We start from the raw sequence: 111,751 nt of genomic DNA on the forward strand, positions 1-111,751 counted from the left end.
TCCAAATGTTTAGTGAAACCTAAGAACTATTTCACATATCAGATAGAAAATCAGTTCAAGGGTTGCTGAGCTGAGCATGAGTCCAGGATAAACAAGGTGGGGAGAGAGCGAGCAAGAGAGAGAGAAAGAGAGAGATTGATTTAGAAAGGAAAGGAAGGAGCAGTGCCTTCCACAGAGATGAGGAACACGATGCAAAGGAATGAAAAACCAGAATAGTCCAGCTCTACTGTGATTAGATGAGACTCCTCTAAAGCTAGCAATTGGCCTTAAAAAAAGTATCAGTTAGTTGTCCAGGGATATTCTACCTCTGGCAAGTTGAGTAAAATTAAAACATTTACACATATTTACATTTCCAAAACTAAATGACTTCCTAGTATACACCTGGTCCCCTTTATAACCACCCCACAGAGGCCACCGCAGTGATCTTTAATTTGTATCCTGAGACAAAGTGCCCTCATTCCCTTTGTTTTTGTCCTGACTACTTCCTTCTTGAAAACTTTTGAGGAAATTTAACTTTGATTTTTGTTTTTATTGCTTTGTTTTTCTTTTTCATTCATAAACTCTGGGAAATCATTAAACCGGACCTGCAGGCATTAAGTCTGAATGAAGGATAATGTGTGGAAAGGGAGAAAACCTTTGTCTCTCAGTTTTCTGTGTAGGCAGTTGATAGCACACACATATTAGAATCACTTTAACATGAAACCTGGAGAGGAGAAGCACTTTGGGTAATAGATTACTGATTGCCGTCCTCTAACTTGGAACAAAAAAACGTTCTAAAAACTTTGAGGTTTTTGCACAGCAGACATTCTTAGTGAAACATAGACTGTAAGAATTTTTCTGTGTAAAAGCTGAAATGGGGGTTTTCTGGCCCAGTGAGTTCTAGTTCTTTCTTTTGGAATGTCCTGACTTTCGCATCCATTTATTAATGAGAACTAAGGGTAATATTTCATATGTATAAGTGCTTGACGTGGAAATGAAGGAAGATTATTTCTGTCAGTCTCTTTTGGATGAAAGAAACAGAATTAAGTTACCTCACAAAATCAGCAGTGGGAGGAGATTAGATCGGTGAAGGAAATTATTACAAAGATACACAAGGGCTGGAAGTGGAAACACACCAGGATTTAAAGAACTCTAATACCAGTGTCTTAGCTTCTTTGCTTTCTTTCTGTGCTTTGCCCCCTCCTCCTACCCCTCCCAGCTTCCTCACCCTTTACTTCCTATCCGTTCTGTTCCTTCTTCGTTTTAGTTTGCATATGGTTCATGACATCCTCTTACAATCTGACTTTGCTGCCAACTGGCTTAGTATCATAGTTTCCTGATGCCAAATTTCCAAGAAAGGAATCTGATTGGCTCAGATTATCATTTTGAGCTAGTCCATACAGATGGATGGCTAGGTTACAGAATGACTGTCTTTGAGTCAAGTGTCTATTCCTCGGTTGACTCACATAGTACAGAGCACGATTATTTAGAATAAGGCCACCAGCAGAAAGATTTACTTAGAGGAGGCTGTGGATAGGATAGGTTGATATGAACATCTTGAATTTGCTGGCAGGTTATGTGGAAACCAGTTTATTCATCTTATTTCTAGAGAATGTAATCCCAGCTTATTGCAATAGACCTGTACTTGCCTTGATATAGCATGTGAAGGTACCAACAGCACCTCCTTCCTCTACCCTTAATTGTTAATTTTATCAACTTTATCTTCAGCATGTCCATCACTTTATCTTTGTGACTAGCCAAGTGCCTAGGAATCTTCAGACTTAAATCTCAGAACATTTGGAATTTTGACTTGGGTGCCAACAAAGGTAATTTTCTTATCCAAAGATCACCCAAATATTTTTCACGTAATATGCCAGTGGGTAATAAAATACTAGAATAGAGAATAATGGATATGTCTTTGCCTATTATCATAGCATTTATTTCAATAGGTGGCCAGTGACCTGTATTTGATAAATGTATGAGAGATTTAATCTAGTGGACCTTATAGTTTGGTAACCTAACACAGATAATTAGTTCAAAGAATATTTATAAAAATGACTAACTGAATAATGCCAAAGCATGATTTTATAACACTGTAAATGCTGGTGGCATCAAGCAGATCTGGGTTCAAATCAGAGCTCTACCTTGTGTGACCCTGACCAAACTTTCAGTCCCTATAAATCACATTTAAATGGAGGTAATAATAGCTACTTCATAGGTGTTGTATAAGTATTAGGCAAAATAATGTATGTAGGTTATTGAATAATTATTGCCACATACTAAGTACTCAGTAAATGACAGTGGTTGCTTCTATTACTATATCTATGATGATTATTATCACTACCATGAAGGTTATGGGGATTACAGAATACGGATTAGAAATATGATGGTTATCTTCAAGTACTTTACTGTCTTAAGACAGATAATATCGATGTACTTGTTAGAAATGGTGCACACATATCACTTGCACATACACAAATGGAAATCAACAGGGTGGGGGCTAAGTGTGAAATGCTAAATGTTAGATAATAAAGTGATATTATTTAATTCGGAAAAATAGATTAAAACTTTGGTGAATTTTTAATAGGGATAGTGCCCCTCAGAAAAGAAAGAAAGATTTGTACCCCTCATGAAAGTTTGTCTACTGCAATGTAAAAAGTCAGGATTCATAGGAGTTTTGCAATTGGAGCATGAACTGTATTAAAATGGGGAACTGAAACACTGGGAAAGGACCTACTAGGTGGAGTCTCTGGGAGTTACTGTTGGAAACCAGGAGGCAGCCCACTTCTTGGGTTAACATTTCACTTCCTCGGGGAAGGCCTAGACCAGGGGAGACCTAGACCAGGTTTGATCACCCTGCTTTGTGTTCCCTTCCTGTGTTTTTCCCTACTATAACACTCATTACACACTGGGATTATTTGTTTAAAGTCCATCTTCTCTGCTAGGTTATAAATTCTGACTCTTATGCTCATCACTCTATCTCCAAGACTAGTCAAGTGGCTGGCACATAGTAAGCACTCCACAAACATGGAGTGCTTGAATGCATGAATGAGTGAATTGATGAACATAGAATTAGGAGGTGATTTCATCATACACTGTTTTGTATTGTTCTCTGGTATTTATAGGGGTTAATCCTGTCTTCCTGTTGACATTGTACATTGCATTGAAACACAGCAAGAGTTCTCATATGTCTTCAACAGTACCACTGAGATGTATCCAGTTATAGGCATAAATGCTCAAAAGATCTTTCTGGACTCCTGATAACCGTTTTTACATTCTATTCTCCATTTTCTATTTATCTTCTGTAACAATGCAGAGATTATACTTCAGTCTCACTATTAGATTATAAGCCTGTCCTTTGTTTCTTTTATCGCCAGGACTTACTACTTGGTAAGAGTTCAATAAATAAATGACTAAATAAAGGATTATCTGGACAGCATATATTTCAAAGCATAATTTTCCAATTTTGCAGCCTTCCAGAATCTCAAAAGTTGCTGCTGTGATTCCAAGCTTGCAGTTCATGTGAGAATGCATCATCTCAAGACATTTCATCTTTGAAATTGCTGTCTTTGTTGCTATCATTCACATACACTTTGTGAATGTGTCTTCTTGCTCATAAGGCAAATTTTACTTTTGTATAAAAATATATTTATAATTTTAAGACATTGGGAATTTTTTGGTTAAAATAATCTGTTCACTTGATTTCTAGCTAACAAACTCTAATATATCTAATCATGTCATCCAGTGAGTTTCTTTTGAGCACCTCTTAGATTCCAAGTACTAGAAATATTCAGATGAATCACTCTTGTCCCTAGAGATGCTCAAAGTCTAGATGTGCCATAGTCACATCCAGAAGATATGAAACTAGAAGTATAAATTATTCTCTTCAGAGGTCCCCTTCAATCTCACCTCAGTCCTGTGTTGATTTCCTGTAAATTCCTTACAGTAGAATACTACATTATCTAAGACTTCTAAGTCAACAAATTATAAATCCTCTTTACTCCCATTAACTATATCCTACTCCCAAACTGCCTTATGCTTGTGTGACTTTTTCTATTTTATTAATCTATTCTCATTTTTAACACCCAGACAGCCAGTATATTTTACAGTAATATTTTATATATTTTATATATATATATATAATATTTCTGTCTTAATTTCCTCATTTCTGAAAGAAGGGTTGAATATTTGGGACAGTGGATCTGGAATATCAAGAAGACTGTGACTAATAACAACAAAATATCCCTCAGAGAACAAACAAAAACCAATACAACTCTAGTGATACCTGAGAATAGAGCTTCTTTTACTTTTTCCCCACCTACTTGAAGAAATTCTCCTGCTTCTCCTATATGCTGTTTCCACTAGATTCTCATTGAAATATACTGAGACAAAACAAATCACAAAATTATAGAGTTTAAAGAGGGCTTTGAAATTCTCTACTCAGACATTGATTAATCGTGAATTTAAAAATGTTTGAACTTTAGGGTCCATCACTAGCATTGGCCCCTTCTGAGGTCCTGAGAGAGGTCCAAGCAATTTACCCACGTGGTCATACTTTTAAATACATTTCAAAAGTAAGCTATTACAACCACCATTGGTAAAAACTACAGCTTCTTTGTATTCCAATTTCCATCCTTCACAATCTCCCTCATGCTGGAGGCATTGGAGAAGCTGTGGGTATCTTTGTTGATCTGGCTAAGGGGAAGTTGAGATGGACATACCTTTAGCTTGAGTTTATGAGTTAAATTTATGGGGCTCACAGTCATTTCAGTGTACAGTTGTTATTTCCAGTGGTCTCAATAAAAGAATACATTCTAGGAATACTCCCACTGCCCACTGGCCCAGTTTGCCAGCCATAATATCACAAAGATGTAAGGTCACAGGCTATTTCATGACACACGTGTCCTAGGACACTCAGAACTGGGAATGTGTGCTAGGGGAAAGATTGAGTTATCTTCCCATTCCCTCTAAAAAAGATAGTATTACAAAAATCATTAACAGGACAGACATGGTGGCTCACGCCTATAATCCAGCACTTTGGGATGCCAAGGTGGGTGGATCACCTGAGTTCAGGAGTTCAAGACCAGCCTGGCCAACATGGCGAAATCTTGTCTCTACTAAAAAAATACAAAAATTACCCAGGTGTGGTGGCATGCACCTGTAGTCTTAGCTACTCTGGAGGCCGAGGCAGGAGAATTGCTTGATCCTAGGAGGCAGAGGTTGCAGTGAGCCAAGGTCACACCACTGCACTCCAGCCTGAGTGACAGAGCAAGACCTTGCCTCAAAAAAAAAAAAGTCATTAACATATGAAAAAGAAAGTGGAATATACAGCCCCGAAGATGTAGGGAAAAAGTAATACAGGGTTGTGTCAAGCAGTTAATAAAAATTTGTGTTTTTTTCTGGCTTCTGTGATTTTATAGTATTTTTCATCTTTTAAAAATTTATTGATTTTATTGCTGATTTTAAATAAGTATTCATTTTCATAACTATTAATAATTTTGCATCCACAATTTTACATTCCTTTTTTCAAAGAAGGTTCCTACAGCATGTAAGTTTTGGACCCCACAAAACCTGGATCTGCTTGGACCCAATTTAATCACCCTTCCATATTTAATAGATAAGGAAGTGATTCCAAGTGATAGATAAGCTGTGATTCCAAGCTTGCATATATCATAAAGTTCATATATAGTTCACTGAACTAAACCCTAGGTCTCTTGACTTTCTGTCCAGTGCTATTTCTATTACCCTATATTGTCTTACTTTTGAGACAAGTATCTCAAAATCAAAGATCTTCACTGAAAAAAAAAAAGACAAATAAAAAAAATCTCGTAACAACAGTATATAATAATAGAACTTACATGGCATTTCTTATAAGCTAGGCATTGTTTTAAAGTGTTTTATGTAGAATTCATTTAATCTTCAAAAAACTCTATGACAAAGCTAATCTTAATATCTTCATTTCTGCAGATGACAAACATTGAGATGCAGGAAAGTTAAGTAACTAGACCCAGGTCACAGTATGTGGAAAGTATAACATCCTTTATATTGTGTCAGCTCACAGTAAGCATTTATTTAGGGCTTACAATGTTTCAGTCACTTTGCTGAGCACTATAATGCATTATTTCAGTCCATCTTTACAATTGCCCTTTGAGTTAGGTAGCATTATTACTCTATCTTACAGATGAGGAGATTGAAAGCAGAGAGAAATTTAGTAATTTGCCCAAGGTCATACATTTAATAAGAGGCAAAGTCAATACTCAAATTTATGTCTAACTCCAGAACCAGGGCTTCTAGCCTGTGTGTGATACTGCCCACCAAATAAAACACTCTCAATGCATCAGGCCTGGCTTCCTTGCTCTTCCAATATTGCAGTATTCCCTGTGGCTCCTTTATCCTAAAGCAACAATTAGAATAGGGATTTGAGCAGAATGAGGATAAGAAGTGGAGTTAGCAGCATAAAGGACATAGTAGTCCCTTCTTAGATAATTGTCCTCCCCATTGTGAGATATATACACATACTACATACAGTGTATATATATATATATATATATGTTCATTTTCACACTGCTGATAAAGACATTCCTGAAACTGGGAATAAAAAGGTTTAATTGGACTTACAGTTCCACATGGCTGGGGAGGCCTCAGAATCATGGTGGTGAGAGGTGACAGAGTGCTGGCAGTCCTCACAGCCCTTGCTTGCTCTCAGCACCTCCTCTGCCTGGGCTCCCACTTTGGCGGCACTTGAGGAGCCATTCAGCCTACCACTGCACTGTGGGAGCCCCTTTCTGGGCTGGCCAAGGCAGGAGCCGGCTCCCTCAGCTTGCAGGGAGGTGTGGAGGGAGAGGCGCGAGTGGGAACTGGGGCTGTGCGCGGCGCTTGCGGGCCAGCTGGAGTTCCGGGTGGGCGTGGGCTTGGCGGGCCCCCCCACCCTCAGAGCAGCCGGCAGGCCCTGCCACCCCAGGCAATGAGGGGCTTAGCACCCAGGCCAGCGGCTGCGGAGGGTGTACTGGGTCCCCCAGCAGTGCCAACCCACTGGCACTGCACTCGATTTCTCACCGGACCTTAGCTGCCTTCCCGAGGGGCAGGGCTCGGGACCTGCAGCCCGCCATGCCTGAGCCTCCCACCCCCTCCATGGGCTCCTGTGCGGCCCAAGCCTCCCCGACGAGCGCCGCCCCCTGCTCCACGGCGCCCAGTCCCATTGACCACCCAAGGGCTGAGGAGTGCGAGCGCACGGCGCAGGACTGGCGGGCAGCTCCACCTGCAGCCCCAGTGCAGGATCCACTGGGTGAAGCCAGCTGGGCTCCTGAGTCTGGTGGAGATGTGGAGAACCTTTACGTCTAGCTCAGGGATTGTAAACACACCAATCAGCACCCTGTGTCTAGCTCGAGGTTTGTGGATGCACCAATCGACACTCTGTGTCTGCCTGCCCTGGTGGGGCCTTGGAGAACCTTTGTGTCGATACTCTGTATCTAACTGATCTGATGGGGACGTGGAGAACTTTTATGTCTAGCTCAGGGATGGTAAACGCACCAATCAGTGCCCTGTCAAAACAGATCACTGGGCTCTACCAATCAGCAGGACGTGGGTGGGGCCAGATAAGAGAATAAAAGCAGGCTGCCTGAGCCAGCAGTGGCAACCCGCTTGGGTCCCCTTCCACACAGTGGAAGCTTTGTTCTTTCTCTCTTTGCAATAAATCTTGCTACTGCTCACTCCTTGGATCCACACTGCTTTTATGAGCTGTAACACTCACCACGAAGGTCTGCAGCTTCACTCCTGAGCCAGCGAGACCACGAACCCACCAGAAAGAAGAAACTCCAAACACATCCGAACATCAGAAGGAACAAACTCCAGACATGCCGCCTTTAGAACTGTAACACTCACCGCGAGGGTCCGCGGCTTCATTCTTGAAGTCAGTGAGACCAAGAACCCACCAATTCCGGACACAATGGAAGGCAAAAGGCACTTCTTACATGGTGGTGGCAAGAGAAAGAGGGGGAAAAAGCAAAAGTGGAAACCCCTGATAAACCCATCAGATCTCATGAGACTTACTCACTATCACGAGAATAGCATGGGGAAGACCAGCCCCCATGATTCAATTACCTCCCCCTGGGTCCCTACCACAACATGTGGGAATTCTGGGAGATACAATTCAAGTTGAGATTTGGGTGGGGACACAGCCAAACCATATCAATATACATATTTTTTTTTCAGGGTACCTGACATCATCATACGTCACAATATTGCTTGCATGTGACCCCTTTCCTTAGCTTTTGTTATAGTAAAGAGATGACAAATTTATTTTTAATTAATGTTCTCTGATAAAGTTAACAGTGATAACTAACAGATCAGTAATTTAGATGCTGGAGAAGGTTTACAGAGGTTGCAAATTCAAATCCCTACAAAAGGCAAGAAGATAATGTAAATAAAATGGCAAAAATGTAACCCCTAGGGAGTGGTAGGGACCTTAGTAAACAGAAGAGTGCATGTCCAAACCAAATAGCAGGTAGTGAGCTTGACAGATGGTTGCCCTGTGGGAATATAAGCCCAGTGTAACCAGATCTGACAATTTTTCTAAAGAAAATGGAAATCTAGATTTTTGGTTTAAAAAAAAAATCCTGAATTGTGAATATTTGAAGCAATTCAAAAATTTTTTAAAAAGCATCATGCTGGCTGACTTTGTGCACACCAAACAAATAAACCACACCCTTCACATCTGTAGGCCTTTTGTAGTCTGTTTTATAGTGGGGTTAAATACAGAAAACTCTGATCTGAAATGTTAGAAGAGCAAGCTGACAGGAATTTGGGTCCTGGTGGAATATCTGTTTTTTGAAAAACGAGCTTTGATAAGAATAATCTTAGTGGAGGTGAGTGATTGAAGAGGTGGAATGGGGTGGGAACTAAAGTAGTGGCCTTTTTGAGAACACATCCTCTTATTTCTCCTTTGGAGTAGTATTGGTCTTGGGCCTTAGGAAAAAATAGCAGGAATCTAATTAACAGCTCTGAGGGAGCAATCAATTTACAATTGTGTGAAGTGTAAATTCCTTTGTGCAAGAAACAAATTACAGTATTTGCAAATGTGTAAATAATGCAGCACTTTCCCAGCAATCCAAATGCTTTGGGTGTCCCCTTGAGAAAGAAAAAAAAGCCTGAAGAGGCAAAATGTTAGAAAATGACCTATTGTCTCAAGAAACGGAGTTTTAAACATATCTTTGGTAATTGATTTTTCTCAATTAACTCCTTATTTTGAAACTATACAGAAACTCAGTTCTTTGGTCAATAGGATGAGAATATTTAAAGAAGTAAACAATTTCAAGTCAAAAGTCACAGCATATTATTAACAGGGTAACTTCAATCAAACGTGCTAAACACAAAAATTTTCCTTCAACCCTTCCTACACCTCTGGTTTTTCATTTTATAAAAGAGAGAATGATGCCCAACCCGTAATAGTTAATACGTTCAATGTCAGAGAAGGATTGGTGACAGGTAAGAACATGAACCTAATCTCTCTGCTTCAAAGCAGTGGATTTTTCTGAACAATTCAATTCACATTTATTGGGGTGCTTTTATAAAGAGTGAAACTCATTACTTTCTTCAAAAATTTTTTGAGCACTTCCCTATCGGTTGAGCTAGGAGCCAAGGATACAAAGTAAATGTTACTCTATCCCTGCCTTCAAGGGGTTTGAAGTCTAATGAGAAAACAGGAGTTAAACCTATCATTTCCGTAGTGAGCTTTTTGGTAAAGAAGAGGTATAAAGGGGCACTATGGATGCTTGGACAAGTGCTTGATTCAGGAAGTGTTTCAACAGAAGATATTCACCAGGCAGAAGGAAGAAGGGAAAGGGATTAAGGTAGAGGTAGGTGGAATACTGATGGGCCTTATGCAGAATGATAGCTTTCAAATGATTGCTCTCACCTGTGTTCTTATTCAAATCTTTCCACAAAATATTTTAGCAAGTTGCACCATGAGCCTTAAGACATATGTATACCCTTTTACTCAGAAATTCCAGGCCTAGGTATCAGAGATGCTGCCAGAAACTTAAGTATGAGGAAGTTTATTTTGTTATTTACAATCATGAAAAATCAGAAACAACCCACATATTAAACAATAGCATAAGGATTAAGTAAGTTATGGTACATCCAAGCCATGTGATTTTATGGGTTCCTTGCTTAAAAAAATTACATTTTAAAAGAGTAATTTAAAACAAGCAAAATGATTATAACAGTTTTGAAACGATGTACAATGTTTAATGAAGTATCATCCTAATTTTATAATAAAAAATTAAAAAGTAGTTCTCAACATTGGTTGTAATTTTCACTCATATCCTACTTTTCTAAACTTCTTTCTTGTTTTAAACATACCAGACAACAAAAGAGGTGGAGTTTCTCCTTGTTCTATGTGCAATAAAAAGAACTGGCTTTTGCTTCTTTTCCTCTTAAGTGTGATCCTGGGTTTGAAATAAAATTCCCTTTATGGTATTCAGGCTGGCCAAGAAAGGAAGGAAGGTCAGGTGAAGAATGGAAGAGAAAGGAGATGTCTAGAAACTGAACATTTCCATGAGAGAGGAGAACAACTATGATGGGAATGAGGGTGTGAGAACAGACCAGAAAGGGTGGTTGCTGTGTTAAGAATAAGGTACTGGCATTGAGTAGTTGAGGGCAGAACATAAACACATACATAATGGTTCAGTATAAGAAATGTCACAAGGCAATACATGATTAACTGCCAAATAAATAGCACTACAGACAATACATATTATAATAGTTTGGAGGAACTTGGTGCAGAGAGCCATCATATGGTCAGATACATGTATGTGACCATGTATTATTGAAGATATTCATCTACTAAAATCTTCCTTTAGCAATCTTTGTTAGAGAGTGTTATTGTATAGGGCTAGATTCTCCCGGCTTTCCTTTCTGGGGGATTTAGTTACTGAAGAACTTAAAGGAACTCATTTCAAAAGGATTTTAGCTGTCAAGTGAAAAAAAGAAAAGGTTATAAGAAGAATGTGCTAGAAAACAATATGAATTTAAAATACTATTTGAGAAAATTCAATCTGCACAAAAATTCACTTCATCCTTCAATTTCTCCTTTCCTTTAAAATGTACTCACATAAAATCTGCTTTAAAAGCCAGAACCAGCCAGGAATATAGCCCAAGAAATTTACCACTAAATGGGGACACATATGTGTTTCTTAGAAAAACTGTGCCTTGCTGACTTTCTCCCTGCATTTCTTGGTTCTCTGCATCGAAGGGCATGTGGTAATTCCTTCCTTTTCCGAATTTACTTGCTTTTACAGTTTCTTCTAACTGAATCTTAAGCACCTTCCCCACACCATTGCTCTTTAGTTATATATGTCTACACAGCATCAAGCGACCTTTAGCTAACACTGGCTAAATGGATCAACACCTTTATCTAACTACGTAACTTAGACCCTTTTGGGGTTTTCTACTCTATTTTAATCTATTTAAACCTGATACTAGCAGATTTCCATTACCCTTGTTCCTTGTGTAGACTTGGTTTATATGTGTTGGTCTCTAAAAAGGGACAGAGAAGAGACAGCTGTTGAGAAATGAGATTGGCAGTTTTAACCGCACAAATTGGTCTAATAGCTTTGATATGCTAAACTTGCTAGCTCCTCCAAGTGTACCTTTCCGATTTTGCATAACACCACCCTGAATCCCTAAGGAAACCAGGTTTTTTTTTTTTTTAATTAAAAAGAAAAGAAAGAAATGCAAACCAGTGAAACCGTTCTTTTAAATCATCTCCACATAGATTTCATTCTACGAACTGCAGGCCTTCACAAATCCTGGTACGCTGGAGCCCTTTAAAAAAGGAGAGGCCGAGAATACTGATTAGGTTCTAAAAATCGAAAACAGGTGATGTCATAATGCATAGTCCTGTGGCCACGGCCATGGCCGGGTGGGGAGCTGCGCTCCAGTAAGCACAGAGCTCCTTGCCAGTAGGCGATGCAAGTTATCTCTGGGGCCCGGAGGACACAAGGGAGGACCGGGCATCAATCAGGTTCTCGCTCTGCGCCTGCCTTTGTTCTCACTCGGGAGCAGGTTGCGGGCGTCTAGCATCGGGAATCCGCATTCGACTCGGACGCGCATTGCTAGCCCCTTCGGGAGACCTGCCTCCCCTACCCGTCTGTCCCCCCACACTCGGTCAGCCTGCGCTTTCCCCAGTCAAGTCTGCCTTCTCTCCGCAGAACTTGGACGCTAAAACCCTGGCTCACCATTTTAAGCTTTAGAAGAGGCAGGTTTGTCCTAATAGTTTTAAACGGCAATTTGTTCTCTGAACCTTCCTGAGGAGGGCGCTGTGCTCTGCATGTATCCGAACAGCTGCCTCAGGAAGGTCTTTTGGGTGAGAAAACAAGCCCCTTTGGCCTTTTAGTGCTGGACAAGTAAATAAACTTACATCTCTAAGATAACTGCTAGAAGGTGCTTCAGAAACAGGAGGAAACCGCTAAACCAGACGTTTTGTGTCTCTCCCCTCAAACTCGATTACTTGCGTAAATGTATATATAACTCAGACATTTATCCCCTATCCGCCTCCCAAGCCTCAAGTAACTGAAGTCTTTGCAAAACAAGGTTCACAATAAATGATGCATAAAGTTCTTTGAGATCCCTGGATACAAAGTGCTACATAACTGCAGTCCTCTTTACAGCTAAAGTTAGATTTTGGTGGAGAGAAAGCCTAACCACTGCCCTGAAGGAAGGAACATTTAATACTCCCACTCCCCTCCCCCTTTCTCGAGAGATCAGGAAATATTTAGCTCAATCTTAGACTCTCTAGCGAGCTCTAGCTCCCAACTATCTCATTCTCCTCACCACTTTTGCAGGGACCTAGAGAAGGGGGCGTAGCTTATCTTGGGGGTGGGGCTTGGAGGGCAGTGTATTTGCATATGACACACCCTCGTCCTCTTATTGGCAGAGGAGAGCAAACTGTTCCCTGCTACCCTACTACTTAGCTAACCGCCATATCCCTTCAGCTCCGAGCCTCGGAGATAAACTTAACTTGCCCGGAGATTCAAGGCTTCCTCGGCCCCTGCGATTGGCCGGCGCGACTCCCAGCCGGGCTCTCGTTGCTCATTGGCTGCGGGCTAGAGCCCTGGGGGCGTAGCCGGAGCTGTCCGATTGGCGGGAGGGGCGGTACCGGAGCTTGGAGGTGGTGAAGGTGGTGGGGCGGCGGAGGCGGGGCTGCACTGAGGCGCTGCGGCGGCGGCGGTGGCGGTGGCGGTGGCGGCGGTGGCAGCGGTGGCGGCTGCTCGTCCTAGCCTGGCGGGGGCGGGGGTCTGGAGGATGGGGGTGGGTGGAACAACGGGCCGGTGAGAAGCAGCCGCCGCCGTCTCCGCCGTCGCTGGGGCAGCTGCCGCGGTGGTCGCCTCTGGCAGTACCGCTAGCTTTCGGGCAGTCGCCTCTCCTCCCGACATCCCGCCTTGAGGAGGCTGAGGCGGAATCGCGGCTGGCGGCGGGGGGACGGACCGGCCCTGCAGTGGCCGCAGTGACAGCCCGGACTCGGCCCTCCGCCCGCTCTCGCCTCGGCGCCCGCAGCCACGATGAACCGGGGCGGCAGCAGCCCGTCGGCCGCCGCCAACTACCTGCTCTGTACCAACTGCCGGAAAGTGCTGCGGAAGGTACGGGTTCGGCCCGGGGTCCTGCCGGCTAGGGTCGCTTCCTGCCGGCCGGGGCTCGGGCGGCTCGTCCCCGGGCGCGCACTGGGGGAGGCTGAGAGGGATCCCCGGGCACCGTCCCTCCGCAGGGACTGAGAAAGGGGGCGTGGGTTGAGGGCGTGAGGGTTTGGACTGCTGCGGCTTTTTATTTCCGCCGGGACAGACCCAAGTCTGGAGGGGTTGGGATATTTTTTCTTCCCTTGTTCCTTTTATTTGGTGCCTTTGCACTCCTTTACGGCTCATTTCCCTACCTCGCTACCCGGGGTCGGCTCCTTGGGCGGAGGGCGGGAGGGATCCGTTCGATCCTCCTCCCTGTGCAGTTTAGCTGTTGATGGAGGTCGGTGTGAAATCAGAGCAGCTGGGTCGGATCCCGAGGAACCTGGCCCCTCTTTGCTGTGGCTAACTCTTGCGAGTGTTGTTTTTGTTTATTCGGTTGCTTCTGCCTTGCGCGCCTTGCTCAATGCCCCCCGTTTTCAAATTGTTTGGATGGTCGTCCTGTGTCTGTAGTTCAGTCTCGAAAGGAACCAGTAAAGCATCTTGAACTTTATGCCCATGGGAAATGCAATTCGACCTGGCCAGTTCCTGAGGCAGGGGTTGGGGGAGGAGGAGACTGAGGTGGATGTGGGTTATTCCTCCTTAGCACCCCCCTCCCCCCGTGTTGATCCAGAAAAATGAGGCGCACCATCAGTTTATTGCTGCTTCCTAGAGTGACTGATAGAAAGTTTACTCCAGTATTGTTTAGCTTACTTGGCTTAATCGCCCCGTAGGGAAGGGCGAGAAGGATGGGGAAGGGAATGAAAAAAAGGTCTCTAGAGTTTTTGATCAGACTTTAACATCTGCCCCAAAGTAATATTATAATCAGTTTATTCGTATTCAAACTCTATTTTTACATTTTATTAAGTGGAAACGTTAGGTGAGATGCTTCTGTTTGTTCACTACAAATGAATTAAAATTGCTGAGCTGTGCAAATGCATCGGGACTGAAAGCGGAGATGAATATGGTACCGTTTTTAGTCAACATCTCTAAATACAGTTCACTTTGGGATTGTTCTTTCTACATTTTTTTTTTTTAAAAAAGGAAGAAAGAAAAAAGCACATAAGTAAGCAAGCTCAAATATTTGCGCTCTTTGTCCAAAAACTGTTTTTCTTCCTCTGTGGGTCAGGCCAAGTGCCAATCAAAGTTGTTTTTCAAGCCTCTTTTCCCTGCAGTAGGGCTGCTGCTTTTTTTTTTTTCTTCCTATTTTATTTGAGAGCGTGAGAGCAAAGGGATTGCAGATTTGAGGTTAATTGAACAGTTAAATATGCCTTAAATTGTGTTTATTGGATGTTTCTCTTGAAACAGATTTTTATTAAATGTGCATGTTGAGTATGTGCAGTTATTTTTTTCCATAAACTCTAGGATCAAATTACAGTTGATACTTGCTCAGCTCATTGTAGGGTAGCTTGTGAGAAATGTAATGGATCAGAAGTGCAGATCAGCTTAGTTGAATGTTAACTCTTTCACTGCAGGGCCAGATGTCATCTGAACTTAGCTTTCAAAAAAATTTATTTCTTAATTTTTGAATTTGTTATGTCTGACATGAAAAATTGTGTCGTTTAAGACACGTTTGATTAAAGTGCAGCCTGATTAAAATGACAGCAAGTTATGTTTTTTAATTGAATAAGGAAAAAGAGCACCGTATTGACTTTGATAAAAAAATTTTTTTAATGGCTCTGGCAATTTGTTAGGCTAATAAAATGTTTGGAGGTAATATTAGGCTTCAAAATGTATTTCATTTTTCTTTTGAGAGAGCTATGGCTATGGATCCATGACACTTTGCTAGCATTTAAGATATTACATCTTTCCTTTAGCTTTTAAGAAACTATTTCCGTTTACCTAGAAAGAACATCCTCATTTCTAGCCATTATTAAAAGAAACGTGGAAAAAGAGTATTCACATTTTCATATTTTATAATTGCTGTGCACATCTCTGCCAGTATTCCAGTTTTTAGTAACTCCAAGGTATTTAATATTGATTCATGCAGTGGCATGAAATAACTTAATGGAAATAGGATTCTTCGAGCCAGTTATAACATGACTTGGCAACATTTGCAGCTTTTTAAAGAGTGCCACTTTGAAGTGCTCTTAAGAGAATCAGTATGTAGCATTTTAAATGTTTCATCATTCTTAAAATAACAATGAAAAGTTTATTTCTAATAAACACATGTTTTTCTTGTTGATATAACTCTAAGTTAAAAGTCATCTATAACTCTCAAAATGTGATTCTTGGAATTTATCTTGTTTTCCATTTAATAAAGTGTTCAGTAATGTAGCCAAGTGAGTCATAGCATTTTGAATGTTTGTTCAGTCTAATTCATAATGGAAGAATGAAACTCATGCTCATCCAGTGTGAATTACTTTTGTTTTTATACTTCTATATAATGATGGAAGAAGGGTCACCTTTATATGGGGCAGAAAGTGTTATTCTCTCAGTAGCTGGCTTAATTTGTTGCAGTGTGTTGAATTTTAGGGGAACTTCACAAGGAATGGAATTCACCTTCAAATGAAATAATTTGGTTTAACCCAATATTGAATTGAATGTTGTATGAGAATTACATTTATTCTTAGAAGTCCATTTACGGTTTTGATTTAGTATCCTCCAAAATAAAGAGACTTATTAAAATATTGAATGTACCTAATTTGGTAACCTTAGGTCAGTAAAAAGAATGGAGAGGTAAACCATATCCATAAATAAATGAACCATCAAAACTATCCTGAAATCCCTAACTCTTAAGTCTAACTTGCTCTATTGTCAATGAGGTAGTTCAGTAAAGTTTTTAATAAAAGAGGAAATGCTTCTATTTATTTTGTAAAGTTAACGAGTTTTTAAGTTTAATCTTTTACTTGAAGAAATTCTAGTGATAACTAGAAGAACATAATCCTTTAATTTGAAAAGTCATGTGTCAAACTGCATTGAGGAAGGTAGGTAATTATCAGTCCACTCATCTTCCAGTAAATAAAAAAGTAGCATATTACAATGTACTTTGGGTATTGAGCAGTTAGTGCTACTTAAATGAATAGTTTTGTGGTCTTAAGTTTAGAGGATCTAACATTTAAACTTTTTTAATGTTAAGATAGTTATAGTGATATATCTTTGTATTGTTGTTGCACTTTTCACTTTGTTATATGATCATATATTTTGACAGCTTTTTGATCTTTGTTTTTATAAACAAAGATACTGTCAAAATGAAAAATACTAGATTGAGGACCGGGCATGGTGGTTTACGCCTGTAATCCCAGCACTTTGGGAGGCCAAGGTGGGCAGATCACGACGTCAAAAGATCGAGACCATCCTGGCCAACATGGTGAAACCCCATCTCTACTAAAAGTACAAAAATTAGCTGGGCGTGATACCGTGTGCCTGTAGTCCCAGTTAGTCAGGAGGCTGAGGCAGGAGAATCACTTGAACCTGGGAGGCGGAGGTGGTGGTGAGCCAAGGTCGCGCCACTGCACTCCAGCCTGAGCAACAAGAGCAAAACTCTGTCTCACAAAAAAAGACAAAAAAAAAAGAAAAAAGAAAAATACTAGATTGAACTATATGAGCCTCATTTTTATAGTCAAAATTGTTAAGTAATAGCAACTTTATATGGTTTAGCCAATAAAATGTATTTGTTCTATCTGTGGACCACTAGTTACATTATGCCTTGGTTAATCAGTTTTCTTGTGTTACATATTTTTGATTGTCAAAGGCAGTTTTTAACTTGATTATCTTAAATATCCTAAGCAGAGATCAAGTAGTTAATTCGTGATGGCAAACCTTTATGCAGTGGTTTTCAAACTGCTTCATATGGACTCTTAAGATTCTGTGGAGTTTTAAAATGCTTGAGTTGCATTAAATTTTTAAGTATATTTTAACTTATTTTAAAATTGTAATTTAAAAATATAGGTACCCCCAAATATGTACACATAATTTTAATAACTGGAGTCTAACACCATTATCTTTCATTACAAAATTATTCTTGTGCAGGTCTTGAATTACAATTTGTTCTGCTATCTTTGTACAGATATTTGCATTTTTTTTTGTTACTGTGTCATGTATGAGAAAGATTGTCATTGATTGTGAAGGCACTGGCTTTTTAAAAAGAATTCCTTCCATATTTACTTAAGTTAAATGTTTACTTGTGAGAACACAAATTTATTGTTATCAGTAGTTGTTACTTTATTACTAAAATACTTGAAAGTTGCTTGGTATATTTATATGCTTTATAGTTCAGGTTCAATAGAAGATTTAATTTGTAAAAAGTGTTCTGCTGCTTCCCCCAACTCCCCACCCTAAATAAATACAAAACATAACACTAATGTAGTGATACTGGAAGTCACAGATGCGGTTGCAGTTAGGTCTTTAACAGATCTTTTGATTTCGAAGCAGAGTTTTCTCTGTAAAATGTTGATAATTTTTACTTGCCTTACAGATTGCTGTATAGTTGGAGAGAGATGTGTGCTAATGAACTTTGTAAACCGTGTAAGAAAGAAAAGGACAAGTCTATATATTTTTCCATTTTCCCAGACTATGTTAGTTCTTTCTGTGTTATGGGAATATATTTCAATACATACTGAGTAATTTGGTTAATACTCACTTTTCTGTCCTGTTTAATTATTGCCTGTAAATGAGAGGTAAAGATTATGCTTTTAGTCAGAATGACTTTTTTTTTTTTTACTAATTTTTGATTTCCATATTTCTATCTGTATTCCCCGCCCCTTTCCCACCTCTGCACTTAAATAGCAAGGCATTGACTTTTGATTCTCAAATAATTAAATTGCCTCCTTGACACTTCAGCAGATAAGGGGAATTGCATTTAGTTTGAAAAGACTAAGAGTTAAGGAAAATTGTGCTTAATAAAAGGGGGTGGGTAAATCTAGGGTAAAGCAAAAATTTTTAATTATTTTAGTTTAGGAGAAGAGATGGAAGTAAAAGTCTTTTAACCTTTTCTCCCCATCTCTTCAGCCTTTTCATTTTCTTCCTTTGAAAGATTTGGATTATAATAACTTGTGTATATTGACCTTCACAGTTTTTAGGGTGCTTTCACATTATTTCAGTTGATTCTCACAAACTAAGAAGATTTAAGTGGCCTGGTCTCAGTCATACAACTAATAACAAAGAAATCCATTTAATTCTTAATACTGCCTTTGTAATAAGCTGTTTCTAATTGTCCTCTGCAATATTGAGGCTTCAGCATCTGTGGAATGCCCAAAGATACCAGAGATTCTCCAGGTAATATTGGTTGGAAACATTAAAGTTAGCCACACTTTAAATACTATTGTAGATTAACTGAAGGAGTAGGAGAAGAGTAAGCTGGCTACTTTTATCTCTCTAACAGTTGTTTGGCTAATTCCTTAATAAGATAAAGCAGCAGTTCTCAAAGTATGGTCCTTGGATCCCTGTGGGTCCAAAACCCTTTCAGAATGCCTGAGAGGTCAAAACTGTGTTCATAATTATACAAAGACTTTATTTGCCTTCTTCACTGAGAGCAAAAGCAGTGGGGGTAAAACTATGCTAGCCCCTTAGTATTAATCAGGTTAGTAGCACCAAACATTTATCACTGTATTCTTTACCACTGCACATTCAACAATGGGGAAAAAATTTCAATATCACTAATGTCCTTGAAGAAGCAGTGAAAATTTAAATTTTGTTAAAGCTTGACCTTTTTGTGTCCATCTTTTTAATACCCCGTATGACAAAATGGAAAGTGTGTAAAGTGCATCCATTGCATAGCAAACTGGTTGGCTCAAGGAGAAAACTTGTGCAATTGCTTTAGTTGCAAGCTGAACTAGCCACTTTTTTCATGTAACCCCATTTTTACTTGAAATAACACCTGTCAAACTTTGGTTACTCAGACCTGGGTATTTGATAAACATTATCTTATAAATGAGTAATATGACCCTGAAAACTCAAGGAAACTAATTGACACTATTTGCTGCCAGTGATAAAATTCAAGCTTTCAGGGAAAAATTAGAATTTTTGAAAATATGTATCTGTCACCAGTAGCCTTAAAGCTTCCTGGTTCTTAAAGGCTGTCCCCTTGAGATCAAGTATGATATTAGTGGATGTAATTTTTTGATAATGTATAATAAAATTTGTCAGTATTTGAAAGATTTACATAACTCATTGAGCCAATATTTTTCAAATGACCAACAGAGAAAGACATTATTAATTGGGGTCTTTCCTTCCTTTTCAGCCAAGAGCAGCCAATTACAGCATAATGGACAAAGTAATCTTTGGATCTGACCATTCTTTTTATCACTGACAATGATTATTGTCAGTTGTTTTCCTCTAGTTTTCAGGATCATTTTGCTTATTTTTGAGGAAATGTTTATCAAAATCATATATGGGTGAAATCCATTTAAACCGCAAAATGTACAAGTGGATTTTAATCTGATATAAACAGTTGAGGTCATGGATATGATTTCAGATACCACATTGCAATTAAGAAGCTATACTTGTTGAGTTTTAGTGTGGTATCAAAGAAAAATATTCACACTTATCTTCTTTTTCCAACTATATAGCTATGTCAGGTTCGATTTTTCACACATAGTTCAATCAAAACACATCACAACAGATTGGGGGAAATTCAGCTGTCTTGTATTAAATAGACATTAAAGAGATTTGCAAAATGTAAATGTCACTCTTCTCACTTTTTATGTTTTGGAAAATACAATTGTTCCTAAAAATATGTGATTTATATTAATATGTAATAGATTTTATTACTATTTTAAATGAATTAAACATTTCAAAGTTTTCTCGGGTTTAATTTCTAATACAATAAATATGGGCAGTTATAATCCACACATAAACAAAGTCTCTTTGGGGTCCTCAATAATTTTTAAGAGTGTGAAGGGGTTCCAGGACCAAGACATTTACGAACTACTGAGCCAGAGTTACTACTGATGCCAGTATATGGTGTAATTCTATGGGGAAAATAAAAAGCTTAATACCACTGACAGAAAATATTGATAAAGTCAACTCAGCTACCTCTGTTTGGTGTGTGTATCATTTGCAAATGCTGCCTACCACCTTTTCAGTGACATCCTAGAAGCTTCTCTACTACCATAGTAACTGGCTAACTAGAAATGATCTTTCCCTAATTTTCATGAGCATCTTTTTTCTGATATAAACCAGGGAGGGAAAAAAACAAAGTTCTTTCACTTTGAAGGAATATTCTCCTTTAGTACTGTGCAACAGCTGAAGAAAGGTCAAATCCAAAAATTATGTCCATTATACCTAATTGATTGGTTCTTGGCTGCAATGGAAAGAAAGACCCTGAGTAGCAAGGTTAGCCTGTTTGGCTTGAAAGCTGAGAAGTGTGGGAGAAGCAGCAGCAGAAGGAACAAGAAAAGAGAGAGAAGAGACAGAACTATTAATGCAGGGTACTGTTAACAAGCATTGTTAAGATTAAGACAAAGGAAAACAAACCACTGCTGTAAACAGGAGATAGGATAGCTCTGAATGTGGGAGTTCCTAAATCACAAAGGTATAGTGGACTTTCTATTATGTATGTGTGGTGGATTTGCGGGGGTGGGGTGGGGGGGTTGTGGTACACTATACACAAAAGCTATGACAGCCAGCAACTACCTGCATTCAGTGTGGTCTTGAAGGCATAAGCCTAAGGGTCTATTTACTCTGTCTGATTAGATCCGCTGAGACCTATAAGTGACTAGCTGTATCTAACTTGTCCCTTAGACATCACTGTGACAGCAGTAGAGATGGTGGGGAGGAAGTGGAATTCACTATATAAAGTAAATACACTACCAAGTCAAAACGTTTAGTCATGTGTCCCCATAACAGTTTCCTTAAACCTGTGTGATTTAAACAATTTAAAATATATATCCTATACAATCTAAACCTGTAGTTACCATATAGAATTCCTATTTGTCTTTCAAAAATCTGAAGAAAGACTGTTCTTCAAAAGTCCGATGACATTTCCAAAAAGCCTTTTCTAATCTTCCAACTCTTCCTTCCCCTTCTATCCTCTAGACTGCCATGATATTCAATTGCACTGCATTTATTGCACTTAGCATACTGAATTATAATTAACAATTACATAAACCTTTCTCCTACTAGGTTGCCTCTTATTTGGGATCTAGTTAATGGAGAGTTTATTGTTAGCAAAATACGATTTTGATTTAAAGGCATTTATTTTAAAAATATCAGTAGTATATTTATATTAGATACAATACAATATAGCCAGTAATATGAAAACTTTTCTCATTTTCCAAAATATGTCTGTTCTTCTATGGCTTTATTTTGTTCTCTTTATAAGAAACACTTTCAGAAGTGCAATAGCAAAGATTATTTGAGAAAATAATCTTTTAGTGCATTGGTACCTGGACTTCTTTGTTTCTTTGTTTTTGCTTTCAAACATTTCATTATCCTTGTGGCCATGAAAATGTTTCAATTAAATATCATCACTTTTGAAGGAAATTCTAATAGGGAGCAAGAATGTCCCACCAAGAGACAGGGTCAAGACACCAGCCTTAGCTGCTGGTCCTTCTCAGAAATGTAAAGTGGCCATTGCTTTTAAATTGACACATGCTCCACTTCTTGGAATCTGTTAGTGTTTTATAAGGGATGGCTGTTTTTGAGTAGTTAAGGGTATACCTTCAAACTTCCAAGATTCTAGGTGAGCCTAGGGTTCCAATTTGACTCTAGAATTCTGGCTTAGCCTTTCAGTCTTCCACTTCTGCACAAGCCCTTTACTTTGAAAGTCTCCCAAACCAGCTGTGAACCCCTTGGCCAGCAGGCACTCCCTTGGTAAATGTGAAATAGAATTGTTCATAGGCCCAGACTACCCCATAACTAGCCTTTACTTTTTAGATCCACGCAGAAGTGAGTCATTTATTGGTCTATGGGCCAGTATGTTGACTGCCCCTTGAGGGACACATGAATATTATGAGATATTTTATTCCTATTTAGGCTGGTTGAAATATCTTGCATTATGCTGCCCAAAACTTCTAATAAGGTATGACAGGCATTTAACCTTATGTTTTACAAAGAATGTATTGAAAATATTACATGTGAATAAATATGACCAAAAATTAAAATGGCTGATTTAGGGCCGTATTATTTCTTGCACCACCAGAGACTTCTTAACAAGTATAAAATATGTATTTTAGTAAGACTTATTTTCTTTTTATTCTCTGCTAATTAATAGCTACTTGTAGTGGAAGGATATGTTTTTCTTTCTAGATACATATTTTATCTTTACATCTTCCTATACTGAAAAGATGGAACTAGTCAGTTGAAGAAATTAAATTTGTCTTTTCAGTTATCAATATATATGCCGAATATTAGAAAGATCACATTTACCTCATGGGTAACTAAAGCTGGGTTTTGTAGAAGATCATTGTAATTATCTGAGACTGACTCTTACTTCCCTTTTTTTTTTTTTTTTTTTGGAGTCTCTGTCACCCAGGCTGGAGTGCAGTGGCGCCATCTTGGCTCACTGAAACCTCCGCCTCCCAGGTTCAAGCGATTCTCCTGCCTCAGCCTCCTAAGTAGCTGGGATTACAGGCACCCACCACCATGCCCGGCTAACTTTTTGTATTTTTTGTAGGGACGGGGTTTCACCATGTTGGGCACGCTGGCTTCGAAGTCCTGACCTCAAGTGATCTGCCTGCCTTGGCCTCCCAAAGTGCTAGGATTAAAGGCACGACCCACCCGGCCCGGCCGTGACTGTTACTTTCAAAACACATTTTATAATATCTATAATGACAATAGCTTCTACTGAATACTACTTATGTGCTAAGCATTTAAATTCTACATATGTTATCACATTCAAGCATCACAATTAACCTGCGATGAATTATTACTCACAGTTTATGGATAAAAAAACTAGGGCTCACAGGGCATTCTTAACTTTTTAAAGGTTATAGTACCAGTAAGTGACAGACTTAGGATTTGCAACCAGGTTGAACTCCAAAGCCTGGCTCATTATGCAGGTATAAACACTGCCTTGTCTTATATTTCATGTTTTTCTTTGTGTGAAAGTCTATTATAAAATGTAAAACTAATGAAACTTAATAGGATGTGATTATTCAAGAGTTTATAGGAGTGATTTCAAATTCATATGTATTGTATCTTATTTTTACATTAGAAATGCAAAAAATCATTTTACAAGATTAAATCTATTGAGAAGCACATTAAAGTTCTTATTGAATAGTTTTAACCTATATAGTTATCTTTTTTATCTGTGTAAATCCTAATTGTGTGACCATTCTTTCTTAACCTCAGAATTTTTTTTCCTAACTTAGCAGCATACTTTGCCCTCCTCCTGCCAACCAGTCATTTTAATTAGTTCAATAACATTGAATCATTTAATACTGCTCTAGTGTCTGTGACAAAAGATATTATCTGGAAACATTTTAAGTATGTGTCTCGCGAATTGGACCTCTAAGAAATATTCTCACTTTTTGGTCAATTTTTTTCAGTAAAACTATTATTTATGAAGATAAATAATAACATGAATGCTCATTTCCACCACTCATTTGGCTTTCATTATATGTTGAGACAAAAATTTTGATTAAAGGAAGCAAAGAAACCCTTGGACTGTTGTCATTCCCCTGCCTACATCCCCTATAGTCTACAGAATCTACATCTCTAGAAGAGTTTCCAGTCTTACAAAGGGTTTGTGCTGGGGAGAGGGATTTATGGCGAGATGTGGTTCTGCTATTTAAGTTAGAACTCTGATTCTGAGAGTTTTCCATAGAAACACAGTAAGATATGTGGTTAAGTTCCAGAGTACTGTTAATATTACAGGTATGTTCAGGCATTTGTTAATTAGCCTAGAAACCTAACCACTGGGTATAACATTGTTTCCAGAGGAACATATATCCTGAAATTCAAGTAACTGCTTCACTAGAAACTGTCTTTCCTAACTTGTTTACTCAACATTAAAAAGGTAATGATTTTGGCAAAAAAAAAATTTTTTCAATATGTTTACTCCAAGGATGTGCTTGTCACTTGTGCAGTGTCTGATAGGAAAACTATGTTAATGAAGTTCCATCCAATATTTAGGTAGGAGTTGAAGAAAGAGATAAAGTTGGGTAATAATAAGCAGGGTGTTGGGACAACTGATGGCCAATATCAAGCTGGCTTATCCTTGTTCACTTTGTATTGACCCAGGTTTGGGCCCAGCATGGTGAATTTTAAGTGGGGTGGCATGTTTGTTATTATTTATTTTTGTCTTTAAGGCAACACAAATGAAAAATCATATTTTACCTACCCAGAAAGTTCCTCTTTGATATAAAATTAGACATTTAATATGTATATCTTAATTTTTTGGTGTAAATTAGTAAAGTAAAATAAGTCAGTCCAGCAAATGTGCTCCAGTAAATAAAAACTTAAAACTACAAAATAAATGGCATTTAAGCTAAAGTAAGATACCTTAGCACTAAATTCCATGTAATGTTCAAATTATTTTATCAAAACTGTTTTGTAGGTTACTTGAAATTAGTGAATTCTCAGTTGGGGTGTGGAATACCTATTTGTGTTGTAGTTTTATTGTTTTAATAGAGTATGACCTATATAATTAATTGTGTAGCTATTAAAAATAACTAAAGCTCTAGTTTCTAATAGTCTTTAGGCAAAGTGCATTATTGAACACTCAAAATTTGCATAAACTAGTAAGTATTCTTTTGATTAGACAAGAAACCTATTTAGTATTTGGTGCTCTTAAAAATGAGGGTAAATATGGCCGGATGCGGTGGCTGACGCCTGTAATCCCAGCACTTTGGGAGGCCGAGGCGGGCGGATCACGAGAACGGAGAACGAGACCATCCTGGCTAACACGGTGAACCCCATCTCTACTAAACAAAATGCAAAAAATTAGCGGGCTTGGTGGCGGGCGCCTGTAGTCCCAGCTGCTCGGGAGGCCGAGTCAGGAGAATGGCGTGAACCCGGGAGGCGGAACTTGCAGTGAGCTGAGATTGCGCCATTGCACTCCAGCCTGGGCGACAGAGCGAGACTCTGTCTCAAAAAAAAAAAAAGAGGGTAAATATATGTTTAGGTAGATGGGAATGTAGAAACAGTTTTTTTTGTAAAATTATACAGATTGCTATTTTATGCTTATCAGAATTCTATGTCAAATGCTATTACCTTTTACTGGCCTTCAGATTCTTAGGCAAGAAATGTTAAGGCTATTAACATTTATAAATCACTGAATACTATATGAATATCTTTAATTAATTTATTTAGGAAACATTAAGTGCTCTCACCTGTTAGGCACTGAACAAACTTAGAATGAGAACATCAGAGTTTTCACGTGCGTAGCATGATGACTTGCAACATATGCCTGGGTCTCATAGAGATCTTCAAGGTTATGCCTCCCAGTTGGCACTACAGTCAAGAGCAGGATTTGGCAAACTTTCTGTAAAGGGCTGGGTAATAATATTTTGGGCTTACAGGCCATACACATAAGCACAGTAGTTCTTCTATAGTAAGTAATTGTAAAGCTTTGAACTAATTGTCTTATTGTTATAAAATCCTAATTCTCTACCTACCTTCCCCAACCAACATTAGCATAGTGGTGCTCAAGAAATGTGTCATGTAATAAATGAACCTACACTTACTCCAGAGGGGACAAAGGTGGTACCTGATGCAGGAATATGTGAGTGTTGGTGTTAGAGAGTGTTGTGAGAGGAAGATTATTCAGCAGAAACAAACCCTCTGATGAGCAGAAGTGGTGGATGTCAGTAAATAAAAAATGGAAAATCAAGTCATTCAGAATACTTTTTATAGGGATAAGCTTTTAAAATTGCACACTGAGCATTTAATCAATGTAATTAATATGGCACCATTATCTAGGTTGCACATTTGTGAAAGCATCAGTATATGATGCGTTCCATGGTTGGGATCTGATGATACCTAGATCAAGCCATGACATAACTAGTGCAGTGTGCAAGATTCAAGCCCTATTCAGTCAGAATTCTTCCTTTGAAATGAGGATTGACAATGAAGCTTTTTTTTTTTTTTTTAAGACGGAGTCTGGCTCTTGTCGCCCAGGCTGGAGTGCAGCAACGCCATCTCAGCTCACTGCAACCTCCACCTCCCGGGTTCAAGCAATTCTCCTGCCTCAGCCTCCCAAGTAGCTGGGATTACAGGTGCCCACCACCATGCCCGGCTACTTTTTGTATTTTTAGTAGAGACGGGGGTTTCACCATGTTGGCCAGGCTGGTCTTGAACTCCTGACCTCAAGTGATCCACCCACCTTGGCCTCCCAAAGTGCTGGGATTACTGGCATGAGCCACAGTGGCTGACAGTTAAGCAGTTTAATAATGTATGCTTCAAATTAGATTTGACAGGGAGTCACCTGACTAACCCTTGTTACGGTTGTGCCGTTTTATGATTACATATGGGAGAATTAAATGCACAAAATGCATACATTGATATGGGTGACCTTTCTTATCTTACTGTCTTTTATCTTGTGAAGTAATCACTAAACACATGTAGTTTTAAAAAACAAATTCACATGATGTATAAGCATATAGTAGTGGAAAATGTTTTACTTTTTTTTTTGTTTTTTTTGAGACAGCATCTTGCTCTGTTGTCCAGGCTGGAGTGCAGTGGCATGATCATGGCTCACTGCAACCCCCTCCTCCAGGGTTCAAGCAATTCTCCTGCCTCAGCCTCCTGAGTAGCTGGGAGTACAGGCACGCACCACCACACCCAGCTAGTTTTTGTATTTTTAGTAGAGAGAGGGTTTCACCATATTGATCAGGCTGGTCTCGAACTCCTGACCTTTTAATCCACCTGCCTCAGCCTCCCAAAGTGCTGGGATTACAGGTGTGAGCCACTGTGCCTGGCCGGTATTTTACTCTTAATCGATGTTAAACTTTTAAACTACAAGACATCTGTGTGGTTTTTTTTTTTTATCTTGCCTCCTTTACTAATTATTGCTAATATCTATGTGATTTTATCTTACTTCCTTTACTAATTATTAGATTTTTATTAGAGCTGTTGTGGAGAACATATTTGTCACAATGGAAAATGGAATGAATTGATAATAAGTACCTCAATGATAACTCCATTTGTAGTTAGATATAGATTATTTATAGAAACAATTGGATTTTTAAAAACACTGAATAAGAAATTACCTAGGATGTTGCCATCAATGTGCTGAAGCATTTCATTTTTCATTTTAGAGTGCTACTAAAATTTGAACTCATTGTGACAGTGTATATTTAGTAAATTTTGCATTTAATAAACTACTGTGTTATCATTCATAAAAAGTGCCGTGATGTCACAAAAATGAAGTAACATGTCCTCTAGCAGTCCTAACCTGTCCATTGCCTTTTCAGTGATAGGTATACGTTACCTGACTGTCAAAGAGGAGTCCATTGTTACTATAAAAGGCCATTTCTTTTTATTCTACCTTTATAGTCATCTTAACACATTTTATTGTTTATGGATCATCAACTATTTGACAGAAGGTGTAGAGCACTTAGAAACTAAAATGCAGTGTGCTGTCTATTGTATATCAATCAATTTAAGATAAAGGATTTCTGAAATGAAGACATAAATCAGTGGAAAAGCTAGATTGGATTCACAGAAACGATACATACCTTTTCTAGAGCATATGTGACACATAATTGGTTTACAGTTATTTCTAGGAAAAATTCACATTCACATACTAAGTTCCTCTTCATTATTTTATGATAGATATTTGTTTGTCAAGGCCGGTTGAATTCATAGGGGACACAGACTGTTTACTACATGTCAGGTATTTATTTTCCTGAATGTCATTGTAATTCAGCAGTTCACCAAACTAGATAACAATTTTTAGGAATTAACTCGGTCTTCATTGAATTACTATCCTTCCCAAATTGCCATGATTGACTGTTCCTACTTCCCCTCCCCCAGACCGAAGCTATTGTTTTATTTAAAATGTTTCATTTTGAGAAAGGTTGAAATATTAACCAGCAAAGAATAACAATTCCCTAGGTGAATCAGTTTGTTTAATGTCTAGGACGATGGTTCTGCAGTGTGGTTCTAGAACCAGCAGCATCAGTATCAACTGGGAGTTTGTTAGATTACTACCCCACCCCCCACCCCTAGACCTGCTGAATCTTTTGAAATTCTGGGGATGGGACCCAACCATCTGTAGTGTAACAAGCCTTCCAGGTGGTTCTAATACTCTAAGAATTTAGTCCCACCAGTCTAGTATTATTAACCAAATGCTTCCACAAATGAAAATTGTTTACATCCACTTCAGTTTCAACATGCATTATCAGTTGTTTGAGATAGATATCGGCAGCGCCAGTGCTAGAATCAGGAAGATTCCTTTTGCGTATTTTAAAAAATGCAGATTTGAGACCTTCAGATATAATATGCTCTCACTGTAAGAAAAATATGTCTTATTTTATTGTTGCTACATTCTGAAATTTAGCTTGGGGAAAAAGGAATTGGGTTTCGAAAGCTTTTTTACAACTGAAATCAAGTGAAAATATCTCTTGGACGTGCTTGCTTAATAAAAATAAGCGTTTTGGCACTAACATTGGTAGACTCTGGTAGGTCTTTCCATCTTAGATTATTTTTATTTCAAGGAAGATTGATATTTTAAGCTTTCATAAAGAAAAGAACTTTTTTTAATCAAAGAAGAGATGATAACATTTGTCCTGATGACAGATTTGGGATTGATATGTTGTTTTTTAAAAATTCTTTTGAATCTCTTGGAGAATATTAAATACATATATATATGTATAAATTATGGATGTTCTCTTTCACCTATAGTAGCTTACTCTTCAATTAAAAATGGAGTGTCAGAAAGTCTCCATTTGGAGACAGGAGGCCTACAAATTAAGACAAAAGAAATCCATGGCATGCATATTATATATGGACCATAGGTAAATAGAAGATTGCTCTTTGAAAAGCAAAGATTGTTTCAGTTAGTTGCAGTTCTGTCTAGGACAGTAACTATAAGTAATTTTATTTTGTTCTTTGGTTGCGTCTAATTTTGAGGTAATGGGTGTTTTCCTCATATTACCTCTAAGTTAGTACTACAATTTAACCTGTATTGATGTTACTTATATGAATAGCGGGCTGTATTAAATTACCCCACTTTAACTCCAAAGTTCCTTACGCATGGGCTGCCCCAGAAGCATATGTAATTACTTAATTCTAAACCATGGTAGGTGATGCTTTTCTTTTTTTTTTTTGAGACGGAGTCTCGCTCTGTCACCCAGGCTGGAGTGCAGTGGCGCAATCTCGGCTCACTGCAAGCTCCGCCTCCCGGGTTCACGCCATTCTCAGCCTCTCCGAGTAGCTGGGACTACAGGCGCCGGCCACCACGCCCGGCTAATTTTTTGTATTTTTAGTAGAGACGGAGTTTCACCGTGGTCTCGATCTCCTGACCTCGTGATCCGCCCGCCTCGGCCTCCCAAAGTGCTGGGATTACAAGCGTGAACCACTGCGCCCGGCCAGGTGATGCTTTTCTAGTGACCATTTTTCTATCCTTCTGTGAGGAAAGGGCTAATATAGTACCTTAAATAGAACTGTCTCCATGGCAATGGACAGTCAGCTTTTGACTTTGAATCTCATGAAAAAAGAAAATTTAAAAAGCATTTTCATGGTCTAAAATAGCAATATGGCAAAAGTAAGGTATGAGAATATTTCCTGTCAGTTATTGCATGACTGGTTAACGTAGCAGAACTTTATCTTTTTTTCTTTTTTGTTTTTTACATAGGACTTTTTATTTGAGTATTTTGAAATGTTACCGAATTCCTTCTCTGAATTAATGAATGATAATTATTATCTTCAGATTGATTCAGATTGAACTTGAGAAGCTTAGATATAGGATTGGGTCCGTGCCTGAGAAAAAAAGAGTTGCCTAGCTCTGGCTGTAATTTTACTCTCATAAAGAATAAAAATACTGACTAAATTATGGGTCATTCATAATTACATTTAAACAGAGCTGTCTCATGGAACACTGGAAGCAATAATAAGATTAAAATAAAAGCTTAACAAATTATGCCAGTTTTTTTTTTCAGCCAAATCCTACGATTTGGGGTCTACAGATCACTTATCCTATTTAAAAGACTCCACTGGCAGCCTGCCTCCCTTGTTCCCTTTTTGCATCCACACTTACTTAAAGGCAGAGCCCTTTGATTCTAGCTGCTTGTTCACCTAGCTTTCGGTAAAGGTCAGTGACAGTGCTGTATGTTAGAAGCTAGAGAATAAGACCACATTGTCATCGGTAATCTTACTTTGTCTTTTTCCTTTCTATAGTTGTTTGCCCCTTGACTAAATCTTATCTCAGTATAGGGGTCATTTTCAATTGAATCAGCTCTCATCTTTAAAATATCATCAGTAAATGCTTAATACTCTGAGGTTACTGTTAATAAGGGAATTGGTTAAACAAATTATGTGACATAAATACAGTGGAATACTGGGCAACTGATCTATGTATAGAAGTGGACAGACATCCATAATATGTTATTGATTGGAAAAGACCAAGTTTTTTTTAATATTTTTTAGGAATATGAAGATTTTTCTTTTCATTTAAAAAAAGATAAATACAGAAGGAAGGAATCCAAAATTAACAGTATTAGTTTCTGGGTGGTGGGGTTACAGGAGATTATTTTTACCATCTACTTCTCGTCATTGTCCTTTGTTTTTAACAATAAACACATATTTTATAAAAATTTAAAAAGCTATTATTGTTTTGAAATAATAGAGAAGAACAGATAATTTAAGTGATGGATAGTACAGAGAGCAGATTCAAATGAGATGGCAAACTAAAGATGCATTGAGATAAAGACAAATGTTCACAGGTTTAATAGATATCCAAAGTAGCTATGGGTAAATCACCAAGGGAATAATGATGTGTGTGTAGGAGGCTAATGAGGACTCAGATGCATAGACATAGATAAATACAATCTGGAAATGAATGAAGGTACTGTGCCTATCTATAGCATATTTCTTTATGTTGTCATATCAATCATTCTCTTTAGGAACCTGATGTGCTTATTAATATTTCATCAGAATATTAGTTCTTTTCCTTAATTATGAATTCAAGAGATAACTGCAACTGTGTTGTTCTACTTTTATACCATATGGTAGATAATAAAACTTACTGTATAAATTTCAGGAACTTAAATATATAATCTGAGCACTGTATGTTAATCTAGAGATATTATCTATTAGGAACTGAAACAGAAAAAGATAGCTACTTTATAAAATAATGTAATTTTAGGATTATTTAATTAATATGTATACTAGGATTTTGGAAGACTTAAAAAAGGTGTATAGGGTCTGTCCTAGGTTTTAGAGAGCTTACTGTGTGGTTAGAGAGAAAGATGTTTTCTAAATAACTATAAAGATAGCTAAAAATGGAAAACTATACCTTTTGACTTTTTGTAGAGGTTAATAGATGATTATGTATCTTCACTTGTGAAAGCATGGATAATGTTTCAATTAATTTAATACATTACTGTATGGAAAAGAAGGGTAGTTAAATATTAAATACTTGTTCTTATGTTTAAGGCTTAGGTATGTGATTTCATTGGACTATTTTTAATGATTTTTAAAAATATATATTTTAATTCTCAAAAATGCAAAATGTGTTATAGATAACATTATAGAGTATCTATAACCAGTTATTTTATAAATGGGTGTTTTGTACTTAAGTGGCTTTACTTTCCAATTTTATTTTCCATTTCTAATAGGATGGGTCATTTGTTGAACAAAATATCGAATTAAGGACCTACTTTGAGCCAGTTGATAGTTTTCTAAACCCAGCCTATTCTGTAAATCTTTTCTTTAGCTTGTAAGGCAATTTCTAAACATGTTGTCTAGTTGTGTTATACTTAGGAACTCAGTATTGCATAATTCTAATAACAGCAGTTACTTTTTTTTTTTTGAGATGGAGTTTTGCTCTGTCACCCAAGCTGGAGTGCAGTGGCATGATCTCAGCTCACTGCAACCTCCGCCTCCCGGGTTCAAGCGATTCTCCTGCCTCAGCCTCCTGAGTAGCTGGGACTACAGGCGTGCACCACCATGCCCAGCCAATTTTTGTTTTTTTTTTTTTCCAGTAGAGATGGGGTTTCACCATATTGGCCAGGCTGGTCTCAAACTCCTGACCTCGTGACCCACCCGCCTTGGCCTCCCAAAGTGCTGGGATTACAGGCATGAGCCTTTTATAGTTGTATAGACAATGTCACACTCTTAAGAGTTTTACAGATATTTATTCATATAATATTCTCACTGCCTATTTTAATAGCCTTCTATTCACCCACTGCTGTGGGAGGGACTGCCACTCTTGGGTCATGGGGGTGGCTGAACATACAATACCCAACACTGGACAGATGAGATCAACAGTGGTTTATTAGTCACATATACTCACAGTCCAGGGGAAAAGGACACTGCACACCATGCAGTGCACTTGGAAGTTGTATTCTGGAACAGAATGAACAACCAGGGGCAGTGAGAGACAGGCTTTCTAGAATGAAGAGGGTGAGATGCCCCAAGTTTCTACATGAAGCTATGATTGGCTTGTTTACATAATTGCATGAACTGGCAGTGAATTGAAACCTGCCACCTAGGAATAAGTGGGAATTACACCTGGTTCATTTGAGAAGGTGAGCTGTTTGACCAGGGGACCTTATGCCCATGAGCAAGGTGGGGAGGGGAGGGGAACTTGCAATTAACATTTAAGGCCCTCCCAATTTTACCAGATGTCAAGGGATCATATAATATTGGACCTCAATTTTAGGCCTTATACCATACTTACCCTATGAGGGAGGTATGTGCTATTATCCTCATTTCATAGATGAGATTATTAGGTACACAAGGTAACTTGTTTAAAACTATTAACAACCATTCCCCCGACTGTTTTCTTTTATGTTTGCTTTCCTTCAACCCAGATATTATAGAAATTCTTGATGTCCAGAAATAAAAGGAAAGCATATAGAAATGTGATGTTTTACCCCATTTTAACTCAGAAATGAACTACCTTTACATTTTTATTATTAATTGCCAAAGTTTTTAATCCAAGTCCCCTGATGATTCTATTTCCATTTATTTGTCCACAAACTCTGATACAGGTAAATACATTTGCATGTCTTGATTGAGAGCTGATTGACATAGTCTTTATAGAGAGAGGTAAGAGATTTGGTTTCCTCTTTAAGAGCTCTTAAAAGCAGAATGAATATTAAGATAATTTGGATTTTGCTACTGTTTGGAGGGAATGGTCTACTGATCATCATTTCTAAAGACCAGTGTTTCTGTGAGTAATTTTAACTATCTATGTTTCTTAAAAATGTATAAAAACCTTTTGGTCAATAGAAATTTTGCTGGTTTACTTGATTACAACTTTAGAATTTGCAAACTTGGTTTGTCATTATTGTTTTAACACATACTTTTCTATGCACCAGGAAGTAATTAATGATTATCTGGGATATTTATTGTTCTTTTCCACTATAATTGTGTCAGAGCATCTTATCATTTCTCTTGATAAAACTGGGTATCTTTTTCTCTGAATTTTTCACATAATGCAAGCGTAATTGTAAACTAGCTGCTTTTGTTTTTTCCTTTTTTTTAGTCTGGCCAAACCTTTGATATAAAGAAGAAGAATGTTTATAGAGTATTATTTATAATGAACTCTATGTCCTAATTAAAAGCAGATTTACCAAGTTTGGGTTTTTCTCATTCCCTTTATCTTGCCTGTGAACTTTGTCAAATTAACTTTTTAAAAATACAGACTGTTTATTAAAGAGTCTTGAATCTAGTATATTGGAATAATAAGTTTCTTTAGTCTTCCTTTCTGTTTTAATAAGAGCTATGCTTAAGTGATGTAGTGGTAGAACGCAAAATGCTCACAGTTCTGCTATAACACTTAATGCAAATTTGTTTTAATTGATGTATTAGGGAATGACTTGAGCATATTGTGTATTAGGATACATACTTCAAACATCTACCCTCCACCTTAGTTCACCAGTGTGTTATGAGCTCCATCCATTCATATCTGGTGTTACATTGTTCCGTCTTATTTCAGATCATCCTTCTGCTGCTGCTTCATAACTTACAGGCTGTAGGCCTTACAGTAACCACTTCATAAGCAATTTTCTTTTTCAAGGTAGAGTGCCATATACATATATGTTTTAATTATACTTTAAGTTCTGGGACACATTTGCAAGAAGAACGTGCAGGTTTGTTACATAGGTATACATGTGCCATGGTGGTTTGGTGCACCCATCAACCTGTCATCTACATTAGGTATTTCTCCTAATGCTATCCCTCCCCTAACCCCCTACCCCGCAACAGGCTCCGGTGTATGATGTTCCCCTCCCTGTGTCCATGTGTTCTCATTGTTCAACTCCCACTTAGGAGCAAGAACATGTGGTGTTTGGTTTTCTGTTTCTGTGTTAGTTTGCTGAGAATGATGGTTTCCGGCTTCATCCATGTCCCTGCAAAGGGCGTGAACTCATCCTTCTTTTTTTTTTTTTTTTTTTTTGAGATGGAGTTTCGCTCTTGTTGCCCAGGTTGGAGTGCAATGGCGTGATCTTGGCTCACTGCAACCTTCACCTCCTGGGGTCAAGCGATTCTTCTGCCTCAGCCTCCTGAGTAGCTGAGACTACAGGTGCACACCACCACACCTGGCTGATTTTTGTATTTTTAGTAGAGATGGGGTTTCACCATGTTAGCCAGGGTGGTCTCAAACTTCTAACCTCAGGAGATCCACCCGCCTCGGCCTCCCAAAGTGCTGGGATTACAGGTGTGAGCCAGCATGCCTGGCCAAACATCCTTTTCTATGGCTGCATAGTATTCCATGGTATATATGTGCCACATTTTATTTATCCAGTCTATCATTGATAGGCATTTGGGTTGGTTCCAAGTCTTTGCTATTGTGAATAGTGCTGCAATAAACATACATGTGCATGTGTCTTTAGAGTAGAATGATTTATAATCCTTTGGGTGTATATCCAGTAATGGGATTGCTGGGTCAAATGGTATTTCTGGTTCTAGATCCTTGAGGAATTGCCACACTGTCTTCCACAATAGTTGAACTAATTTACACTCCCACCAACAGTGTAAAAGCATTCCTATTTTCTCCACATCCTTTCCAGCATCTGTTGTTTCCTGACTTTTTAATGATCGCCATTCTAACTGGGGTTAGGTGGTATCTCATTGTGTTTTTGATTTGCATTTCTGTAATGACCAGTGATGATGAGCCTTTTTTTAGTATGTTTGTTGACCACATAAATGTCTTCTTTTGAGAAGTGTCTGTTCATATCCTTTGCTCACTTTTTGATGAGGTTGTTTTTTTCTTGTACATTTGTTTAAGTTCCTTGTAGATTCTGGATATTAGCCCTTTGTCAGATGGATAGATTGTAAAAATTTTCTCCCATTCTGTAGATTGCCTGTTCACTCTGATGATCGTTTCTTTTGCTGTGCAGAAGCTCTTTAGTTTAATTAGATCCCATTTGTCTATTTTGGCTTTTGTTGCCATTGCTTTTGGTGTTTTAGTCATGAAGTCTTTGCCCGTGCCTATGTCCTGAATGGTATTGCCTACCTTTTCTTCCAGGGTTTTTATGGTTTTAGGTCTTATGTTTAAGTCCTTAATCTACCTTGAATTAATTTTTGTATAAGGTATAAGGAAGGGGTCCAGTTTCAGTTTTCTGCATATGGCTAGCCAGTTTTCCCAATGCCATTTATTAAATAGGGAATCCTTTCCTCATTGCTTGTTTTTGTCAGATTTGTCAAAGATTAGGTGATTGTAGATGTGTGGCGTTATTTCTGAGGCCTCTGTTCTGTTCCATTGGTCTATATATCTGTTTTAGTACCAGTGCCATGCTGTTTTGGTTACTGTAGCCTTGTTGTATAGTTTGAAGCCAGGTAGCGTGATGCCACCAGCTTTGCTCTTTTTGCTTAGGATTGTCTTGGCTATATGGGCTTTTTTTGGTTCCATATGAAATTTAAAGTAGTTTTTTTCAATTCTGTGAAGAAAGTCAGTGGTAGCCATTTAAGTGAGGAATTACTACCTACCAGCCAACCCATATGCTCTGTGTTATAAACACATTTGGCACACTGATGATCATGCAGCACTTCTTTTAGAAGAAAAAAATGTATTTTTTGGAGATTACATTCTTGGGAAGGAACAGCTGTATTTGAAGCCCTGTCATGATTATATGAACTCTCTACAAAACAGTTATGTAAAGTTAAACCTCACTAATATATACAGGCCCAGTAATACTTCATGCTGGAGCTAAAATTATTTAATATATTTTTAAAATAAAAATATGTGAGGACAAGTCCATATGTTATTTTGTGAGGACTTTCAAAAGTTATTCATACTACTAGATTATAAAGGTTATTAATCATATAAAGATTATTTAAAAGACTGCTCTCACCATTTACATAAAATGCCTTAACATAATACCTTGATTCATTTTTTTAAAAAAACTAAGGAAAGAAGAAAATCATTGAATCCCATAAATCCTGACAATAAATAGATTATTATTATTATTTTTTTTTTAGAGTATGGTATGCTTTGTTCACTGGATCATTTATGAAGAACATAAATTGGCTGGGCGTGTTGGCTCATGCCTGTAATCCCAGCACTTTGGGAGGCCCAGGCAGGCGGATCACTTGAACTCTTGAGTTTGAGACCAGCCTGGGCAACATAATGAAACCCAGTCTCTACAAACAAAACAAAACATATAGTATAGAACATGGAAGAGAATTTTAGACATATTTAAAATTACAGTTCTTCTGCTATTAAATTATGTAAATTATATGATATTATATGATACATATCTACAATAGACCTTTTTCTAATCTTGGTTTTAAAACATTTTACCAAAAATCCAGAACGTATCAGTTTATTAATAGGTTAAGTAAAATTATTTTTAAAATAAGAAAACATTTTTTAAACTAGCAAAATAATGGGAAAGTAATTTTAAAGCATTTAGCTTATTTTCTTTATGAAAACTTTCTACCAGTATTTAGAATCTTTCACAGCATTCTGTATAACCATAGAATGTTAATGCAAAAAGGCCTCATGGAATGTCTCTCATTTTTTAAATGTGAAAATTAATTCCTTGAAAGATGAACAAAGCACTGATCCTTTCAGTGCTAAGAAGGGAAAATAACTCAGGTTTTAGTACCTTTTTCATTTTATCACCTTACCTTTAGCATTCAGTTATATATTACTTTGTTTATTACTCTTTGGGTGTCTATATCTAATTTTACCAAGTAGTTTGTAAACCCCTTTAGGCAGTTTTTATACTTTCTGTTCTTAAAAGAGCTATTACATGAGCTGCTTAACAATGAATTTAGTTGGTACATACTGATTGGTTGGTTGATTTCTTTGATTTGAAAGTGTTTTAAACTTAGAATGCCTAGTGCAGGCCTCTGGTGTTTACTGATGGCCTTTCAGTGCTTAAAAAGTAGTTATGTTGGCGGGGCGTGGTGGCTCATGCCTGTAATCCCAACACTTTGGGAGGCTGAGGCGGGTGGATTACAAGGTCAGGAGTTCGAGACTAGCCTGGCCAAGATGGTGAAACCCCGTCTCTACTAGAAATACAAAAAAAAGCCTCTGTAGTCCCAGCTACTCGGGAGGCTGAGGCAGAAGAAACGCTTGAACCCGGGAGGTGGAGGTTACAGTGAGCAGAGATCGTGCCACTGTACTTCAGCCTGGGCAACAGAGCAAGATTCTGTCTAAAAAAAAAATAGTAATGTTTAGGTGATATGAATGACTGTCTATTTTGAGTTAACTGAAAAACTACTGATTTAGTACACTAACACTGAAACCTTAAGTACAGGCTAAGGATAACAAATCCTGTTATCCTTAGTTAAGTTACTTTAAAAAGAGGCTGGGCGCGGTGGCTCACGCCTGTAATCCCAGCACTTTGGGAGGCCGAGGCGGGTGGATCATGAAGTCAGGAGATCGAGACCATCCTGGCTAACTCAGTGAAACCCCGTCTCTACTAAAAATACAAAAAATTAGCCGGGCGAGGTGGCAGGCGCCTGTAGTCCCAGCTACTCGGGAGGCTGAGGCAGGAGAATGGCCTGAACCCGGGAGGCGGAGCTTACAGTGAGCCGAGATCGCACCACTGCACTCCAGCCTGGGCGACAGAGCCAGACTCCATCTCAAAAAAAAGAAAGATAAAGAACAGAAAAGGGCCTGAATAGCATCTGTATGCAAACTAATCTGGAAAATGGGAGGAGATATCAGGAGAATGACAAATTAAAGGAAGTCTTTGTGATTATTAGAAGATAATTACTTTCACAGATCTCAATTATAGCATAATTATAGCTTTTTCTTTCTATCAAAAACTGCACTCTGAGAATTTTCTTGCCAAAACAGGAATTGAGAAACTTTGGATGTTGTGAAGTAACTCTATTAAATTATAAGAGTGTGTGTGTGTGTGTGTGTGTGTGTGTGTGTATTTTAGTACTGGCATAAATCCGGGATGCCAAAAAAACATTTTAAGGTGGTTATTGTTCAAAAATAGTTTCTAATATCATTAAATGTATAATAAGCTGAGTAATATATAGAAATAGTATGTTATCAAGCAACATTTATTGGGCACCTGATTTGAATTAGTCATTAAGATAGAACACTTCTTTTATAATTAAATTAGTGAAAGAGAAGATAAACACTTTTATATAAAAGGTATATAAAAGAGGTTTATCTTCTCTTTCACAAAATGATACCAGGCATCATATAAATGGGAATCTGGAAGACGGGAAAACTCACTGTGGGTTTGAATGAGTCAAAATATACAGAATTTAGGAACTGTGTTGAGGCTTATGTGAAGTAAAGTGTTCATATAAGGGAACACTTGGAAAACAAAAGTTGAAAAGTTAGGTTGGGGCCAGAACGTTGGAGATCTTGCCTTTCTTCCTCTGCTGTCCTTCCCCCAACTCCACCCCCTCAATAAGCTAAGGATAAAATGATAGGCTAAACTGAGGTAGTAGTAGTAGAAATGGAAAGCAAATTAGAGTCACTGAGAAGTTTGTGAACAGGTGGTGAGATAACCTAGTATAAAGTTGTTATTAAATATTAGAGTGTAATGTATAATAAAAGTTTGGGTCTTTAAATGCAAATTAAAATAATGAAACACTTGATTCTTGACAGTGCTTTCATCTCCTTGAAACCCATATCCTTCCACATTACTGTCTTATAAGCATAATCCCTGGATTGCTAGTATCAACCTAAATCTAAGCTGCCTTATTGTGTGGATTTCTTTTATATCAGTTGGTGTCACCATTATTCATCCATCCAGTCATCCAATTCAGAATTCTATGAGGAATCCTAGACTTCTCTCACTATTTTACCCTGATATTCCATTAGTCACTCAATTCTATTTAGTCTCCTAACTAGCTGTCAATATAATTCCTTTTCTTTAATCTATACTGCTTAATTAACCCAAATCTTCTCTTTCCTACATAATATAGTAGCTTACTAATAGCTCATGTTTCCCCCAGCCTCCCCCACCCCACTCGACTTTCTAATGGATGTCAGAAATATTTTCTTAAAAGACAAATATAATTATTTTACTATTGCCCATTGTTTATATAATATCAAAGCTCTTTACTCTGACATTCATGATGTGACTCTTGCCTATGTCTCTAGCCTTATTCCCTGAGAAAGTTTCAGGAATCATGTAGAACAACATAGTTCCCTCGATGTGTCATGTCTTTGTATTTTATATTTCTTTTTCCTGGTGTTGTTGTATACACATAGACTTAACTATCCTTTTCTAGGTATCCCGACAAATTTCTACTCCTTCCCAAGATTAATCTCATCTGGAAGGCTGTTTTAGTCCATACTCTTGCAGGCAGAGGGAGGCTTTCCTGTTTTGGTTACTCCCATTATAGCTCCTAACATACATTGTAATTGTGCATCCATACTTATTTACCTGGCATTTCCTTGAAGTCAGCCCTTGTGCTTCATTTATCTTTGTATTTTCAAGTACTTAGTTCAAGACTTTCCAGAAAATGAGCTTGTCTTAGTCCATGCAGGCTGCTATAACAAAAACCAAAGATTGGGTGGCAGAAACAATGAATATTTATTTCTCACGGTTCCGTAAGCTGAGAAGTCCCAGATCAGGGTGCCAGCAAATTGTGTCTAATGAATGTCTGCTTCCTAGTTCATAGGCAGCTGTCTGCACTGTATCCTCAACAGGGCAGAAGAGGGCCAGGGAGCTCTTGGGGTCTCTTTTATAAAGGGCACTAATCCCATTCATGAAGATTCTACTCTTATGACCTAATTACCTTCCAAAGGCCCCACCTCCTAATACCATCACATTGGGGGTTAGGATTTCAACATACGAATTTTGAGGGGGGGACAGGAACATTCAGTACATAACAGAGTTTTAAGAAAATAATCAAATGAATTAATAATTCTTCTTTTTAAAAGTTAGTGTTTAACTTCAATCTTAGTAAGGTTTATTAATATTTATTTTTCATTAACTTGTATTATAAATTACAAAAACTTTGTTGTCATAATTGTCATTTATTTAAATGCCTATTTATCTCAGGTACCTTGCTAGTCACTTAAAAAATTATACAAATTTCAAGCAATGCAAAAGCAGAAAAAATAGTGTAATGAAGCTTCATAAACCCATGACCAAATTTAATATTGGGAAGATTTTGTCACTCTTAACTTCATCAATCCTGTGTTGCTATTATTGCTGCTGAAATAATTAAATCTCAAAACTCATTTTCTTCTACCTGCTGTATACTTTAGTATATATTTCTAAAATATAAGGACACATTCTTATATAACTGCAGTACCTCCTAACTTTTTGAATTTGCAGCAAGGGGGTCAGCTATCAGCAGGATTCAGTTGTACTGGATGAGGATGTCTTTGATCTGCTTCTTGGAAGCCTCATTTACATATTTCTGGCAATAGGCTACCAGGGATTTGGAGACATACTGCTGGATAGCACAAATCTGAGCCACATGACCACTACTCTTCACATGGACACAGATGTCCATACCAGCAAACCACTCCTTGCCCAGAAGCAGAGGGGTCAATAATTTTTAAGACTATAAAGAGGTCCTGACATTAAGACGTTTGTGAACTGTTTACTTAAATGAGCATAGGAATGGTTTTAATTCTGATTACAGTAGGTTTTAAGTTTACCTGTGTATCTTAAAGCACAATCTTGTAGTTTTCTGCTTATAGACTTGGGGATTGACAAAATAAAGCAGAAATGATGTCTTTGTGCGTTTACTGTACAGATCAGATCTGTTCATTCTATTCCAGGTAAAAATGAAAATGTGACTGCTCCTTTTAAAACTAGGAATAAAGACTTCTGTTCTTTTAAGTTTTATTAAAACTGAAGTTTAATGTAATTCAAAGTAAAATCAAATATACTTGAATTTACACAGTTGTGATCCTGGGAGGCTGTGTGAAAGGTACTTTCTCAGTTTAAATGAGAACATGAGTTATTATTATTTCTGACTCAGTGCGTAAAGAAGTACTGGTTTCCATATGGCTAAATGCTTATAATTTGTTTTGTAAATCTCTAGAAATCAAATGCATTTAATATATTTCCCTGATTCCTCTAAGCTGAGTAAGTGACTTGTATTGTATCATTGTGTTTTGAAAAATCTGAAAACCATCCTGTCATTCTGTTCCATTGGAATAACCTAAAGCCTTCTGATTTTATAATACTGTAGTCAAGCTGGTAGATGCTGAATATGGAAGCTTGATTTAAAACTCCACTTTTCCCTCATACACCAAGATAACTACATTCACAGCATATTTTTGTTTTTCCAAAAGTACTAGTAACTATTAACCATCTACTGAGTAATATTAGAATGTTATATAACTATAATTGTCTCTAATGCGAATTTTACTTTCTAAAACTTCCAATTTTAATTTCTTTTCACCTAATTGAGACATTATTTTAATAGGTAAAGCTTTCTAAAATTCAAGGTGAAGTTTTATTGTTACATAATACAGAAACTTTTAAAAAATTATTCATATAGAAAGACCTTCTTAATACTTTTTTGGGACCAGATCTTATAATTAGTGGTAGAAAAGCATGCTGGCTTTATGTTAATAAGGAAGCAATGAGTTAAGTGCTTATTATGGACTTGCATTATCTCAGCTACTAAGATTTATAGTTCTCTCCTCATTTTCTTGTGCTTTAGCTCAAAATTTTACTAGCATATTCAACAGCTATATTTTGTAGCTCTATAGCTCTATAAAAAGTGTTCAACACTTAAAAGCTTATACAGGAGGCTTTGTTGCCCAAGATTAGTGTCACAGCATGGAATATTACTGATTTTTAAGAAAGTGGTACAAATTATGGGAAATTGTAGATACTATTTGTTTTAATAACTAAGAAAATAAACAAATAGGCATCCAGAGGGCACATGGAAGATAGTAAGTAGATTGATGTTTAGGACTGTGTTTTATATATTGGTTTAACTTATTGGTATTTCTAATAAAAATACAGAAAACATTAATTTCCTTAAATCCACAGGATGTTCTTGTTCTGTTCAAGGAGGAGAAATGGATGAAAGAGCCTACAGCCAGACTCCTATCTCCTTAATTCAATTCAAAACATATATGAGAATCTATTATTTTCACTTTGCTGAGCTGTAATACTACAGATATTGTGTTAGAAATTGATTATACTCTTCAAGGAGCTTATAGTCTGAAAGGAGCAATAAGATAATGATATATGTTAATAGCTATAAGAGAGGGAAACAATATAACTGAACCTTAAGAAAAATAAATTTAAAGCTTTCATAGGAAGGCTTAGGAGTTGGCAGGAGAGAAGGAAGACCAAAGGAGTATTTGAGACAGGGCTTAAAGGAAGTATGGATAGCATTTCAATAGAGAGAAAAAGGGAAGGCAGATCCTCAGGAATACACCGGTTCAAATATATCTAAATTCCACACAGCACAGAAAAGACAAGTCATTTTAAAACTACCAATTACCTTTTAAATTTACAGGTAACTGTAGCTTTGATTTACATCACTCTGTGGCATTACATGGAAAGTGGAAAAAGTGTATTCTTTGTCACTTGCCTTTGGGTGACACTGGACATGAATGTGATTTTAGATTTATTTCCAGTTTAAAGGACTAACTAGTAGTATAGTGCTAATGGTATAGCTTAAAGACTGTCCTACAGCATTTGTTCTTAATTATTTCCACCTTTGTAGATTTGTATAATTCTGGGGTCATACAGGGTTCTAGAGCTACCTTGAAGTGGTCCTTTTGTTTTTAGAAGCTTGTCATTCCATAGTCAGTGTATAAATATAACAACTTGTTTGCACTTTGAACAAGTTCACTATGTGTTCTGATGAGTAAAAATTAAGCGATTTTGTTACTAGCCAAGCAAAAGCTTATTTGGAAACTCAGTTATACTGCACTGCAAATTAAACTCATTAGCTGCCCTTTGCTATATGGATATACATTTTTAATTCTTCATTCATTTTAATTCTTTCAGTGCTGGGATGAATCCATTCATCTTTAAATACCTAACTGCTTCTACTACAATGAGTACTACTGCCAGTTTCCACTAATAATAGCAGTACTCATGGCTGCCATTTCCAGAGTACTCACTAGGTGAGCTTGTGTAGCTTTGGGCTCACAGTTAGTAAAACAAGTAAAATTTATGTAATGGTTCTTACCAAATGGCACACCAAGATTTTTTTTTTTTAATGAAAGTTACTTAATCATAATATCTCATATTATTTCTTAGAACTCATTCTTTTGGAAAAGTGAAATAGAAAAACATACTGCTATGCAAATGACCGTTATTACATAAAGCTGTAAAAACTAGACCAGAAGTTTACCTCACATGTACACCATTCTAAGGTTGAAGTAGTCAAAGATGAACAAGGTACTGACCGACCGGCCTACAAGGAACTGATGATTCAGTAGAGAGAGAGGAGGTAAAGAAATTGCTATAATACAGTTGATAACTCTAGTACTTTTGAGTGGAAATGTTTTGAGAGTTCAAGTTAAAAATCGAATTTCGTATGTGTTGTTGAATAAGGCTAGATTTCACACTATTAGTAACAAGATCTTTCCTATGTTCCTCAAATGACTCTATCCAGAGGTAAAACTGTTGCAGGAAGGACTTGATAGCCTTGGTTTTAATAGCTCAGTTAAAAGGAGTTCGCTCTTAAAGTCTCAGGCCCTTAGGATTAGATGAGGTTCCCCATTATGAAGGAGAATTTTGAGTGCTCTTTGGAGTGTCAGTGAATTTCTGACACCCCGGTAATATCTGCTGGGCTTCTGGTCCTCAGTGGTTCCTTGAACCACTCTAGCTTCAAGTAAGAGAAGAGATGCTGGTGTAATTTAAAACATTCTTACCCCTGGTGCCATTGCCATTTTCTGCTTTTAGATCTTTTCTTATGGAATAATCTTGGATCTCAGTTATTATAATCTGGTGAACATCAATACATATTTTAATATGGTATAGAAGTCACATTTTTTAAAATTATCTTTTGGATTTTTCTTTTAGAGATAGTGAGAACCGAATTTATGTTCCAGTTAGTGACTGGGCTTTAAAGTTAAGTTTACTGTAAAAGTACCAATCCGTTATAATTCATTTAAAACCCGTTGTTTTCTCACCTACGGTTACATCAGCATTATTTCGTAGCATAGAGCTGCCTGTTTATACCTACTTTTTTGTCGTTGTCGTTGTTGCAGTGTTTCTGCCAAAATGGAACATCTATAACAATAAAAGGAGGGTCAAAAACTGAATTTACCATTTGTATAGACCATTTCAATTGGCTTTCTTACATTCGTACCTAAAAATTTTGTTTGGGGCATGTGTTTTGCATTTAAGACATTTTGTCATTGTAGTGTATTAAAGAATGTTGGCACTATTAAATTATCTTCTAAGGATATCTTTAAAAATTGTGGGGTTAGTGTTCTCTATGGAGTCAAATTTTACTTTACCAGAATATTTTATATGTTGAACAGATTTTCATTAAAAAAAGATCCTTAAGTGTTTCTATGTAAATTAATTACATATTTTGCTCCCCTACAGAGATAAATTATAAGCAACATTTACATTTTAGTGGATGGAAATGTATGATTTTGCTTTTCCACTTTTAATAAAATACACTGAAAAATAAGTGAAAATTAATTTTAATAATTTATTTTAAAGCATTTAATAGTTTAAAGTGCAGCAATTAATTTTCTTTGGAAGTCAGTCTTTTAGGGGCAAGTAATTTGCTGATTACTCCTAAAGACTCACAATTTTAAGAGTTTCTAACTTGCAAATACAAGTATCTTAATTTTCTATTGGGATCAATTTATATCCTTTAAAGGGATCTAATAAGTTGCTTAGCTGTTAAGTGTCAAAATAAGTGATTTTCTAAATATAATTCATCCTCATCCTTTCAGTGTTTTGTTTTCCAGCAGATAATTACTTAATAGGCATAATCTCAACTGATGAATTTCAAGCGTAACTTTTTTCAGCTATAATGAGGTATCTGTAAAAATAAATTTTCCTAATGGTAACATTCTTGAGATTATAAACCTTACAAAATAATCTCTTAGAGCACATACAAGTGACACATAGAAAGTGTGAGTTCCTATTTTATAACTAGTTTTTTCTTGATTAAAATTATAGGATTTCATGAAAAATAGCTAATTCTGAAAACAAATCACGATAAAGTTATTACTGTTTAAAATTTCTTAAGTACTTTTATATTATTTTTTTAAAACTCAAGTCAACATTTTAGAAAATTTCTTTCATTCTTTTTAGTTAGTGATTTCAAAGTTGTCATCAAATTAAGACTGAAGAATGGTATCTCTCAACTTTTCTGTTATTAAGATTAATTGTTGGTTTTACTGGGTTTTTCAGTTTTAACATTCAAATCAATCTTTTATTTCTATGAAAGTACTTTAGTACATGTTTATTATGCTATGTTTATTCCTGATTTTGTAGCCATTTTATATCTTTGCATTATCCTAGCAGCTGAACAATATTACAAAGCAACACTATACCATAGAACTTTTGGCAATGGTAGAAATAGCCTAGATTTGCACTGTCCTGAATGGTATCCACTAGCTACACGTGGCTGTTAAACACTTGACATGTAGCTAGTGCAATTGAACTCTAAATTCTTAACTTTATTTAATGTTAATCAGCTTAAATTTAAATAGGCACATGTGACTAGTGAAGTGAAAGAAATGCAAGGACTTGTTTTGGTTTTTCACGGAAAGAAATAAGATTTATTATTTAAAAGCCACTGTATAAGATTCACTAGATCTTTGACTAACTGATCAAACTCATTTATTCCCAAAAATAAGATAGTAGCTTTAGCTTAAATACTTAGAGAAAAACATAGCAATATTATTCCTCAAAATTAGTGCAGCCACTGCATATTTTCACTCATAGCATAGAGCAATCCTTGAATTTTTCTAATCAAGTAGCATCTGTTGAGAAAATATAGCTGTTTTAGTTTTGGGTTCTTTTTTTTGACATTGAGGAAAATAAGCAGAAGAAAAATAAAAATATTTTATTTTATATTATGCTTTGTGGGTTTTACATTTTTATGTGGCATCTTCTCAAAGCTTCCCAATAATGGGGAAAGCTACAGTCTAGAATTGATATTATTCTCACTTGTGAGGGGAAAAGGTTTCTTGGCATGAGAGAAATCTTACAACTGAGTAGGGGGTGTGGAAAGGATGACTTAAAGATTTAGTTGGTAAAAGACAGTTATAGGATTTAGCAACCATTTGAATGCAGGCCCCTAGGATAAAGAGTCAAAGATAACTGTGAATCTGAGCCAGAGTTGCTGGTATGTATGGTGATTTTATAACCTACAGAGGAAAGTGAGGAGGAACAGCTGGTTTGAGATAGAAGATTCATTTTAAACATGTTGATTTTAAGGTGCTAATGTTGCATCCACGTTATGTCACGAAATACCCAAAGCCAGACTGGAGGGCAGAGAAGAGCTAGCGAGTTCTCTAGATAAAAAAGATTCAGGAGGCAGTTGCATGGGTTGCTCATTTTCATATCATATGCCCTTATTTTATCATTCATCTGCTCCATTGTCTTCCCTACAATATAGTCACCATAACAAATTTGAGTAGAATTTTGTTTTGTGTAAAGAATATGGTAGCCATAGAAGACAACATTGACTTGAAAGAATCAATATTTGTAAGGAAGGAGTTGCAAGGAACATCTAGGAAACATAAAAGTAAATGATCAAAGAAGTTAGTGGGTTGGGTGGTAAAGTGTTATGGAAGCTCAGCAACTCGGGAGGCTGAGGCAGGAGAATCACTTGAGCCTGGGAGGTAGAGGTTGCGGTGAGCCGAGATTGTGCCATTGCACTGCAGCCTGGGCAACAAGAGCGAAACTCTGTCTCAAAAAAAAAAAAAAAAAAAAAAAAAAAAAAAAGAAAAGAAAAGGAAGCCCAAAAAAGAGAGAGTTGCCCAGAAGGAGGTAGATTTGACTTGTGCAAAGAGGTAAGAAAGCAGGGGATTACATAGGGAGAATCTCAGCTGTGATCTAAAGACTGTGTTTACATAAAAAGCAAAAGGTAGAATGGTGGTTCCTAGACCTAGGGGTAGGGAGAAATGGGAGTTGCTGTTCAATGGGAATAAAATTTCAGTTATGCAATATGAAAAAGTCCTAGACCTCTTCTGTACAACAGCGTGCATATAGTTAACAATACTGGGGTTGTACACTTAATTTAAAAGGGTAAACCTTGGGTGTTATTTATTTATTTATTACCACAAGAAAGACAGAAAGAACGAAGGAAAGTGAGCGTGCCCTTGATACTTTTCTGGGGACTGTAATGTAAGCAGAAATTGAGACAAGGGTCCTTGGAACTGGCTGATAGTTTTTTGTCTTCCTAATTTGCCCAAAAAGGACAAATAGGTTGATTGGTTCAGAGAATTTCTGCAATTACACTAAAATGCTTGGTTCTGGGATTGAGTAGGTTTGACCATCAAATGAATAACTCTGCAGAGCAGTCATTTAACATTTCAAAAAGTTATAAAAATGTCTGAAAATACAATTTTAAAAAAGCAAAACCAAATGAGTCCAGAGCAGCACTGTCCAATAGAACTGTCTTCAGCGGAAGATGGAAATGTCTGCGCTGTCCTGTAGAGTACACATGGTCCTATGTGGCTGCTGAGCACCTCAAATGTGGTTAATGTGGCTGAGAAACTGTGTTTTTAACTTTATTTAATTTTAATTCATTTAAATTTAGCCATATGTGGCTGATGCTTACCATGTTGGGGAAGTAGGTCTAGGGACTTTAGAAAAGTTAGTATGAGTGAAATAGGAACTTGGTCCTTGGACATTTGGGATTTGAAAGAAAGGTGGAGGAAAGGCATTATAATTTGACCAGAACTCTAGCTTATGGTCTTCTCTTAAAAAAAATTAATCTTTTGGATATAGTCCTATCTTATTTCTTTTGTATTTGATCTTACTGACTTTAAAAGCATGCAGAGATAGAAAAGTGGGTGGAAACAAATTTTCAGAATGAAATGTGTTTAGAGTAGAATTTATGAACTGCTTTGATCATTTTTAAAATTGTATTTCACCTTCCTATGAATAGACAGAGCAGCCAACTGAGACAATACAGTAGTAGAGTCCTTGCCAGAAAAGATTCTCCTTATGCAGAAGCAGAAACTTGGCTGATCATTTCAAAAATGGCAACATTAAAAAATATAATTGAGGAAGAATACATGATGTTAAAACTTAAAAATTGTGTTAGTTTTCTTTTATGTTCGGTATATAAACAAATATTTTAGGTCAGGCCATATTTTATCTTTCCTGGACTATTACCAGAGCTTCCCAGATGGGATTTTTCCCTCTCAGGCCCAGGGGCTACATCACCCTCAACACTATTAAAAACACAGATCTGATCCACATCTCTGCTTAAGAGCTTTTTACTACAAATAAGCATACAATAAAGTGCTTCGAACACGTTTTTGAATGCTGCTTTTTACTTTTGAAATTAGTGAGTTAAGTGGACATTTTCTCAGCCGATGAAAATAAAATTGGTAAGAGATTTTTGTTAGCATATTGGCAGTAAGCAACAAGAAGTTTAAAGATATTTATAACCCAAACCATAGTAAGTCCACTTCTGGGAATCTTCCTAAAGAAACTATCGTAAACACAACAAAATATGTCCCAAGTCTCTTTATATGAAGGTGTTCATCACAGGATTACTTATAATAGTGAAAACTGTATATAACTAAAATGTTCAACAGTAAGCAAATGACTTAAATAAATGATAATTGCTAAAATGATGTCTTCTTTCATCACTTTTTATATGCATCTGCTATGGTATATGTCATATGCCATAGCTGGTTGTATGCATTCTGCCAGTCTAGTTCTTATTTGTTTCCTCACTGCCTAGCACATTGTAGATGCTCAATTAATGTTTGCTAAATAAATGAAGAAATCAGTGTTGACACAAATGAAATTGAGTTTAAGTTGCTTCTTTTCAATTGCTAAACACTAAGAGATGTTATATTCATTTAAGTGCAGTACCTTTCAGTTCCATTTATAATGAAAATGTTTTTTCAGATTTAAATCTCTCCTGTTTCAGAAAATATTTAAAGTAATAATATCAAACATTTAAAGGTGAATTTAGTTGCTAACTGTATCAAATTGTGATTTTTATCAACAAATTTAATAAATCATTTTTTGTTTCCAAAATCCCATTGCCATCTTAACGTGAAAGAGTTTACATTTTGCTCCCTCTACATGTTCTCTAAATTTTATGTATTTTTTATTATTTAAAGATTTTGATTTATCTCCCTGTTGAAATTTTTTTCCTCAAACCTCATAATCATAATTTTTCCTCATAATCAGTTTTTCCAGCTGCTTTGTTCATTTGAAATGAATAGTTGTCCAGAAAATTGCTTTTCATATACTACTTCATTAAGTTTTTTGTTGTGGTGGTTTTGTGAGATGAGGTCTCACTCTGTCACCCGGGCTGGAGTGCAGTGGTGCGATCATAGCTTACTTTAACCTTGTAGTTCATTGAGTTATACAGAGAGTGTTTGAAATTTTTTTTTCTATATCTTATGGAGGCTAGCAAAAGGAAGAAACCTGTTATTTTCCTTTAAATTACCTTTGTGGGTAAGTCTAGATTTGGTTGACATAGACAAAAAATACCAATATTGGAATCCTGACTTCATCCTCTTAACATGCAGTCCTCCAGTGTACTTGACCAGGAGATTGAGGCCTTTGTCATCATTTTGTAAATATAACCTAGATGCCTAGTTATTTCTGAAACTTTACCAGGTTAAGAGTATTATTGTTTAATATATTTATTTCAATAAAACCCCCAAAATTGATGAAGATTGTGTGCAAAGCTCATGAGGGCAGAGAGCATATCTGTTTTCCTCACCCTGTATCCTCAAAGTCTATCACAGTATCTGATTAGGCGCTCAAAAAAATCATGTTAAATGCCTGACTGCCTACTTTCACCAATTTGTTTTGTAACTGGTTCCTAATGAAGTAAAGGATTTAAGAGATTTAAATAACTATTTTGTGTTTGATAGGCTGTTTGATTGTAAAGACCAAAAAAGACTCAGGTTACCTAGTAATGGGGGGAGAAAGGGAGGGTGAGAAGAAGGACCCTATTCTCTGATTGGAATTTTTATGGCTTATATCGCACTTAAATGAGGATACTAAAATATTTTTCAATTTAAAAAAGTTAACAAATTTTTAAAAACTTAAAAAAAATCAGCGTTCAGACATACCATTGGCAATCTGTCATTTATTAATACCACCAATAGAATAGCAAGTGGAACAATAAGAATTACTATATTCCCCATTCTTTATATTGAACTAACCTCTCCTACTCTAATTTTTACATTTTTCTTAAAGTTTCAAAACTTCATATTAGATATGCTTATTGCTATTTTAGGGGAAAAAAGCAGACTGGGTAATTGCTTTGAAGGGTTGTTATGTAATCCTTTTTGAATTTAACCTTTTATTTAGTTTTCAAATTGATGTCTAACAGTATACTACTATAAAACACTATTTTATTATGGAGGTTAATGGTTTTCAGGCATGTCAGATATGGGCTTAAAGTTTATGGTGTAGACTGTGACTAAGGGATATGACATTTTGAGGAGGCTGTGCTGCACTTAGCACTGTGGTAGGTGTTTGCCCCATTATCTTATCCATACAGTGGCCCTATGGGTTTTCTTTGATCTGAGACCCAACACTTATTCTGGTCTCACATAATTTAATTTAATTATTTATTCTCTTTATTTTAGTACATTAGCAATAAATGTGCACAAATTTAACATTTCTTAGAAAGTCATCATTAATACATAAAACTTTTCTTTTAAAAATAGGATAAAAGAATCAGAGTGTCTCAACCCTTGACAAGAGGACCAAGTGCCTTTATTCCAGAGAAGGAAGTAAGTTTATCTGTCTTAAAATATAAAAAGTAAGATTTAAAAATAACTGTATCAAAGAACATCTCTTGCTAATATGAAAGTAGGAATGAATTTTGCTCTTGAGTTTCTTGTTCACATGTCAGAAAACCATGGAGATACTTTCTTTTCAGCTTCACAAATATTTACAGAGCGCTGATTATTGTCTTAAAGGAAGGGACTAGTAGAAATAGAATAATACCAGATCATTGCCAGAGTCAACAGTTCTTTAATCATCAGACCACCTTTTTAGTGACCTTCCCACCTAAGTGCAAATCCAAAGTGACAGTCACATTTCGGGAGCTCAGTGACAATAGCTGATCTGGGTGAGGACGATGCACCATGCACTGGTGAAGCTGTCCTGCTTATGCCTATTTTCCTCAGATAGCTTGGGGCTGCTCTAAATTGCCTACTACATGTAAAGACTTCCTGAAGCATAGTCATTTTTCACAGTATATATTTGAGGATAATCTGGTTTTTAGGATCTATTGCATCATATGAATCTATTAATGTATCTTAGGCATCCAGTTAGAAGAAACTTATGCTGGGGAAAGCAAAACAAAAATAACAAATATTCTATTTCTAATTATATGTGGTTCATCTGGATCCCATTATATTTTTAACTATCTTGGTCCCTGTAGTTGACAAAATGGTGGGGAAGTGAGCAAATCAAAGTATACTTGGCTCCATAATGAGTGACACCATCGTAGTTAACATTTCCTCACAATTTATACTTTTCAAACATTATGTTTCCTTTGGGATTAAATTTCCCTAAGTCAGTAGTGCCTTTGTATAATGTGTACTAATTTTTCAGACTGCGAAGCCAGCCCCGAAGAGTAAACAGTTTCTTAATAGCAGTGTGGATGTTTGGAAAGACCATTAGTCTAGTCTTTAGGGGATCTGGATTCTAGACCAGACTGCTATTAATAAAGTGCATGAGCTTGAATTTAATCTTAAATCTGTTTCCTTATCTCTAAAATAAGTCTAGAACTCCAATTCTGAAATACAAATAAACAAGGAACCACTCTTAGAATTATGCATCTCATGTCCATTAACTCCCACAGGGTTGAGTCTTTTTACAAGGTGCTAATAAACTCTTAACACCTTCAGAGCCAGTTCTTGGCGTGATGCCCAGATTGTCATTGTGTATGAAGCTATATGTAAATAATCTATTTTTGAGAAAACTCTTTTGATTTCCTAGGATGGAGAATGTCCATTTTAATAACTTGCCTTGTTTTTAGTAATTATTATTGTTAGGCTCAAAATAGGAATGACAGTATTCTGGTGTCCTCATTAATTTTTCAATTAACACTTTTCTACAAATTATTATATATGCCTTTGTCCCTGAAAAGACTTCAGAAAGCTTTTTTTATGTTAAATCACAAAAGCAAGCAAAGGATTAGACTGAAAATATTAGTCTAAAAATGATGTGTTTATCGTCATAGGCTGATGAGATGAAATTGTAAATGTATGTAATCAGATGCTGCTGCTTGTGCTTTACCACACATTGGTGTGACAATGGCCAGGCAAATGGACCCTGAAGAATCTACCTAATATGCCTAGCAAAACAGATGAAAGCTTCTTTTCTTCATTCATAGCTGTGTGTATAATGTTTGATAATTTAACATTTGTTGTTTAATAAATTGTGGTACCAGAGCCAAAAATGAATGGTGCTTTCTTTTTTTATTTCTGTTGCCAGTATGAGTAACTGCATAATTTCAGTGTCTGTTAATATCAAATGAATATTCATTTGCTTCAACAGTGACATAATTTATATAAACCAAGGGTGTGTTTATGTCTCAGTAGTCATTTTGTTTTGTGTTTCTTGGTTATCAGGTTGCCGAAGCAAACACAGTGGATGAACGTACTAACTTTCTTGTGGAAGAATACTCTACATCCGGTCGTCTGGACAACATCACACAGGTCATGAGTTTACACACTCAGTACCTGGAGTCTTTCTTGAGGAGCCAGTTTTACATGTTGCGCATGGATGGTCCCCTTCCTCTACCATACAGGCACTATATTGCAATAATGGTGGGTGCTTATTTTCCTATGTTCACATAACAGCTTCCTCACTTATTCTTTCTCCCTTCCAAAATAGGTGTGTGTCCTTGTGTGTGTATAGAGCTAAGTATAATTTATGGACATAAGAACTGAAGAAGCCTATGGCCTTTTGGATACCAAGTGTCTTGGGTACATTTGGAATATGTTAAGCCACTTAATGCACTGAATGTTTCTCATTTAATTTTCAGTAAAATCATTTTTCATATTTAATCTCTTACAAATAAAGATGCTTATAGCATGCAAAATAATACCCCACAAGATATTTCTTTGCTCTTGATATCTTGTTTTTATACAAACACAAGTTGTTTGTGACATTTTTCTTAGTAATTTTATACATAAAGAATATCACTAATTTGGCCAAGTAAGAGGAAAGTATCAGTCAGCATTAATGGAGAATCTGAATGAGAGAATAATTCTTGAATGAATTGTAACACTTCTAAGTATAGTTCTGATTACAAACTGGTTAACTAGTTATTCACAGGCAATAGAGGTCGGGGAAAATTATAAAGTTTTGTGTGTGTTGGACTTTAATGGAGAAAAAGAAGAACAAGAACATAATGAAAGTGCTATATATTTGGAGAAGTTGGGGAAGAAACTGGGCTGACAGGGTTGGCATAACTAGCCAGGAGTTAGCAGATTAAGTTTGACCACACTTGATTTGATTGTCTTTTTTATAGTCTCACTGAACTTTTACACAACAACAACAAAAAGCAACATTCCATGTTTTATTGAATGATGAACTTCACTGAGGCTGTAATTTTAGCCTAAGGTTTTGATGACACTAAGGCTGAAAGCAGACTTAGAATGCTTGTAAAATTGGAGAAATAAGATGTAGAGAATAGAAAGAATAAAATAATACTGTTTTACTGAGAAGCAGCCCTGAGGAAAAAAGAGGTCAATTGAAGGCTGATTCTGACTGCATAGGAAGAAAAGGGTGAGTGAGCTTCCATGTCATCTGAGTAGGAAGATGTGTACAAATATGACTGAAGTCACACTTATCTTAAAGAGGATAAGAGAAGTAATCAAATTAGGATGAATCCTGAGTTGTTAGAATATAAGTTAATGAGATTTTATTATGTTTTAAGTAGAATGTAATAGGTATATTTGTCATATTGAAATGGACCTGTATTTCCTATTCATAGCTAGAAAGTGGGCTGTGGCTTAAGCTATACCAACTTCCAGACAAGGAAATAATTGGCTTCATGTGGCAATTATTTGCTTATACAAGTATTAGCTTCATGTATTGAATCTATTACATCATTATGATGGATGTTTTAGAAAAAGGATTCTTTAAGAAAAGAGGTACTGGCTATAAAAATCATTAGCTCCATCTGAATTATTTGTTTAGAAATAGTGGAAAGAAACTCTACTGTGATTCTTTTATCAATGAATTCTTTTCTTTGTGCTTTAGGCTGCAGCTAGACATCAGTGTTCTTACTTAATAAACATGCATGTGGATGAATTTTTAAAGACTGGAGGTATTGCTGAGTGGTTGAATGGTTTGGAATATGTGCCACAAAGACTGAAAAATCTTAATGAAATTAATAAGCTGCTAGCACATCGACCTTGGCTGATCACAAAAGAGCACATTCAGGTACTGAATGTTTCTTTGAAATAAAAAGGAATTTGCTTAGGACTTAATTTTAAATATGTGTATATTAGGAACTTGGAACATAAATAATAGTGTCTGTGTAGAAAAGATAAGTTTAGAAAGTCGGTTTAATTTAAGCACAAATGAATACTTCTCCTCTTTAAGTAATCATTATCATCTACAAGTACTTTGGTGAATGGCTATGAGAAAATTTGGTTTCTATTTTTAAGTAGTAGATAGACTAAAGAAAATACACTAGCATGATAGGATGCCTGGGATCTAGTCTGTACTCTGTTACAAGTTTGTGTCCTTTTAGTAAATTAACTTCTATGAGCCTCACTTCTCCCTTCTACAGAATGAGGGAGCTAGATTAAATGAGTTTTAAACTTTTTTATAGTTCTAACATTTCGTAAGTTTTAAAAATATGTTTTAAAAATCATTTAAAAATGATTTTGCAAATAAAAAAGTGATTTGCCAGCTGGTGTGTGAATGCTTAAATGCCTTTTAAAACTAGAGCTTAGATGAGAAATAGAGTTGTCCTGATTGACTAAGAGCACTTGTATTTCTGAAGGCACTTCCATCAGAGGCCTATAGGGTGAGGTCATTATTCAATATGCTTAGCACTATTCTTGGCATGTGGTAACTATTCAATGGATGGGACCTATCATCTAAATTATCAGTGGAAACCTTTGTTATTTAAAATCTCTGTTCCTAATGCATAGAAATGTCCTTGGTTTTTGGATCCTCTTGTTAGACTACATTTTTGTTATTTGCCCTTTCAACCAAACATAGCGTTTATCAATCTGCATACTCTCAGATTTTGATGATGTATCTGGGAAACTGTGAAGCACGATGCTATCTTAAGATTTATGTTCTGATTTGATAATATGTTAGCTAGATAGGGGAATTAATCATTGTTTTCAATGTCATGTCTTAATTACTTTGTGCCAGATACTTCGGTGGGTAAAGATAAAGACCCTGCCCATAGATTTGCTTGGAGTCTAGGGGAGAAGAAGAACAGGGTAATGACAATAATCACAGCACAACAGTGTATGAATGTATGAATAAAGAGAATGGGACCAGAAAGTTTATTTTCTGAAGAGGTAACATTTGAGCTAGGTCTTGAAGAGTAAGTGGGAGTTTTCAAGTAGAGCAGGGCATTTCAAAGAAAGAATAGAGTATTTAATATTATGGTATATTGGAAGAATAGCCAACAGTTTCAGATTATTGAAGTGTAGTGATGTTTATGTAAGGTGGGAACTGGGAAGAATTGAGATCATATTGTATGACCCAGTGAATACTGTATTAAATAATTTGTATTTTATTCTCAGAAAGTTATGGTCTTCAGGGTTATGTTATGGTACTCAGGAGGTACACAAGAAAATTTTCCAAAATATTAACAGAATATTTGTGTATGTGTGTATATTCTTATCTCATTCTTCTAAATTTTTGTATTTGTGTATTTTATGTTTTTATTACAGCACACATATATAAATATTCTTTATAAAATATATTTTATGTGTATAAATTTACAAATAAATATACATAATATCTGGGGTTGGACCATTCCCAATTTTTACATTTGGAAGTATATTTGATCACAAGAGCTTGGAGATCAATATGATAGAGAATCAAGAATCATTAAAGGTTTTTGTGCCAAATTGTAATATGAATATATTAGGTGATTTAGAAGATAAATTACAGATTGTACAGACTGGAAGCAGTAGACCAGTCATAGTACTACACCTGAGAGGTGATTTTTTTTTTTTTAAAGCCATGGGAGATACATAGGAAGGACAAGATTCTAGTAATGATTCTGCATGAGAATAAGTAGGACTTTGGTGACCGGCAGGATGTGAGGATGGAGAAAGTGGGTGGGACAAGAGAGTGATTAAGGTGTCCTTCTTCATGACATGAGCATATACAGGCTGACAGCAACTAAAAATGACATCCACAAAGTGATGTCCACTTACTAAAGGAAATACAGGTCTGTAACTCAAGAAAATGTGTGAGTTAAAAGTAAAATTGGATAGTTGTTTACAGATAAGCAAAGGTCAGGTTGAAGGAATGAATGGCCCATCCAGGGAGATACTGTACAAGGAAGGAAGATTGTGGATGGAATACAGAAATAGAGAAAGATCTTTCTCAGGGTAGCAAGTGTACTTCCCTCCCAAAATGTGGAATTGTTGAAGTCAAGAGAGATTAACGTCAAGAAGGGAGAAAGTAAACAATGTAAATTCTGCAGAGATCAAATAAAATAAGGACTAAAAAGAAATAGTCAAATTTGGCCATTTGAAAGGTCGTGTGTAATCTTAGTAAATGTAGCTTCAGGAGTTTGCTTGAAAATGAAACCAGATTGTAATGAATTTTTAAAAGTAGAAATGAATGTGAGGCAAGAAATTAGAGATGGTGAGTGTTGGCTGTCCTTTCAGGTTTAATGATAATCCTGCAAAGATTGGTGAAGGCATTGTAAATTCTAACAATCCTTTTGGAAAGCTCTTTGGCAGTATTATCAAAAGTCATAAAAATATTAATACTCTTTGTTCTAAAAATCCTATTAGGAAATGTTTCTAGAATAAGAACAAAATTATAGTATGAAGATGCTATTTATAGAAGCAAATAAACAAAACAAATTTAGAACATGAATAGTGGTATAGGAAAGGAGAAGTAGTTATATACATCTATTGATATACAGGAGAGGCCTTGCTTAAAAATTAATATGGCACTGTGGCCTCATGAAAAATGAACATGTCAAAATGTCAAATTTGAAAATCAGATATATGTGATATATATCTGAAAATATAGATATATGTGGTTATAACTATATAATTGCTTATAAAAAATAAAAGAAAATATGTAAAAGTTAGAGTGGTAGAATTTTTTTCAGTCACTATTGCAACCATTTAGTATATTTTGTGGCTACAAGGTTTGGTACATACAGATGTAAAGCAAGTATATTTTTCTGGTGTATGTTCTTTTATTATTCAATAATGACCCTCTTTATTTACATTATTACAGATTGTAATGATGTTTTTGTCTTATGATCACTTTTTAAATTTTATTTTTTAATTAACAAATAATTCTACATATCCATGGGGTACATAGTGATATTTTGATAATATATAATGTACAATGACCAGATTAATTAGGATACCCATCATCTCAAACATTTATTATTTCATTGTGTTGGGAATGTTCAATATCCTTCTAGCTATTTGAAACTGTATGTTATTGTTAACTATAGTCATCCTACAGTGGTATAGAACACTAGAATTTATTCCTTCTATCTAGCTATAATTTTGTTCTTTAACAGATCTTTTCCTATCTCTCCTGGCCATGGGATGATAGAATTTGACTGATTTTCTTTTCTTTTCCCTGAGCTTTTGGTAATATATTAAATTATATATGGTGTGTAGTTAAATAGTGGGTAGTAAAGCAAAAGAAAGCAGTTTTATTTTTGTTTTGTTTTGTTTTGTTTTAGCCATTAAGTAAGCCAAATGAAAGTTTTAGATTTGGAAGGAGGGAAAGAGAGGGATGAGATTCCCCCTCACATACACCACACATACACACACACACACACACACACACACACACACACAGTGAGAGATAGAGAGAAAGGGAGAGAAAATGAACACCGATGGGAAAGAATCCCTGATGGATTAATTGGTGGAATTCACTCTTGGACAAAGTGGAGGAATTACTGTTTTTAATGACTTCATTTGTGATCCATCATTTAGCTGGAGGGTCAGGTGAAATACAGAATATGAAAAAGTGCTTGGAAATTTTTTAAATTCGTCTTCAGATGTGAGGTAGTATTTTACAATTTCTGTCGTCTGCTGCAGGGTCTTTCTCCATTAGAAGGTATCTAAAGGATAACTGAAACTTGACTTGCTGAATTGGGGTTTTTCGTGATTTTGTGAGATGAAGTTTCCAATACACCTTAAAATGAATGGTTTTGTTCGATGATCTTTAAAGTCCTATCTAGCTCGAGTGTTCTTTGATTCTCTAAAAGTATTTCATTAAAATAGCATACTATATAAAAAATGCTTTGGAAGCAGAAGATTTATTGTATAATAAGGGATTTAGAAGACACTACAATGTAATTATATTGTTAAGTATGATAGTTTTAATGGCGCATTGGCCAAAATCGTATCTTTAATATGTGAAACATTTTTAAAAGAGAGTTTTAAGTTTTATTACTCTAAGTGGATATATGAAAATTGGTAGATTTTCATTGAAATTGCTTTGTAGCATTCTAGAATTTTTATATTTGCTTTGCTTTCTCATTTCAGAAACTTGTCAAAACTGGAGAAAATAATTGGTCTTTGCCTGAACTGGTACATGCTGTGGTCCTCCTGGCACATTATCATGCTTTGGCAAGCTTTGTTTTTGGTAGTGGTATCAATCCAGAGAGAGATCCAGAAATCTCCAATGGATTCAGGCTAATATCGGTCAACAATTTCTGCGTTTGTGATCTTGCTAATGACAACAACATAGAGAATGCATCTCTTTCAGGCAGCAACTTTGGGGTTAGTTTTCTTAGCTATTTTTCTTTACTGTTTTTGCTTTAAACTTCTAATATTAAAAATATCTAGAGAGAATTTTTCTCCAATTAGATAGGATATTATATACTTAAAATATGTTTGCATAATTTTTATTACTGTAAAAATTTGGTACCTGAAATTCTGATTTATTTTAAAGAGGCTTTTAAAGCAAATACATATTACTGCAAATCATAAAGACTAAACAGTGATGCATTCTAGTGATCATAGGCTTTTAATGTTAGACCCTTTCGACAGTAGATCCCAAAACAATATACTTGTGTGTATAAGATGCTGTAACAACCAATGGAAAACATATCTTATGACAGCAAAAAGTAAAACAATTGTGCTGCCTCATTTTTTAAACTAAACTATAATATGTAATATATACCAAATGCTAGAATTGTAGATTTTATACACACACATATATACTTATAAACTTTTATATTTATAACTGAAAAAAAATCTTACTTCTGAAAATGCTGGAATCTGTCATGATTTCCTTTGAAATTGGTGAAAAACCGACTTAAGAACTTCATAACTGTGCCTGTTCCGCCGTACATAGTAAGGTGACATTTGGAGATGGAGATATTTACTGGAACACTTTTAGTATGAATAGCACCCAACATTATCTTATCTGTTTCCAGATTGTGGATTCTCTAAGTGAGCTAGAGGCCTTAATGGAAAGGATGAAAAGACTTCAAGAAGAAAGGGAAGATGAAGAGGCATCTCAGGAAGAAATGAGCACTCGTTTTGAAAAGGAGAAGAAAGAAAGTCTTTTTGTGGTCTCTGGAGATACTTTTCATTCATTTCCTCATTCAGGTGTTTTTTTGCACTTTTTGCCTTTTAGTTGTTCTTAGAACCCTAACAGGGCAACTTCAGTGTTTTCCATATGGATATGTAAAAATGATTCTGCTACCATCTTTCTCTTACTTAGTTCTCCTCTTCTATCTTACCCTCATGCTATTGCTTTCCCTCAGGCTGGTTTATCCTTGAATGTATTTCAGATTGCGTCGAGAGAACTTTCAGCTTTGTAGTTCATACTCTATCCTGGATAAAATGTTATTTAAAGCAGATCAGTTGCTTATAAAGTTAGACAGTCATATTTAATTTATCCTACTTTTGTGATTTTTTTTAAATGATAAGTGAAATATTGTTTCAATAGATAAGATTTTTAAAAAACTGCCTTTTTTGTAGGTGGGGTGTGTGTGGGAAGATTATTCTCACACTGCTGCTTTTCCAGATTAGTTCTAAAATTACACTGCATTTGCATTTACATTTCTTTGGAATTCTATAAAAATATATTATTTAGGTCATTTTCTTAGATTGAATTTGGAGGAATTCATCCTGTGTTAAAAGCTGAGATTCTTTGCTGTAGTCTTGAAAACAGTTTTTCTAATACTCAAAGAGACTGAAATAGGAAGTAAACTTTTCAATTACAACTAAAAAGATATTGAACACCACATAGTAAATGATATTAAAATAACATAGACTCAATACAAAGTTTAAACTCTTTAAAAGTAATCTGCCGGGCGCGGTGGCTCACGCTTGTAATCCCAGCACTTTGGGAGGCCGAGGCGGGCGGATCACGAGGTCAGGAGATCGAGACCACGGTGAAACCCCGTCTCTACTAAAAATACAAAAAATTAGCCGGGCATGGTGGCGGGCGCCTGTAGTCCCAGCTACTCGGAGAGGCTGAGGCAGGAGAATGGCGTGAACCCGGGAGGTGGAGCTTGCAGTGAGCCGAGATTGCGCCACTGCACTCCAGCCTGAGCGACAGTGAGACTCCGTCTCAAAAAAAAAAAAAAAAAAAAAGTAATCTATGTGCATAACATTTTTTTTTTTTTTTTTTTTTTTTTTTTTTTTTTTTTTTTTTTTTAGACAGAGTCTTGCTCTGTCACCCAGGCTGGAGTTCAGTGACGTGATCTTGGCTCACTGCAACCTCCGTCTCCTAGGTTCAAGCGGTTCTCTTGTCTCAGCCTGCTGAGTAGCTGGGATCACACATAACATATTTTTAAAAAATAGAGTTCTGTTGATCTAAAAGAGGCCTTCAAAACTACTGCCTGTCTTAAAACTCATCAGTCTCATAAATTTTGAGAATTGTTTCAGCCGTAACTTGTTAATGTTAAACATAAAACATTGATCAGCAGTTCTCAGTTTTACCAGGAAGAACAAGAACCCTTTTTATCATTTCTCCTGATGATCTTTTTTATGAAAAATTTTATCTACCAAATTGAGTAACCATTTTAATCCTTTCAATTAATTTAATCCATTGAAGATTACTGTCACTAAAATCAGAGCCTCTAGTCAGCAGGAAATTCCAAACAAAGAAACCTAGTATTTGGATTATTGGTTTAATATTCACTCTGCAAACACTTATTGAGTACCCGATAGAGTTTCAGCATGGTGTTAGGTACTAAGGTTTTAAGGTTAAATAAGGCATGATTCCTGCTCTCAGGGCACTCTCATTCTAGTAGCAAAAATATAATTGTAACTCATAGCAGAATGTGAAAGATAGGAGCCTAGAAGAGGGCACTGAACCTAGTCTTGATAGGCAAAGGGTGTAGGCAGAAGAGGAACCTAGAGGAAGAATGCCTGCAGCCGTTGGCTCTAAGATAAATCTTAACCAGTTGAGTGTGAGGAAGTTAGGTAATGACTGAGGGGCACAGGAGGACATGGTAAACAGCATTCAGGCCCAAGCAAAGGCACGATGGTAAGGAAACAGGATGCTGGGTCCAAGAACAAGTGGTTCTGTGTTGTTAGGATGTACATCATGAAACAGGTAGTGTAAAGAGAAATCTGGCTAGGTAGGTAGAGCCCCTACTGTAAGGATCTTGCTAACCTTGAGAAATATGTAACCTACCATATTTTGGACATTTTGAGTAGAGATGTCTATAAAACAACCAGTCTGGAAATGTCTTGCACAGCACTTCTCAAACTTCAGTATTCATGAGTCACTTGGGGAATCTTGTTGAGATGCAGAAGTTGAATCAGTCAGTTTAGGGTAGGGCCTGAGAGGCCACATTTCTATCAAGCTTCCAAGTAATGCCAGTGCTGCTAGTATGCAAACCACTCTTGGAATACAAAGGGTAGAAGAGATGGGAAATCAGGAGAGGGCTTTAAGGTCAAGGTAAAATTTTAGAAGTTATCAGCATATAACTGGGAATAGAAATTAAAAGTTGATTATAAAATTCATCCAGAGGGAACAGGTGAGGGTGAAGGAAAATAATGACTCTATGATGAACCTTCTAGGTAAACTAATGTCTAAAAATGTAAACATTTATATTAAAGTTAGTAATATCTGTGTGTTTTCAGAAACTAATTTTAAGGGCTTCATTAAGATCACTAAAGCTTGAAAAATATCAATGTTTTATTTCTCTTAGGTCTTTTGAAATATTAAAAATATACTTTGGATTTCAGTCTCTACCTTCTTGGAACTTTAAGCTGGGACTACAGCCTTCAAAAGTGAATTTTGACTAGCAGGTCTTGGACCTTAGCCAAAAATTACATTCTAATTTTAATAGAAGAGGCTATTTCAAGGAAATAATGTCAGTATACGTACATATACCCCTCCACATACATATATATTTACATATATACACACATATATATAAATACATATTTCACTCTTAATCATTGCCAGTACCAAATTTGCTGGCTGCACAAAGAAAATATAGAAAAAAGACAGTACAATAGCTAATTGAGTCATTTGTGTAGACTTACCATGTTTTAAAATAGAAATAAAAAGGGGTTTTTTTGGTATTAAAAAAGTCTTGGTTTGACCAGCGTTATAAAGTATTCCAGATTCTACATAAGGATTCTAAGAATAGTTTTTCAAGTCTTTTGAAGAAAAATGTTTAAAGTATTCTACAGGGGTCATATTCTGTAGCTTGATAACAGGGTTAACTAGCTTTTACTGTTTTTTGTTTTTTCAGTTAGGCATTCCATTACTGCAACAGAATGTTTCCTGTATTATGTCAGTAACTACTTCTTAGGGGCAGAATAATGCAGATAATGAACAAAATACTATTTCTTTTGAGTACAGACTTTGAAATATTTGTTTAGATAGAATTAAAACTAGAGTTTTAGATTTAATTATCAGAATGCTAATTTTAACTTCTTAAGATAAATTTAGGAAAAAAGTATTTGTGGATTGAGGGACCTTTGTACATTTCTTTCTGTGAATAAAAATTGTCTAGGAAACAGGTGTTAATTGACTTCTAAGTTAAAAATTAATGCATAGAGATTTTTCCTAGGATCACTTCTCTTATTTGGCTGACTACTTACTTTTTACTGTTTATTTTAAAATGTCTAAAAGTCATACAACTTGAAAATGTATATGAGCAAAACAAAAACTAAAGAACCAACTATGTAATAGTCAACTCCAGTATCAATATTTGCCAAATGAAACCACTTGGTTGTGCAGTGTCAAAGGAAAAATCACATCTAGAGAGACACTGTTTTGTAGAGTTTAGTTATTACTTACTGTTTTTGGCTTTATTTTACTTTGCAACCCATAAACTTTGCAACCTATAAAACTACCTTTCATAGCAGCCTCAGTGATTGCTACTACATTTTATAATTTTTGCTTCATTTATATTATTATGTAATGAACTGAATTAAGGAAAGCATAAGCTGGTTTGTAAATGTTAAGAGATAATGCATTGAAAATGCCATTTTAAAAGTATTTCCGTTGACCTGAATAGAGTGCTGGAGGACAAGGAGAAAATAAAGTGGTTATGGGATTAGGCTGGGAATAAGCCTGAAAATTCTCTTCACAGGACGGAAAAATCACTTAAAAACTTCAGATCAATTTAAGCATTTAATGTTTAGAAGTTTTTCACATCATCTTATACTTAAATTTATCTATACATTGTATTTCTTACTGACACAGTACTGACAATGGTGTTAGTAAGATACAGTTAATTTATTTCTTAAATGGATATTTCTTCCTGTATTAATGAAACAAAAAATAGTAAGTGTGTAGTATAGTACTTGGTGTATGGTAAGTACTCAGTAAACACTGTCTCTTTTCTTTATATGTAATGAAGTTTGGTAAGAATTTTAATAAGATTTATCTGAAATTGGGTAACCAGAGCACTTACTCTTTCCTGCCATTATCAAACACCCAGTTAGTCCACAGCAGTGACCTAAAGACAGCCGATAACTTGTGAGAAAAGAATACTTAATGTTAGAATGTTCATGCAATAGCAAAGATTAAAGATAATGAAGTATTACTACCAGGTCTTTCTTTTGGAAGAATTAACGTAATTACACCTGTTTTTTAAGTCTCTCAAAAATTTTCAGTTAAGAGTTATAGTTTGTCTTTTATTATGCCATAATACTGTTTTACAATTTATTGTTTATGAAATACGACATTTAATACTAAAATGCTTATAATAAAAATATTGTTCCTTTCAGGGAAATAGCTAGTTTGTTCTTTTATTTTGAGAAATATATGTTCATTTTCTAGACTAGAAGCTAGTAAATGAAGCTTGTTCATTCACTTTTAATGGTTGAAATCAGAAAAAATAGTAAAGACAGACCAACCTAAAATAAAAAGTGAGATAGAATTATTTTGCATAAATTAATATGCATTGGATATTTAAACTTTTTCAGTGGTAAATTGTTAATGTCATCAAGTATGCAGAAATCAGTTTTCTTAAAATATTATTGCCTTGCTATCTTCCCGAATGCCACTTTGGTAATATTCTAGTCACAGTTCATTAGGACATTGTTTACTCCATATATTGTGTACTTTTTGTTTTCATATGCATAGAAAAGTGCACATATCTTAGGCATAAAGCTCAGTGAATGTTCACAAACTGAGCCCCCCTACTTAGCTCTCAAGTGTATTAAGATAATGATAACGACATCAAAAACTCTGCTCTCCTCCCCACTGAGTGTCCTTTCTGATCCTTCTCCCTATGTGCTTTTTTGCAAGCTAAAAATAAACTATGTTGAACTAATTTTTACTGTGAATACATCCAGATGAAACACCATGTAATTTTAAAAAGGTTTATCTTAAACTCAGAGTGGTCTTTCACCTTCATCTCTTCTCCTTCCTCTCATCCCACTTCATCCCCTGGAGAGATAAAAACAAAACCAAAAAAACGGTTAAGCTGCACTTTGGGAGGCCAAGGTGGGTGGATCACGAGGTCAGGAGTTCGAGACCAGCCTGGCCAATATGGCAAAACCCTGTCTCTACTAAAAATACAAAAAATTAGCTGAGCATGGTGGCACACACCTGCAGTCCCAGCTACTCAGGAGGCTGAGGCAGAAGAATCGCTTGAACCCAGGAGGCAGAGGTTGCAGTGAGCTAAGATCGCACCACTGCACTCCAGCCTGGGCGACAGAGTGAGACTCTGTCTCAAAAAAAAAAAAAAAAAAAAAAAATTGGTTAAGCTTTATACTTACAGGCCTATGCTATCTTCCATTCCTAAATTAGTAAAACTAGCATATTGATCTTTTGCTACTACTGTTTAGGTATTTCAGTTAGTCAAACTAACAGTTAGGAAAAGTAGTTAAATGGTAAGATTGCCAGTACTTGGTAATGAAATTATATTTAAAACTTTAGCAGTAGATATTTTATATAAATTTAAGTCATAGAGTCCATGTTTTCACTTTAGAAATCCATGGAAAAGCTAAAAAGTGGAATAAAATGGAGTTCCGTTTTATTGTCATAACCACATACAGTATCCTTAACACTAGATTGTTCACTATTGTCCTTAGATTTTGAGGATGACATGATTATAACATCTGATGTCTCTCGATATATTGAAGACCCTGGTTTTGGGTATGAAGACTTTGCCAGACGAGGAGAAGAGCATTTGCCAACATTCCGAGCTCAGGTATAATATGTCTTTAATTCAGAGAAACTAGAAAATACTGTCATTTTAACCATTAAGTGTTGAAATTTTAAAAATTGGCACTAAAGAATTTTTGATAGAATCTATAAATCTTTGTATTTAACCTAGTTTCAGCCTAATCTAATTGGAGTTCCCAATAGATGGATAATTATTTCAACATTTTTCTCCCTAAGAAGACAAAAGGAAACAGTCTGCTTTATTCATTACTTCTATTATTACGTAGTATTTGCATAATGTTTATACCATTTTTTGGGGTGGGGGGAACAGAGAGGAAAACAAGTGACATCACTTTTTCTTGGAATAAAATCATATACCAGTAGTCATGGGCTTAAGGGCTACTCTAATATTCACCCCTAGGAAATAGCCACAGCAGTGATATGACTCCTAAAGAGAGTATGAGATTGCATTATGACAAACTCCTTCATGGTTATTTTAGATGATCTGCTAACTGTCCATGTCACTGGGTAGGTTTGTTCACATAGGAATATTCCAAGATCTCCTGGGGCCCTTCCAGATAAGAGGATAGTGTGTGTAGTACCCAAGTGTAGGAGATGACCAGAGTTCATCACTAACATGGCCAATCCCACACCCCATGAAGAAACATCCAGACACTCTGATCTGCTAACTGATGTGAAGGGTTATTGGTAAAGCCTTAGTAAAGCTGAAAACCTAGAACTAAATTAGAAATAGCCTCGCTTACTTGCTTCATTAGTTATATTTAATAAATACATAGAATTTAGATGGAAAATGCCCACTTTGCAATTAAATACATTTTATTCTTTTAGGACTATACCTGGGAAAATCATGGGTTCTCCCTGGTGAACAGACTTTATTCTGATATTGGACATCTTCTTGATGAAAAGTTTCGGATGGTCTACAATCTCACATATAACACTATGGCCACCCATGAGGATGTTGACACAACCATGCTGCGCAGAGCTTTATTTAACTACGTTCACTGTATGTTTGGAATCAGGTATGTTTATTGTAGAGACAGTTTTTTATATTTCCAAGTGAAAATTCAAGCATGAGTCTTATTTTTGTCCTGTTTGGGAGTATATGACTCTGGGAAGAAAATATTACATGTAGACTTCTGATTTTAAAAATTAATTTCATTTTATGGAGAAGCATTTTTCTTTGTTATGAATCTTAACATTGATGCACATATAAATATAGTGGTAAAAATTTACTAAGGAGGGAAAAAAACATCAGTAATGATTGGCGATAGGATAGAATTAGACCAAATTTGAGAATCCTTCCTGGAAGAACAGGTGAGTTTTAAAAAAACAGGTGTAGTGTCCCTTTAGATCACTATAATAAATTCTGGTTTGTTTAGTTAGTTTAGTCTTTTTAAAACTTATTTTTTAAGGAATGGTAATTACGGTATAAACAAAACTATACTAGGTTGTGCCTTCATAAGCTTATGTAAGGTCACATAACACTGAAATTAAATATATCAGCCAATACAAATTAATGACCTCTAAATTTAGAAAATTAGCATTGAGAGGACAGTAAGTACATGAGATTGAATAATCTAATCAAGATAGCACTTTTTGGAGAATGTGCCTTTTTGAGTTGTGGTTTTGAGGCTTTTATGGAAATAGATTAGCAGACAGAAAAAGTTTCCAGTTACAAATTATTCAACTTGACTATATAGATATATATCAGAAAGACTTTATGATAATTAGAATTTAATCTGTTAAGCAAAGTATTTCCTATAATTTTAGCTAAAGAACCCCAAAATTTACTGATAAATCGACTAATAACACAATATTCCATGTAATAGATTATGGTTGTATGTAATAACTGAGCTATTTGTCCATTTACCATGCTAGACAATGTTATCAAAGAATCAACACATTTTAAAACACATATATATCATATCTACCTACCTAAGAAAAATAAACACTAATAAAACTCAATTTAAATGCAATAAATATGTATTGGATACAAGGCAACAAATGTAGTGAATACATCTGTTGGATGCTACAAAATAAAGCTTACATAAATGCATCAAGATACTCTTTTTATTAAACTAAGCATTATGTGGGTTAAAAATTAACTGAAAATATAACAGAGAAATTCCACAAGCTCCCAATACCACATTTACCTACCTGTCTGCATCTGTGCCCATTTACTCTGCTGTCATTACTGTCTATGTTCCTATACACTTCTGCACAAAATCCCATTTCTCATTTTCTAAAGATCTCAGTTCTAGCAATGCTCCCTTCTCTCTCCAGCATAGTCAGCTTTACTCCCTTTTTGGATCTTTCCCATCAGCACTGAAACACACTTAATTTCTCCCATCTTTAAAGAAAATTTCAGTTTCACCTTTCATTTCCGTCTGGCTACTGCTTCATTTTCTGCTTTCGTGCGAAGCAAATCTCTGACAAAATTGTGTATATTTACTGTCACTATTTTCTTATCTCCCATTCTCTCTTGAACCTATTCACAGTATCAGGCTTTTGTCTGTATCAACCAACAAAACTGCTCTTACCGAGGTTGCTAGTGACCTCCATATAGCTACTTCCAGTGGTCAGTTCCCAGTTATCTTATTTGACTATTAGGCAGCATGGGACTCAGTGATTACTTGCTCTTCCCTGAAACACTTGACTCCTACCTCAAGTCCTTTACACTTGCTTCTTTACCACCATCTGGCATTTGTTCAAATATCAAGGCTTTCAGAGAAGCCTTCCTGCCCACCCTATTTAAAATAACAACTCCTCTCCTCCCAGACCAAGTTCCATTTCCTCTCCATGGCAGTTATCACCATCTGACTACAATGTGTTTATCTTTTTAATTTTTTTTCCTTTTTTCTTCAACAAAATTTAAGCTCCATGAGACCAAGGATTTTTGTCTATTTTGTTCACTAGTATATCACTACTACTGAGTACTCATGGCACGTAATGGGTACTCAGTAAACATTTGTTGATTCAATTAATTAACGAGCTTTTAGTATTTAATTACTAGACAATAAATGTCCTTAGTATAACTTTGGAAATTAAATATTTTTATTTTGTCATTATAAAGCTATTGTTGTATTGCTCGTAGGTATGATGACTATGATTATGGAGAAGTTAATCAATTACTTGAAAGAAGCCTGAAGGTTTACATTAAGACAGTGACCTGCTATCCTGAGAGAACTACAAAACGCATGTATGATAGTTACTGGCGGCAGTTCAAACACTCAGAAAAGGTAAGTGTTTCGGTATTAAGCATTATACCATAGACAGTTCTTCAGTACAAGAAGTAACAGTTATGAAAAACGACACATGAAAGTATTAATAAATTATTGCCATTGACATGGAAGGGGCATCGTCTAGCTATCTGGGGTTTTTTTGTTTGTTTGTTTGTTTGCCAGGCTGGAGTGCAGTGGCGTGATCTCGGCTCACTGCAACCTCCACTTCCTGGGTTCAAGTGATTCTTCTGCCTCACCCTCCCGAGTAGCTGAGATTACAGATGCCCACCACCACGCCTGGCTAATTTTTGTATTTTTAGTAGAGGTGGGGTTTCACCATGTTAGACTGGTCTCAAACTCCTGACCTCAGGTGATCTGCCCACCTCGGCCTCCCAAAGTGCTGGGATTACAGGTGGGAGCCACTGTGCCCAGCAGAAACCGTTGTCTTAATAGGTTAACTCTAGTGGTTAAAGAATCTCAAAATGGATGTGCCTTCTGGGCCAAAATACAATTACACCTAACAAAATATTTCAGTATGTCTGATTTTTATTAATAGTTAGAACTGTAGACAGTTTTCCAAATGTGCTTTGAAGATATCAATACTTAGATCTAGTATTTCTAAGGCTTATGATAAACTTTTATACACTATATTGAAAAATGCATATAACCAAAATTGGGTTACTATTCAGTAAATCTGAATTAAAAAAATATTTTAAAAACCTAGATAGTGGCTGGGTGCAGTGGCTCCCGCCTGTAATCCTAGCACTTTGGGAGGCCGAGGTGGGGGGATCACCTGAGGTCAGGAGTTCAAAACCAGCCAGGCCAAAATATAGTGAAACCCCATTTCTACTAAAAAATACAAAAATTAGCTGGTCATGGTTACGCATGCCTGTAGTCCCAGCTACTTGGGAATCTGAGGCAGGAGAATCGCTTGAACCCAGGAGGCGGAGGTTGCAGTGAGCTGAGATCACTCCACTGCAGTCCAGCCTGGGCAACAGAGCAAGACTCCATTTCTCAAAAAAAAAAAAAAAAAGACAATAGATTTTTACCCAAAGTTGGTAACTTAGTGTTTTGACAATATAATTCAGGACCTTTGAGCCAAATATACTGTTACATAAAAATATTTATTTGAAAGAAATATATAGGAAACATTAAGTTAGAAAACCTAATAAATGTTAAGGATCTTTATCAACATCATAGTATAAGAGCTGGCCTTAAGTCCTAGGACTTTTAACCTTTAAGTTCAAGAATCTCCTTTATACAACAGTTTCAAAGCTTGAGAGTAAGAAAATCTTTTTAGGAAACATTCACTAATAAACTGTATGATCTTAGCAGAGAATGTTATGGCTTCAGTATCTAACAGATTTTTTGAAGTCTTAGAGCCACTCACATCAAGTAAATACCCATTTTACATCCAGCATTTCCCCTTGATGGGTCTTTATCCCATATTTATATGTTTGCTCTAGATTTTCTTCCTTTTCTAGATTGTATCTAGAAATTCTCTTTACTCTTCAGGAGAATATATCCAACGACATATCCAACTGGTATAAATATATCAAAAGAATATAATATTAAAACATATTTTTGTAGTAAATTTTGAAAACTTATCGATACCCATTTTAACTTATCAGCTGAGATGTAACCCCAAAAGAAATGTTCTTCACAGTTTTATCCAAAAGACTCTAGGGAAGCTATGTATGTCTAACAAGTATCAAACATAATCAGAAACTTTAAACATTGGATTTTCACTTTAGTATCTTTTAAGTAAATACTGGGAAAAATTTTTTAAAGCTTTTCACAGGATAAGCATAAACTGTTAAAAAAAATGAGGGCTGATTCATAGCCATGTAAAATTTTATAACTAGAAAGAAATATAATTTGTAAGAAAATTATAATTCATAAAAATTAGTTTTATTTTATAACCCAACAGATTGACTTTACAAAAATAACAACTTTAATAAAGTTATCAGAATTTTTTAGATTTTATGGGTTATTTCTACTGCTCGCAGAGCCATTAGACACAGGTTTGAGTGTTGCATCATGAACATGGATAAATAGCCTAGGTGTGTGTGTGTATATCGCTTATATACACATAAAAAAACCTTTGCGAATGTCTAATAAGATTTTTTAGGTGTTTGTAATGGTTACTAAACTGATAACATTTTCACTTCTAGGTTCATGTCAATCTACTTTTAATGGAAGCACGAATGCAAGCTGAACTTCTTTATGCTCTTCGTGCCATAACTCGGCATTTGACCTGAAGTATCACCCATGGAAAATGTCATACATGTGTAAAGACCTTTCACATAAGATAAACATTGAAGCTATTTGTGATATAGCATCAAAAATTATTCAGTTCTCTAGTGTCAAAGTTTAGCCGTTTGTTTTTTGTTTTTGTTTTTTGCGGCTGTAATGTGCAATGATGTGTTTTATTTTCCTTGATGCTTAACATTACTAACAATTGCAAAAATAATACTGAGGAGCACTACTTTGCATTGTTTATAGTTGGAGTTTTAGATACTGATCATAAATCATGAATCTGGCTTATTAATGCTTAACTTAAGCGCTTTTGGGTTGTGTGTATGTGTATTTTTTCTCCCCCCCACCCCGCCCTTTTTTTTTTAAGAATAAGGACAAGTGCTTACAATCTGCTCAAGCAATTGTTTTTCAGATATTGGAATTCAGCAAAGAGTGACCTTTCTGGCCATTCTAAAATTTTAATGTTGTGTCCTAAATCTGGTGGAGGAAAAAAGCATGCGTTGTTGAACCAAGCTGCTCACTGGACACATATTTGTGTCCCCAGGAGATTATTTGTCAGGCACTGTTTTTTTTGTTTGTTTGTTCATTTATTGTTGTTTTACTGCTATTGGCGATAACATGAAATGTGATACAGCTATTGCCCATAATTTAATGTGAAATTAATCATGATGAATTCTATAGCATGCTACTGAAATGCCAAATTCAGCTATTTTCTTTCTCTTCTAAAACGGAAGTTTCAGTTTTCCATATCAGATGTATATATTATAAGTGGAATTATACACAATCCTATCACTGACAGTAATCCACAGTCACCTTAAATAATCAGTGCTCACAGTGCTGCTTACAGTTCATTTAGTTGGCACATATAAACCTGTACCCACACAAGACTGACCAAAAATTTTCTTTGCACATTTTTCCTTTCTCATAGTTTTTTTCTATATGTCGTTAAGCAAAGGAAGGTTAATATGCCTTTTTCCTGTTAGGCTTTTAGAAATTATTTTCCATGACTTTTGTTCTTATAATAGGTTAGACAGTTTATTATTCAAAGGTAAAAATTGTGTTTCTATGCATTAATGTGATTGAACTACAAAAACAGTGCAATATGTTCAAAAAATACTCAACTAAACTTTCCCCCTGTCATATCACTGCAAAAGTGTCCTTTTAAACAGAGCCATAAAGAAATTTTTTTCAAATTTCTTTATTGCACAGGCTTTTTTCAGTTTTACCTTACTGGGATTGAACAATGTTCCTTTCATAATGCCAAAGCATTCCCTTCCCCAGAAAAATCTCCTTGGACAACTGGTTTAAAAAAGTTATTAAGTCATAGGGGAGGAATAAGCGGCCAAAAAGTCACATTTTTGCATTGGTTTACGTTGCTTGATTAGACTATCTTCAGAGAGCACAACATTATGTGTTTATAGCTTTAATTTGTATTATGTCAACGAACCAGTGAAGTGCCTAAAGAGATGCTTACAACTATCCAGTAGGACACAACTGCACTGCTTTTTAAACACTTTTTGGTTAGTTAAGGGTGACTTGAATTGTACACATACATGCTAATTTTTGAAAACATATCCATTTTTCATAGTAAATAATATAGATAAAATTTTCTGTTAGAGTTCCCGCAAATACTTCATTTTAGACTTACTTGTGATATAAGATTTAACTTTTCTTTCATGAAAGAATCGTGAACTAGTGTTTCATTAAATCATTTTCCTCTTCCATTTATCATCCTCTTCTGGTACAATATATTGGGTTGCTTTCTTTTAGATTTTGTTCCAGATAGGAAAACAACTATGACTGTATACTTATTAACATAAGGTAGTTCTGCATTTTTGGATTCCAGGATCCTGTTTGAAATCTTCCATGTGAGGAAAAAATTACTAATATTTTTAAAGACAGGGTGGTTTATTTAAAGAGATTATTCAGAGAACTTGTGCCATATCTCGTCTGTTTTATTGCATATGCCATATGTTAACTTTCATTCAATATTACATTATGTAGATATGTAATAAAAGAAAATATTTAGGAGAATGGCAAAACACAAATGGCAACATAGATGTCCATTTGACTTACCTAACTTCACAACTTTCAAGTTGAGGATGTCATTTATTCTTGAATTTGTTTTTTTTTACTAGATGCTTTCAATTAATAGCCCTATATTTTTGTGCAGGTGAACTGTATAACAGGATAAAAAATGATTTGTATGTATTGAAAAGGAGGAGAAATTCTCACAGAACACCATATGAGCTTTAGACCAAAAGGGGAAACAAGGTTTAAGTAACTAAAATGGCCACTTAGTTTTTGTTTATTTTTTTCCCTGGAAATGTAAGTAGTTGGAGTTTAGGCTATGGAAATATTAGTGCCTTTAATAGATCTCTTTCCTTGCAAAGTTTCTTTTTAGCTCAGCATTGATCTATCTTATCAATAGTCAGGAAAATAAGTTGACTTGGAACTATAAACAAAAACAAAACCATATATTTATGAACCTCAGTGAACCAGCCTAGAAAAATTGACTTCTGCAGGTGCTAAAGCACCTACTAATATGCAGCATGCACAGCATTTCAGGTTGTGAATACCATTTTACAACGAGTTTGCTGTTAACTTCTTTATCCAATGCAAACTTGAAATTCTGATGCGGTTTTCCAGGGTGATATTTTTTCAGAGTATTGAATTTACTATTTAGTAATTTATAGTATAGCTTTTTATATTAAAATGTGATATTTTTAAAAGAGATATCTGGTTCAATTGGTATAGTGATGTGATTATGCAATATGCTGATCTACACCTTGCGCTCACATTGTGCCAAACTTAAATGTGCAAGTGTACGTGAGAAAAGCACATGTGAATGTGAATTCTTTAATTCTTTGCTTATTATGTTAAAATTAGTCTTCATAGTCCACTGATGTGTATGCTTGAATAATGTCTATTTACTTTGGAATTTCAAGATTTCCAGCTTCAATGGTAATTTATAATTTCTCAGATCACCTTAAGAAATATTGAGATACTCTCCCACCTGAAAATAATCTGTTCTTTAACCCACCTGACTATGGGAGTAGCCAGGCAGGTGCCTCACTGGCTTCTTCAGACGAGGCTTCCTCAGGTGGATATATGACTATTAGGGGAAAAGAGGCTTTTGAGACAGCTTATTACCTCCTTCACCTTTTTGAACTAAGTACATTGTCTCAGTCCCCGTATGAATTTGTCCCATTTGGGGTATTTTTCAAATAAAAGATGGCTAACATGGAATCTGGGGCATAGCCTTGGCCTTTAATTATGGTTGTAAGCCCAAATAATGGCAGAGAAACACAGGGTTGTTTTTATAACAGAAAACTCAATATAAGTTTTATATAAGAATCCTATAAGATTTGAACCAGAGCTCCTATTTAATTGTTACAATGTCTCCTAAAGATTTTAAATGCTTCTAAAAGCTAATTATTATTCCAGAGCAACTTTTTCCTTTTCCCCCCTTATAAAGTTTTTTTAATCCAAAATCTTAGATTTCTATGCCACAGCAAAATAAAATGATCAACAAACAATTAAAGATCTGTACTTAAAATAGTTCACCATTTTTAGTGGAGGGAGGGTGCAGGCCTATATGATGGTAAGATTCTTTCGAACTCTAAGGACAATTCCTCATGGAAAAAATAAATTTCAGTGCATGTTATAAAAATGATTTGCACTGTGTTAGCAAAATAAGGTGTTTTAGGTTGTATTTTAAAGACAATTCTAAATCATTTCTCTGGAAAGCAAGACCTTAAATTCTTCTCTTTAATAGGACTGCTTTTATGCAAAGAGATGGTCTTACATGAAGTAAACAGTACATAACAATAATGTTATGTAAATAGTATATCACATTTGCTTAGCAGCACAATTCAACAGCAGACTGAAAGTCGTGGCTCCTCTGCTCAGATTGAGTTTTAAGTTACCTAATTTATGTAATCAGAACCTATTCTAGGTGGCCGTCAACATAAACTGTGTTTCCCTATTATATCCCTCTGGAGACTGAGAATCAAATTAAATAGTCTTTCTTCAAAGCAGTACTGTAACATGAATGTATTTATCTCAGTCAACAGAACTTATATGCGCACTGTATGTGGAGCTTATTTCAGTGCTAATTTGACTTAGTTAACAGACCTAGAATCTGCCCAGGTGAGACCTAGAACAAAAATAGCTGGGGTGAAATGGATAAGAGAGGTAGAGGTATATGTCAAGGCAGAGCCCTATGAGGAAGGAAGAAGGGTTTTCAAAGAATATGAGGAACATAGTGCTGAGAGTGTGGCTGCCTTCAGCATCCTACACCTAATCTAGAGAAAATATTTCCCATGTGGGAGGTCCTGTCTGCATTCAGTCCACCCTTTCCTGCCTGCTGCTTCTTCCTCCAAGTGCCTCAACCTCTACATGCTCACTCTCCTCCCCTTCCCTCAGCCCATCTTGGTCTAAGCAGCTTTCACAATCCAAACCAAACATCACCAGCCACCCGCTGATAAGTCACCAGCATTTACTTTCCTGAGTTACTTTTTCTCCATTCATTGAGACTATGGATTCATCCCAACTCCTTCTAAATCCCTCAACCATCCAGCTATATTTTGGCTAACCTTTGCCCTAGACACTCTACCAGATGTTATACAGTATCAAGTGTAAATTGTGTCACCCTGTTCTGTTCTACCCTTTTCCCAGCTGCCGAAATATCTTGCTCTCCTCTACCTCATCCCCAAAGAGCCTATAAATTCAGAGTATCCAACCTTTTCATGGATTCACTCACTGTTGTTCAGTAATACAACTTCCATATTTTAAATAAATCATAAAAGATTTTTGCCTTCTATCAAAGTAGGAAACTTTATATTTATACATGATACAGAAATTGAACTATTTCTATCGTTCAGAATTTAGCATATAACAGGATTTTAAAGTGATTGAATTGCCATCCTAACTTGGATTTGTATTAGGTTATGAATACTGTTGTTAGTCCAAGCTATTTGAATATAAAGTTAAAATTCTCCAGCAATCCAGAATGACTTGTAACCCTTCAGTGGAATGGGAAATTTGTGGCATGCAAATAGGGTGGTGTTCCAGGCATTTGTTTTATTGGTGGTGTTTGGGCCTTGAAACACATTTCTAAAGAATGACATATGGCAAAGGGTATTTAGATGGTCCCATGGTATCACAGAAGCCCATTTGATTTATAATATAGATAAAATAACACAAAATTGGGTACATAAGGGTTTAACCAGGCTTTCCTGGGTTAGACTAAGCCTCTAACCTCTGTTCCTATCCTGTTCTTACGGGAGGAAAAAAATGTTCCATGGGATGAAAGGAAAATGCATTGACTTTGTAGTCTTTATTCTCCTAGCCGCACTTCGGGTATATCCAGAAGGAAGAGGAAATGCAAAGAGGAAGAAGATGTAATAGTTCTTCCTCTCAAGCTAGGTGCACTTGAGGTTGTTCATAAATGTAAAATTATGTCAGGTTTCTAACATGGGACACTGCACACAGTTGTCTGACCTGATGAACCATCCCATTTGAAAGTATAGATTATTATTTCTTGTAGTATTTGGATGTTTTCCATCTCATTCATGAACAATTCAACCTGATAGTAGTATCCAATAAATGCCTTTCAGGGCTCAGGAATGAATTGATGTCCTAGTTAAGAAATGAGACTTAATAATGGAGACTGAATGAGGCAGTTTGTATTAAATTATATGCCATGAAGTATTCATTTTAGCTTTAACCTAATTATGACTGTACCACCATGAAGTACAGAATGAAAAATATATTTATCTATATATATATAGGGGGGAAACAGAGAATGAATATCTGATTCTTTTGAATGCTTGTGGAAATCTTTGAAATAGTGCAGGGCATACCACAAAATAGCCTTTAGAACAAATACCCAATTTTACAGTTCATAGGACAACATCAAACATTAGTAAGTCTAAATAAGATGAATAGAATTTTTGTTATGTAAATTTTGCTAGAACAGTCTATTTTCTTGCACCCCTCAAGTTAACCTCTTAAAAAAAATGAATGTATAATTTCTACCGAAAGAATATCAGAGAGAATCTCTCTGGTCTATAGTGTTAAAATATTGTTCACAAATCCTGATTAGTTAAGTGCATACATTATGAAACTTACAGAATAAAACTTATTATACATCTCTTTCTTAAATTAATATCTTTACACATTTTCAACTGGCTCCCCAAGTCTGATAAGGAAGGATTAAAAGGTAGAAAAAAGAAATGTATTAGTTGGGTGGCCAAGGAGTTTCCTTTGTAATGTTGAGAGACTTCTGCTTTCTGAATTTCGCTGGTTCTGTAAGGTAAAAGAGTTAAATGGTACCCTTGTTCACCAAGGAAAGTGATCCAAACTATATATCTAGTGCAGATATTTCCTTTGCGTTATTTAGTCTTCTCTGGAGAGAAAATACAGTTTCCCCTTCTTCTTTCTCTTCACATTTACTCTTTTCAACCCAAAATAAGAGACATAGAAAGCAAACCACAGCCAGTTTGGCATCTTCTCAGTGCTACTAGTATAGGCACATACACATACACCGTCTCAGCAAGGTTATAAAGAACCCTGTCAGGTCCACTTGGAACATGGCCTTGCTACTAGGATTAGCTCCTTTAAGCCTGAAAATAACTTTCCTGGTCATGGAAGAACTGGATGCATCTTTTAACTTATGAAATAGAAGTTGAACTTGAAAACTCTTTTTAAAAAATCCTGGTTTTGCAGGACAGCTACATAATGAATGTATATATTAAGACTGTAGCTGAATTGCACATGAAATCAGATTGCCAACTTCTTGACTTTCAACGTTAGACATTTATCCTTAAGTTGTGAGCGATATATGTAGCATGCTGTGAAACGTCTATTATAGTTCTTTAATTCATCAGTATTAATACAGAATTATCTTTTGCGTTTCTTGGTACTTTTTATTCAATGTAATCAGAAGCTGTGATGTTTTGCCTTTGTAGTCCTGTGCTTTGTTACTGTAATTTTTTTTTTTTTTTACGAAGCACGTGACTGGACTAATGTAAGGCAGATGACGTGATCTTTAAGACTGCTATATATATCAGTCTCTTACTCTATAAGGTTTTAAATTAGAATAAGCTTTTATCAAATAGATAATTGATGCAATTTAGGATTCACGCAAGTTTCAGTGTCAAATGGCGGTCTTATAGTTTCAATTCTGAAAATAGCAAACTTAATAAACAGCCACTTTAAACTTGTTCTGGCAAACCAGACCCTGCTGTAGATATAGTCTAAGGTAGTTAACCATATAAGCCTTTTCAACTCTTAATGCCCTCCACATGAATCAGCAGTTAAGAAGGTTCTAGAATCCATGAAAGCTTTTGTATGTATTACTAGGTTTTGTTTTTCTTATGTTGCTGATTTTACAGTTCTGACTAAAGCTGACCTAAATGGATCAGTTTATGTGTAATATTCTAGTGCTTTAATGACTTTTTTTTTTTTTTGGAGGGAGGGTAACATTATTTGGACAGATGCAGAAGGAACTGTTAGTGAGTCAAGACAAACACATTTGAAATAAAGGAACTGTGTATTAACATGTTAACAATTCATAACTGCACTTTTTATGACATTTTGAAAATATTTATAGGTACAGAACAATGGGTTTTGTTAAACTGTATCACATTTATACTTGCAGAAATTTATTTCATTGTTATTAGTAGGAATTTTATTGGTTCAATAAAATTGGCAAAACTGAACACCAATCATTTGCCTACTTTGTTTATATTGGAGTAGCATTCTTGCTTGGTTTATTTCTGCTTGATTATTAAGACATGCATTCTTAAAGATATCAGAATTATAGGAGTCATTATTTTCACTATTTTTTTTCCTGACCCAGTTTCCTGGTGATATTTCTTATCACTCAATATTCTGTTGGTGGAATATTGCAATAGTGTAAGTCGTGCAAAATATATAGTTATTGTTACCTTTTAAAATATCAATTGTGATCTTAGCAAGAGGCAAATTAACTTTATTATTGTCTCTTGTTAACCAAAGCAGTAATTAGAATGAGGAAAGAGGCATCGAACATAAGGTTGGATTAAAGGCCTGGATTAAAAAACCTAGCTTTTTTCATATTCTACTAGCTTTGTGACCTTGAAAGTAAATTAATCTCTATAATCTTTGATTTCTGCACTACATTCTATCAGGAGTAATACCTTCTTGAGGTGGTTAAGAATTAGGTGATGTGTACTCATGTATTTGAAATATACAGCACAATAATGAGCTTGAATGGATAAACAAGCCCAGAGAATAGTGTTACTATTTGATATAAAGTAGAAAAAAATTAATGGAGAGAGGAAGATGATATATGTGTAATGTGAAGTGGTGATAAGACTTCTAAGTAGGAATGTAAAATAGGCTTTTGGAAAGCTATAAGGGATGTGCAGTCTTTTGTGCAAGTTTTCTAAGGAAGGACCTGACTTTTCATTTATCTTAAATTCACATATTACATAAAAATTCATACCAAAGGCAAGATTTCTTCCTTTGTGCCATGTGTCTAGCTGTAATGGGAGATCAGTGGAAACCAGCTGCTTGCTGATTAGAGTCTATCTTTTGGCTGGGTGTGGTGGCTCATGCCTGTAATCCTAGCACTTTGAGAGGCCAAGGCAGGAGGATCTGCACCTAGGAGTTCAAGACCAGCCTGGGCAACATAGTGAGACCATGTCTCTCAAAAATACAAATCTTTTTTTCAATAATATGCAGCCCCAGGGGAGACAAAGGACAGGGTACATTGGGCCAAACTCAGCTAACAACCCAGTCCTTCTATAAGTTCTCCCCCAATTCAAAATCAGGCTTTTGACACTAGTTTCCCCATGAATTTATTAACAACTTTGAGCCATTTTTTAAAGTAAAATAATACTTCATGTTTATGTGTGTACTTTGTTCTTTCACGTATACAATTTCATGTAATCCTCACAACTTTGTGAAGAACAAATCCTCACAATAATTTTGCAATGACGATATCTTCATTTTATAGATGAGGAAATTAAGTCATAGAAAGCTTTACTTGTCTAAGAGTTGGTACCGTTTTTAGAATTGGCACAGTGGAGATTCAAATTCTGGTCTTTCTGACATTTTTTCTACTGAACTTCACTACCTTAATTCAGCTTAAGTTTCTTGTTGAATGATATAAATGACCATGCTATCTGCATGACATTTTACTGAAAAGTAAATGGATGATCCATGCTCCAGACAAGGTTAGATAACTTTCCTTTCTGGCTTACTTGCAACAATTTTACTTTTAAAAAATAGATTTTTTCCCCTCTGGTCCTAAATGGACTTTTGATTCAAAAGATGGTCCCTGAGGGGAAGGTTCACAGACCAAGAGATAAAAATCGGCACCTGTGAATTTAAAGGCTATAAATTCTAAGAGAACAATGGGCCTGATCCTAAAGAAGACTCAGGAAAACTTAAAACTGTGTTGCATTTCTGTTTTAGGAACATTCTACTGTATGGTAAGAATTATGAATTCAAGTCATAGTTTTTAATACATGTAACTTTCTAACATAGGCTTCTCTTTCTGTGGATTTAGACCAACATCTCAGAAAATGTCTCTTCTCCCATAATCTCACGTACTTGACATGTTTCAAAACACAAATGAGCCCAAAACCTTCCCATAAAACTCTTTAAAAAGGAATTTGAGGCAAGAATTTTTTTTTTTTTTTTTTTAGATGGAGACTTGCTCTGTCGCCCAGACTGGAGTGCAGTAGCCCGATCTTGGCTCTCTATGACCTCCACCTTGCAGGTTCAAGTGATTCTCCCACCTCAGCCTCCCAAGTAGCTGGGGCTATAGGCACTGCCACCACACCCAGCTAATTTTTGTATTTTTAGTGGAGACAGAGTTTGGCCATGTTGGCCAGGCTGGTCTCGAACTTCTGACCCCAAGTGATTAGCTCGCCTTGGCCTCCCAAAGTGCTGGGATTACAGGCGAAAGCCACTGCACCTGGCCTTGGCAAGAATTCTTAATACTCCTTCCTACACAGGCATGCTCCTAAAATAAACAAATCCATCATCCTCACGTCAAGGTGAAATTCAGGAAAACTCTCCTGGTTACAGTACTTTTCAGCACACATTGACTCTCTCCTTTACTTGCTAAGAGGCATGTAGTGCACACCTCTTGTACACCCCTTCACAGTCACCTAGCCCATCTCTAACTTCAGTGCTGGTGTGGTGGCAACCAATTCTCTGCAAACTTTTGCCCAATTTTCACAGATACTGCTCTTGTGGTCCTGGACTGCTTACTTCTGGCCTCCTGCCTCGGGGCTTCCCTGAGTGCTTTTGGTAGGATGCCAGAGGATACTGCCTTTCTGCTTAAGTATGCACAACCAAAAGTGCAAGAAGTTAACTCTGGCTAACCCATAACCAGTGCTTCCTTTCATTCCCCAAGCCACAGTTTTGAAATGTAGAGGATTTGGTGGGATCGAGCACCAGTCCAACTCTATCAGTTGTCCCTCCTTTCCTATTTCACCCCACCTGTCCTTCACTCCTGCCCGCCTCCTTCAACCCAGTGGCAAATAAACCTTGGTCTCAGGCTTTATTTCCAGGGGGAAGCCAGGCTAAGACAAGGCAATACACACAGGGTAGGGGTTTAGAAAGTAGTTCCTAAAATAAATTCAAATCTCAACTCCAGTATTGCTAATTATCTGCCTTTGAACAAGTTACTTAGTCTTGTGGTTCCTCAGTTTCCTCATCTGTAAAATGCAGAGAAAAGCAATAAGGAAGACATAACCCTTGTCCTTAAGAAGAGGGAAGCGCAGGGAGCAAAACAGTCACACAGGCATTGGCTGGGCATTAAACAATATAGAAAACAAGAAGATAATGGCTTGTACATGGGGTCATAAAACATCATTTATCAAGGACCTTGTAAATGTTAGAACTTTTAATACAGTATTTTTATTATAATCATCCTGGAGGTGGATATTATCCCCATCTTAGAGAGTTAAGAAAAATAGGCTTAGCAAAATTAAGCACCATATCTAAGTCTAACAGTAAGTGTTAGGCCAGTAACAGAAGAACTGTTCTCAGATTTGTCTGAATTTACTTGCTATTTTTCCCCTCTCTTTGCAACATAAAGAGGAAACAAGCACACTTTTGTTTGGGGTTATCAGTGAAGGGTTTTTTAAGCAGAAGGCCATATTTAAGCAGACACCATAGGATTGTTAAGATTTGGATTTGCAGAGACTGAGGAACATCACATTGAAGGTAAAAGAGACAGAGGAAACAAAAATCCAGAGTGTGGTGTTCAGGCCGTATGTGTGGGACTTCACGTTACAAGATGAATTTGGAAAGTATAGTTTGGTCAAACAGTGCAGTGTCTAAAGGTTATAGGCTAAGCTATCTGTATTTCTTCACTTAGAAAAGGAAGTGAAAGCCAGATTGAGGCAGATTTAAAAAGGAGCCATTTTCAATGAGTTTTTAACACAGTGATGTGTCCCACTTTGAAAAAACAGCATCTCCTTGGCAATCAGAGACTGTCTAGAATTTCAGGGCAGCATAAAAACAGGATCTTCAAGGTAACCATAAGGCATTCTTTGAGTATGTGGGAATTTTCTGAATATCTTGAATAATTTCCTGAATACATTGCACATCCCCCTTGATGTACATCATTGATAAAGTATAAGATACTCAAAGCAAACTGTTGACATGCAAGGCCTTACCTTCCCAGGTATGTGCACACAAACTTTTTTGATGCCTGGGAGCAATATGATAACCTTCAGAACTTGATGCCTTGTAACTAAGTGTTAGGTAAACAGGTAAAACTTGGGTAATGGATGTAGCTGATTGTTTACATAACTGGCCCCAGTGGATGTAGCTGATTGTTTGCATAAATCTATACTCACACATTTTGGAATGTGACTTTACAAGTTCTCTCATCAAGAGGTAGAGTCTACTTCTGCACTCTTGAATCTGGGCTCATCCTGTGACTTGGATTGGCCAATAGAATGCAGCAGAAGTGACATTGTACACGCTGCAGACCTAGGCTTTAAGAGACTGCATGCTTCTCTCTTTCTGGATCCTGCCATGCCTGGGCTAGTCTGCTGGAGAATGAGCCACCTGGAGCAAGCTCAGTTGTCCCAGATGCTCTGGCTGAGGCTCAGCACACGTGAAAAAACCCATCCAAGACCAGTAAAGTCAACTAGCTTACCTAGAACTGACTGGAAACTCATGGAGGTACCTCCATCAAACCCAGTTAGACCAGCAGAATCACCCAGTCAATCCACTGACTTATGAGCAAAACTTGATATTTACTGTTGTGTACCATTGAGGTTTTCTGATTGTATATTACACAGTACAGCATTGTTGTAGCAATAGATAACTGACAGAATGTAAATGCTGGAGGTGGCCAGTGCTTTATCCATAGATAATCTAGATTGGAAAATTTCTTCCTTATATCACAGTCTATTAAGGATAGCCTTGGATAGTCTTAGGGATTTTTACTTATATCACTAAACCAGAGTCACTATAGTTGGTAACTTAATAATCAGCCCTTTGCTCATCTCTGCCCTCAGAATGTTCACCTTTGTGGAGCTGAAATATATCACATTCCTGTTAAGCTTGTTCTTAGGCCTTCACCCTCAATGTTTTAAACCCTAAGAATCACTGTACCCATAACTGGACTGGTACAATTAGGACAGAAATACTCAAACTTTAGAATATAATAATCACTGAGTGTGATGGTTGATTTTGTGTGTCAACTTGATTGGGCTAAAAGATACCCAGATAGCTAGTAAAGCATTAATTATTATGACTGAGCCCATCCCTCTTCTGCTGAAAGGGAAAATCAGGTGCTCTGGCATTTCACTAGAATTATTGGGCTGTCCCAGTTGTGTCTCCGAGGGTGTTTCTGAAGGAGATTGGCATTTGAGTTGGTGGACTGAGTGGGTAAGGTCTGCCCTCAGCATGGGCAGGTGCCATCCTGCCCATATTGGATGCCTGGATGGAACAAAAAGATGGAGGAAGCGCCAATTCTTCCTTTCCCTTCTGGAGTGGGGGATGCCCTTCTCCTACCTGGAGTTCTTGAATGTCAGAATTCCAGGTTCTCTGGCCATTGAGCTTTGAAATTTGCTCTAGCAGCTCCCTGGGGTCTTGGCCTTCCCCTCAAAGTGGGAGTTATGCCATGCCATTGGCTTCTTTGGTTCTGAGGCCTTTGGACATGGACTGGACCATGCTATTGGTTTCCCTGGTTCTCCAGCTTGCATATGGCCTAATGTGGGACTTCTCAGCCTCTATAATCACATGAGCCAATTTCTCTAATAAATCCCTATATATGTATATATATATATGTATATACATGGACAGAGAGATAGAGAAAGGTTATGATCTAGTGAGTACAGCACAAGGACCCAGGAACCTCCATTTTTTAAAAAGCATCCTGTATAACATGGTCATACTCCAAGGGAAAACGGTTAGATTATAAAAGGACTAATGTAATAAAAAGGTCTAAATGTAATAAAACTTCAATACAGGTACACAACACAGAAGAATAATGGAAGGCTGTAAGGAAAAGAAAAGAATTTTAAAACAGCAAACCGAACCACAGAAAGACAGGTGGACACAGAGGCAATCATGAAATAATGAATGCAGGTAGGGCACAAGAGAAAAACATCTTTTTCTCCTGACAGTTCAATGAAGGTTCCTGCTGAACTTTTTTTTAATTAATTAATTTATTTATTTATTTTGAGATGGAGTCTCACTCTGTCACCCAGGCTGGAGTGCAGTGGCGCGATCTCGGCTCACTGCAACCTCCGCCTCCTGGGTTTAAGAGATTCTCCTGCCTCAGCCTCCCAAGTAGCTGGAATTTCAGGCACCTGAACCACGTCCTGCTAGTTTTTTGTATTTTTGTTAGACAGAGTTTCACCGTGTTAGCCAGGATGGTCTCAATCTTCTGACCTCGTGACACCCCCGCCTCCGCCTCCCAAAGTGCTGGGATTACAGGTGTGAGCCACCGCACCCGGCCCCTGCTACATTTTTATTGCTACCCCAGGTGGAATTTAGGCCCAATTAATAGTTCTCAACCATACTGCACCTAGAGTCATCTTAAGACCTGAGAACAAACCCCAACCTTGAGATGCTGATGTAATTGGACTGAGGTGAATCCAGTGCATTCGGTTTTGAAAAGCGTTCCTGGTGATTTCAATGCATGATACCTTTTGAGAACCACTGGCCAAAATTGTATTATTAACTCCACGCAATAGATATCTTCCTAACAGCAAAAATAATTGCAGCTCTGATTTACCAAACTGGCCTGCAGGTGGAATGGAAAGTCAACAGCTGAATTAGGCAGAAATGAGGAAAAAAAAATCCAGCTTTTTCTAAGACCACATCTTTAGCGTTGGGGCCTACGAAGTGCTAGAAAGGTGTAATAGAAACAGGCACCCGTTTGTCACATGACACCTAGGAAAGAAATGAAGTGCCTGTGCTTGCTAGTGAGCAGAATACTTTGCATACCGAAGTCATTCTAGATTTCTCTGTATCTATATGCATTGTGTGCACTTGAAAGTGTGGCATATGGGTTATGTAATGTTTTTTGAAATTACACTCCTCCCTATAATTTGGCAGTGAGAATGCTTGTCTAGTATTTCAGATATTTCTTGAATGCATGGATCCCATGTGACATACAATATTCCATCAAAATAAGATCTAGTAGAATTTCTTAAAAATGAAATAGACTATGGTAGATTACATTCTAAGCTGTGATTATCAGACCTCTATCTGAGCATCAAAATCTACAGGAAATCTTGTTAAAAATAGGCATTCCTGGAAACCACCGTGACTTGCTGAATCAGAACGGGAGGTGAGGGGCTCATAAAATTTCCCGTTTTACAAGATCCCCACACAATGTTTATTCACTCAGCACCACACCAGTCTGCTTTTGGAAACCATATGTCTTTTGGGAGCAGCCTCTCTCTTCGACAACACTATTCACAGAGTTACACAGTCTTAAATCCACCTTGACTGCCTACACTCTCTTTCTGTGTTCCATACATAACTGGGAAACTGACAGAATTTCATGACGTTATTAAAGGAGCAAATCAAATAGAATTCAGAAGATGCGACATCAAAGATGGATTTCCCAAGGTGAAAACAAACTCCCCATGACAAACCTGTTAGAAACTGCTTTTGAAATGGAAGTTACTGAAATGGAATTTCTCAAACGGCAAAAAACACCCTTAATACTCTTGATACACATTTCTGAATTGCTTTTCAGAAAGGTTGTGCCAGTTTACACCAATGTGCACAAAATGCCCCTCCCCTTGGTCATGAGCACTTCAGACAAATTGCATCTCCTTCATGAATTTGTACAGTGCTGGTCATGGTGAGATGAGAGAGAAATACTCTGTGAATGGACCAACGACTCAGGGAGGGGCAAGGCCCAGACAGCCATGGGACTTCTGGGCAAGAGAGAAGAACCCTTCTTACCACTTGATTGAAGTGGGGATTCTAGGTAGTGTTCAAGAGAAGTGCGGCTGTCCAACCTGGCCAGGGTGCAGCAGCACTTAGGTCTCCAGTTGTGGCCCAGAGTTGGGGGATGCCTCTTTTTTTTTTTTTTTTTTGAGACGGAGTCTCGCTCTGTTGCCCAGGCAGGAGTGCAATGGTGCGATGTCCTTTCACTGCAAGCTCCACCCCCTGGGTTCACGCCATTCTCCTGCCTCAGCCTCCTGAGTAGCTGGGACTACAGGCACCCGCCACCACGCTCGGCTAATTTTTTTGTATTTTTAGTAGAGACAGGGTTTCACCATGTTAGCCAGGATGGTCTTGATATCCTGACCTCGTGATCCGCCCTCCTCGGCCTCCCAAAGTGCTGGGATTACAGGTGTGAGCCACCGTGCCCGGGCGGGGATGCCTCTTACAGAGTAATCTCTGACAGAAGCAGCTCCTCTGGGCTGAGGCCAGGAGCTATCCCTGGGGAGGGCCCCCAGATGGGGTACAGGGAATGACCAGGAGGGTAAGAGGTAAAAAGGAGTTGGGCCAAGTTACGAGTTTCAAAAGACCTTCACTCTAACGTCAGGCATCAGGCATATCAGCGAAGAAGGCAAGTTAGCCCTTATGCCCTGGCATTCAGCTTCCTGATGCTGTTATGATGCCTCTAACTGCTCAGGACTGTGCCCACCCAGCTTTTCCAAAAGGAACATGCTCCTTCTTGTTTGAAAATGGTAGATTCTAACTGACTCTTCCATCAAGTGAGCATCTTCTCTCTCTAAAACAGGATTCTGTAAATAGAACTAATCAGCGCTGGCCGTGGCCCCAAAAGGATTCATTCAAGAGGTGGCAATGTGTTCCCATATTGCAAAGTGAAATGATGGCATATTAAGGATTTGCAAAAGTGATGATCCCAAACCCGTTTTGTGAGCCTTACTTCAACCCCACTCCTGGCTATGAAAGAGTGGAGGTTGAAGAGGCACAAAGAGAGGGTTTGTTTAGAAAGTGCTATGCTTCGAGTTCTGGCTCCCTTCAAGGAGTTCATTCTGAGGCATTTGTGCAAATTTTGTGGAGTTTAAGGAACAATATAGACTGGCATTCAATTCCAATCTAAAAGAAAGCATTCAGGCGGCTTGCTGCCCATATAGGCATGCAAACCCAAGAGAGAGGACAGCCACAAGAAAAACTGCCCTTCCAGTATTTGGCAGGCAAGGATATGTGAGCTCTCTGTAGGTCAAGAGAAGACCTTGGAAGGTAACCAGGCTGGAGCTGTCTTGAAGGAACACTGTCCAAGAGAATGGCTTGCCAAAGTGAGGTGCCTCCCAACACAAAGGCCAGAGACTGGGGGATCATAAGAGATCAGCCAGAGAGTGCATTGCCGAAGTCAGCCTACTGTATGGTCTGGGCTACAAAGCCTTTAAAGCCCACACAAACAAAGGATGTTGGCTTTTTTTTTTTTTTTTAGATGGAGTCTTTTTCTGTCACCATGTTGACACCATGTTAACCATGTTGATTCAAGCTGGAGTGCAGTGGTGCAATCTTAGCTCACTGCAACCTCCCCCTCCTGTATTCAAGCAATTCTCCTGCCTCAGCCTCCGGAGTAGCTGGGACTACAGGTGCACACCAACACCCCTGGCTAATTTTTGTATTTTTAGCAGAGACGGGGTTTCACCATGTTGACCATACTGGACTCAAACTCCTGACCTCAAGTGATCTGCTGGTCTCGGCCTCCCAAAGTGCTGGGATTACAGGCGTGAGCCACCACACCCAGCTGGATGTTGGCTTTTATTGTAAGAGCAATGGAGGCTGTCAGAGAATTTTACATTGTGTGTGTGTGTGTGTGTGTTGGAGGTGGGGGGTAATGATAGGGAAATGATCAGATTTGCATTTCAAGGATGCTCTGGCTGGAGCATAACAAATGGAGGGGGATCAGAACAGAAGTAGGAAGGCTCATTAATAAGCTAGTCAGGTGAAAAAAGCAGGCAGTGAAGGCTACAATACAAACAGCAGAGATGGGGAGCGGTAGGTGGATTTGAACAATAGGTAAAAATCAACAAGTCTAAGTGATTGGCTTGCGGGGAGGGTAAACAATAAGGAGGTGTCATGATGACTCCTTGGTTTCTGTCTTGCCCATATTGCTGCCTGATGCAGCCATTTACCGAGAGAACACTGGGAAGGGGCCAAGTTCTAGGGAAAAGTTCTAGAGAAAAGTTTTGGGGACAAGTTCTAGGGAAAAGATCAGGTGTATTGCCTTGATAACTTGGGAATCTGAGATGCCTTTAAGATCTACAAAGATGTCAGGTAGACTAATTGAAGCTTTATACCTGGGTGAGGGTTTAGGAAAAAGCGAGAAGTAAAGGTAACCAAAGAGCCGGTCTTGAGGGACCCCAACGCTTAAAGGCCAGGAAGATGAGAACGCACTAGTGGGGACGAAGGAGAGAGAAAAGGAACTGCCAGAGTTGCAGGAAAAAAGACCATGTGCCACCCCGGTGCTCAATGCTGGCTACAACAGGAAACAAAAAGGATGTGGCCCCTGCCATATGGAGCTCACAGTCAGGGGAGTGAGAAGGTGGATAGTAAGCAAGAAAACCACGAAATTATAAAACTACAAATTGTAGTCAGCATTGTAAAGGGAAAGACAGAGAATAAGAATGAATTGTGGGCTGGGCACGGTGGCTCACGCCTGTAATCCCAGCACTTTGGGAGGCCGAGGTGGGCGGATCACCTGAGGTCAGGAGTTTGAGACCAGCCTGACCAACATGGTGAAACCCTGTCTCTACTAAAAATACAAAAATTAGCCGGGCATGGTGGTGCATGCCTGTAATCCAAGCTACTCAGGAGGCTGAGGCAGGAGAATCTCTGGAATCTGGGAGGTGGAGGTTGCAGTGAGTTGAGATTGCACCACTGTACTCCAGCCTGGGTGACAGAACAAGACTCGGTCTAAAAAAAAAAAAAAAAAAAAAAAGAGTGAATTGTGGGGCAGGCAAGAGTTCTTTGTGGATCTGCATTAGGATGCTTATGAGTGGCAGCTGTCCCCAGGGAAGTGTCTGGAGAAAGGAAATTGCCTGGCACCTGTTGTCTGCTTTCCCACTGTAGCCCTGTTCTTCTCTCCCCAGCTACTTCCCAGGAGGTGCCAGGGACCTAAAGACTAAGTGTCCTTGAGCAGTGAGTGTCTCTGAAAAGAAGGGAGTGAGGAACTTCAGAATGGACCCAGGACAAAAAAGCCCAGCTGACCATTAATGGGTTGGAAAGATGCTATCACAGGGCCTGGTCCCATTGGAAGATGTTTGGGCTTTTCACCAAGGCCTGATGACCTCCACCACCTGATCTGAGACTGCCCCTATAACAGCAAAGCCCTTGATCAAAGCAAAATGACCCAGAGAGTTTCAGGTATCGCACAGCTCTGCCAAGCAGATTTCAAAGAAATGCGAACTGAGGTTATCATGGGGATTTTGTGCTAAAGGAACCAGGATATCAGGTGGCCATGCCTTCTCAGGGCCTGAGCCTTGGGAATACCATGCAAGTTCCCTACCCAAGCTATCTGAAATACACTCCAGCCTAAGGGTATATTTATTCACCCAAGGTCCATGTCAGATTCCTTTATTAGGTTCTTTTATTTCTCTAAAAATAAAGTGCAGTATAATTCATATACAATCCCATTTAACAAGGCAAATGGAAAGTGCTGTTTTAAAGCAGCAGCCATAGGCATTGTGAGAAAGCACAAAGTCAAGGTGCGGGGCGCAGGCTCTGGAGTCAGACACACCCAGGCTCAACTTCCAGCTCTGCCCCCTACGGGTTCAGTGATGTTGAGACGGAGTCTTGCTTTGTCGCCCAGGCAGGAGTGCAGTGGTGCCATCTCTGCTCACTGCAACCCCTGCCTCCCGAGTTCAAGCGATTGTCGTGCCTCAGCCTCCCAAGTAGGTGGGATTACAGGCGCCCACCACCACATCTGGCTAATGTTTGTATTTTTAGTAAAGACGGGGTTTCGCTATGTTGTCCAGGCTGGTCTCGAACTCCTGACCTCGAGTGATCCGCCAGCCTCTGCCTCCCAAAGTGCTGGGATTACAGGCGTGGGCCACCATACCCAGCAAATTACATAATTTTTAATGCCTTCCTTCTTCATCTTTATGGGGATAATAGATTTATATGAATGAATTAATGACATGGAGTTTAAAGCCTTTCTCAGTCTAGTCTGAACTCACCTTTCCAGACTCAGCCTATGATTTTACTCCCTTCCCCCAAGCCACATGAGAGTCCCAGGCTGCAGCCACACTGGCCTCTCTGCTACTCCTTCCAGCCATCACCTTCTCTCTGCCCCGACCACACCTCCCACTGCCTGGGTTCCCTCACACCACCCTTGTCTACTGAACTCTCACTCATCTTTCAGAGTGCAAAGCAAATGTCACCTCCTCTTTGAAGCATCCCCTGCCTCATCCAAGCAGTCAGCTGCACCTTGCTCTCTATGCCTAAATACTTCCCCTACATCTTCTCAACAATAGTAATAAACACTCAAAGTGCCAAGCACTGAGCTTAAGTACTTTAACTATCTTAACTCACTAAATCCCCACAGGAACCATATAACATAGATTTTATCACTAACCCCATTTTTAGGATGCAAAACATAGTGCACAGAGAAGCTAAGTAACTTGCCCAATGCCACACAGCCCACAGCAGAGCCAGGAAACAAGCCAAGCCCTGTGATGACAGAGCTGGTACTTCTAACCACACTGCTACATTGTGTACTCCTTATCCACAGGGTGTAAGGTCCACTTCCCCCAACAGGTGGGAGGGCCAGGGATTGCATTTTCTTCATTTCTCCATCCTCAGATCCTAGCACAGTACCTGGCACATAAGTACTTGCAACTTTCTTCCTCTCACACACCAAAACTAGACTATTTAAGGAAAACCACTAACTCAGTAACATTCACCCATGTGTTCTGGTCTCCTCTTCTTCTTGGCCATATATTTCTGATTAAAAAATACTGCTCTGTAGTCCTGGCCAAGGAGCCTCATATAGTCTCTTTGAAGTTGATGAATAACAATGAACTTCTTCTAGTTCATTCAATTAAAAAAGAGAAGCCATTTTTTCCCATGAAGAAGTTTGAGGCCTAAGGGTAAAATAGAGACATGGATCTGTCATGACACCTTTTCCCACTGAAATGAAGAGAATCTGTTTATAAAGAAAAAGAAAGAGTGAAAACAGAATTCAAAAGGCAACCAGGCTTCCAGAAGGGCCCTCCCTGGCCCAGCAGCTCCTGGAGGCAGTTGTGGAATCTGGAGTTGGAGGAAGTCTTTAAGAGAGAGCTCTTTGAAGGCACAGCTGGCTACAAACCAGTCCCGGAGCCGGCAGCCCAGCCCAGCTCAGCACATCTCAGCCAGAACATAGCTAGGCAGGCCAAGGAATCCTAAGAAGGGGATGATATTTTAAAAATCTTTGGCGTTAGCAAAACTGAAGGTTGCCTGGCCAGTGCTTGTCTCTTTCTTTTTCCCAGCTCAGTGTCTAATTTGTGTATTTCCAGGATTCCGAAACTTTCCCCAGCAGATCAGGTCTAAGTGCAAATGGTCCCTAAGTCACCCATGTTCCTTAGGCTTTTTCCCTCCTTAGAAACAAAAGGTGGACCTTTGCCAAGTTTAAATGGCATTCCATTCAAAGCTCCAAGTCTGACTCAGTTCAACATGCTCATGAGGAGGACTTTGAAAGTGCTATGGATAATTTTCTAATAAGGCACAACTACCCAGCAGGACTGAGGCCAAAAAAAGAAGCATCTTTCAAATGTAAGTTCTTATCAGCTCTGGGAAAAAAAAAAATAGATGTTATTTACGCCAAAGCTTAAATTTGGGCTAAAGCCTCAGACTTGAAAAATGCTTGAAGCCAGAATTGGGAGGTGACAGGGGTGTACGAAGGAAGCGTGGGGGTGGGGGAAGCACTGGCTTGTGATTTTACTTCCAGTCTGCGGTCATTGATTTCATGAGTTTGTACACTCTTGGACCTGTCAGTAAGAAAGTATATATTAAGCATGGATGTTACAGCAAAGCTCAATATAGCATTTGGAACCATATGAGACAGGGTTGTTACCCTTGAGTACTTCACCATCTCACTAAAGAGAGAGGGAACAAAAATAAGCAAAGATCTTTTTGGAGGACTTGGCATATGGTAAGGGCCTCTCAAAGTCACTTCCTGTATTCCCTTTCGGGTGTTGGAGAGAAAAATGATGTGACCACTAAACGTGTCCCTGGGACAGAGAGGAGCCAAAATTGACCATGGAAAGGGAAAGATCACTGTGGACTTGAGTGGCCTGTGAGACTGGCATGGTAAGAAGACGGCTACGGGTGAGGGAGGCCATCCATGATAAGCTGGTGGAGGAGAGATGGGAGGGCCCATGGTGGAGAGTGGTGAGAGTGAAGGGCAGAAAGCCCAATCAGGGGCCTCCAATTCCAGGCCAAGTGGTTTGGTTTAGCCCAGGTTTCAGATTAGAAGCCAGACTCTCTGATGGCTATGGATGTGTGAGTGTGAGTGTGAGTGTGCATGTGTGTGTGTGTGTGTGTTTCTTTTTTGCTTTTATTGGAGTTGATTATATATGTTTAAAGTCCGAATTGGAATGTCTGGGGTCAGGGAACATTTGCTCTTCAATTTTGAATTTAGCTTCAGGCCCCACTTTACCAACTAGTCACTTAATTTGTATGTTTATGTTACCTACCTGTAAAAATTCGAGTTTGAGGCCCCTGTCCTTCAGGTAACAGGGAACTAATGTATATTTTTGGAATGATGGAAATGGTATTTCATGATTGTCAGGGTTGCCATATAAAATACAGAATGCACAGTTAAATTTGAATTTCAGATAAACAACAAATAATTTTTAATATAAGTATGTCCCATACAATAAAAATTATTCATTTTTAAAATTCAAATGTAACAATGTAGCTGAGTATCTTGGCTTTTTATTTTTGCTTTTTGCTAAATCTGGTAATCCGGCTCATGTGGCATATATAAAATTAATGGGAGGAAAGAGAAATGAGATTAAATGAGGAGGTTGTACAATAGTCTCAGAAAGACATGGATAATCCACTCCTTTAACAGGATGGATGGCTGCATTGGAGGTGAGAGACATTCACAAAAAAGAACGAGCAGAGCATGCAGCTTGGTTAGAGATGGGGAACAAAAGAAGAGAAGTAACCCCAGGGTTATAGAAACACAATTCACACTACAGCTCTGCCGCTTAATTACACAAGATACTCCCAGCCTTCGTTTCCCCGTTACCACTTCTAATGTGTCATGAGGAGTAATGAAAATGTCTTATAAATGCTGAGCAAATGTCGGTTGTTGTAATAAATGCCCCAGCCCCATTCTTTTCAACATACACTATTACTAAAGCCATGTCTCTTCCATGCTGTCCTTGTCTAATTATGTTGAACACAAAGGTAAAATGTCCCTTTGTTCCATTTCCCTATTGGCCCACACAGCTCGAACTTGTACAATTCCCTGTTCTCCACATGGGCACTTGCAAACACTCAGAGCTTCCTGTCCTTGGCAAATTTGCCCACCTTTCCTCTGTTTTTCCTGCAAGCCATTGGTAAAAATGTGTATTAGGACAGAGTTGGAGACATAATAAGCCAGAAGCTGTGACCCTCGAGGTGGCCATCAGTCCATACATAAACACCGTCTGGGTCCTGTCTAATGCACTATACCTAGACTTTGTTTCTCTGTGCCCAAACATCAGACAGAGACCCCCTGTGCAGATAACATGAGGCGATGGGCCCTGATACTGATTACCCCTGCTACTTTCTAGCTCGGTGTCTTGGGGCACATGGTGTAGCTTTTCCTGTAAGATAGTTTGTTATTTACTGTCCTTTTATTTCAATTGCTTTTTCCTTTCTTCAATGTCAATTTTATGACTAATGCTTACACTAAAAGTGTCTAAACCTATTCTTTCTGGATTACAAATGATGGATGGATAAAATGCTCCCTCTGGCCTGGCTTTCTTCTAGTCACATTGCCCCTGCCCTCAGGGAGCTCAGCTTCTCATCTGTCTCCAGAACTTCTGCCAGACTGCTTCACCTTTCCTTGGCCTCTGTTGCCACCTGCAGGAGCATTTTGAGGAGGGTTCCAGGACCCTAGATGCCAGAGAGGGAAGCAATAGGCGCGTGAAATCTTGAGTTTCACCAGACAAAATCTCCTCACCTCTCTTGAGCTCAGGCTCCAATATTTATGTATTTATTTATGTTGATTTATTTGAGGCAGAGTCTCACTATGCTGGCCAGACTGGCTTCAAACTCTTGAGCTCAAGCGATCACTGCCACCCACCGCCTTTGCCCCCACCTTAGCTTCCTGAGTAGCTGGGATTATAGGCATGCACAATCATACCCAGCAAAGCTCCAATATTTAATCAGTTGAGTGACTTTAGGCAAATCACTCCTTTTAGCCTATTTCCTCATCTCAGAAGAGTATTTGATATCCATAAATTTGCTTTGATAGTGATTGTAAATGGGTCATTCATTTATGTATTCATGAAGCAAACAGCATGTTGGATAAAAAGACATGAAAACATAAGAACCTTTCTGAGAGAAAAATCACAATATTACAGGGGCATCAGTCAAACCCACAGGAAATTGTCAGTTTGTTTTGATAGACCTATAAACAAAGTGTCACATAATCTAAGTCATGCCTCTTGTCTGGTGCAAGCAGGGAAAGCTTCACAACAGAGGTGACATATTAATTGGATTTGGAAAACCGCATAGGAGTTCACCAGCGTTTGGAAGAACACACAGGAGTTCATAAGGAAGAGAGGAAGGGAAAGGACTTTCCAGAAAGGGGGAGCAATAAGCCAAAATGTTTTGACCTGCAGATAGTTCCCAAGGAGTGACTGAACTCTTGTATCCTACAGCAAGCAGCCTTGGTAGGAGAGAAACATAAGGAGAGAGGAATGTTGCCAATGTCAAGGGAAGGAGTGGTGACGCTTGGCCCTGGCAGGAGTCTAGTAGGGGGATGAAGAAGAGGAGCTATGAGGCTGCGAAAAGAACATTGAATCAGGATGGGGAGGTCTGCTTCATGACCCAGACTGTTCCAACCACTCACTATGGGACCTTGGCTAAGTTAGCCACCCTCTCTATGCTTCGGTTTCCTCATGTGCAAGTGAAGATAATAATCCCCACCTCGCTGTGTTGTTGCCAGATAACACATGCAAAACCATTAACACAGTGCCTGCCGCAGATGTGCTCAAATAGGTCAGCCACTGGTGTTACTATTAGATATGCAGCTTCAGGGACTTATTTTGTCTCACCAATCCTACTTTCCTCGTCAATAAAGTGAGAATGAGAGTGTCTGCCTTGCATGCATCAGAAACTGTGAAGATACAATCAAGTAATACAAGCTGTACAGAATGAGATAATGAAGCCTACACTTTAAAAATATAGCAGGCATCTACCAATCATAAGGCAGTTTCACTTTCGTTAGGGCGTTTAACTTTCGTTACGGCGTTTAACTTTTTCTGAAAACAACCTTATGAGGTAGGATTATAATGATGTTTATTTTACATGTGATGAAAGTTGGGTTCCTTCATTTAATAGATGCTCTTTGAGCAGGTTCTGTGAACAAGACAAGACCATGGGAACTATAGTTGAGAAGAGGAAACAGACTGCAGGTACATGTTGGGGGAACCGGGGCTCAGGGCTTTGCCCTGCTCTGTCTCTACTCACTCTCTGATGATCTCTCCAAGGGACTGATGGGGCTTTCAGTCCCATGCCTGTATCATGGCAACCCATATTTCTATCTGCAGCCTAGCCCTCTCCAGACCTGCATGTCTGCTCAATCAATCTCTCCACTTGTTTTTCTAATGAACACCTCAAACCTAAAATATATAACATTAAGCTCTCTTATCCCTCTACCCCAGCATCTTCCAATCTCAGCCAGCAGCATCTCTGTTTTTCCAGCTGCTTGGAGTCATCCCTGATTCCCGTCTTTTTCTCATACCCTCACAAACAATCAGAGAGAAAATCTTATATATATAGATATATCATATCTATATATATCATATATATGATATATAAATCATATATATGATATATAAATCATATATATCATATATAAATCATATATATGATATATATGATATATAAATCATATATAATATATAAAAATCATATATATGATATATATATCATATATAAATATATATAAATCATATATATGATTTATATATCATATATAAATATATATAAATCATATATATGATATATATCATATATATGATTTATATATATAAATGGCTGAGATTTTTATATATGATATATATCATATATATGATTTTTATATATGATATATATCATATATATGATTTTTATATATGATATATATCATATATATGATTTTTATATATGATATATATCATATATATGATTTTTATATATGATATATATCATATATATGATTTTTATATATGATATATATCATATATATGATTTTTATATATGATATATATATCATATATGATTTTTATATATGATATATATATCATATATGATTTTTATATATGATATATATATCATATATGATTTTTATATATGATATATATATCATATATGATTTTTATATATGATATATATATCATATATGATTTTTATATATGATATATATCATATATGATTTTTATATATGATATATATCATATATGATTTTTATATATTATATATCATATATGATTTTTATATATGATATATATATATATATATTTATATATGATTATATATCATATATGATTTTTATATATGATATATATATCATATATGATTTTTATATATGATATATATATCATATATGATTTTTATATATGATATATATCATATATGATTTTTATATATGATATATATATGATTTATATATGATATATATATGATTTTTATATATATGCTGGGTTCACGCTGTTCTCTTGCCTCAGCCTCCCGAGTAGGTGGGATTAAGGGTGCACACCACCACACCCAGCTAATGTTTTGTATTTTTATTATTGATTGATTGATTGATTGAGACAGAGTCTCGCTCTGTCGCCCAGACTGGAGTGCAGTGGCGCCATCTCGGCTCGCTGCAAGCTCCGACTCCCAGGTGCACACCATTCTCCTGCCTCAGCCTCCCAAGTAGCTGGGACTACAGGCACCTGCCACCACGCCCAGCTAATTTTTTTTTTTGTATTTTTAGTAGAGACGGGGTTTCACCGTGTTAGCCAGGATGGTCTCGATCTCCTGACCTCTTGATCCGCCCGCCTCGGCCTCCCAAAGTGCTGGGATTACGGGCGTGAGCCACGGCGCCCGGCCTTTTATCCTGCTTTCAAAAAACATACGCAGAGTCTGAGTGCTTCTCTTTACCTCCAGCGCCACTCCATGGCCCGAGATCTCTTTCACTGGTTCTCACCTGGATCGCGGCCTCCATTTTGCACAGTGACCCCTATGGTCTATTCTCCAAACAGCAGCTGGCGTGGTCATTATGAAAAGCAATGTCCACCTGCTGCTCAAAAACCCACGAATGGCTCCCCATTTCTTTCCCATTAAAGCCAAAGTCTAAAACATTTACAAAGCCTTATATGACCAGTTCCTATCTGCTTTCCTTATGTTGAAGGCTGTGAAGCTCCTTAATATATAAACAGTTCTCAGGAGAAGGAATAAAAGGACAGCCACCTCCTCAGCAGAGCCAGTTCACACTCTGCTAGAGACAAGAGGAGCTGGGACCTTCTCCCCTAACCATTACTGCATATGTGAGAGAAGCCAGACCTGCTGGATCGACTGGAAATGCCCAGTGCCTGAGACGGGGAGGAAAGAGAAGCCGTGGGGAGGAAAAGACTGTAAACCTAGAAGACAATGAAGTCCCACCTCACCAGTTAGGCAGGGAGGGGAAAGAGGCCTAGGGCGCTCAGGAACTTGGAATAAGGTTGCCCTCTGCGGGTGAAACTGTGAAATATCTCACAGTGGAGGAGGGCGGAGACTGTTCGCAGAGGGGCCCGGCGAAAACGTCACCCTACTGGAGATAGGAACTTATCGCAGACTGGAGGCGCCCAAGCGCATCCCAGACGCGAGGGCAAAGGCCCAGGAGGGCTGTGGGGCTCTCGCAAGTATCCGATCACCTTGAGAGGAGTCCGCCGGGTGTCCGAGCCTGATGTCACTGCAGCTTCGATTCCTCCGACGCCCCTGCTCTTACTTCCCAGTCTTCCGGCAACTTCTCCGCTTAGGCCTCCCCTAGGCCTTGCCGCCAGAGAGGCGACGCACTCCACAGGCGGATTCGCACGTGTGGACCCTGGGCAGCACTTTCTGGTGCAAATTAACAAGTGGCCCTCAGTGTGGAAGCACCGCCCAGCCTTTCCCGGGGAGGTCACCAGGGTGAGGCCGCTCAAGGTCTGCAGGCGCCCGGCGTTACCGGGATCCTCCCCGCGCGCTGGTCCGAGGAGGCCAGGAGAGGGCGAACCCGTCCCCGACCAGCGGCCCTTCCGGGGGTGGGCTCTGACCCCACCGAGAGGTCAGCGGGTCCAGGAGCTCCAAAGGGTAAGGCAGAATTGGGTAGATGAGGGTGCATTTTTCTGCGAGGAGTCTAAGGCGTCGCTGACTCTCAAAGGCCCGCATCCGGAGAAAGGGAAAGAGCCCCCTCCCGGGAGGAAGGACAAGAGACTGGCCCGCGGGAAGGAGCCCTGGCCGTCCCTCCTGGCCTAGGTCTACCTCTTTGATCTCATCCTCCCCGTGGCAGCGAGTGCCACCAAAGATGTGAGAGGCCAGCGGGTATCGGGAGAGAGCTGAGGGTCGGCGCCGGCGGGACCCCGGATTGGAGCCGCCGTCGTCGGACCGGCAGACCCTGCTGTAATAGCTCCCGGCCGGCCACGGTAGGCAGGTGGGGCCCGCCGCGAGTCCTAGTGAAAAATACCTTCCTCTTGATTCTCTTAAAGGAACCCGAGCCCTGGGAAGGGACACCAAGGCGCTCCCGAGACTCCAGAGATAGCCAACAGCCCCAAAAGAGAGTACTCGGCTATCCAGCCTCCCTTATCCAAGCGGAGAATTTCTCTCCACCTCCGCCCTCCCGGGACTCAAAGTTGTTTGTGGAGCCGTCAGGTTTCCTTGTAGATGGGCACGGCGCACACACACACACACACACACACACACACAGGTATATGTATTTTTCCAGTTGCCACTGCAGGATTGCCAGCTTTCTGAAATGAGCATCCGCTCCCTCTCCCGGGACTGGGCGTGGGGTTCACCGAGAGGAGAGGAAGAGACCTTGCGTTTGCGCTGGGCCTGCTCGGTGCCAGGCCATTCTAGGCTTCTGTCGATCCTGGTTTCTGGTCTGTGCGTTGTGGGTAGCAGCATTGGCGTATTGCGCCGGAGGGAGCAGGCTGAGCGAGGCTCCAGAAGGTGCGCAATAGCCGGAGAGGAAGGGGCCATGCTGTCACCTAGCCCCCTCCCTGAGACTCCATCCAGCCCAGAAAAAGGAGCTGCTTTCTCCCCCATCTACCCCAGGAGAAAATAAACGGTCGCTGGCGTTTTCCTGCGTCTTTTAATTTTACCAAAACTGTTTTGGGTTGGTTATTGTGAGCCAGGATGGAGGACTTCTCCTCCCAGGAGCAAAACTGCCCACGCCCAGGCCGGCAGTGGAGTCAGCCTTGCCCCAGCCTGCCCTCCCGGGAAACAATGCCCCTTTGTCGCTCGCCCTCCCGGGGCTGATCCAGCCCCTCCCCTTAGCTTACGGCTCCCTCCCGTTACAGCATTCCAATGATTGCCACAAGTCACACTCTTCTTTGAGGTCTCTGCCTGGGAAGAAAACAAAGCAGCCCTCCTAGTCACACGGAGGGAGTGGAACTTTTCCTGCCCTCTGACTATGTGCCAGCCTTGGCTCCTCCCTGAAGCCCTGTCGAGAGGGCTTATTAGGTCACTTACGTTTTATACCTCGTATGAAGTCCCACAATCCCCTCTTCTGTAGGGGAGCACAAACCCAGCAACGTCTGACACAGAGAAATTACACATACATACATACACACACACATACATACATACACACATACATACATACACACACACATACATACATACACACACACATACATATATACATACATATATATGGTCTTTCCACCACCCAGGATTGAAAATTAATGCTGTTTTTGGCATTGTCCCTTATCCACCCAAACCCTCCAAAAGGCTGGCTGGCATTTGCTTGGCTCTAGTTCTACCTGCCTCAGTAAATAACATCTTTCCACTCCATCCATCATCCACCTCCCTCTTTACCTGCCCCACCTCCTTGGTTGCTTGGTAGCACTAAGGGTCACAGTGAGACTGTTTTGGGGGACCCAGCCTCATATGGCCCCTGCCTCCTCATTCAGTTCTGAGAGGACAGTGCCTGCCACTTGGGTGTGCCTCCAGGATGGTCCTCTTCTTTTAGGCTTTGGCTTGTTAATCCTCCCTCATTGCTTCTGCCAGAGTCTCAGTCCCACTGCCAGGACCCAGGCGGACTCTTCCCTCCCATCTGTTCTGCAGAATGGCAGAACTTTAGGGGTGCTATGAATAATGGTATTTTCCCTTGATGAACTATTGGCAGCACCGATAGGGGTCCACACAGGCTAGAGCCAGTCCGGTTTGAGTGTGATCATTAAAGGCGCAGGGCAGTGGATGCTGGCTGTGAGGTCACTAAGGGACCATAGTCCGGGGACTTGGTTTCTCTCGGTTTGGGTGCAGAGGGAGGGAACATGTGTTTTGGCAGCTTGCAGGGTGCTTTGGCAATATTTTTAAAATTATTGTCCCCCTTTCCTGATAAATGTGCCCAATTCCAGTTCCCCCCTTCCCTCTTCTCTTCATTGTTTTTCTTCTCTTTACTATTTCTTCCCACATCCATGGGATTTCAAGTGGTCCTTTGGCATCTCAATTTCCTCCTCCAAAAAGCTTTGGATTATAGTAATCCATGGGGTGGTAATAAGAATTAAGTGACATAGCATGTATTTAATAAATTAGTCCCATCTCCTTACGTTTTCTCATTTTTTCCTCTTCCCCATTGACTTCGAATTCTCCCTATTTTTGCTTCTGCCTGTTCGCAGAGATTGGAGATGAGGCTGCATCAGGCAGAGACATAAGGGATGGGATCTGGGAAACGTATGGTTCCTTTATTTCATTCCACCCACTTTGGACTCTACCCTTTGAAGATGACTGTCATTATGAATAGCTGTTAATGTCTTGTTAGCTAACTGTCTCCCACCACTGACCTCTATGAGTGACTAGCTCCTGAATTATTTACTTTTTGGAACTCATCATTGGGTATATGGTCACACAATTTGGAATCCTAGGGTAAACAAATTCAATACTGTAAGTTGATTCAATTTGGGGCCATGTCTAAACTCAAGGACATTAAAAATGTACCAGCCTGCTCTGAGGATTCGTTCGGCAGATTATATAGAGGACTTGCCGCATTCATCTTAGCGCTTTGTCTGGGCTAAGAGACCTGGCTTCACCTTTGAAGATTGTATAGTAGTGAGGGCACTGAATATCCTAGTCTTTTGCAGGAAAGATTCTTCTTGTCGAGAGCCTGGACTGGCTTCCCTTACATGTCAGTGCTTTCTCCCCTCTGTGATGCTGCCTCCCTTTACAGTTCAGTCTTAATCGGGCAACCATTTACTATGTTTCTTTCTATGTTGAAAGGGGTGGAAATAAAAGTGCAGACTCTGTGTCCCTGGTAAGACAACTCTGAAGGGCTATCCCAGCTTCAGAGCTCTCTGGGGGCCTGCCGAATTACTGTTTGCATCACAGCCCACCTTCTCCTTTGCCCGATCCTGTGTTTTCCCCTTCCCCACATGTGTTCCCCTTGAGCACTTTTTTGTTAACTTCCTGCATGCTACTCTCATCTCAGAGACTGATTCCTGGGGAGCCCAACCTACAACATGGAGCTCAGTGGAAAGCACATGGAATGTGGACTGAGACATAACTGTGCTCAAACCCTGGCTCTGTTGCTAAGTGGTTATGTGGTTTGGGGCAAGGCATTTAATCCCTCTAAAGTTCACTTTCATCTGGGGGAAAAAGATAACTGTGAGGATTAAGTGAGTTTATATATAGTGTATGAGTGCCTGGACCACTGAAGCAGTGCAGCAGATGTTAGCTCCTCCTTCAGTAATATTTATTGAACATGGCATCCCAAGTGTTACTAGAATTTATATTTCTACTTTATAAATTTTACTAGAATTTGTATTTTCATATTCTTGATACTAATACTGCATTTTTGAAAGGGGCGACTCCTTCCTTATTAAAGTTTTAGAACACTATCCTAAGTGAAGTATAATGGTTACCAAATTAGATGGTATCTGGATCTGGTTGATCTTGAACAAGCAGGTTAATCACATAACTTAGCTAAGTCATTGTGAAATTTCCTCCTGTGTAGAAAGAGATATTAATAGTAACTACTGTGGCAGATGGCATTTTCCATAAATGCCTACAAAATACTTTCCATCTCAGCTGCTCTTCAGAAATGATCTTGCCATTCCTCCATCAACGGATGAAATCTAATGCCCCTTCCTTTGCATCTAGGCTGGCCTCAGGGACTTACTTGGGCATTGGAATGTGGCAAAAGTGATGGTCTGGGACTTCCAAGGCTAGGTCATACAAGCTAAGTCATTCTGTGCGAGTCTTTTGGGATGTTCCCTCTTCCAACCCAGCCACCATACTGTGAGAAGCCTGAACACTTGGAAAAGCCATGTGTAGGTGCTCTGGCTAACAGTCCCAGCCAACAGCAAACATCAACTGCTAGCCGAGTGAGCTCTCCTGACATCCAGCACCTTTGGGCCTTCTGTGACTGCAGCACCAGCCCACATCTGGGACCCCAAAAAGAATGGGAATAAACTGAGCCCAGTTAGTATACAAACCAAGACAGGTAATAGTAAATTGTTGTTTTAAGCCATTAAGTTATGGAGTGGTTTGTTATGCAGCAGTAGAAACTAAATCACTAGCTCCTAGGGTTATGTGAAATCAAGTAAGACAATGCATGCAAATTGATTACTAACATGCTTGGTAAATGATTAATACAGTTGCAGAAAAAAGTAAGCTGATTATATGGGGAGATAAAACATGGGCACAAATAACTGCAAAACTAAGCAGGCATCATATGAATCAATATTTGGTGGGCACCTATCCCATGCCGGGCTCTCTATATAATCATAGAATCTCCAAGTAGAACAGAATTTGGGAGCTATTCTAATTCAACCTCCCACTTAGTGAGGACATTTCTTCTTGAATGCTTGTTTAATAAAACTATTATTTATTAAGCCTCGCTCTGCACCAGAAAGTGTGGTAGACGGTAATGTCAGGAAGTGGGATAGAAACATAACTAAGACACAGCCCAGTGCCAGAGGCAAACACATGAACAGTTTCTGCCCAGTGTCATATGTGCAGTGAGAGAGGATACAAAGAAGACAGATGCATTTCCCCTGCATGGAATGAGGTGAGTCATCTCACTATTGGCCAGCTCTGCTGATTCAGCTTCCTGTTGCTCTGGATCCTGCTGATATATTTTCTGTGCATCAACTTGTATTCTGAGTGGCAGTCCTCCAGCTCTTTGCCTTCTTGCTCCATGTCCCTAAGTTGGCTGTTTACACATCCACTTACCCATCTTTGCTCAAAGCTGACCCTTGTCAAGGAAGGAGGGGTTTGCCTGGCTCTTGAACACCAGTCTGTGGGCTCTTTAAGGCCAATGCCTGGATCTTGTTCATCATGGAGGCCCCAGCTCCTAGAGCCACCAAAATAAAACAAAACAAAAGAGAGAGAGAGAGAGAGAGAGAGAAGAAGAAGAAGAGAGAGAAGAAGAAGAAGAAGAAGAAGAAGAAGAAGAAGAAGAAGAAGAAGAAGAAGAAGAAGAAGAAGAAGAAGAAGAAGAAGAAGAAGAAGAAGAAGAAGAAAAACAGCCATCAAACAAATGCATCTCTTTTTGTGTGGATTCAGAAACATGCCAGAGAGTCATTTAATTCAAGTTTATTTCACACAACCACATCAGGGAAAATTAGCAGTGTAAGCTGCTTTCTCAAGTTTCATGAGCAACACTAAGTCTTTAATAGGCTGAGGGTTTAATAGGCAAGTAAAATCAGCTAACAAACAAACAAACAAAAAACACCGAAGAGTTTGAGTCCATTACAGCCAAGTAGTTGGCAGCTGCTACAGTTATTAGCTATCATAGTTTCCCACATGCAGCCATGTTTTATGGCTTCTTAAAATTGTTTTTAAAAATGTTTCACAAACCATGGGTTTCACACAAATATAAGGGTTAGAATTTCAATTTTAAAAAATAAACATAAGTTTGGCATCACATCAGAGAAAGCTCTAGTTTTCTCCTTTTAAGAAACAGAGGAGGTAACTCACCAGAGCAGAGGAGTCATCTGAATTGGGCCCTTTATTCTCAGCCTAACCTGCTGAGGGGCATCATCTACAACTCACAAGGTACTGGGAGTGGGAGAATTTGCATGGATAGACAAAAGTTTGCTTCATTGCTCAGTTTCCCTTTAATCATTTCTCCTCCTTATTCTCCTCTTTCTTATTTGAAACTTATTCCTTGTTTGTATTAATGTTTCTCTGCAGGGCTGTAACTGTAGTTTATTACAAAACAGTAGAGTACAGGGCTCTTTCATTTAGCAGCTTAGTATAGTTTTTGTTGCAACAGTTTATTCATATCATGGGGTGGGGGACAGAATCTATTTAATCAACTCTGGGGACAATACAGGCCCCTATACAAAATCACCAAAACTTCCCTATGGAGAAAAAGATGGGAAATTAGAAGAAAAAGTAAAGCTTGAGGGGGAAAAGGGTAGAGCTTTTCATTTGGAAAAAGAGGAGGAATGGGGAGTTGAGAATCAGTGTGTACTCTTGGGTCACTGGGTGCAACCTAAGAGGCTGGGGTGAATCCAGAAGCTGCTGGACCCCTGGGACCTGGGTGGGGGGGCAAATTGCAATGGTTGGTGGGTGAACTTCTGGGCCTGGGTATGAAAATCAGCAATGAAAGGCAAACACTAGAAATTGGTAGTAGACCCCAGAAGTTGGTGGTGGATTCCTGGTGCCAGGATTAGAACCAGAGAGCTGCAGACACAACAGAGTAAGAGTAGCTCAGGGCTCTGAGGGTGTAGGACCACATGTGAGGGTGGCGGCAAAAATTTAGGGCAGTGATGGCCAAGGAGGAAAACTATTTCTCAGTAGGAGTGGAGCCTCCTCATGCCAGGAGGTCTGGTGGTGGTGCCACCCTCTTGAAGTGGAAGTGGAAACTGTTCCATTGTGTTTGAAACTTGCCTGGTCAGCCTCTCTGCTCAACACGCTAAAGGTGATGGTCTTGTGAGACTCATTGCCTGTCAGTGGTACTTTTGGCACATGTCCAGGAACTTTTAATACTGTCTCTAAGCAGAAATGAAGCAATGGCAGGGCATGATGCCCCTGTCAACCTCTAAACAGTCAATCTGGAAGAGGAGGAGTCTCTGCCATTCGCCGCCAAATTTCTCTGCTTAGTCATTTTAGAGCCTAAAGAGATTCTTCTTCATCTCCATCTTGTCCGGCATTGGCTGGGATGTATTCCTTTTGGCTTATCTTTGACCAATTTTGTTTGCTTTTTTCCTTGATTATGTGTTACGTAACTCACCTTCTTGTTATAAATTTGCATTTTTTGAACCCAAGTTATTGCTCATAAAATGTGGGATCTTGTTGATGTCAGTGGTCTTTACAGCCAACTGCCAGAGATGCTGTCTGTGCTGCTGATTGCTGTCTAAGGAAGAAAACACTCCCCAGTTCTGGTCTTGCCTCTACCCCCTTATTAATGCTAGAAGTACAAATTAAGGGGCTTTGCACTTTTTCTAATAAATATGGATATGTTCAGCTACAGAAAAAAAAGCAAAATAGAGAAAAACTCTAAGCAGAATAAACTCTAGATGTCCTCAGGGTACTGAAAAGCCAGTGTTTCCTCCATATTAGAATAGCCGAGAAGTTCAGGGTGCCCCTAATTAGAATTTTCAGCCCCAAATTCTCCTAGGACCAAAGTTGCTGCCCAACAAGTTGCTGCTGATCTGGGTAAGCCCTGATTGTTAGCCAAGATAGATGTAGCAGCTGAAGGTCCATCCCCCATGCTCATACCTTCAGTCACAATAGTGACTGTCTTCTTGCTTGCACGCCTGCAAATTGCCTTGGGTCAAACACACTAGATCTGTTCTCTCCATCCTTGCGGTGTCCCAGCCAGATATTGAATCCACTGGAAGGAGGTGCCAGACCACTGCAGTGAGTCCTCACTTTCTTATCTCTGATCTCCTTAGGCTTATTCTTCTCAATTTGTCCATGGGATTCCTCTCTCCTGTCCTCTGAGCATTCAGTGCAAGTGTTCACCCACATAGCCATCCAAGGGCTTCGGCACCTCCACACTCTATTGTTCTGGCTGGCTCCGGGCCAGCCCCTTTCCCCAATGGGAGGACTCCTCATCTTCTCTGCATTTCTCCTTTGGTCTAAATAATCTGGTTTAAAGTTACTAAAATATGGCTTTGGCATTTGGAATTCAACTTCAAACTCTGTGGTTTCTTTGGCTCACCTAAGCTGCTGAGGTTTCCACTGCATGTCAGTTTGGGCCCAGGAAAGCAAGTACTTAGCCTTATTTGCAGGAACTTGACCCATCTGGAGCGGGGTCAGATCGGAATCAGAAGAGTTGCTCCTGTTTCCAGAATCAGAGCTCCTTGGCCAAGGTCTATTCCACAGAGAGACAGATCTTAGTCAGAGGACTTCCTGTGCCCACTCTGGTGGTAAGGAGATCCAGAGTGTGACTTCTAGACAAAGAGCTTATCTGAAGTTTGCTATGGCTGGGGAAAGAGCCTTTGAAGGCATGCTACTTCTTACTTTCAGAATGGGATTTTGTTTGCTTTTTTTTTTTTCATGGTGGAGAGAGGTCTGAATTGTATTTCTATTTGCTGCTTTTTGGGATAAATGAGAGGTTCCTGGCTCTTCCAATGTGGAAAAGACTTGCTGGAGGCTCTTTTTCATATCTCGCTCATTTTTATTCTGGGTAGAAAGTGATAGATATTGGAAGCCAACCTGGAAAATCATGGAAGGTCATGCTGGATGGAGATGTCTCTGCTGGAGAGTTAAGATAGGTCTTCCTGAGGGAGGGAGGGGGGCAATGGATCTGGGAAGTCATGATTATTTCTCCAGCAAGAGATGCATCTGGAGAGTGCTGATGTGCTCTCCTACTTTGCACTGCTTCTAAGGAGTCAATAGCCCTCCTAAATTGATGGGTCTGGAGGTTCATAGTGGACCCTCTTCAGGGCAGACAGGTCTGAGGAGTTTTGCTGATCACTCCTAGGATGAGAAGGATCTTGGAAATCATGACAGCATTCCTAGGGAGAGATGAATCTATGAAGTCATGGCAAGAATGCCTGTGGAAGGACAGGCCTTGATTCTTGCTTCCATGTCCTTGGTCCAAAAGGGCTCCATCTGTGTCCCCATCCATCTCATATCCACAGGAAAATTTCCATCATCATCTTCTTCATTTTCCAGTTTAGTGGTGAAGACAGATCATACCACGGTCCACGCACATGATGGTCCACAACCTCCATCCTCCTGCCACTGGCCCTGCCATGCTAGCTACTGAATCTGAAGCACTCATCAGCACCAGTGACAAGTGACATGTCAGATGTGTGATGACTGAGAGTGGTAAACACCAGAGCAACAACATGTCAGGGTCTGTGACTTGGTGGGCAGGGAGGAGAAACTACATCAACAGGTGCACCCTGTTTCTCAGGTCCCAGATCAGCACTCTGAGGAAAATGTAGCAGGGAGAGGTCCACTCGGGGCCTCACAACTTTGGGAAACTCCTTATTCAGGTCCTAAGGGGATTCCTCTATTTTTTGCAAGCAATTCATGTAATGGAATTAAGCTTAGTCATGTCCACAGTGTTTATGCCCATCCAACTAAGCCTGACTAGATCTGGGGAAATGCCCAAGCAGTTGATGATGCTACTCACTCAAGGGAAAGGGTATTTGTGTGATGAAGATTAAAGATAAAATAGTTTTCAGGGGTAAGGGCTGCTAAAACAAAATCTAGACAGAGCCTGAGAGCTTCTTCACTGATCAGTTACATTTTCATTATATTCAAAACACCATCTCCCTCAGTGCTGATGGACGTAGTTTCCCACTATTTAATAGTTGATTTTTTCTGTGCTCTTCTCACATGATCAACCTAAGCCAAGCAAGGAAAATTGCTTTTCCTCTCCCTTGTGAAGAAGCCAATGTCATGTTCTTACATAACGTTAGCATTTGGAGACAACATCTGTACAGTATCTAATTTCTCAAAGTGAGTAACTTTGTGAGTCTTCTATAAATGTACTGCAGAGAGATGTGTGTTGGTGATTAGATCACCTCCCTTGTCTTCTTTGTCCAACCCACAGCTTGGAGTTGGAGCCCTGAGTGGAGCTGTGTGGAACTCTTCTCCAAAGAATAATACAGCTCAAGGGGCTGTGGGATGTGAGCTCTTGACAGTATCAGAAATCTGCAGCTGGACATCACACCCTGCCTCCACAGCCTGCCAGTAGAGTTAGGAAGGAGGGTGGTGACTGCCAACAACACCAATGGCATCACAGCAGCTATTACAGAAGCACTTTTCCTATATCCTCTCCCTTCTCACCACACAATGCAGTAGCTGGTAATAAATGAATCATTCTCCAGGGCCACATTGTTCTGGGAATGTAGAAGAAAACAAGCTAGAAGGCAAGGACACTTGAAAAACTGATTGCAAACAGAGGGACAACTTGATCACGAGTTCCTCAAGGATGGGTTCCTCATCTAACTCAATCTCATCTCCACTGACCAACGTACTGGAAGATCAATGGATGGTTTCTGGGAAGTTGGTTAAACAGACCGATGATGACGGGAGCAAAGGGAGCTGCAGGAGGCAGCTCAGGCTGCCAGTAGACCCAGAGTCCTTGATCCTTCTCAAAGGAACATTGGACATTAACCAGGATCAGCCTGAGCAAGAGAGAGTGCAGGTTTCCTGTCTGTACTATTTTGCTGTCAAACTGGCAGGGCTGTGAGACTCCCTGGGCATGCCCCTTAGAGGGGATCCAGCTCCAGCAGCTTGTGATCACCATTGCTCGATCTTTGTTTTCCTGAAAGAGACTCTCCACAGTCCTATGAAACCAAACCTCTCAAATGGGGGCTGGAATTACTCAGGGAAGCCAGGAATTGAGCACCTATCTGCAATAATGGTATTTCAGGCCAGGGAGTGCAACAGATAAGACAGCCCCATTCTACAACCTCACCTCTAGTCAGAGTGGCTGAATGCATTTGTAAATCTGAATTCTTTCTTAAAGATAAGTTTTTTTGTAGCAACTTCGCATTTTCCCTTCTCAAAATGAGAACTCATATTTTGAAACCCTTTGCCCATGAAATTATTTTTCTGACAATAAAAATACATAAAAAGAAAGTATGTCATATGGAAAAGATTGCATTCCTAATCTGCCTTTCTATAAACTCATTCTCTTCAAAAAGATAAACTGTGACTTTATATAACAACAACACAATGGTGAAAGCATTCTTCTTAGGCATTTTTGTGAGCTCTATGTATATATTAAGGACATTAGTTCTTTGTCTACTATATTATTTGCTTATCAGTCTTCTCCCGACCTCCCCAGCCACAGTATATAGGCATTTGGTGCAAGCACTGTAATAGCAGGTACATGACTATGTTTTTGGTCTACTCTTTGTACCTAATATACAGGCTGGTGGGCATGAAGGTTCAACAAATGAATATTAACCACAAACTCTACAAG

At 38.2% G+C, this 111,751-nt stretch overlaps 2 protein-coding genes and 1 long non-coding RNA gene across 3 annotated transcripts; 2 read left to right on the forward strand and 1 right to left on the reverse strand.

The window, feature by feature from the left end:
- Positions 1–10,010: 10,010 nt before the first annotated feature.
- LOC105737599 lies at positions 10,011–14,313 on the reverse strand. The gene is made up of 5 exons (XR_004026031.1): positions 13,904–14,313; positions 12,216–13,274; positions 11,718–11,802; positions 11,475–11,514; positions 10,011–10,948 (listed from the first exon to the last, which is right to left on the reverse strand). It is a non-coding gene; the product is annotated as an uncharacterized LOC105737599 (long non-coding RNA).
- On the forward strand, positions 13,187–80,264 carry SESN3 (sestrin 3). Its single transcript, XM_003253019.4, has 10 exons — positions 13,187–13,616; positions 51,949–52,014; positions 53,866–54,063; positions 55,505–55,687; positions 59,977–60,213; positions 60,873–61,047; positions 66,958–67,076; positions 67,880–68,070; positions 70,146–70,290; positions 72,447–80,264. The coding sequence occupies exons 1-10, from the start codon at positions 13,539–13,541 to the stop codon at positions 72,531–72,533; spliced, it is 1,479 nt and encodes a 492-aa protein (XP_003253067.1). The 5' UTR covers positions 13,187–13,538; the 3' UTR covers positions 72,534–80,264.
- Positions 80,265–95,731: 15,467 nt separating this feature from the next.
- Positions 95,732–101,485, forward strand: LOC115838552. Its single transcript, XM_030828704.1, has 3 exons — positions 95,732–95,803; positions 99,931–100,500; positions 101,132–101,485. Exons 1-3 carry the CDS (start codon positions 95,732–95,734, stop codon positions 101,471–101,473), a joined length of 984 nt encoding a protein of 327 aa, XP_030684564.1. The 3' UTR covers positions 101,474–101,485.
- Positions 101,486–111,751: the final 10,266 nt, after the last annotated feature.

Source organism: Nomascus leucogenys, chromosome 15 (genome assembly GCF_006542625.1).
Source record: "Nomascus leucogenys isolate Asia chromosome 15, Asia_NLE_v1, whole genome shotgun sequence".
NCBI classification, from domain to species: Eukaryota; Metazoa; Chordata; class Mammalia; order Primates; family Hylobatidae; genus Nomascus; species Nomascus leucogenys.

Excerpts from the sequence above, each read along its gene's own strand:
- SESN3 (XM_003253019.4), top strand. The coding sequence starts at position 13,539 with ATGAACCGGGGCGGCAGCAGCCCGTCGGCCGCCGCCAACTACCTGCTC. Across the intron at positions 55,688-59,976 it reads TCACAAAAGAGCACATTCAG|AAACTTGTCAAAACTGGAGA; the intron begins GTACTGAATGTT and ends TTCTCATTTCAG. Across the intron at positions 67,077-67,879 it reads TGCCAACATTCCGAGCTCAG|GACTATACCTGGGAAAATCA; the intron begins GTATAATATGTC and ends TTATTCTTTTAG.
- LOC115838552 (XM_030828704.1), top strand. The coding sequence starts at position 95,732 with ATGGGCCCTGATACTGATTACCCCTGCTACTTTCTAGCTCGGTGTCTT. Across the intron at positions 95,804-99,930 it reads CACATGGTGTAGCTTTTCCT|TGGAGGAGGGCGGAGACTGT; the intron begins GTAAGATAGTTT and ends AATATCTCACAG. Across the intron at positions 100,501-101,131 it reads GGGTCCAGGAGCTCCAAAGG|TTGCCACTGCAGGATTGCCA; the intron begins GTAAGGCAGAAT and ends GTATTTTTCCAG.